Here is a 134,608-nt window from a genome sequence, read left to right as displayed (position 1 = left end):
GTACTGGTGGTATTATACTGGTGCTAATATACTGGTGGTAATATACTGGTGGTAATGTACTGGTGGTAATATACTGGTGGTAATGTACTGGTGGTAATATACTGGTGGTAATATACTGACTGGTGGTAATATACTGGTGGTAATGTACTGGTGGTAATATACTGGTGGTAATATACTGACTGGTGGTAATACTGGTGGTAATGTACTGGTGGTAATATACTGGTGGTAAAATACTGACTGGTGGTAATATACTGGTGGTAATATACTGACTGGTGGTAATATACTGTTGGTAATATACTGGTGGTAATATACTGGTGGTAACATACTGGTGGTAATATACTGGTGGTAATATACTGGTGGTAATATACTGGTGGTAATATACTGACTGGTGGTAATATACTGGTGGTAATATACTGACTGGTGGTAATATACTGGTGGTAATATACTGGTGGTAATGTCCTGGTGGTAATATACTGGTGGTAATATACTGGTGGTAATGTACTGGTGGTAATATACTGGTGGTAACATACTGGTGGTAATATACTGGTGGTAACATACTGGTGGTACTATACTGGTGGTAATATACTGGTGGTAATATACTGGTGGTAATATACTGACTGGTGGTAATGTACTGGTGGTAATATACTGACTGGTGGTAATATACTGGTGGTAATATACTAGTGGTAATGTACTGGTGGTAATATACTGGTGCTAATATACTGGTGGTAATATACTGGTGGTAATGTACTGGTGGTAATATACTGGTGGTAATGTACTGGTGGTAATATACTGGTGGTAATATACTGACTGGTGGTAATATACTGGTGGTAATGTACTGGTGGTAATATACTGGTGGTAATATACTGACTGGTGGTAATACACTGGTGGTAATATACTGGTGGGAATATACTGGTGGTAATATACTGGTGGTAATATACTGGTGGTAATATACTGACTGGAGGTAATATACTGGTGGTAATATACTGGTGGTAATATACTGGTGGTAATATACTTGTGGTAATATACTGACTGGTGGTAATATACTGGTGGTATATACTGAATGGGGTAATATACTGGTGGTAATATACTGGTGGTAATGTTACTGGTGGTAATATACTGGTGGTAATATACTGGTGGTAATATACTGAATGGTGGTAATATACTGGTGGTAATATACTGACTGGTGGTAATATACTGATGGTAATATACTGGTGGTAATATACTGGTGGTAACATACTGACTGGTGGTAATATACTGGTGGTAATATACTGGTGGGAATATACTGACTGGTGGTAATATAATGGTGTTAATATACTGGTGGTAATATACTGGTGGTAACATACTGGTGGTAATATACTGGTGGTAATATACTGGTGGTAATATACTGGTGGTAATATACTGGTGGTAATATACTGACTGGTGGGAATATACTGGTGGTAATATACTGACTGGTGGTAATATACTGGTGGTAATATACTGGTGGTAATGTACTGGTGGTAATATACTGGTGGTAATGTACTGGTGGTAATATACTGACTGGTGGTAATATACTGGTGGTAATATACTGCTGGTAATATACTGCTGGTAATATACTGGTGGTAATATACTGATGGTAATATACTGGTGGTAATGTACTGGTGGTAATATACTGGTGGTAATGTACTGGTGGTAATATACTGGTGGTAATGTACTGGTGGTAATATACTGACTGGTGGTAATATACTGACTGGTGGTAATATACTGGTGGTAATATACTGGTGGTAATATACTGGTGGTAATATACTGGTGGTAATGTACTGGTGGTAATGTACTGGTGGTAATGTACTGGTGGTAATATACTGGTGGTAATATACTGGTGGTAATATACTGGTGGAAATATACTGGTGGTAATATACTGACTGGTGGTAATATACTGGTGGTAATATACTGACTGGTGTTAATATACTGGTGGTAATATACTGGTGGTAATATACTGGTGGTAACATACTGGTGGTAATATACTGACTGGTGGTAATATACTGGTGGTAATATACTGGTGGTAATATACTGGTGGTAATATACTGACTGGTGTTAATATACTGGTGGTAATATACTGACTGGTGGTAATATACTGGTGGTAATATACTGACTGGTGTTAATATACTGGTGGTAATATACTGTGGCAGATACTGGTGGTAATATGCTGACTGGTGGTTAATATAACTGGTGGTAATATACCGACTGGTGGTAATATACTGGTGGTAATATACTGGGGTAATACTGGTGGTAATATACTGACTGGTGGTATATACTGGTGGTAATATACTGACTGGTGGTATATACTGGTGGTAATATACTGGTGGTAATATACTGGTGGTATATTACTGGTGGTAATATACTGGTGGTAATGTACTGGTTGGTAATATACTGGTGGTAATGTACTGGTGGTAATATACTGACTGGTTGGTATATACTGACTGGTGGTAATATACTGGTGGTAATATACTGGGTGGTAATATACGGGTGGTAATGTACTGGTTGAGTAATGTACTGGTGGTAATGGTACTGGTGGTAATATACTGGGGGTAATATACTGGTGTAAGATACTGGGTGGAAATATACTGGTGGTAATATACTGACTGGTTGGTAATATACTGGTGGTAATATACTGACTGGTGTTAATATACTGGTGGTAATATACTGGTGGTAATATACTGGTGGTAACATACTGGTGGTAATATACTGACTGGTGGTAATATACTGGTGGTAATATACTGGTGGTAATATACTGGTGGTAATATACTGACTGGTGGTAATATACTGGTGGTAATATACTGACTGGTGGTAATATACTGGTGGTAATATACTGACTGGTGTTAATATACTGGTGGTAATATACTGGTGGCAATATACTGGTGGTAATATGCTGACTGGTGGTAATATACTGGTGGTAATATACCGACTGGTGGTAATATACTGGTGGTAATATACTGGTGGTAATATACTGGTGGTAATATACTGACTGGTGGTAATATACTGGTGGTAATATACTGACTGGTGGTAATATACTGGTGGTAATATACTGGTGGTAATATACTGGTGGTAATATACTGGTGGTAATATACTGGTGGTAATGTACTGGTGGTAATATACTGATGGTAATGTACTGGTGGTAATATACTGGTGGTAATATACTGACTGGTGGTAATATACTGACTGGTGGTAATATACTGGTGGTAATATACTGGTGGTAATCTACTGGTGGTAACAGGGCTCCGGGCAGCCGAGCGGAAATGGAGGAAAACTCGCCTCCCTGCGGACCTCGCATCCTTTCACTCCCTCCTCTCTACATTTTCCTCTTCTGTCTCTGCTGCTAAAGCCACTTTCTACCACTCTAAATTCCAAGCATCTGCCTCTAACCCTAGGAAGCTTTTTGCTACCTTCTCCTCCCTCCTGAATCCTCCTCCCTCTCCCCCCCCCCCCCTCCTCCCTCACTGCTGATGACTTCGTCAACCATTTTGAAAAGAAGGTTGACGACATCCGATCCTCGTTTGCTAAGTCAAGCGACACCGCTGGTCCTGCTCACACTGCCCTACCCTGTGCTTTGACCTCTTTCTCCCCTCTCTCTCCAGATGAAATCTCGCGTCTTGTGACGGCCGGCCGCCAACAACCTGCCCACTTGACCCTATCCCCTCCTCTCTTCTCCAGACCATTTCCGGAGACCTTCTCCCCTACCTCACCTCGCTCATCAACTCATCCTTGACCGCTGGCTACGTCCCTTCCGTCTTCAAGAGAGCGAGAGTTGCACCCCTTCTGAAAAAACCTACACTCGATCCCTCCGATGTCAACAACTACAGACCAGTATCCCTTCTTTCTTTTCTCTCCAAAACTCTTGAACGTGCCGTCCTTGGCCAGCTCTCCTGCTATCTCTCTCAGAACGACCCTTCTTGATCCTAATCAGTCAGGTTTCAAGACTGGGCATTCAACTGAGACTGCTCTTCTCTGTGTCACGGAGGCTCTCCGCACTGCTAAAGCTAACTCTCTCTCCTCTGCTCTCATCCTTCTAGACCTATCTGCTGCCTTTGATACTGTGAACCATCAGATCCTCCTCTCCACCCTCTCCGAGCTGGGCATCTCCGGCGCGGCCCACGCTTGGATTGCGTCCTACCTGACAGGTCGCTCCTACCAGGTGGCGTGGCGAGAAGCTGTCTCCGCACCACGTGCTCTCACCACTGGTGTCCCCCAGGGCTCTGTTCTAGGCCCTCTCCTATTCTCGCTATACACCAAGTCACTTGGCTCTGTCATATCCTCACACGGTCTCTCCTATCATTGCTATGCAGACGACACACAATTAATCTTCTCCTTTCCCCCTTCTGACAACCAGGTGGCGAATCGCATCTCTGCATGTCTGGCAGACATATCAGTGTGGATGACGGATCACCACCTCAAGCTGAACCTCGGCAAGACGGAGCTGCTCTTCCTCCCGGGGAAGGACTGCCCGTTCCATGATCTCGCCATCACGGTTGACAACTCCCTTGTGTCCTCCTCCCAGAGTGCTAAGAACCTTGGCGTGATCCTGGACAACACCCTGTCGTTCTCCACTAACATCAAGGCGGTGACCCGATCCTGTAGGTTCATGCTCTACAACATTCGCAGAGTACGACCCTGCCTCACACAGGAAGCGGCGCAGGTCCTAATCCAGGCACTTGTCATCTCCCGTCTGGATTACTGCAACTCGCTGTTGGCTGGGCTCCCTGCCTGTGCCATCAAACCCCTACAACTCATCCAGAACGCCGCAGCCCGTCTGGTGTTCAACCTTCCCAAGTTCTCTCACGTCACCCCGCTCCTTTGCTCTCTCCACTGGCTTCCAGTTGAAGCTCGCATCCGCTACAAGACCATGGTGCTTGCCTACGGAGCTGTGAGGGGAACGGCACCTCCGTACCTTCAGGCTCTGATCAGGCCCTACACCCAAACAAGGGCACTGCGTTCATCCACCTCTGGCCTGCTCGCCTCCCTACCTCTGAGGAAGCACAGTTCCAGCCCAGCCCAGTCAAAACTGTTCGCCGCTCTGGCACCCCAATGGTGGAACAATCTCCCTCACGATGCCAGGACAGCGGAGTCAATCACCACCTTCCGGAGACACCTGAAACCCCACCTCTTTAAGGAATACCTGGGATAGGATAAAGTAATCCTTCTAACCCCCCCCCCCCTTTAAAGGATTTAGATGCACTATTGTAAAGTGTTTGTTCTACTGGATATTGTAGGTGAATGCACCAATTTGTAAGTCGCTCTGGATAAGAGCGTCTGCTAAATGACTTAAATGTAAATGTAAATGTAAATATACTGGTGGTAATGTACTGGTGGTAATATACTGGTGGTAATGTACTGGTGGTAATATACTGGTGGTAATATACTGGTGGTAATATACTGACTGGTGGTAATATACTGGTGGTAATATACTGGTGGTAATATACTGGTGGTAATATACTGGTGGTAATATACTGACTGGTGGTAATATACTGGTGGTAATATACTGGTGGTAATATACTGACTGGTGGTAATATACTGGTGGTATATTACTGGTGGGTAATATACTGATGGTGGTAATATATGGGTGGTAAATATATACTGTGTGGGTAATATACTGGTGGGTAATATACTGAACTGGTTGTAATATACTGGTGGTAATATACTGGTGGTAATATACTGGTGGTAATGTACTGGTTGTAATATACTGGTGGTAATGTACTGGTGGTAATATACTGGTGGTAATATACTGGTGGTAATATACTGACTGGTGGTAATATACTGACTGGTGGTAATATACTGGTGGTAATATACTGGTGGTAATGTACGGGTGGTAATATACTGTGGTAATATACTGACTGGTTGGTAATATACTGACTGGTGGTAATATATTGGTGGTAATATACTGGTGGTAATATACTGGTGGTAATATACTGACTGCTGGTAATATACTGGTGGTAAATATACTGACTGGTGGTAATATACTGGTGGTAATATACTGACTGGTGGTAATACACTGACTGGTGGTAATATACTGGTGGTAATATACTGACTGGTGGTAATATACTGGTGGTAATATACTGGTGGTAATATACTGACTGGTGGTAATATACTGGTGGTAATATACTGGTGGTAATATACTGGTGGTAATATACTGGTGGTAATGTACTGGTGGTAATATACTGGTGGTAATATACTGGTGGTAATATACTGGTGGTAATATACTGGTGGTAATATACTGGTGGTAATGTACTGGTGGTAATATACTGGTGGTAATATACTGACTGGTGGTAATATACTGGTGGTAATATACTGGTGGTAATATATTGTTTCTTGAGTGATATCAAATAATGTATCCGATATGTTAAGGGTTGTTTAGGGAACAATCCACAAGAAATAAAGAAGCCAGATGAAAATGTTTTTCTCTAAAATATAAATATATTGTGCAGTCTTGGAGAGGAACAGCAAAGGGAGAAATAACACAGAAAGATGGAGGTCTTCCCACAGATGAAACACTTACATAATTCATAATTCGCTGCCTCAGTGATCTCCTTTTCTGTCACTGTCTTTCTCTCCCCGTCTCTACTGCAATTCTCTCCCTCTCACAGGTCTCTCTCTCTCACACTTCTCCCCTCCTCTCTCCCCGTCTCTATTGCATCTCTCTCTCTCTCTCTCTCTATTGCATTTCTCCCCCTCTCACAGGTCTCTCTCTCTCTCACACAGGTCTCTCTCTCTCTCTCTCTCTCTCTCTCTCTCTCTCTCTTGCTCTCTCTCTCTCCCTCCTGTGTGGTCTCATGTCTATATCCTGTATATCCAGGCAGTGCTAGCTTTGCTGAGGCACAGACAGAGGGGTAATGTAATAAAGCAGGTTGTGATGATGCTATAGGGGGGACGACTCTTCTCTCTATCCTCCATATTGGACCAGAGACATAATTACACAGTTAAATGAGTCACATGATGTTTCCCTATTAGCTGCTTGACTGGGCGTCCCAAAAGATGCCAGCCCTAGGGAGGGGAATCACAGCTTGATGCATGCTGCCGTGCACTAGCCTGCCGGGCACTAGCCTGCCGGGCACTAGCCTGCCGTGCACTAGCCTAGCCTACTAATAATAACTACACAGAGACCAGCGAAGGAATGGGGCTGGAGAGTACAAATTATATTCAAATGTTCTACTATCTAATGATAAGAAACATTTCTAGGTGTCTTGTAAAAATCGAAATACATTGTGTTTAGTACAACAAAACACAGCAGACCTATCCTTGGTCTTACAATACATTATATTCCAATCCAATACTAAATGGCTTTATGAATCCACTCCCATATTGCAGAAAGAGGATCTTAATTTGATCACTCTATTGTTGCTGAGAATTTTCTTGCACAGTAGGAAATCCAAGTGTGTAGTGTTTTTGAGGTTTAAAAAGGCTTCTAAAGTTTGTGATTCTAATTTTACATTTCAGACTTGATTTGCACTAACGAAAAAATGTATCAACCCCTACAAAAATGTCCATTAATTATAATCAACATAATAATTTACATTTCCTGTTGCTGTGGGATTCTTTTTCTTCCGTAACAAACTGGCTCAAATTAACATCCTACACCTGTAGACATGAAACATCCAACAACAGGAAACGTCCAACAACAGGAAACATCCAACAACAGGAAACATCCAACAGGAAACGTCCAACAACAGGAAACGTCCAACAACAGGAAACGTCCAACAACAGGAAACGTTCAACAACAGGAAACGTCCAACAACAGGAAACATCCAACAACAGGAAACGTTCAACAACAGGAAACGTCCAACAACAGGAAACGTCCAACAACAGGAAACGTCCAACAACAGGAAACATCCAACAACAGGAAACATCCAACATGAAACGTCCAACAACAGGAAACGTCCAACAACAGGAAACATCCAACAGAGCCCTCAGACCAGTCTTCTGCTCTCCTACCCATAACCAGCGGTATTCCTCTGAACCCTGGACATTTGGAAGGTAATGGAACTATACTCAAAATACCTTCCCCATGACCAAATGAACATCCATGACTATTTCTAACAGAAACCAACTCAGCTTTAGCTGTAAGCTATTTCTCCAACCCCAAGGTGGTGGTTTCCAGTCCCATGTTTCTGTCTCTACCCGTCTCTGTCTCTACCCGTCTCTGTCTCTACCCGTCTCTGTCTCTACCCGTCTCTCTCTCTCTCTCTCTCCCTGTCTCTCTCCCTCTGTCTCTCTCCCTCTGTCTCTCTCCCTCTGTCTCTCTCCCTCTGTCTCTCTCCCTCTGTCTCTCTCCCTCTGTCTCTATCTTTCCCTCTCTCTGTCTCTATATATCTCTGTCTCTCCCTCCCTCTGTCTCTCTATATCTCTCTCGCTCCGCTACCACCACTCTCTCATCTCTGATACATTGCCTTCTGGTCAAACGTTCACATATTCGATTATTATAAGTCATAAATAACTGATTTGCTTATATTTCAAGTAGCCTATGGCTGTTGAAAAGACTATGTCTGGAAAAGCTTGACGAGTTTAAAAGGTATTTATTCATTTAGGTGGAAACCCTCACAAAACACAATTTGCTCTAGGAAAAAGTGGTATTTTGAGAGGGTAGAATTCATAATCTAACGTATGAAAAGGGAGAAATCACAATTTAATCCGGGAGGTTTTGGATAAATCAAGGAACCAACCTTGAACCAATCTCAATTCACATTCAAATAATCTCAGAATAAAGATTTTCCTAATATATATATTTTTTTATTACATTAATATAAACTATACCCATAAAGCTTCTAATGACAGAGTGGCAATACTTTTGATATTTACGCATGCAGACTACTCGTGCGCAATTCGTTAACATTTTGACGTCAACGTGAGCCAGTTTCTATCGTTCCGGTTGGTCTGCAACAATATATAAATCTAAAACGTGTCCATCTCCTGAGAAAGCCTGTCATTATAACATAAAGTAATAATGTTGTGGCAGTATAGAGCGATACAGTAGCCTACCGCCATATGTCTGGTCAAACAGAACTACATATCCAGTCCACAATTATATTATTCAAAAACGATCTCATTCTATAAAAAATGTGAAAATATCACTTACCCTTTCTCTAAAAGAAGTTCCTGTTGACGGAAAAGCACTATTCGCATCCTAAATGATAGCATTCTTTGATTTGTTGTTCTCTAAATTTGGAGAACTGTGCTTGTCGTTTGTCCATCTTCTCGTGGAGTGGATGCTGCGCGTCTTTAACAGACACGAGCTGTTCTCCACGTCTGCGATTGATTGACGTTTGATGGAGGCGTGTGAAAGAATGTCTGGAACCGATGGAAGAAGGAAGTCACAGCTGCAGCATCTCTTCCCTCTCAAAACATTACACACCAACACCAACACTTCGAGAAATGTCCCCAACTACCACGGGCACGGGTTGGGGGGGGGGGGGATGTCCCCAACTACCACGGGTTGGGGGGGGGGGGATGTCCCAACTACCACGGGTTGGGGGGGGGTGTCCCCAACTACCACGGGTTGGGGGGGGAATGGGGATGTCCTTAACTACCACGGGTTGGGGGGGGGATGTCCCCAACTACCACGGGTTGGGGGGGGGGGATGTCCCTAACTACCACGGGTTGGGGGGGGATGTCCCCAACTACCACGGGTTGGGGGGGGAATGGGGATGTCCCTAACTACCACGGGTTGGGGGGGGATGTCCCCAACTACCACGGGTTGGGGGGGGATGTCCCCAACTACCACGGGTTGGGGGGGGGATGTCCCCAACTACCACGGGTTGGGGGGGGGATGTCCCTAACTACCACGGGTTGGGGGGGATGTCCCCAACTACCACGGGTTGGGGGGGGGGATGTCCCCAACTACCACGGGTTGGGGGGGGGATGTCCCCAACTACCACGGGTTGGGGGGGATGTCCCCAACTACCACGGGTTGGGGGGGGAGGGGGATGTCCCCAACTACCACGGGTTGGGGGGGGATGTCCCCAACTACCACGGGTTGGGGGGGGATGTCCCCAACTACCACGGGTTGGGGGGGATGTCCCCAACTACCACGGGTTGGGGGGGGAGGGTGTCCCCAACTACCACGGGTTGGGGGGGTGGGGATGTCCCCAACTACCACGGGTTGGGGGGGGATGTCCCCAACTACCACGGGTTGGGGGGGATGTCCCCAACTACCACGGTTTGGGGGGGGGATGTCCCCAACTACCACGGGTTGGGGGGGGGGTGTCCCCAACTACCACGGGTTGGGGGGGATGTCCCCAACTACCACGGGTTGGCGGGGGGAGGGGGATGTCCCCAACTACCACGGGTTGGGGGGGATTAGTATATTTGGATAGAAAACACTCTAAAATTTCTAAAACTGTTTGAATGGTGTCTGTGAGTATAACAGAACTCATATGGCAGGCCAAAACCTGAGAAGAACAATCAACTATTTTACACCATTTTAAAGACAAGACTCTCGTTAATCTAACCACATTGTCCGATTTCAAAAAGGCTTAACAGCGAAAGCAAAACATTACATTATGTCAGTAGAGTACCCTGCCAAAAATAATCACAGCCATTTTCAAAGCAAGCATATATGTCACAAAAACCAAAACCACAGCTAAATGCAGCACTAACCTTTGATGATCTTCATCAGATGACACTCCTAGGTCATTATGTTATACAATACATGCATGTTTTGTTCAATCAAGTTCATATTTATATCAAAAAACAGCTTTTTACTTTAGCATGTGATGTTCAGAACTAGCATACCCACCGCAAACTTCCGGTGAATTTACTAAATTACTCACGATACACGTTTATAAAAAACATAATTATTTTAAGAATTATAGATACAGAACTCCTTTATGCAATCGCGGTGTCAGATTTTAAAATAGCTTTTCGGCGAAAGCACATTTTGCAATATTCTGAGTAGATAGCTCGGCCATCACAGGCTAGCTAATTTGACACCCACCAAGTTTGGTGCTCACTAAACTCAGAATTACTATAAGAAAAATTGGATTACCTTTGCTGTTCTTCATCAGAATGCACTCCCAGGACTTCTCCTTCAACAACAAATGTTGTTTTGGTTCGAAATAATCCATAGTTATATTGAAATAGCTCCGTTTTGTTCGTGCGTTGAGGTCACTATCCAAAGGGTGACGCGCGGGTGCATTTCATGACCAAAAATGTCAAAATATTCCATTACCGTACTTTGAAGCATGTCAAACGCTGTTTAAAATCAATTTTTATGCGATTTTTCTCGTAAAATAGCGATAATATTCCAACCGGGCGAGTAGTCTTGTGGACGCACATCTCTAGTGTCACTGTCCCCAGGCAGGCCAGTAACAAACAGAGCTGCTGTACTTAGCCCAGAGACTGGCGCCTTCTGAGAGCCAATGGAAGCCTTAGAAAATGTCACGTTACAGCACAGATGCTGTATTTTCGATAGAGAGGCTACAGAAGGGCAATAAATTGTCAGACAGGGCACTTCCTGTATGGAATCTTCTCAGGTTTTGGCCTGCCATATGAGTTCTGTTTTACTCACAGACACCATTCAAACAGTTTTAGAAACTTTTGAGTGTTTTCTATCCAAATCTACTAATTATATGCATATTCTAATTTCTGGGCAGGAGTAGTAACCAGATTAAATTGGGTACGTTTTTTATCCGGCCATGAAAATACTGCCCCCATCCCAAACAGGTTAAGCATATCATTGTTTATTTCACTTTTGTTTATTATTTTTATTTATTATTTAACTTGCTTTGGCAATGTAAATATATGTTTCCCATGCCAATAAAGCCCCATCTATATCCCCCCTCTCTATCTATATGAAATTGAATTGGGGGGGTAAAGTTAGAGAGGTACCAAAAAAAGGCTATCTTCTGTACTACCCCCCCCCCCCACACACACACACACACACCTTGTCACAACACAACTGATTGGCTCAAAAGCATTAACAAGGAAAAAGATTCCACAAATTAACTTTCAAAAAGGCACACCTGTTAATTGAAATGCATTCCAGGTGACTACCTAATGAAGAGGGTTGAGAGAATGCCAAGAGTGTTAAAAGCTGTCATCAAGGCAAAGGGTGGCTACTTTGAAGAATCTGAAATATAAAATATATTTTGATTTGTTTAACACTTTTTTGTTTACTACATGATTCCATATGTGTTATTTCATAGTTTTGATGTCTTCACTACTTTTCTACAATGTAGAAAATAGTAAACATTAAAAAAAAAAACTTGAATGAGTAGGTGTTCTAAAACTTTTAACCGGTAGTGTAAACTCACTGTCAACTGCGTTGATTTTCAGCAAACTTAACGTGTAAATATTTGTATGAACATAACAAGATTCAACAACTGAGACATAAACTGAACAAGTTCTACAGACATGTGACTAACAGAAATGGAATAATGTGTCCCTGAACAAAGGGGGGGTCAAAATCAAAAGTAACAGTCAGTATCGGGTGTGGCCACCAGCTGCATTAAGTACTGCAGTGCATCTCCTCCTCATGGACTGCACCAGATTTGCCAGTTCTTGCTGTGCGATGTTACCCCACTCTTCCACCAAGGCACCTGCAAGTTCCCGGACATTTCTGGTGGGTAATGGCCCTTGCCCTCCGATCCAACAGGTCCCAGACGTGCTCAATGGGACTGAGATCCGGGCTCTTCGCTGGCCATGGCAGAACACCGACATTCCTGTCTTGCAGGAAATCACGCACAGAACGAGCAGTATGGCTGGTGGCATTGTCATGCAGGAGGGTCATGTCAGGATGAACCTGCAGGAAGGGTACCACATGAGGGAGGAGGATATCTTCCCGGTGTAATGCTCATTCCTTCGATGATAAACTCGAATCCGACCATCACCCCTGGTGAGACAAAATCGCGACTCGTCAGTGAAGAGCACTTTTTGCCAGTCCTGTCTGGTCCAGCAACGGTGGGTTTGTGCCCATAGGCGACGTTGTTGCGGGTGATGTCTGGTGAGGACCAGCCTTACAACAGGCCTACAAGCCCTCAGTCCATCCTCTCTCAGCCTATTGCGGACCGTCTGAGCACTGATGGAGGGATTGTGCGTTCCTGGTGTAACTCGGGCAGTTGTTGTTGCCATCCTGTACCTGTCCCGCAGGTTTGATGTTTGGATGTACCGATCCTGTGCAGGTGTTGTGACACGTGGTCTGCCACTGCGAGGACGATTAGCTGTCTGTCCTGTCTCCCTGTAGCGCTGTCTTAGGCGTCTCACAGTAAGGACATTGCAATTTATTGCCCTGGCCACATCTGCAGTCCTCATGCCTCCTTGCAGCATGCCTAAGGTACGTTCACGCAGATGAGCAGGGACCCTGGGCATCTTTCTTTTGATGTTTTTCAGAGTGAGTAGAAAGGCCTCTTTAGTGTCCTAAGTTTTCATAACTGTGACCTTAATTACCTACCGTCTGTAAGCTGTTAGTTTCTTAACGACCGTTCCACAGGTGCATGTTCATTAATTGTTTATGGTTCATTGAACAAGCATGGGAAATGGTGTTTAAAACCTTTACAATGAAGATCTGTGAAGTTATTTGGATTTTTACTAATTATCTTTGAAAAACAGGGTCCTGAAAAAGGGATGTTTCTTCTTTTGCTGAGTTTATATAGACGGAGAGAGAGAGAGATGGTCCTGGGGATCTGTTCACAAACACACCCCACAGAGCCCCAGGACAGCAACACAATTAGACCCAACCAAATCATGAGAAAACAAAAAGATAATTACTTGACACATTGGAAAGAATTAACAAGAAAACAGAGCAAACCAGAATGGGCCAAAATCCCCGCTGCAGTGTGTGCAAACCTGGTCAAGAACTACAGGAAACGTATGATCTCTGTAATTGCAAACAAAGGTTTTTGTACCAAATATTAAGTTCTGCTTTTCTGATGTATCAAATACTTATGTCATGCAATAAAATGCTAATGAATTACTTAAAAATCATACAATGTGATTTTCTGGATTTTTGTTTTAGATTCCTTCTCTCACAGTTGAAGTGTACCTATGATAAAAATTACAGACCTATACATGCTTTGTAAGTAGGAAAACCTGCAAAATCGGCAGTGTATCAAATACTTATTCTCCCCACTGTATGTTTCCCATGCCAATAAAGCCCCTTGAATTGAATTGAATTGAGAGAGAGGGGGGGTAGAGAGGGATATAAATAGAGAGGGGGGTAGAGAGAGAGAGAAAGAGAGAGACACACACAAGATATATAGAGAAGACAGTTGGACAGATTTCAGTTCCATCTCTAAGCCTGGCTCCTAGGGTTCATTCTCACATGATTCCTAAGTCTCTCTCTCCTTTTTACTCTCTCTGTATCTTCCTCTCTCTCGCTCCACTACCATTTTCTTCTCTAATCCCTCGACACCCTGTGAACATGCAGTCTGCCTTCTTTTACCAATCTTACTGTGCCCACTTCTACTGCCAGTCTGTCTTTACTGTAGAAACTCTACCTGTGACTGCTTACATCAGATCCACATCCAATCATAGATATCTACTAAGCTGACATATGGAATTGTTTTAAGACGGTCATATGGAATTATTTTAAGACGGTCATATGGAATTATTTTAAGACGGTCATATGGAAGTATTTTAAGATGGTCATATGGAATTGTTTTAAGATGGTCATATGGCATTGTTTTAAGATGGTCATATGGAATTGTTTTAAGATGGTCATACCAAGGATCATTTAGCTAGTTGATCTAGCATTTTAGGAACCCTTTAGGTATCCCCAAAAATATGTAAAACAATTATTGGATCAAACATTGAATTTGGCCTTACTGCTATTAGCCAATAGAAACACATTGAATTACAGATTCATACATGGATAAACATATAGTAAAAAAAAATGTAATCAAAAGTTAGTTTGTTTTGAAGTGTCTGTCCTATATATCTGAGAGATATAAGACCAGGAATGTATTACATATCCTATTTTACCCACATTTAACCATATTACCCATATTTAACCATATTACCCATATTTAACCACATTAACCACATTAACCATATTTAACCATATTAACCTAAATGGCTTTCATATGTACTTCCATTCATTTCTTTAACTGGTACCGTTCTGCCTTCAGACGAGTCTTGTGAGGCTTATGGTCATCCACATGTTCATGATAGTCTCACCTTTCCACGGAGGGGTCATAATAGTTTGTAACCTAAACTGTTTGGTTGCCAGATCGGAGGTACCGACTTCAGAAAAACCCCTTGTTGCTCGTGGGGGTCGTAGAGCAAAATGGAGAACCCCATCGTGTTTCCACGGAGGGGTCATAATAGTTTTGAAGGCCAAACCGTTTCGGATGCTTCAGACCATTTTGTGAGAAGACCGATTTTTGGGATGTCTCCTGGTCTGACGAACACCGCTGTATTTCTGCCACCTTTCACTGCAGATGCGGAAGGCAACACATTTGAGGATGTAGTCGATTGAGATGCAGCTCAATGCAACAACAAAAAAACAGATATCTGTAGCTTAATCCTTCAGAGTCTATTGACGCACCCGTGCGTCAAATTTAAGTAAAAAAATCCCCATCAAAATGCGTCAGTTTAAGTTATAGATATCAGGATATCAGGGCTGCATCTCAATGCACCACGGTGGCGTCCCGTCATTCAGAGCCGCAACTGTTTAGCACTTTTGTTGTTGTTGCATGTTTTGCATGTTATTATGGCATTAATTTGTGTCACTTATAAGTTTGCAAACAACGTATAAAAAAAAAAATCCATTGAGTTAATAAAGCCGTTCCAGGTGCTTCAGCACTCAGCGGTCCCATTTGAAGGGGTTTCCACATACTTGTGAATATATAGTGCATCTCTCCTCCTCTCCCTCTCCTCCTCTCCCTCTCCTCCTCTCCTCCTCTCCCCCTCTCCTCCTCTCCCTCTCCTCCTCTCCCTCTCCTCCTCTCCCTCTCCCTCTCCTCCTCTCCTCCTCTCCCTCTCCTCCTCCCCTCTCCTCCTCTCCCTCTCTCCTCCCTCTCTCCCTCTCCTCCTCTCTCACTCATTTAACAAAAGCTAAACCTTAAATTGTTTTTCAATCTGCTATTCCTCTCAGAAAAGTAGAAATCCACCCTCACACAGAAAAGACCTGACCACTGCTGCCTGCGCTGACATTTAAACTGGTATTTACAACTGACTGACTGCTGCCCTTTAAAATGGTTATGAATCAGGTTACAGCCTCTGTATTTGGAGCAACATCCCCACATGCTGACATATAGTCCCGTGTGGCTCAGTTGGTAGAGCATGGTGTTTGCAACGCCAGGGTTGTGGGTTCGATTCCCACGGGGGACCAGTACCGGGAAGAAGAACAAAAATGTATGAAATGTATGCATTCACTACTGTAAGTCGCTCTGGATAAGAGCGTCTGCTAAATGACTTAAATGTAAATAGCATATCAGTAAGTCATCTTTAAAGGCCCAGTGCAGTCAAAATGTCATTTCCTGTGTTTTATCTATATTTCCACACTATGAGGTTGGAATAATATTGTGAAAATGACGATAATGCCCTTTTAGTATAAAAGCTGTTTGAAAAGACCGCCTGAAATTTCAGCGTGTTTTGATTGGATGGAGTTTTAGCCTGCCTTGTGACCTCACCAGGCGGTGAATTAGTTGGTCACACTTTATTTAGTTTGTTGATAGTATGACCATCTGTAGAGCATCTATCTGCTGATGAGCAACTTTTGCTAAGGTTACGGTTAGGTTAGAATAAGGGTTATGGCTAATGTTAGGGCTAGAATATGGTGTTGAACGCTGAGCTGTAGTCAATGAACAGCATTCTCACATAGGTGTTCCTTTTGTCCAGGTGGGAAAGGGCAGCGTTGAGTGCAATTGAGATTGCGTCATCTGTGGATCTGTTGGGGCGGTATGCGAATTGGAGTGAGTCTAGGATTTCTGGGATAATGGTGTTGATGTGAGTCATGACCAGCCTTTCAAAGCACTTCATGGCTACAGACGTGAGTGCTACGGGTCGGTAGTCATTTAGGCAGGTTGCCTTAGTGTTCTTGGGCACAGGGACTATGGTGTTCTGTCTAAACATGTTGGTATTACAGACTCAGACAAGGAGAGGTTGAAAATGTCAGTGAAGACACTTGCCAGTTTGTTCGCGCATGCTCTGAGTACACACCCTGGTAATCCTTCTGGCCCTGCGGCCTTGTGAATGTTGACCTGTTTAAAGGTATTGCTCACATCGGCTACAGAGAGCTTGATCACACAGTCGTCCGGAACAGCTGGTGCTCTCGTGCATGCTTCAGTGTTGCTTGCTTTGAAGCTAGCATAGAGAAGGCATTTAGCTTGTCTGGTCGGGTCGCGTCACTGGGCAGCTTGCGGCTGGGACTCCCTTTGTAGTCCGTAATAGTTTGCAAGCCCTGCCACATCCGACGAGCGTCGGAGCCGGTGGAGTAGGATTCAATCTTAATCCTGTATTGACGCTTTGACTGTTTGATGGTTCGTTGGAGGGCATAGCAGGATTTCTTATAAGCGTCAGGATTAGTGTCCCGCTCATTGAAAGCGGCAGCTCTAGCCTTTAGCTTGGTGCGGATGTTGCCTGTTACCCTTGGCTTCTGGTTGGAATGTGTACGTACGGTCACTGTGGGGACGACGTCGTCGATGCACTTATTGATGAATCCAGTGACTGAGGTGTTATACTCCTCAATATATTTATTTAACCTTTATTTAACTAGGCAAGTCAGCTAAAGGATGGGACCCTTTTTTAAAATCTTCACATAAAATGACATACCCAAATCTAACTGCCTGTAGCTCAGTCCCTGAAGCAAGGATATGCATATTCTTGATGCCATTTGAAAGGAAACACTTTGAAGTTTGTGGAAATATGAAATGAACGTAGGAGAAAATAACACATTAGATCTGGTAAAAGATAATACAAAGAAAAAAACTTTTGTTTTTGCTCCATCTTTGAAATGCAAGACAAAGGCCATAATGTATTATTCCAGCCCAGGCTCAATTTAGATTTTGGCCACTACATGGCAGCAGTGTATGTGCAAAGTTTTAGACTGATCCAATGAACAATTGCATTTCTGTTCAAAATGTTGTATCAAGACTGCCCAAATGTGCCTAATTGGTTTATTAATACATTTTCAAGTTCATAACTATGCACTCTCCACAAACAATAGCATGGTATTCTTTCACTGTAATAGCTACTGTAAATTGGCTTTCTGCCCATATTAGATATGTCTATGTCGTGGGAAATGTTCTTGTTACTTACAACCTCATGCTAATCACATAAGCCTGTGTGAGCTCAACCGTCCCGCAGGGGGACAGCGATCCTGTAGAGGTTTAAGAACAAATTCTTATTTAAAATGAAGCCCAACCAAAAGGCCTCCTGTGGGGACAGGGGTTGGGATTAAAAATAAAACATTTTAATAGAAATATAGGACAAAACACATCACGACAAGAGAGACACCACAACACTACATAAAGAGAGACCTAAGACAACAACATAGCAAGGCAGCAACACATGACAACACAGCATGGTAGCAACACAACATGACAACAACATGGTAGCAACACAACATGGTAGAAGCACAAAACATGGTATAAACATTATTGGGCACAGACAAAGGGCAAGAAGGTAGAGACAACAATACATCACGCTAGGCAGCCACAAGTGTCAGTAAGAGTGTCCATGATTGAGTCTTTGAATGCATCATGGAACATATAGAACGGATGGTAGTGGTGATTTACTCACTCGCCTACGAATCCTAACAAGGCACCCCGACCTTCTCCCTCGGTATCTCCGCCTTTTCTTCACGCTAATGGCAGGGATTTGGGCCTGTTCTCAGGAAATCAGTATATCCTTTGCGCCGGACTCTTTAAAGAAAAATCTTTGTCCAGTTTGAGGTGAGTAATTGCTGTTCTGATGTCCAGAAGCTATTTTCGGTCATAAGAGACGGTGGCAGCAGCTTTATGTTACAAATAATGCGAAAAAACTAACAAAATAGCACAGTTGGCTAGGAGCCCGTAAAACAGCAGCCCTCCCCTCCAGCACCATTATATCCATTCAACATGGAGTCATCCACATGGAGTCATCCACATGGGGTCATCCACATGGGGTCATCCACATGGAGTCATCCACATGGAGTCATCCACATGGGGTCATCCACATGGGGTCATCCACATGGTGTCATCCACATGGGGTCATCCACATGGAGTCATCCACATGGGGTCATCCACATGGAGTCATCCACATGGAGTCATCCACATGATGTCATCCACATGGGGTCATCCACATGGAGTCATCCACATGGAGTCATCCACATGATGTCATCCACATGATGTCATCCACATGATGTCATCCACATGATGTCATCCACATGGAGTCATCCACATGATGTCATCCACATGGAGTCATCCACATGGGGTCATCCACATGGAGTCATCCACATGGGGTCATCCACATGGAGTCATCCACATGATGTCATCCACATGGGGTCATCCACATGGAGTCATCCACATGGAGTCATCCACATGATGTCATCCACATGGGGTCACTAGGCAGGTTTTTATTGACTCAGGTTTTTTCGACTAAAGCAATATGACAATTTTTTTGTAGAAGAGATAGAAGAGACATTTCCTAACAATCGGCCACATTTTCATCCGTTCGACAGGGGTGGACTTTTCTTTTGACAAACTTTATTGCAACAAATGATGATGGAAACGGTGTTTTTCGAATTGCAGAATAATTTTGCAGGTACGCTGGGCACGTGGTGTCACCGTGTAAATTTAAATCTCCACTCCACATTTCATTCTAAATGTCTACTGCTTGTAACATCTATTTTTTCAACAATTAAAAAATAATGTTTATATTAAAGAATGCCTGAATTGTTTCGTCTTGCTTTTCTGGTTGGCTGACGAGTTTCACCATCCAATCATTACAGATCTACAGGAGAGCAAGTCGAACCGTGGCATGGGCAGGGACGATACCTTGGCACAAGAGAATTATTAGAAAATAGCAAATAATATTATTGAATTCTATCCATGCTGGCTTTGGGCTACCTGAGACAGGAAACAGATAGGTGGGAGGGCTACCTGAGACAGGAAACAGATAGGTGGGAGAGCTACCTGAGACAGGAAACAGATAGGTGGGAGGGCTACCTGAGACAGGAAACAGATAGGTGGGAGGGCTACCTGAGACAGGAAACAGATAGGTGGGAGGGCTACCTGAGACAGGAAACAGATAGGTGGGAGGGCTACCTGAGACAGGAAACAGATAGGTTGGAGGGCTACCTGAGACAGGAAACATATAGGTGGGAGAGCTACCTGAGACAGGAAACAGATAGGTGGGAGGGCTACCTGAGACAGGAAACAGATAGGTGGGAGGGCTACCTGAGACAGGAAACAGATAGGTGGGAGGGAATACAGGCTGTCGCTAATTTAGTAAGCATTTCTCTACGGCCGGCCATGCTTAACACCTGGCTACCCCTCCCCCTACCCCGGTGTCATGACGCTGGCCTGTTGGGGGAGGTTTATGACCCCCATAAATACCTTTCCCCTTTTTCCTCTCTACTCTACCGATGTGACTATTGAAAATCCCTTTGTTAACATAGAGTCTGGTAACATCAAAAGGTGGGAAACTGAACCATATTTTGGTAATCCAACCAGTTGAAAATATGCGTTGGTACTTAATGAATATGATGTCAGATCAGTTGGCGTCTGAGACATTATGACTGATGACAGGACGACATAAACTGTATCTTGGAAAGTCTACACATTCTAGTTATCAGATTCACATGGAATTGTTGTGCAATTTAAATGTTTAAATATGAAACTATTTGTGAAAAGATGAAATGCAATTTTAGCTTCTTAAATGAGAGAACGGTTTGTCATAGAGAAATTCTGCTCACTCAGAGGCCCCGCCCAAGTGAACAGACACTGGTTGTAAACTATGAAACACGCCCTTCTTTCACCACTATATAAACCCGTTGACGAAAATTCAACTTCCTGTTCCAAGGACGTGCGGACTTGTAGTCCCTACGTTGAAAGGACAAAGACCACCTACAGAACTAAGCCAACCTCAGCGTGAGCTCTGGTTGAACGACAAGAATCTAACAAAATTAGCATCGAATTTCAACGTGAAGATGACGATCAACATGCCGAAAGGATGAATTTCGACTCTACCAGCCAGAATATAGCATGAGCTTTTAAAAGCATGGCAACTTGGTATGAACTTTGAACTCTTATTCACTAAAGAAGTGATACCCTCTCCGCCAGCTAAACGTGGGCTAGGAGAGGACGGACAGAGTATCCATTCTACCACGCTCCAGTTCACCACTAGACATTCTTCAGAGGACCAGAGATGCGTGCTGGACCAACCCGCCTTCTATCTACCGAAGCGCAGCTCAGAGAAAATATTTATTGCATTTTCCTTTTTGAAATGGGCGGGTATTTAGAATGCATAAGATACTGTATTTACGATAGCATAGCTGCCTATGGCCCGATAGAGACACAAAATATTTTTGTTCCTCAGTCTTCCCGCTGATTCATTCAAAGCCCAACCCCCCTCTTTGTGTAACCAGCCTTCATGTCGGCTCCGTCCACCAGGGTCGTTTTCCTTTATGACATAATTTATAATCAATGAATGATCCATTCTGTGTAGATGTAATTCTGTGTGATTATTTAGGTATTTAGTAAATAAATAATTAAACCATATTTTGTATTGCTGATTCAACTTGTTAGGCAGGGTTCGTGAAGATAACCAAGAATTTACAACTTTCAGATGAGACTAAATAAGGTGACGATTAAATATTGACTGCTATTGAGGTAAAAGATTACCAGGTCTTTAAGAGTTTATTTGGAAGATAACAGCTCTATAAACATTATTTCGTGGTGCCCCAACTTTTTAGTTGATTACATTTACCTGATTAGCTAAAATCAGGTAATATTAATTACAGAGAAATGATTTTATAGAATAGCATGTCATATCAATTGATCCGGTATAACCAAAGACACGACACCGGCCAACAGCTCTGCACTCCCCCGCAGCAAAGTTAACAAACAGATCACTGACCATTTCGAATCCCACCGTACCTTCTCCGCTGTGCAATCTGGTTTCAGAGCTGGTCATTGGTGCACCTCAGCTACGCTCAAGGTCCTAAACGATAACATAACCGCCATCGATAAAAGACAGTACTGTGCAGCCGTCTTCATCGACCTGGCCAAGGATTTCGACTCTGTCAATCACCACATTCTTATCAGCAGACTCAACAGCCTTGGTTTCTCAAATGACTGCCTCGCCTGGTTCACCAACTACTTCTCAGAGAGTTCAGTGTGTCAAATCGGAGGGCCTGTTGTCTGGACCTCTGGCAGTCTATATGGGGGTGCCACAGGGCTCAATTCTCAGGCCGACTCTTTTCTTTTTTATATAAATGACGTAGCTCTTGTTGCTGGTGATTCTCTGATCCACCTCTACGCAGACGACACCATTCTGTATACTTCTGGCCCTTCTTTGGACACTGTGTTAACTAACCTCCAGACGAGCTTCAACGCCATACAACACTCCTTCCGTGGCCTCCTACTGCTCTTAAATGCAAGTAAAACTAAATGCATGCTCTTCAACCGATCGCTACCAGCACCTGCCCACCCGACTAGCATCACTACTCTGGACGGTTCTGACTTAGAATATGTGGTAAACTACAAATACCTAGGTGTCTGGTTAGACTGTAAACTCTCCTTCCAGACTCACATTAAGCATCTCCAATCCAAAATTAAATCGAGAATAGGCTTCCTATTTCGCAACAAAGCCTCCTTCACTCATGCTGCCAAACATACCCTCGTAAAACTGACCATCCTACCGATCCTCGACTTTGGCGATGTCATTTACAAAATAGCCTCCAATACTCTACTCAGCAAACTGGATGCAGCCTATCACAGTGCCATCCGTTTTGTCACCAAAGCCCCATATACTACCCACCACTGCGACCTGTATGTTCTCGTTGGATGGCCCTTGCTACATATTCGCCGCCAAACCCACTGGCTCCAGGTCATCTATAAGTCTTTGCTAGGTAAAGCCCCGCCTTATCTCAGCTCACTGGTCACCATAGCAACACCCATCCGTAGCACACGCTCCAGCAGGTATATCTCACTGGTCATCCCCAAAGCCAACTTTTCCTTTGGCCGCCTTTCCTTCCAGTTCTCTGCTGCCAATGACTGGAACGAATTGCAAAAGTCACTGAAGCTGGAGACTCTCCCTCACTAACAATAAGAATCAGCTGTCAGAGCAGCTTACTGATCACTGCACCTGTACACAGCTCATCTGTAAATAGCCCACCCAACTACCTCAACCCCATATTGTTTTTTTTGTTGCTCTTTTGCAGCCCAGTATCTCTACTTGCAAATCTATCCATCTGCACATCTATCACGCCAGTGTTTAATTGCTAAATTGTAATTATTTCGCCACTATGGCCCATTTATTGCCTTACCTCCCTTATCTTACTACATTTGCACACACTGTATATAGACTTTTCTATTGTGTTATTGACTGTACGTTTGTTTATGTGTAACTCTCTGTTGTTGTTTTTGTCGCACTGCTTTGCTTTATCTTGGCCAGGTCACAGTTGTAAATGAGAACTTGTTCTCAACTGGCCCACCTGGTAAAATAAAGGTGAAATAAAAAATAAATAAAAAATAATGCGCAATTGTCCTAAATGGGTCATGGCAACACTTCAACCACTACATTTCTATTGGACACTGAAGGTTGTTGTGAAGGTGTGACGTCATTACGTCCAGCTGTTTGGAGCGACACCAAGACAGTCCCATGGAAACCCAACCTAGCAGGAAAATCTACTTTCTAAATGTATTCTTGTACTCTAGGCAGCCGCCACAGAAAGGGATGCAGTCCAGAAGCATGATGGAGCCCCATTTGTAGAGAGCATGACAGCCATAAGGGGCTGGTGGGAGGAGCTATAGGAGAACGGGCTCATTGTAATACCTGGAACGGAATTAATGGAACAGAGTCCAACATGTGGTTTCCGTGTGTTTAATGTGTTTGATACCGTTCCATTTATTCCATTCCAGGTATGACGATGAGTATGTCCTGCTATAGCTCCTCCTACCAGCCTCCTCTGTTGGCAGCATTTTGGTGAGAGCACACGGCTGCTGAAGATTGTGATATTAACTTTTTATGGAACATGGTCGTCTACCTCCTGGGCCGCATCTACTCCTGGGCCGCATCTCCTCCTGGGCCGCCTGCCTCCTGGGCCGCATCGCCTCCTGGGCCGCATCGCCTCCTGGGCCGCATCTCCTCCTGGGCCGCATCTCCTCCTGGGCCGCATCTCCTCCTGGGCCGCATCTCCTCCTGGGCCGCATCTCCTCCTGGGCCGCATCTCCTCCTGGGCCGCATCGCCTCCTGGGCCGCATCTCCTCCTGGGACGCATCTCCTCCTGGGACGCATCTCCTCCTGGGCCGCATCTCCTCCTGGGCCGCATCTCCTCCTGGGCCGCATCTCCTCCTGGGCTGCCTGCCTCCTGGGCCGCATCTCCTCCTTGGCCGCATCTCCTCCTGGGCTGCATCTCCTCTGTCCCCTTTTTGGTTCTGGTCTGTTTGGTTTGTTTGTAAGTTTGTTGATTAATTTTCCTTGTATTTATATTCATGAAATGTTATGAAACTGCCATTATGTTTGGTCTCTACTTCACTCTGCCTGCTCAACCCAGATCCAAAAGAACCTGGTCTCTACTTCACTCTGCCTGCTCAACCCCGATCCAAAAGAACCTGATCTCTACTTCACTCTGCCTGCTCAACCTGGATCCAAAAGAACCTGGTCTATACTTCACTCTGCCTGCTCAACCTGGATCCAAAAGAACCTGGTCTATACTTCACTCTGCCTGCTCAACCCCGATCCAAGAGAACCTGGTCTCTACTTCACTCTGCCTGCTCAACCCCGATCCAAAAGAACCTGGTCTCTACTTCACTCTGCCTGCTCAACCCCGATCCAAAAGAACCTGGTCTATACTTCACTCTGCCTGCTCAACCCCGATCCAAAAGAACCTGGTCTCTACTTCACTCTGCCTACTCAACCTGGATCCAAAAGAACCAAAAGTCTCTTTTCTACCAAGTGACATCCAATTCGCATGACTAACAACAGAGGATGAATGATATAATATGAAAGGCAAACTGGTGCAGTTTGGATCGTTTCCACAGCCTCTGACTTTCCTAGAGAACAGAACTGGAGCACAAACACAGTCGCAGCCAACAAGCATCATGTGCTCTTCAGCATCTGGAGTGCAAGCTAAAGCTGAAAGAAGCTGTTGGTCTCTGTCTGTCCCAGTCCCTGTCTCTCTGTCTGTCCCAGTCCCTGTTCTAACTCTCTGTCTGTCCCTGTCCCTGTCTCTGTTTTAACTCTCTGTCTGTCCCAGTCCCTGTCTCTCTGTCCCAGTCCCTGTCTCTCTGTCTGTCCCTGTCCCTGTTTTAACTCTCTGTCTGTCCCTGTCCCTGTCTCTGTGTTAACTCTCTGTCTGTCCCAGTCCCTGTCTCTGTTCTAACTCTCTGTCTGTCCCAGTCCCTGTCTCTGTTCTAACTCTCTGTCTGTCCCAGTCCCTGTCTCTGTTCTAATTCTCTGTCTGTCCCAGTCCCTGTCTCTGTTCTAACTCTCTGTCTGTCCCTGTCCCTGTTTTAACTCTCTGTCTGTCCCAGTCCCTGTCTCTGTTCTAACTCTCTGTCTGTCCCAGTCCCTGTCTCTGTTCTAACTCTCTGTCTGTCCCAGTCCCTGTCTCTGTTCTAACTCTCTGTCTGTCCCAGTCCCTGTCTCTGTGTTAACTCTCTGTCCCTGTCCCTGTCTCTGTTCTAACTCTCTGTCTGTCCCAGTCCCTGTCTCTGTTCTAACTCTCTGTCTGTCCCAGTCCCTGTCTCTGTGTTAACTCTCTGTCCCTGTCCCTGTCTCTGTTCTAACTCTCTGTCTGTCCCAGTCCCTGTCTCTGTTCTAACTCTCTGTCTGTCCCAGTCCCTGTCTCTGTGTTAACTCTCTGTCCCTGTCCCTGTCTCTGTTCTAACTCTCTGTCTGTCCCAGTCCCTGTCTCTGTTCTAACTCTCTGTCTGTCCTAGTCCCTGTCTCTGTTCTAACTCTGTCTGTCCCAGTCCCTGTTTTAACTCTCTGTCCCAGTCCCTGTTCTAACTCTCTGTCTGTCCCTGTCCCTGTTTTAACTCTCTGTCTGTCCCAGTCCCTGTCTCTGTTCTAACTCTCTGTCTGTCCCAGTCCCTGTCTCTGTTCTAACTCTCTGTCTGTCCCAGTCCCTGTCTCTGTTCTAACTCTCTGTCTGTCCCAGTCCCTGTCTCTGTGTTAACTCTCTGTCCCTGTCCCTGTCTCTGTTCTAACTCTCTGTCTGTCCCAGTCCCTGTCTCTGTTCTAACTCTCTGTCTGTCCCAGTCCCTGTCTCTGTGTTAACTCTCTGTCCCTGTCCCTGTCTCTGTTCTAACTCTCTGTCTGTCCCAGTCCCTGTCTCTGTTCTAACTCTCTGTCTGTCCCAGTCCCTGTCTCTGTGTTAACTCTCTGTCTGTCCCTGTCTCTGTTCTAACTCTCTGTCTGTCCCAGTCCCTGTCTCTGTTCTAACTCTCTGTCTGTCCCAGTCCCTGTCTCTGTGTTAACTCTCTGTCCCTGTCCCTGTCTCTGTTCTAACTCTCTGTCTGTCCCAGTCCCTGTCTCTGTTCTAACTCTCTGTCTGTCCCAGTCCCTGTCTCTGTTCTAACTCTCTGTCTGTCCCAGTCCCTGTTTTAACTATCTGTCCCAGTCCCTGTTCTAACTCTCTGTCTGTCCCTGTCCCTGTTTTAACTCTCTGTCTGTCCCAGTCCCTGTCTCTGTTTTAACTCTCTGTCTGTCCCAGTCCCTGTTTTAACTCTCTGTCTGTCCCAGTCCCTGTTTTAACTCTCTGTCCCAGTCCCTGTTCTAACTCTCTGTCTGTCCCTGTCCCTGTTTTAACTCTCTGTCTGTCCCAGTCCCTGTCTCTGTTTTAACTCTCTGTCTGTCCCAGTCCCTGTTTTAACTCTGTCTGTCCCAGTCCCTGTTTTAACTCTCTGTCTGTCCCAGTCCCTGTCTCTGTTTTAACTCTCTGTCTGTCCCTGTCCCTGTTTTAACTCTCTGTCTGTCCCAGTCCCTGTCTCTGTTTTAACTCTCTGTCTGTCCCAGTCCCTGTTTTAACTCTCTGTCTGTCCCAGTCCCTGTTTTAACTCTCTGTCTGTCCCAGTCTCTGTGTTTAACTCTCTGTCTCTTTCTCCCTGTGTTGCTGTAGAGCCAGATGATGTAATAATTTAATTTAATACTCTCCATCTCTGGCTTTTACAGACACACCCTCACATAGAATCACCCTGTCTCTGGACCACTACACACTCTCTGACTGTCCCCCTCCCCTCTCTCTCTCCCGTCGCTCCACAACAAAACAGTGCCTGTCCTGGCTGGTAAATAATTGAGGCAGACCAGACCTCTCAGACAATATGGAGAATAAGGTTTCAGAACCACATTCTGAGAGGAAGGAGTGTTTTCATCCAACAGATCTGTTTCTGTCAGCTTATCTGGTTCCAGAATAGTTCCTAATTCCATTTCCTTACAGAAAACGTGTGAGTACCTGAAAAACTGTTTAGGTTCTATTGCACATCAGCTACAGTTTACCTGAGTTTTTATTTTACATTTTTACCTCAAATTGGCCTATTTTACCCAACACAGGAACAGAGAGGATATGCACCCCTATCTCACCCAACACAGGAACAGAGAGGATATGCACCCCTATCTCACCCAACACAGGAACAGAGAGGATATGCACCCCTATCTCACCCAACACAGGAACAGAGAGGATATGCACCCCTATCTCACCCAACACAGGAACAGAGAGGATATGCACCCCTATCTCACCCAATACAGGAACAGGAACAGAGAGGATATGCACCCCTATCTCACCCAACACAGGAACAGGAACAGAGAGGATATGCACCCCTATCTCACCCAACACAGGAACAGGAACATAGAGGATATGCACCCCTATCTCACCCAACACAGGAACAGAGGATATGCACCCCTATCTCACCCAACACAGGAACAGAGAGGATTAGCACCCCTATCTCACCCAACACAGGAACAGAGAGGATATGCACCCCTATCTCACCCAACACAGGAACAGAGAGGATATGCACCCCTATCTCACCCAACACAGGAACAGAGAGGATATGCACCCCTATCTCACCCAATACAGGAACAGGAACAGAGAGGATATGCACCCCTATCTCACCCAACACAGGAACAGGAACAGAGAGGATATGCACCCCTATCTCACCCAACACAGAAACAGGAACAGAGAGGATATGCACCCCTATCTCACCCAACACAGGAACAGAGAGGATATGCACCCCTATCTCACCCAACACAGGAACAGAGAGGATATGCACCCCTATCTCACCCAACACAGGAACAGAGAGGATATGCACCCCTATCTCACCCAACACAGGAACAGGAACAGAGAGGATATGCACCCCTATCTCACCCAACACAGGAACAGAGAGGATATGCACCCCTATCTCACCCAACACAGGAACAGAGAGGATATGCACCCCTATCTCACCCAACACAGGAACAGGAACAGAGAGGATATGCACCCCTATCTCACCCAATACAGGAACAGGAACAGGAAGGGGAGGTGATGCACCCTGTAGTGGAAATTCTAACCAAGTGAGAGAGACTGTTATTAATTCAAAGAATCATCTTTATTTAATATGAATTGCAATATTGAAGCTGGTTAACCATACACTGTGCAGTGGAAGGCCGAGAGCTCAATGAAACAAGAGTCGGGTCTCAACCTTTATAGGAAAATACAACCTTGTGGCAGTTTAGCAGGTGTGTGAGATCATAGCGCACAAACAAGCGATAACGTTACTCCTCTCTGCTGATAGAACGGCCAATGATGATCAAGCCAGTCTCTGTTCTCTTCATATCTCCACACAGCCCTTGAAAAGAGACGAAAAGAACAGGATGGACCAAAAACTGGTCACTCAGATGTGCCAGCGGAAAATGACCATCTTCTTCTTTACAACGCCTTGAAACAGACAGTGGAAATGTACAGGTTTAAGGCTCATACAGCACCTGTGCATAACACAGTCATTTTGCCACGATAACACCTATCTCACCCAACACAGTAACAGGGATGATATAATCTACACAGGGAGGATATGAATAGTCCAGATGACGCACGCGTATCACGAGACTGAGCACTGTGACGTCTGTCCCCATCTCTCTCCTCTCCAGAGCGGGCGGGCTGCCCCAATTTCGTGTGTGTGATGCTCAGAAGCTCTCCTTTCCCGTCCTCTTCTCCCTTCCTCTCCCATCCTCTTCTCCCTTCCTCCCCTCTCCACTTCCTCCTCTCCCCCCACTTGGCACAAACTGGTTAGATCAATGTAGTTTCCATGTCATTCCCCCCCCCCACCCAATAAAAAAAATCTATGATTGGATTTGCAAAAAGTCATCAACGAAAGGGAATTTTTCTCATCCAACTTTTAACCTAAATCCAACGACATGGTGACATTTTGTGTTAATTTCGCATTGAATTCACGTTGGTTGACAACTCAACCAATGTAAATTAAAATCAGATGTTGAAATGACTTCTGTGCCCAGTGGCTCATCTCATTCTCCTCCTCTTTCCTCCCCTCTTCATTTCTCCCATCCGTCTGACAGTAAGAAAACAGTTAACGGCACTAAATAAACCTGCCCTTCCACGCCAGGGTTCTAGAGGCATCGTGGATCATTCTATATTAATGTCAGGTCAGGGTTCTACTGTTTCACATACGGGACATGACTGTCAGGTTAGGGTTCTACTGGTTCACATACGGGACATGACCGTCAGGTTAGGGTTCTACTGGTTCAGCCTGGTGTTAGAGTCAGCCTGGTGTTAGAGTCAGCCTGGTGTTAGAGTCAGCCTGGTGTTAGAATCAGCCTGGTGTTAGAGTCAGCCTGGTGTTAGAGTCAGCCTGGTGTTAGAGTCAGCCTGGTGTTAGAATCAGCCTGGTGTTAGAGTCAGCCTGGTGTTAGCGTCAGCCTGGTGTTAGAGTCAGCCTGGTGTTAGTCAGCCTGGTGTTAGAGTCAGCCTGGTGTTAGAGTCAGCCTGGTGTTAGAGTCAGCCTGGTGTTAGAGTCAGCCTGGTGTTAGTCAGCCTGGTGTTAGAGTCAGCCTGGTGTTAGAGTCAGCCTGGTGTTAGTCAGCCTGGTGTTAGTCAGCCTGGTGTTAGAGTCAGCCTGGTGTTAGAGTCAGCCTGGTGTTAGTCAGCCTGGTGTTAGAGTCAGCCTGGTGTTAGTCAGCCTGGTGTTAGAGTCAGCCTGGTGTTAGAGTCAGCCTGGTGTTAGAGTCAGCCTGGTGTTAGAGTCAGCCTGGTTTTTGAGTCAGCCTGGTGTTAGAGTCAGCCTGGTGTTAGTCAGCCTGGTGTTAGAGTCAGCCTGGTGTTAGAGTCAGCCTGGTGTTAGAGTCAGCCTGGTGTTAGAGTCAGCCTGGTTTTTGAGTCAGCCTGGTGTTAGAGTCAGCCTGGTGTTAGTCAGCCTGGTGTTAGAGTCAGCCTGGTGTTTACTGCCCCCTGGTGGAAAACAACCCAAAGGACTTCAGTCTGATAAGAGATATCAGGAAGCCAATAAAAGAGAAAAGATAAGCAGGTCGAGATCGTCTTCAGTGTTTGTTGACAGGAAATGAAATGTTCAATGTTCCTAATCAATCAATTTCACTGACAATTAAGTTCTGTTTCACGTGAGCATCTGACGTACAAACACAGAAATAATACACCTTGATTTGTTCACTCATTCAAAGCTTTATTTTTCCCTCTTCTCCAGATCTACACATCATCTACTACAAGCTTACATCCCATTAGGTCTCCACATTTCCCATTGAAATGTACACTTTCCATAAGAATCATTAATTAAAACATGAATAAAACAAAGGTAACTTCACCTGAATGTATGGTATGCAGGGAATTCAAGTTTATATATCTGCTCACGACTAAAATGTATTTTATTTCTTCAATCATAAAGCAATATAAGACATCCAGAGACATTAATATGAGGAGGGGGGGGGTTCCAGAGACATTAATTTGAGGAGGGGGGGGGGTTCCAGAGACATTAATATGAGGAGGGGGGGGTTCCAGAGACATTAATATGAGGAGGGGGGGGGGGGTTCCAGAGACATTAATATGAGGAGGGGGGGGGTTCTAGAGACATTAATATGAGGAGGGGGGGGGGGGTTCTAGAGACATTAATATGAGGAGGGGGGGGTTCTAGAGACATTAATATGAGGAGGGGGGATCCAGAGACATTAATATGAGGAGGGGGGGTTCTAGAGACATTAATATGAGGAGGGAAGGGGTTCCAGAGACATTAATATGAGGGGGGGTTCTAGAGACATTAATATGAGGAGGGGGGGGGTTCTAGAGACATTAATATGAGGGAGGGGGGGGGTTCTAGAGACATTAATATGAGGAGGGGGGGTTCTAGAGACATTAATATGAGGAGGGGGGGTTCCAGAGACATTAATATGAGGAGGGGGGGGGGTTCTAGAGACATTAATATGAGGGGGGGGTTCTAGAGACATTAATATGAGGAGGGGGGGTTCTAGAGACATTAATATGAGGAGGGGGGGGTTCTAGAGACATTATCATGAGGGGGGGGGGTTCCAGAGACATAATTATGAAGAGGGGGGGGGTTCCAGAGACATTAATATGAAGGGGGCGTTCCAGAGACATTAATATGAGGAGGGGTGGGTTCCAGAGACATTAATATGGGGGGGGTGTTCCAGAGACATTAATATGAGGAGGGGGGGGTTCCAGAGACATTATTATGAGGAGGGGGGGATCCAGAGACATTATTATGAGGAGGGGGGGTTCCAGAGACATTATTATGAGGATGGGGGGGATCCAGAGACATCATTATGAGGGGGGGGTTCTAGAGACATTATTATGTGGAGGGGGGGTTCCAGAGACATTATTATGAGGAGGGGGGGTTCCAGAGACATTATTATGAGGAGGGGGGGTTCCAGAGACATTATTATGAGGAGGGGGGTTCCAGAGACATTATTATGAGAAGGGGGGGTTCCAGAGACATTAATATGAGGGGTGGGGGTTCCAGAGACATTATTATGAGGGGGGGGGTTCCAGAGACATTAATATGAGGAGGGGGGGTTCTAGAGACATTAATATGGGGGGGGGTTCCAGAGACATTATTATGAGGGGGGGTTCCAGAGACATTATTATGAGGGGGGTTCCAGAGACATTAATATGGGGGGGTTCCATAGAAATTAATATGGGGGGGGGTTCCAGAGACATTAATATGAGGAGGGGGGGGGGGGTTCCAGAGACATTAATATGAGGAGGGGGGGGTTCTAGAGACATTAATATGAGGAGGGGGGGGGGTTCTAGAGACATTAATATGAGGAGGGGGGGTTCTAGAGACATTAATATGAGGAGGGGGGATCCAGAGACATTAATATGAGGAGGGGGGGTTCTAGAGACATTAATATGAGGAGGGAAGGGGTTCCAGAGACATTAATATGAGGGGGGGTTCTAGAGACATTAATATGAGGAGGGGGGGGGTTCTAGAGACATTAATATGAGGGAGGGGGGGTTCTAGAGACATTAATATGAGGAGGGGGGGTTCTAGAGACATTAATATGAGGAGGGGGGGTTCCAGAGACATTAATATGAGGAGGGGGGGGTTCTAGAGACATTAATATGAGGGGGGGGGTTCTAGAGACATTAATATGAGGAGGGGGGGTTCTAGAGACATTAATATGAGGAGGGGGGAGTTCCAGAGACATAATTATGAAGAGGGGGGGGTTCCAGAGACATTAATATGAAGGGGGCGTTCCAGAGACATTAATATGAGGAGGGGTGGGTTCCAGAGACATTAATATGGGGGGGTGTTCCAGAGACATTAATATGAGGAGGGGGGGGTTCCAGAGACATTATTATGAGGAGGGGGGGATCCAGAGACATTATTATGAGGAGGGGGGGTTCCAGAGACATTATTATGAGGATGGGGGGTTCCAGAGACATTATTATGAGGATGGGGGGGATCCAGAGACATCATTATGAGGGGGGGGTTCTAGAGACATTATTATGTGGAGGGGGGGTTCCAGAGACATTATTATGAGGAGGGGGGGTTCCAGAGACATTATTATGAGGAGGGGGGGTTCCAGAGACATTATTATGAGGAGGGGGGTTCCAGAGACATTATTATGAGGAGGGGGGTTCCAGAGACATTAATATGAGGGGTGGGGGTTCCAGAGACATTATTATGAGGGGGGGGGGTTCCAGAGACATTAATATGAGGAGGGGGGGTTCTAGAGACATTAATATGGGGGGGGTTCCAGAGACATTAATATGAGGGGGGGTTCCAGAGACATTATTATGAGGGGGGTTCCAGAGACATTAATATGGGGGGGTTCCATAGAAATTAATATGGGGGGGGTTCCAGAGACATTAATATGAGGGGGGGTTCCAGAGACATTAATATGAGGAGGGGGGTTCCAGAGACATTAATATGAGGGGGGGGGGGGGTTCCAGAGACATTAATATGAGGAGGGGGGGGTTCTAGAGATATTAATATGAGGAGGGGGGGTTCTAGAGACATTATTATGAGGAGGAGGGGTTCCAGAGACATTAATATGAAGAGGGGGGGATCCAGAGACATTAATATGAGGAGGGGGGTTCTAGAGACATTAATATGAGGAGGGGGGGTTCTACACACATTAATATGAGGAGGGGGGGTTCTAGAGACATTATTATGAGGGGGGGTTACAGAGACATTATGAGGAGGGGGGGTTCTAGAGACATTATTATGAGGAGGGAAGGAGGGGGTTCAAGAGACATTATTATGAGGAGGGGGGGGGGTTCCAGAGACATTGATATGAGGAGGGGGGGTTCTAGAGACATTAATATGAGGAGGGGGGTTCCAGAGACATTAATATGAGGAGGGGGGGTTCCAGAGACATTAATATGAGGAGGGGGGGTTCTAGAGACATTAATATGAGGAGGGGGGGTTCTAGAGACATTATTATGAGGAGGAGTGGTTCCAGAGACATTAATATGAAGAGGGGGATCCAGAGACATTAATATGAGGAGGGGGGGTTCTAGAGACATTAATATGAGGAGGGGGGGTTCTAGAGACATTAATATGAGGAGGGGGGGTTCTAGAGACATTATTATGAGGGGGGGTTACAGAGACATTATTATGAGGAGGGGGGGTTCCAGAGACATTATTATGAGGAGGGAAGGAGGGGGTTCCAGAGACATTATTATGATGAGGGGGGGTTCCAGAGACATTAATATGAGGAGGGGGGGTTCTAGAGACATTAATATGAGGAGGGGGGGGTTCTAGAGACATTATGATGAGGGGGGGTTCCAGAGACATTATTATGAGGAGGGGGGGTTCCAGAGACATTATTATGAGGAGGGGGATTCCAGAGACATTATGAGGAGGGAAGGGGGGGTTCCAGAGACATTATTATGAGGAGGGAAGGGGGGGGTTCCAGAGACATTATTATGAGGAGGGGGGGTTCCAGAGACATTATTATGAGGGGGGGGGTTCCAGAGACATTAATATGGGGGGTTCCAGAGACATTAATATGAGGGGGGGTTACAGAGACATTATTATGAGGAGGGGGGGTTCCAGAGACATTATTATGAGGAGGGGGGGTTCCAGAGACATTAATATGAGGGGGGGTTCCAGAGACATTATTATGAGGGGGGTTCCAGAGACATTAATATGGGGGGGTTCCATAGAAATTAATATGGGGGGGTTCCAGAGACATTAATATGAGGAGGGGGGGGGGGGTTCCAGAGACATTAATATGAGGAGGGGGGGGGTTCTAGAGACATTAATATGAGGAGGGGGGGGGGGTTCTAGAGACATTAATATGATGAGGGGGGGTTCTAGAGACATTAATATGAGGAGGGGGGATCCAGAGACATTAATATGAGGAGGGGGGGTTCTAGAGACATTAATATGAGGAGGGAAGGGGTTCCAGAGACATTAATATGAGGGGGGGGTTCTAGAGACATTAATATGAGGAGGGGGGGGGTTCTAGAGACATTAATATGAGGGAGGGGGGGTTCTAGAGACATTAATATGAGGAGGGGGGGTTTCTAGAGACATTAATATGAGGAGGGGGGGTTCCAGAGACATTAATATGAGGAGGGGGGGGTTCTAGAGACATTAATATGAGGGGGGGGTTCTAGAGACATTAATATGAGGAGGGGGGGTTCTAGAGACATTAATATGAGGGAGGGGGGGGTTCTAGAGACATTATCATGAGGGGGGGGGGTTCCAGAGACATAATATGAAGAGGGGGGGGGGTTCCAGAGACATTAATATGAAGGGGGCGTTCCAGAGACATTAATATGAGGAGGGGTGGGTTCCAGAGACATTAATATGGGGGGGTGTTCCCAGAGACATTATATGAGGAGGGGGGGGTTCCAGAGACAATTATTTGAGGAGGGGGGGATCCAGAGACATTATTATGAGGAGGGGGGGTTCCAGAGACATTATTATGAGGATGGGGGGGATCCAGAGACATCATTATGAGGGGGGGGGTTCTAGAGACATTATTATGTGGAGGGGGGGTTCCAGAGACATTATTATGAGGAGGGGGGGTTCCAGAGACATTATTATGAGGAGGGGGGGTTCCAGAGACATTATTATGAGGAGGGGGGTTCCAGAGACATTATTATGAGGAGGGGGGGTTCCAGAGACATTAATATGAGGGGTGGGGGTTCCAGAGACATTATTATGAGGGGGGGGGTTCCAGAGACATTAATATGAGGAGGGGGGGTTCTAGAGACATTAATATGGGGGGGGGTTCCAGAGACATTAATATGAGGGGGGGTTCCAGAGACATTATTATGAGGGGGGTTCCAGAGACATTAATATGGGGGGGTTCCATAGAAATTAATATGGGGGGGGTTCCAGAGACATTAATATGAGGGGGGGTTCCAGAGACATTAATATGAGGAGGGGGGTTCCAGAGACATTAATATGAGGGGGGGGGGGGGGTTCCAGAGACATTAATATGAGGAGGGGGGGGTTCTAGAGATATTAATATGAGGAGGGGGGGTTCTAGAGACATTATTATGAGGAGGAGGGGTTCCAGAGACATTAATATGAAGAGGGGGGGATCCAGAGACATTAATATGAGGAGGGGGGTTCTAGAGACATTAATATGAGGAGGGGGGGTTCTACACACAATATGAGGAGGGGGGGTTCTAGAGACATTATTATGAGGGGGGGTTACAGAGACATTATGAGGAGGGGGGGTTCTAGAGACATTATTATGAGGAGGGAAGGAGGGGGTTCAAGAGACATTATTATGAGGAGGGGGGGGTTCCAGAGACATTGATATGAGGAGGGGGGGTTCTAGAGACATTAATATGAGGAGGGGGGGTTCCAGAGACATTAATATGAGGAGGGGGGGTTCCAGAGACATTAATATGAGGAGGGGGGGTTCTAGAGACATTAATATGAGGAGGGGGGGTTCTAGAGACATTATTATGAGGAGGAGTGGTTCCAGAGACATTAATATGAAGAGGGGGATCCAGAGACATTAATATGAGGAGGGGGGGTTCTAGAGACATTAATATGAGGAGGGGGGGTTCTAGAGACATTAATATGAGGAGGGGGGGTTCTAGAGACATTATTATGAGGGGGGGTTACAGAGACATTATTATGAGGAGGGGGGGTTCCAGAGACATTATTATGAGGAGGGAAGGAGGGGGTTCCAGAGACATTATTATGATGAGGGGGGGTTCCAGAGACATTAATATGAGGAGGGGGGGTTCTAGAGACATTAATATGAGGAGGGGGGGTTCTAGAGACATTATGATGAGGGGGGGTTCCAGAGACATTATTATGAGGAGGGGGGGTTCCAGAGACATTATTATGAGGAGGGGGATTCCAGAGACATTATGAGGAGGGAAGGGGGGGGGTTCCAGAGACATTATTATGAGGAGGGAAGGGGGGGGTTCCAGAGACATTATTATGAGGAGGGGGGGTTCCAGAGACATTATTATGAGGGGGGGGTTCCAGAGACATTAATATGGGGGGTTCCAGAGACATAATATGAGGGGGGGTTACAGAGACATTATTATGAGGAGGGGGGGTTCCAGAGACATTATTATGAGGAGGGGGGGGTTCCAGAGACATTATTATGAGGGGGGTTCCAGAGACATTATTATGAGGAGGGGGGGTTCCAGAGACATTAATATGAGGGGGGGTTCCAGAGACATTATTATGAGGGGGGGGGGGTTCCAGAGACATTAATATGAGGAGGGGGGGGTTCTAGAGACATTAATATGGGGGGGGGGGGTTCCAGAGACATTAATATGAGGGGGGGTTCCAGAGACATTATTATGAGGGGGGTTCCAGAGACATTAATATGGGGGGGTTCCATAGAAATTAATATGGGGGGGTTTCAGAGACATTAATATGAGGGGGGGGTTCCAGAGACATTAATATGAGGAGGGGGGTTCCAGAGACATTAATATGAGGAGGGGGGTTTCCAGAGACATTAATATGAGGGGGGGGGTTCCAGAGACATTAATATGAGGAGGGGGGGTTCTAGAGACATTAATATGAGGAGGGGGGGGTTCTAGAGACATTAATATGAGGAGGGGGGTTCCAGAGACATTAATATGAGGAGGGGGGGTTCCAGAGACATTAATATGAGGAGGGGGGGTTCTAGAGACATTAATATGAGGAGGGGGGGTTCTAGAGACATTATTATGAGGAGGAGGGGTTCCAGAGACATTAATATGAAGAGGGGGGGATCCAGAGACATTAATATGAGGAGGGGGGTTCTAGAGACATTAATATGAGGAGGGGGGGGTTCTAGACACATTAATATGAGGAGGGGGGGTTCTAGAGACATTATTATGAGGGGGGGTTACAGAGACATTATTATGAGGAGGGGGGGGTTCTAGAGACATTATTATGAGGAGGGAAGGAGGGGTTCAAGAGACATTATTATGAGGAGGGGGGGGTTCCAGAGACATTAATATGAGGAGGGGGGGTTCTAGAGACATTAATATGAGGAGGGGGGTTCCAGAGACATTAATATGAGGAGGGGGGGTTCCAGAGACATTAATATGAGGAGGGGGGGTTCTAGAGACATTAATATGAGGAGGGGGGGTTCTAGAGACATTATTATGAGGAGGAGTGGTTCCAGAGACATTAATATGAAGAGGGGGGATCCAGAGACATTAATATGAGGAGGGGGGGTTCTAGAGACATTAATATGAGGAGGGGGGGGTTCTAGAGACATTAATATGAGGAGGGGGGGTTCTAGAGACATTATTATGAGGGGGGGGTTACAGAGACATTATTATGAGGAGGGGGGGTTCCAGAGACATTATTATGAGGAGGGGGGATCCAGAGACATTATTATGAGGAGGGAAGGGGGGGGTTCCAGAGACATTATTATGAGGAGGTAAGGGGGGGGTTCCAGAGACATTATTATGAGGAGGGGGGGGGGTTCCAGAGACATTATGAGGGGGGGTTCCAGAGACATTATTATGAGGAGGGGGGGTTCCAGAGACATTATTATGAGGAGGGGGGGGTTCCAGAGACATTAATATGAGGAGGGGGGGGTTCCAGAGACATTATTATGAGGAGGGGGGTTCCAGAGACATTATTATGAGGGGGGGGGGGGGGTCAGAGGGGGGTTCAGAGACAATTATATGAGGGGGGGGGGGGGGGTTCCAGAGACATTAAATGAGGAGGCGGGGTTCTAGAGACATTATATGGGGGGGGTTCCAGAGACATTAATATGAGTGGGGGGTTCCAGAGACATTATATGAGGGGGGTTTCCAGAGACATAATAGGGGGGGTTCCATAGAAATTAAATATGGGGGGGGGTTCCAGAGACATTAATATGAGGGGGGGGGGTTCTAGAGACATTAATATGAGGGGGGTTCCAGAGAAATTAATAGGACGGGGGGTTCCAGAGAACAATTAATATGAGGAGGGGGGGGTTCTAGAGCCATTAATATGAGGAGGGGGGGTTCAAGAGACATTAATATGAGGAGGGGGTGTTCCAGAGACATTATATGAGGAGGGGGGTTCTAGAACATTAATATGAGGAGGGGGGGTTCTAGAGACATTATTATGAAGGAGGAGGGGTTTCCAGAGACATTAATATGAAGAGGGGGGGATCCAGAGACATTAATATGAGGAGGGGGGTTCTAGAGACATTAATATGAGGAGGGGGGGTTCTAGAGACATTAATATGGGGGGGGTTCTAGAGACATTATTATGAGGGGGTTACAGAGACATTATTATGAGGAGGGGGGGTTCCAGAGACATTATTTGAGGAGGGAAGGAGGGGGTTCCAGAGACATTATTATGAGGAGGGGTGGTTCCAGAGACATTAATATGAGGGGGGGGGTGGGGGGTTCTAGAGACATTAATATGAGGAGGGGGGTTCCAGAGACATTAATATGAGGAGGGGGTTCCAGAGACATTAATATGAGGAGGGGGGGGGTTCTAGAGACATTAATATGAGGGGGGGGGTTCTAGAGACATTATTATGAGGAGGAGGGTTCCAGAGACATTAATATGAAGAGGGGGGATCCAGAGACATTAATATGAGGAGGGGGGGTTCTAGAGACATTAATATGAGGAGGGGGGGGTTCTAGAGACATTAATATGAGGAGGGGGGGTTCTAGAGACATTATTATGAAGGGGGGTTCCAGAGACATTATTATGAGGAGGGGGGGTTCCAGAGACATTATTATGAGGGGGGGTTCCAGAGACATTATTATGAGGAGGGGGGTCCCAGAGACATTATTATGAGGAGGAGGGGTTCTAGAGACATTAATATGAGGAGGGGGGGTTCTAGAGACATTCATATGAGAGGGGGGGTTCTAGAGACATTAATATGAGGAGGGGGGGTTGCCTAGAGACATTATATGAGGAGGGGGGTTCTAGAGCCATATTATGAGGGGGAGGGGCTTCCAGAGACATTAATATGGGGGGTTTTACAGAGACATTATTATGAGAAGGGGGGGGTTCCAGAGACATTATTATGAGGAGGAAGGGAGGGGGTTCCAGAGACATTATTATGAGGAGGGGGGATCCAGAACATTATTATGAGGAGGGAGGGGGGGGTTCCAGAGACATTAATATGAGGAGGGGAAGGGGGGGTTCCAGAGACATTATTATGAGGAGGAAGGGGGGGGGTTCCAGAGACATTATTAATGAGGGGGGGTTCCAGAGACATTAATATGGGGGGGGGGTTCCAGAGACATTAATATGAGGGGGGTTCCAGAGACATTAATATGAGGGGGGATCCAGAGAAATTAATATGAGGAGGGGGGGTTCCAGAGACATTAATATGAGGAGGGGGGGTTCCAGAGACATTAATATGGGGGGGGGGGTTCCAGAGACATTAATATGAGGAGGGGGGGTTCTAGAGACATTAATATGAGGAGGGGGGGTTCCAGAGACATTAAAGGAGGAGGGGGGGGGTTCCAGAGACATTAATATGAGGAGGGGGGGGTTCTAGAGACATTAATATGACGAGGGGGGGTTCTAGAGACTTTATTATGAGGAGGGGGGGTTCCAGAGACATTAATATGAAGGGGGGGATCCAGAGACAATATGAGGAGGGGGGGTTCCAGAGACATTAATATGAGGAGGGGGGGGTTCTAGAGACATTATGATGAGGGGGGGATTCCAGAGACATTATTATGAGGAGGGGAGATCCAGAGACATTATTATGAGGAGGGAAGGGGGGGGTTCCAGAGACATTATTATGAGGAGGGAAGGGGGGGGTTCCAGAGACACTTATTATGAGGAGGGAAAGGGGGGGTTCCAGAGACATTATTATGAGGAGGGGGGGGGTTCCAGAGACATTATTATGAGGAGGGGGGGGTTCCAGAGACATTAATATGGGGGGGTTCCAGAGACATTAATATGAGGGGGGTTCCAGAGACATTAATATGAGGGGGGGGGGGGGTTCCAGAGACATTAATATGAAGGGGGGATCCAGAGACATTAATATGAGGAGGGGGGTTACAGAGACATTAATATGAGGAGGGGGGGTTCTAGAGACATTAATATGAGGAGGGGGGGTTCTTACAGACAATTATTATGAGGGGGGGTTTCCAGAGACATTATATGAGGAGGGGGGGATCCAGAGACATTATTTGAGGAGGGAAGGGGGGTTCCAGAGACATTATTATGAGGAGGAAGGGGGGGTTCCCAGAGACATTAATATGAGGAGGGGGGGTTCCAGAGACATTATTATGAGGGGGGTTCCGGAGACATTAAATTAGGGGGGGGGTTCCAGAGACATTAATATGAGGGGGGTTCCAGAGACATTAATATGAGGGGGGTTCCAGAGAAATTAATATGAGGAGGGTGGTTCCAGAGACATTAATATGAGGAGTGGGGGTTCCAGAGACATTAATATGAGGAGGGGGGGGTTCCAGAGACATTAATTATGAGGGGGGGTTCCAGAGACATTAATATGAGGAGGGGGGGTTCCAGAGAGATTAAAGGAGGAGGGGGGGGTTCCAGAGACATTAATATGAGGAGGGGATTCTAGAGACATTAATATGAGGATGGGGGGTCTAGAGACATTATTATGAGGGGGGGTGCCAGAGACATTAATATGAAGGGGGTGGATCCAGAGACATGTAATATGAGGAGGGGGGGTTCCAGAGACATTAATATGAGGAGGGGGGTTCCAGAGACATTAATATGAGGAGGGGGGGTTCTAGAGACATTAATATGAGGAGGGGGGGGGGTTCTAGAGACATTATTAATGAGGAGGGGGGGTTCCAGAGACATTATTATGAGGAGGGGGGGGGATCCAGAGACATTATTATGAGGAGGGAAGGGGGGGATCCAGAGACCATTATTATGAGGAGGGAAGGGGGGGGTTCCAGAGACATTATTATGAGGAGGGAGGGGGGGTTTCCAAGAGACATTATTATGAGGGGGGGGTGTTCCAGAGACATTAATTATGAGGGGTGAGGGTTCCAGAGACATTAATATGAGGGGGGGGGTTCCAGAGACATTAATATGAGGAGGGGGGGTTCCAGAGACATTAATATGAGGAGGGGGGGGTTCCAGAGACATTAATATGAGGAGGGGGGGTTCCAGAGACATTAATATGAGGAGGGGGGGTTCCAGAGACATTAATATGAAGGGGGGGGATCCAGAGACATTAATATGAGGAGGGGGGGGGTTCCAGAGGACATTAATATGCGGAGGGGGGGTTCTAGAGACATTGAATATGAGGAGGGGGGGTTCTAGAGACATTATTAATGAGGGGGGGTTCCAGAGACATTATTAATGAGGAGGGGGGGATCCAGAGACATTATTATGAGGAGTGGGAAGGGGGGGTTCCCAGAGACATTATTATGAGGAGGGAGGGGGGTTTCCAGAGACCATTATTATGATGAGGGAAGGGGGTTCCAGAGCACTTAATATGAGGAGGGGGGGGGGGGTTTCCAGAGACATTAATATGAGGAGGGAAGGGGGGGTTCCAGAGACATTATTATGAGGAGGGCGGGCGGGGGTGTTCCAGATGACGTTTATTTGAGGCGGGGGGTTCCGAGACATATTATGAGGAGGGATAGGGGGGTTCCAGAGACATTATTATGGGAGGGCGGGGGTGTTCCAGAGACGTTATTCTGCGAGCGGGGGGGTTCCAGAGACATAATTATGAGGATTGGGCGGGGGTGGGTTCCAGAGACGTTCTTTATGAGGAAGGGGGGGTTCCAGAGGACACTTATATGAGGAGGGAAGGGGGGGTTCCAGAGGACATTATTATGAGGGGGGGTTCCAGGTACCTTATTATGAGGCGAGGGGGGATCCAGAGACATTATTATGAGGGGGGGGTTCCAGAGACATATCTGAGGGGGTTCCAGAGACATTATTATGAGGAGGGGGGGGGGGTCCAGAGACTTAATATGAGGAGGGGGGGGTGGGGGGGGTCAAGAGACATAATGAGGGGCCATGCTGCTTACGCCCAAATCCTGACTCTGCCATCAGCATGACGCGACAGGAACCAGGATTTATCGGACCAGGCAACGTTTCTCCACTCCTTAATTGTCCAGTGTTGGTATCCCCCTGGAGCCCCTTCTTCTTGTTTTTTAGCTGATAGGAGGGGAACCCGGTGTGGTCGTCTGCTGCATTAGCCAATCCGTGACGAGGACCGACGAGTTGTGTGTTCCGAGATGCCGTTCTGCATATCCCTGTTGTACTGCGACGTTATTTGTCTGTTTGTGGCCCGCCTGTTAACTTGCATGATTCTTCCCATTCTCCTGCGACCTCATCAACCAGCTGTCAACCAGCTTTCGCCCATTCTAACGTTGAAGCAGCGTCTCTCAGGTCACTCGTTTCGCCCATTCTAACGTTGAATCAGACAGCAACTGGATGCCACGGCCTCGTGACTCACTGTCCATGTTGGTGAACGGGACGGTGTACCTAATAAACTGTGTATAGGTTAGCGCGTATGCAAGGCGTGTTTAATATGGATACTATATGTCATTGATAAGCAGAACTGCACAGCTTCATGGAACCACATTGTCATTCTATTCAGCCACTAGTTTTCCACATAGAGGAAAAAAACCTTCTTTGACAATATGGACCTTATTGGGTGACCCGACCGAATTGAGGTATAGATCTTTCTTCTCATTGAAAGCCAGTCTAACAAGACGTAGATCTGTTCTATGTGTTCTACGTGCTGCTCCAGTTTCAACTGTTCTGCCTGCGGCTATGGAACCCTGACCTGTTCACCGGATGTGCTTGTTGCACCCTCGACAACTACATGATTATTAATTTGACCATGCTGGTCTTATGAACATTTTAACATCTTGACCATGTTCTGTTATAATATCCACCCGGCACAGCCAGAAGAGGACTGGCCACCCCTCATAGCCTGGTTCCTCTCTAGGTTTCTTCCTAGGTTTTTGGCCTTTCTAGGGAGTTTTTCCTAGGGAGTTTTTCCTAGCCACCGTGCTTCTTTCACCTGCATTGCTGCTGTTTGGGGGTTTTAGGCTGGGTTTCTGTACAGCACTTTGAGATATCAGCTGATGTACGAAGGGCTATAAATACATTTGATTTGATTATAGATCTGTCCTTCTCATTGAAAGCCATTCTAACAAGAGGTAGATCTGTTCTATGTGTTATAGATCTGTTCTTCTCATTGAAAGCCAGTCTAACAAGCGGTAGATCTGTTCTGTGTGTGCAATTTCTATGCTTCCCATTCTTAAAGTTTAGTTTTGCATCTTTTACTTTCGGTTTTGTACACAGGCTTCAAACAACTGATAATACAATATCTTTGGTTATTAAAAATATTTGAAAGCGTTTTAGATGGTACAATGAGATTTTATTATAAATTTGCCTAAATTTATAAAACAGTTTTTTGCTGGTTTTGTGGGCTATTGTGTGTAGATTGATGAGGACAAAAAAAACAATTTAATCAATTTTAGAATAAAGTCTCAATACTTTCTGAAGGCACTGCTGCTATTACCCTACACATGATCTGGTACTGGTTCTCCCTGTATATATCTATTACCCTCCACATTGATCTGGTTCTCCCTGTATATATCTATTACCCTACACATTGATCTGGTACCCCCTGTATATATCTATTACCCCTCCACATTGATCTGGTTCTCCCTGTATATATCTATTACCCCTCCACATTGATCTGGTTCTCCCTGTATATATCTATTACCCTACACATTGATCTGGTACTGGTTCTCCTGTATATATCTATTACCCTCCACATTGATTGGTTCTCCCTGTATATATCTATTACCCTCACATTGATCTGGTTCTCCCTGTATATATCTATTACCCCTCCACATTGATCTGGTTCTCCTGTATATATCTATTACCCCTCCACATTGATCTGGTTCTCCCTGTATATATCTATTACCCCTCCACATTGATCTGGTTCTCCCTGTATATATCTATTACCCCTCCACATTGATCTGGTTCTCCCTGTATATATCTATTACCCCTACACATTGATCTGGTACTGGTTCTCCCTGTATATATCTAACCCTCCACATTGATCTGGTTCTCCCTGTATATATCTATTACCCCTCCACATTGATCTGGTTCTCCCTGTATATATCTATTACCCTCCACATTGATCTGGTTCTCCCTGTATATATCTATTACCCTACACATTGATATGGTACTCCCTGTATATATCTATTACCCTACACATTGATCTGGTTCTCCCTGTATATATCTATTACCCTACACATTGATCTGGTTCTCCCTGTATATATCTATTACCCCTCCACATTGATCTGGTACTGGTACTCCCTGTATATATCTATTACCCCTCCACATTGATCTTGTACTCCCTGTATATATCTATTACCCCTACACATTGATCTGGTACTCCCTGTATATATCTATTACCCCTCCACATTGATCTGGTTCTCCCTGTATACATATATTACCCCTCCACATTGATCTGGTACTCCCTGTATATATCTATTACCCCTCCACATTGATCTGGTTCTCCCTGTATATATCTATTACCCCTACACATTGATCTGGTACTCCCTGTATATATCTATTACCCCTACACATTGATCTGGTACTCCCTGTATATATCTATTACCCCTACACATTGATCTGGTTCTCCCTGTATATATCTTTTACCCCTCCACATTGATCTGGTTCTCCCTGTATATATCTATTACCCCCACACATTGATCTGGTACTCCCTGTATATCTATTACCCCTACACATTGATCTGGTTCTCCCTGTATATATCTATTACCCCTACACATTGATCTGGTACTCCCTGTAAATATATATTACCCCAACACATTGATCTGGTACTCCTGTATATATATATATATATATATATACTGCTCAAAAAATAAAGGAACACTTAAACAACACATCCTAGATCTGAATGAAATAAATAATCTTATGAAATACTTTTTTCTTTACATAGTTGAATGCTGACAACAAAATCACACAAAAATAATCAATGGAAATCCAATTTATCAACCCATGGAGGTCTGGATTTGGAGTCACACTCAAAATTAAAGTGGAAAACCACACTACAGGCTGATCCAACTTTGATGTAATGTCCTTAAAACAAGTCAAAATGAGGCTCAGTAGTGTGTGTGGCCTCCACGTGCCTGTATGACCTCCCTACAACGCCTGGGCATGCTCCTGATGAGGTGGCGGATGGTCTCCTGAGGGATCTCTCCCAGACCTGGACTAAAGCATCCACCAACTCCTGGACAGTCTGTGGTGCAACGTGGCATTGGTGGATGGAGCGAGACATGATGTCCCAGATGTGCTCAACTGGATTCAGTTCTGGCCTGGTTTAGGTCTTATCTGTCGGAAAGATATCAGTTTGTCTCTGTGAATGGTTTGTCCTCTGAAAAATCAACTGTAAATTTCGGTGTTCCTCAAGGTTCCGTTTTAGGACCACTATTGTTTTCACTATATATTTTACCTCTTGGGGATGTCATTCGAAAACATAATGTTAAATTTCACTGCTATGCGGATGACACACAGCTGTACATTTCAATGAAACATGGTGAAGCCCCAAATTGCCCTCGCTAGAAGCCTGTGTCTCAGACATAGGAAGTGGATGGCTGCAAACTTTCTACTCTTAAACTCGGACAAAACAGAGATGCTCGTCCTAGGTCCCAAGAACAAAGAGATCTTCTGTTGAATCTGACAATTAATCATGATGGTTGTACAGTCGTCTCAAATAAAACTGTGAAGGACCTCGGCGTTTACTCTGGGACCCTGATCTCTCTTTTGAAGAACATATCAAGACTGTTTCAAGGACAGCTTTTTTCCATCTACGTAACATGGCAAGAATCAGAAACTTTCTGTCCAAAAAATGACGCATGAAAAAAATTAATCCATGCCTTTGGTACTTCTAGGTTGGACTACTGCAATGCTCTACTTTCCGGCTACCCGGATAAAGCACTAAATAAACTTCAGTTAGTGCTAAATACGGCTGCTAGAAATCCTGACTAGAACCAAAAAATGTGATATATTACTACTCCAGTGCTAGCCTCCCTACACTGGCTTCCTGTTAAGGCAAGGGCTGATTTCAAGGTGTTACTGCTAACCTACAAAGGATTACATGGGCTTGCTCCTAACTATCTTTCCCGATTTGGTCCTGCCGTACATACCTACACGTACGCTACGGTCACAAGACGCGGGCCTCCTAATTGTTCCTAGAATTTCTAAGCAACAGCTGGAGGCAGGGCTTTCTCCTATAGAGCTCCATTTCTATGGAATGGTCTGCCTACCCATGTGAGAGACGCAGACTCAGTCTCAAACCTTTAAGTCTTTACTGAAGACTCATCTCTTCAGTAGGTCCTATGATTAAGTGTAGTCTGGCCCAGGGGTGTGGAAGGTGAACGGAAAGGCTGGAGCAACGAACCGCCCTTGCTGTCTCTGCCTGGCCGGTTTCCCCTCTTTCCACTGGGAATCTCTGCCTCTACCCCTATTACGGGGGCTGAGTCACTGGCTTACTGGTGTTCTTCCATGCCGTCCCTGGGAGGGGTGCGTCACTTGAGTGGGTTGAGTCACTGACGTGATCTTCCTGTCTGGGTTCGCGCCCCCCCTTGGGCTGTGCCGTGGCGGAGATCTTTGTGGGCTATACTTGGCCTTGTCCCGTGATGGTATGTTGGTGGTTGGCGATATCCCTCCAGTGGTGTGGAGGCTGTGCCTTGGCAAAGTGGGTGGGTTATATCCTACCTATTTGGCCTGGTCTGGGGGGTTTCATCGGATGGGGCCACAGTGTCTCCTGAACCCTCCTGTCTCAGCCTCCAGTATTTATGCTGCAGTAGTTTATGTGTCGGGGGCTAGGGTCAGTCTGTCACTCTGGAGTATTTCTCTTGTCTTTTCCGGTGTCCTGTGTTAATTTAATATGCTCTCTCTAATTCTCTCTTTTCTTTCTTTCTTTCTCTCTCTCGGAGGACCTGAGCCCTAGGACCATGCCTCAGGACTACCTGGCTTGATGACTCCTTGCTGTCCCCAGTTCACCTGGCCGTGCTGCTGCTCCAGTTCCAACTGTTCTGCCCTGCAGCTATGGAACCCTGACCTGTTCACCGGACGTGCTACCTGTCCCCAGACCTGTTGTCCCAGACCTGCTGGAACCCTGACCTATTCACCGACGTGCTACCTGTCCCAGACCTGCTGTTTTCAACTCTCCAGAGACAGCAGGAGCGGTAGAGATACTATCAAAGATCGGCTATGAAAAAGCCAACTGACATTTACTCTTGCGTTACTGACTTGTTTGCACCCCTCGACAACTACTATGATTATTATTATTTGACCATGCTGGTCATTTATGAACATTTGAACATCTATGCCATGTGCTGTTATAATCTCCACCCGGCACAGCCAGAAGAGGACTGGCCACCCCTCATAGCCTGGTTCCTCTCTAGGTTTCTTCCTAGGTTTTGGCCTTTCTAGGGAGTTTTTCCTAGCCACCGTGCTTCTACACCTGCATTGCTTGCTGTTTGGGGTTTTAGGCTGGGTTTCTGTACAGCACTTTGTGATATCAGCTGATGTAAGAAGGGCTATATAAATACATTTGATTTGATTTGATTCAGGTCTGGGGAACGGGCGGGCCAGTCCATAGCATCAATACCTTCCTCTTGCAGGAACTGCTGACACACTCCAGCCACATGAGGTCTAGCATTGTCTTGCATTAGGAGGAACCCAGGGCCAACCGCACCAGCATATGGTCTCAAAAGGGGTCTGAGGATCTCATCTCGGGTACCTAATGGCAGTCAGGCTACCTCTGGCGAGCACATGGAGGGCTGTGCGGCACCCCAAAGAAATGCCACCCCCACACCATGACTGACCCACCGCCAAACCGGTCATGCTGGAGGATGTTGCAGGCAGCAGAACGTTCTCCACGGCGTCTCCAGACTCTGTCACGTCTGTCACGTGCTCACGTCTGTCACGTGCTCAGTGTGAACCTGCTTTCATCTGTGAAGAGCACAGGTCGCCAGTGGCGAATTTGCCAATCATGGTGTTCTCTGGCAAATGCAAAACGTCCTGCACGGTGTTGGGCTGTAAGCTCAACCCCCACCTGTGGACGTCAGGCCCTCATACCACCCTCATGGAGTCTGTTTCTGACCATTTGAGCAGACACATGCACATTTGTGGCCTGCTGGAGGTCATTTTGCAGGGCTACTGGCAGTGCTCCTCCTGCTCCTCCTTGCACAAAGGCGGAGGTAGCGGTCCTGCTGCTAGGTTGTTGCCCTCCTACGGCCTTCATCCACGTCTCCTGATGTACTGACCTGTCTCCTGGTAGCGCCTCCATGCTCTGGACACTACGCTGACAGACACAGCAAACCTTCTTGCCACAGCTCGCATTGATGTGCCATCCTGGATGAGCTGCACTACCTGAGCCACTTGTGTGGGTTGTAGACTCCGTCTCATGCTACCACTAGCGTGAAAGCACCGCCAGCATTCAAAAGTGACCAAAACATCAGCCAGGAAGCATAGGAACTGAGAAGTGGTCTGTGGTCTCCACCTGCAGAACCACTCCTTTATTGGGGGTGTCTTGCTAATTGCCTAAAATTTCCACCTGTTGTCTATTCCATTTGCACAACAGCATGTGAAATTTATTGTCAATCAGTGTTGCTTCCTAAGTGGACAGTTTGATTTCACAGAAGTGTGATTGACTTGGAGATACATTGTGTTGTTTAAGTGTTCCCTTTATTTTTTTGAGCAGTGTAGTAGCCATATCTAGGAAAACAGCAGTGTATATTACCCCTCCACATTGATCTGGTACTCCCTGTATATATCTATTACCCCTCCACATTGATCTAGTTCTCCCTGTATATATCTATTACCCCTCCACATTGATCTGTTCTCCCTGTATATATCTATTACCCCTCAACATTGATCTGGTACCCCTGTATATATCTATTACCCCTACACATTGACCTGGTACTGGTACTCCCTGTATATATCTATTACCCCTACACATTGATCTGGTTCTCCCTGTATATATATATATATATATTACCCCTACACATTGATCTGGTACTCCCTGTATACATCTATTACCCCTCCACATTGATCTGGTTCTCCCTGTATATATCTATTACCCCTACACATTGATCTGGTTCTCCCTGTATATATCTATTACCCCTACACATTGATCTGGTTCTCCCTGTATATATCTATTACCCCTACACATTGATCTGGTACCCCCTGTATATATCTATTACCCCTACACATTGATCTGGTACTGGTTCTCCCTGTATATATCTATTACCCCTACACATTGATCTGGTACTGGTTCTCCCTGTATATATCTATTACCCCTACACATTGATCTGGTTCTCCCTGTATATATCTACTACCCCTCCACATTGATCTGGTTCTCCTTGTATATATCTATTACTCCTCCACATTGATCTGGTACTCCCTGTATATATCTATTACCCATCTACATTGATCTGGTTCTCCCTGTATATATCTATTACCCCACACATCGATCTGGTACTCCCTGTATATATCTATTACACCTCCACATTGATCTGGTTCTCCTTGTATATGTCTATTACCCCTCCACATTGATCTGGTTCTCCCTGTATATATCTATTACCCCTACACATTGATCTGGTTCTCACTGTATATATCTATTACACCTCCACATTGATCTGGTTCTCCTTGTATATGTCTATTACCCCTCCACATTGATCTGGTTCTCCCTGTATATATCTATTACCCCTACATATTGATCTGGTACTGGTTCTCCCTGTATATATCTATTACCCCTACACATTGATCTGGTACTGGTTCTCCCTGTATATATCTATTACCCCTACACATTGATCTGGTACTCCCTGTATATATCTACTACCCCTACACATTGATCTGGTACTCACTGTATATATCTATTACACCTCCACATTGATCTGGTTCTCCCTGTATATATCTATTACCCCTACACATTGATCTGGTACTCACTGTATATATCTATTACACCTCCACATTGATCTGGTTCTGCTTGTATATGTCTATTACCCCTCCACATTGATCTGGTTCTCCCTGTATATATCTATTACCCCTACACATTGATCTGGTACTGGTACTCCCTGTATATATCTATTACCCCTACACATTGATCTGGTTCTCCCTGTATATATCTATTACCCCTACACATTGATCTGGTTCTCCCTGTATATATCTATTACCCTACACATTGATCTGGTTCTCCCTGTATATATCTATTACCCCTACACATTGATCTGGTACCCCCTGTATATATCTATTACCCCTACACATTGATCTGGTACTCACTGTATATATCTATTACACCTCCACATTGATCTGGTTCTGCTTGTATATGTCTATTACCCCTCCACATTGATCTGGTTCTCCCTGTATATATCTATTACCCCTACACATTGATCTGGTACTGGTTCTCCCTGTATATATCTATTACCCCTACACATTGATCTGGTACTCCCTGTATATATCTACTACCCCTACACATTGATCTGGTACTCACTGTATATATCTATTACACCTCCACATTGATCTGGTTCTCCTTGTATATATCTATTACCCCTCCACATTGATCTGGTACTGGTTCTCCCTGTATATATCTATTACCCCTACACATTGATCTGGTACTCCCTGTATATATCTATTACCCCTACACATTGATCTGGTACTCCCTGTATATATCTATTACCCCTACACATTGATCTGGTTCTCCCTGTATATATCTATTACCCCTACACATTGATCTGGTACTGGTACTCCCTGTATATATCCATTACCCCTACACATTGATCTGGTACTGGTTCTCCATGTATATATCTATTACCCCTACACATTGATCTGGTTCTCCCTGTATATATCTATTACCCCTACACATTGATCTGGTTCTCCCTGTATATATCTATTACCCCTACACATTGATCTGGTACTCCCTGTATATATCTATTACCCCTACACATTGATCTGGTTCTCCCTGTATATATCTATTACCTCTCCACATTGATCTGGTTCTCCTTGTGTATATATTGATCTGGTACTCCCTGTATATATCTATTACCCCTACACATTGATCTGGTTCTCCCTGTATATATATATATTACCCCTACACATTGATCTGGTTCTCCCTGTATATATATATATTACCCCTACACATTGATCTGGTACTCCCTGTATATATATATATTACCCCTACACATTGATCTGGTACTCCCTGTATATATCTATTACCCCTACACATTGATCTGGTACTCCCTGTATATATCTATTACCCCTACACATTGATCTGGTACTCCCTGTATATATATATATTACCCCTACACATTGATCTGGTACTCCCTGTATATATCTATTACCCCTACACATTGATCTGGTTCTCCCTGTATATATCTATTAATGTAATCTATATAAGTAGTATGTCTGAGTAAGAGACAGGAAAGCAACGTGCTCTAATGCCTCCTCCTCTTCCTCCTCCTCCTCCGACGCAGCAACGTCCTCTAATGCCTCCTCCTCCTCCTCTCCTCCTCTGATGCAGCAACGTGCTCTAATGCCTCCTCCTCCTCCTGCTCTTCCTCCTCCTCCTCTTCCTCCTCCTCCTCCTCTGATGCAGCAATGTGCTCTAATGCCTCCTCCTCCTCTGATGCAGCAACGTGCTCTAATGCCTCCTCCTCCTCCTCTGATGCAGCAACGTGCTCTAATGCCTCCTCCTCTTCCTCCTCCTCCTCCTCCTCCTCTAATGCAGCAACGTGCTCTAATCGCTCCTATTCCTCCTCTTCCTCCTCTAATGCAGCAACGTGCTCTAACGCCTCCTCCTCCTCTGATGCAGCAACGTGCTCTAATGCCTCCTCCTCTTCCTCCTCCTCCTCCTCTTCCTCCTCCTCCTCCTCTGATGCAGCAACGTGCTCTAATGGTCCTCCTCCTCCTCTAATGCAGCAACGTGCTCTAATGCCTCCTCCTCCTCCGCCTCCTCCTGATGCAGCAACGTGCTCCAATGCCTCCTCCTCCTCTGATGCAGCAACGTGCTCTAATACCTCATCCTCTTCCTCCTCCTCCTCCTCGTCCGATGCAGCAACGTGCTCTAATGCCTCGTCCTCCTCTTCCTCTTCCTCTGATGCAGCAACGTGCTATAATGCCTCCTCCTCCTCTGACGCAGCAACGAGCTCTAATGCCTCCTCCTCCTCCTCTTCCTCCTTCTCTGATGCAGCAACGTGCTCTAATGCCTCCTCCTCCTCCTCTTCCTCCTCTGATGCAGCAACGTGCTCTAATGCCTCCTCCTCCTCCTCTTCCTCCTCTGATGCAGCAACGTGCTCTAATGCCTCCTCCTCTTCCTTCTCCTCCTCTTCTCCTCCGATGCAGCAACGTGCTCCAATGCCTCCTCCTCCTCTGATGCAGCAACGTGCTCTAATACCTCCTCCTCTTCCTTCTCCTCCTCCTCCTCCTCTCCTCCTCCTCCTGATGCAGCAACGTGCTCCAATGCCTCCTCCTCCTCTGATGCAGCAACGTGCTCTAATACCTCCTCCTCTTCCTCCTCTGATGCAGCAACGTGCTCTAATGCCTCCTCCTCTTCCTTCTCCTCCTCCTCTCCTCCTCCTCCTCCTGATGCAGCAACGTGCTCCAATGCCTCCTCCTCCTCTGATGCAGCAACGTGCTCTAATACCTCCTCCTCCTCCTCCTTCTCTGATGCAGCAACGTGCTCTAATGCCTCCTCCTCCTCCTCTTCCTCCTCTGATGCAGCAACGTGCTCTAATGCCTCCTCCTCTTCCTTCTCCTCCTCCTCCTCCTCTCCTCCTCCTCCTCCTCCGATGCAGCAACGTGCTCTAATGCCTCCTCCTTCTCCTCTTCCTCCTCCTTCTCTTCCTCCTCCTCTGATGCAGCAACGTGCTCTAAAGCCTCCTCCTCCTCCTCTGATGCAGCAACGGGCTCTAATGTCTCCTCTTCCTCCTCCTCTGATGCAGCAACGTGCTCTAATGCCTCCTCCTCTTCCTTCTCCTACTCCTCCTCCTCTCCTCCTCCTCCACCTCCTCCTCTGATGCAGCAACGTGCTCTAAAGCCTCCTCCTCCTCCTCTGATGCAGCAACGGGCTCTAATTCCTCCTCCTCCTCTGATGCAGCAATGTGCTCTAATGCCTCCTCTTCCTCCTCCTCTGATGCAGCAACGTGCTCTAATGCCTCCTCTCCTCCTCCTCCTCCTCTGATGCAGCAACAGCTCTAATTCCTCCTCCTCCTCTGCTGCTGTGGGCTGTGGTTTGCCAGGTGAGAGTGTATTGCCATGTTCAGATCAACACCCTGGTTCAGTGATGTAGCAGTGTCAGACAGGGCCTCCTTTGAGACGTCATGACTGATTAGGTCCCCTGTGGCGGCTCCACCAGAGAGAGGGGACATCAGGTCCCCTGTGGCGGCTCCACCAGAGAGAGGGGACATCAGGTCCCCTGTGGCGGCACCACCAGAGAGAGGGGACATCAGGTCCCCTGTGGCGGCTCCACCAGAGAGAGGGGACATCATGTCCCCTGTGGCGGCTCCACCAGAGAGAGGGGACATCAGGTCCCCTGTGGCGGCTCCACCAGAGAGAGGGGACATCAGGTCCCCTGTGGCGGCTCCACCAGAGAGAGGGGACATCAGGTCCCTTGTGGCGGCTCCACCAGAGAGAGGGGACATCAGGTCTTGGGGGTTGGGGTGGTGTTGACGACAGGAGACATCCCCGTCATTGGCTAGCATGGACACGTCCTTGGTCATGTGACCCATGTCAATGGAGGAGACCATCTCTGATAGGTCAGGTGTCAGAGCCTCAGAGATACTGGAGGAATCTGACAGTCAAACAGAACAACAGGAAAGCATGTCTGTCAATCCAAACTTCCCACTTCGTTTTTAATCCGTGTGAACGCAGAGTCTTTCCTATGATACGACATACTAATTATTTTCAGCCTACGTTTTGTTTCTGTGCTGGGTTGAATTTTAATATTACCACCCACCAGCATGTTTATTATTCAGAAACAGCTGAAACATTCTCCCTCTTGGTGACTGAGATGTGTCAAACAGCCTTGTGTCTACTGAGCCCATAGAGCTAATTAAAATAAGGGCTTCAAACTTTGGTTTTTACACTTCCATTTTTTGATCCCTTCCAGAAATTGGATCATTTGGAAATGTTCACTTATTTTTTAGCTAGTTTGTATTAATATATATATATATATATATATAATCTCTGACCATTTTATAAATGGTATAATTGCATGATATGACAGCATTTTGCAAACCCGCTCCCCCCTGGACTCCGCCATATTTGCGGCGCTTCATCCTATGCTTTCTAACTATTTATACGGTGGATTCATAATACCGCCTGATTCACAATTTATGGAAGATGTCACAACTTTGGAGACGACAATAGATTGGAGAAGTCAAAGTTTTCCCTAAATTAATTTCTTATGACAAATTCACCTCCAGAACCAGCCACACAGCCAGCTGGGTAATCTCTGAATGCGGTGTAGTTAAAGAAAAAACATCAATAATTAGATAACCTTATCCAGCTCGTTTATGTTATCAACATAGCTAGCTGCACTGACCGCTGTCAGTTCCCTAGTTGTTGATGTCTAGTAACTCCATGTGGAAATTTCCACACCCAATTCCTGAATATGTATAAGTAGCCTTTGTCATTCTTTCGGAGGTGGAACCTAAACCTGCGTTCCATCTCTAGGACAGGAAATTACATTGAAATAGTGGTGGCAACTTCCTCTGGGGGAGTCCTTTAACACAGATACCCAGAAAACACAACAAATATTGAAGCATTTTATGGCCGGATTCCCAGACACAGATTAAACCTAGTCCAGGTTAAAACAGAATTCGCAAAGAATGAATATTCTGAATTTAAAAAGAGCTTTTTAGTCCAGGACCAGGCTTAATCTGTGTCTGGCCCTAATGATTCAATTACTTCCTGAGTAGAAGGTTACCTGGGTCCATGATTCTCTGGATGGGAGGAGGTAGAGGTAGAGAGGGGACCTGGATGAGCTGCTGCGGACCCAACACTCCTTCACCCTGCTGACCAGATGGAGAGGTTAAGGCCAGATGGAGAGGTTAAGGCCAGATGGAGAGGTTAAGGCCAGATGGAGAGGTTATGACCAGATGGAGAGGTTAAGGCCAGATGGAGAGGTTAAGGCCAGATGGAGAGGTTATGACCAGATGGAGAGGTTAAGGCCCGATGGAGAGGTTATGACCAGATGGAGAGGTGAGGTTATGACCAGATGGAGAGGTTATGACCAGATGGAGAGGTTATGACCAGATGGAGAGGTTATGACCAGATGGTATGACCAGATGGAGAGGTTAAGACCAGATGGAGAGGGCCAGATGGAGAGGGCCAGATGGAGAGGGCCAGATGGAGAGGGCCAGATGGAGAGGGCCAGATGGAGAGGGCCAGATAGAGAGGTTAAGGCCAGATGGAGAGGTTAAGGCCAGATGGAGAGTTTAAGACCAGATGGAGAGGTTAAGGCCAGATGGAGAGGTTATGACCAGATGGAGAGGTTAAGGCCAGATGGAGAGGTTATGACCAGATGGAGAGGGCCAGATGGAGAGGTTAAGGCCAGATGGAGAGGTTAAGGCCAGATGGGGAGGGCCAGATGGAGAGGTTAAGGCCAGATAGGGAGGGCCAGATGGAGAGGGCCAGATGGAGAAGGTTAAGGCCAGATGGAGAGGGCCAGACGGAGAGGTTAAGGCCAGACGGAGAGGTTAAGGCCAGACGGAGAGGTTAAGGCCAGATGGAGAGAGGTTAAGGCCAGATGGAGAGGTTAAGGCCAGATGGAGAGGTTAAGGCCAGATGGAGAGGTTAAGGCCAGATGGAGAGTTTAAAGGGAACCTGAGATGAGACAGTGCTACTACTGTACATCCTGGATGTATTTGCTCTCCATCATAAAGGGTCTTAGAGGAATAAAGTTGAAATAAAACATGTAACTTAGCTACATATCATTCTAAATACAAACGGGATATTCAATGAAAATGTATCATACTCATCTAAAAGAATTCCTAACCGTTTATCAACGGTCAGTAAAATTGTCTAGTCTGAAAGGGAACTAGAGGTGAGATGTGAAGGTGTCTACCTCAGTGTGGTGGCCAGCCGGCATCTCTCGGGTTCTGCTGTTGTCATCAGGTGGAGGTAAAGGAAGGGCCCCATGGCTGTTCAGGATAACAGGACGGCTTGGGATTCGGTGCAAGTAGCCGTATCCAATACCACAGCCTAAGCTGAGACAGAATTACACAATAAGCCTGGAGGGGCTATGGTATACAGTGAATATACCCATTGCTAAGGGGCTATGGTATACTGTGAATATACCCATTGCTAAGGGGCTATGGTATTCTGTGAATATACCCGTTGCTAAGGGGCTATGGTATACTGTGAATATACCCGTTGCTAAGGGGCTATGGTATATTGTGAATATGATATATTGTGAATGTACCCGTTGCTAAGGGGCTATGGTATACTGTGAATATACCCGTTGCTAAGGGGCTATGGTATATTGTGAATATGATATATTGTGAATGTACCCGTTGCTAAGGGGCTATGGTATATTGTGAATATACCCGTTGCTAAGGGGCTATGGTATATTGTGAATATGGTATATTGTGAATATACCCGTTGCTAAGGGGCTATGGTATATTGTGAATATGGTATATTGTGAATGTACCCGTTGCTAAGGGGCTATGGTATATTGTGAATATGGTATATTGTGAATGTACCCGTTGCTAAGGGGCTATGGTATATTGTGAATATGGTATATTGTGAATATACCCGTTGCTAAGGGGCTATGGTATATTGTGAATATGGTATATTGTGAATATACCCGTTGCTAAGGGGGTATGGTATATTGTGAATATGGTATACCGTGAATATACCCGTTGCTAAGGGGGTATGGTATATTGTGAATATGGTATACCGTGAATATACCCGTTGCTAAGGGGGTATGGTATATTGTGAATATGGTATACCGTGAATATACCCGTTGCTAAGGGGGTATGGTATATTGTGAATATGGTATACCGTGAATATACCCGTTGCTAAGGGGGTATGGTACATTGTGAATATGGTATACAGTGAATATACCCGTTGCTAAGGGGGTATGGTACATTGTGAATATGGTATACCGTGAATATACCCGTTGCTAAGGGGGTATGGTACATTGTGAATATGGTATACAGTGAATATACCAGTTGCTAAGGGGGTATGGTATATTGTGAATATGGTATACCGTGAATATACCCGTTGCTAAGGGGGTATGGTACATTGTGAATATGGTATACAGTGAATATACCCGTTGCTAAGGGGGTATGGTATATTGTGAATATGGTATACCGTGAATATACCCGTTGCTAAGGGGGTATGGTATATTGTGAATATGGTATACCGTGAATATACCCGTTGCTAAGGGGCTATGGTATATTGTGAATATGGTATACCGTGAATATACCCGTTGCTAAGGGGGTATGGTATATTGTGAATATACCCGTTGCTAAGGGGGTATGGTACATTGTGAATATGGTATATTGTGAATATACCCGTTGCTAAGGGGGTATGGTAATTGTGAATATGGTATACCGTGAATATACCCGTTGCAAAGGGGCTATGGTATATTGTGAATATGGTATACCGTGAATATACCCGTTGCTAAGGGGGTATGGTATATTGTGAATATGGTATACCGTGAATATACCCGTTGCTAAAGGGGTATGGTATATTGTGAATATGGTATACCGTGAATATACCCGTTGCTAAGGGGGTATGGTATATTGTGAATATGGTATACCGTGAATATACCCGTTGCAAAGGGGGTATGGTATATTGTGAATATGGTATACCGTGAATATACCCGTTGCTAACGTTTGTAGCAGGGTATGAAGCGGTAGCGGGATATAAAAAGAGGTTGATTCAGTCCGTTAGAGTGGAGAGACCTTTACCTGCCCTCTCCGCCCCAGGCTCCATTGGGGGTAACCACCAGCTCTCTACAGAGCTCTGTCCCAGTGTTGTAGACCAGCAGCTTCAGAGGCTTGCCCTCGTTGCTCTCGATCAGGGTGAACAAGTCCTCAGACTGCAGAGTGAAACAACACAATCATAGACACTTCAGTAATAAAAAAGGGCAATCTGGAAGGAAAAACACACCAGCTAACAGTGAACAAAAAATATCTTTCAGCAATTTCTAACTTTGAAAAAGTATTGGATATTTGGTGAAATGGATTTTCCGTGCAAACAATAGGTTACTGGTCTTAATCATACATCTTGCAACACCTGGTCCGCTCCAACAATGAAGTCTTGATGTGCCTGCAAGCCAGCCAACGCCGCTGGGGAATTCGATCCTACATCCTGAAAGAAAAGGAAGAAGTTATCATTTCAGATTTGACAAACCTATGGAAAACACAATGCATAGTCATTTAAAAACCCCAGAGGTTTGTGATGTGGTGTCTGCCGTGTATAAAGCCACTAGAGTCCTATACATGAGGCTACATGAATTCTATGATAACAAAGCAACAACAGAGGATCCACTGTGACTTGTCCTAACTCACCAGGACGTGCCAGACCTTCTCATTGGCTCCCTGGAAGCTGCAGAAGCGTACAGAAGCCCCCAGGAGACCCTGCCCACCCCACATGTTGCTAGGGACCACCTCCAGCTCTCTGACCCTAAGACCCTTGGTGCTCCACACCTCCAGCCGCACAGCCTTCTCCACGTTGGCCTTCAGCAAAACCTTCAGCAGGTCATTATCTCTGTTCTGGAGTGGGGAGAGGGTAATAACAGCTATCAGCAGGTCATTATCTCTGTTCTGGAGCGGGGAGAGGGTAATAACAGCTATCAGCAGGTCATTATCTCTGTTCTGGAGCGGGGAGAGGGTAATAACAGCTATCAGCAGGTCATTATCTCTGTTCTGGAGCGGGGGAGAGGGTAATAACAGCTATCAGCAGGTCATTATCTCTGTTCTGGAGCGGGGAGAGGGTAATAACAGCTATCAGCAGGTCATTATCTCTGTTCTGGAGCGGGGAGAGGGTAATAACAGCTATCAGCAGGTCATTATCTCTGTTCTGGAGCGGGGAGAGGGTAATAACAGCTATCAGCAGGTCATTATCTCTGTTCTGGAGCGGGGAGAGGGTAATAACAGCTATCAGCAGGTCATTATCTCTGTTCTGGAGCGGGGAGAGGGTAATAACAGCTATCAGCAGGTCATTATCTCTGTTCTGGAGCGGGGAGAGGGTAATAACAGCTATCAGCAGGTCATTATCTCTGTTCTGGAGCGGGGAGAGGGTAATAACAGCTATCAGCAGGTCATTATCTCTGTTCTGGAGCGGGGAGAGGGTAATAACAGCTATCAGCAGGTCATTATCTCTGTTCTGGAGCGGGGAGAGGGTAATAACAGCTATCAGCAGGTCATTATCTCTGTTCTGGAGCGGGGAGAGGGTAATAACAGCTATCAGCAGGTCATTATCTCTGTTCTGGAGCGGGGAGAGGGTAATAACAGCTATCAGCAGGTCATTATCTCTGTTCTGGAGCGGGGAGAGGGTAATAACAGCTATCAGCAGGTCATTATCTCTGTTCTGGAGCGGGGAGAGGGTAATAACAGCTATCAGCAGGTCATTATCTCTGTTCTGGAGCGGGGAGAGGGTAATAACAGCTATCAGCAGGTCATTATCTCTGTTCTGGAGCGGGGAGAGGGTAATAACAGCCATCAGCAGGTCATTATCTCTGTTCTGGAGCGGGGAGAGGGTAATAACAGCTATCAGCAGGTCATTATCTCTGTTCTGGAGCGGGGAGAGGGTAATAACAGCTATCAGCAGGTCATTATCTCTGTTCTGGAGCGGGGAGAGGGTAATAACAGCTATCAGCAGGTCATTATCTCTGTTCTGGAGCGGGGAGAGGGTAATAACAGCTATCAGCAGGTCATTATCTCTGTTCTGGAGCGGGGAGAGGGTAATAACAGCTATCAGCAGGTCATTATCTCTGTTCTGGAGCGGGGAGAGGGTAATAACAGCTATCAGCAGGTCATTATCTCTGTTCTGGAGCGGGGAGAGGGTAATAACAGCCATCAGCAGGTCATTATCTCTGTTCTGGAGCGGGGAGAGGGTAATAACAGCTATCAGCAGGTCATTATCTCTGTTCTGGATTGGGGAGAGGGTAATAACAGCTATCAGCAGGTCATTATCTCTGTTCTGGAGTGGGGAGAGGGTAATAACAGCTATCAGCAGGTCATTATCTCTGTTTTGGATTGGGGAGAGGGTAATAACAGCCTTCAGCAGGTCATTATCTCTGGAGTGGGGAGAGGGTAATAACAGCTATCAGCAGGTCATTATCTCTGTTCTGGAGCGGGGAGAGGGTAATAACAGGTTTCAGCAGGAATACACAGTACCCACACACCTGTTCATAAAGAAACAGTGACAGGCTGGATACACCTGTTCCTACAGGCTGGCTACACCTGTTCCTACAGGCTGGCTACACCTGTTCCTACAGGCTGGCTACACCTGTTCCAGTTCCTGTAGGCTGGCTACATCTCTTCCTGTTCCTGTAGGCTGGCTACACCTGTTCCTGTAGGCTGGCTACACCTGTTCCTGTTCCTGTAGGCTGGCTACACCTCTTCCTGTTCCTGTAGGCTGGCTACACCTCTTCCTGTTCCTGTAGGCTGGCTACACCTCTTCCTGTTCCTGTAGGCTGGCTACACCTGTTCCTGTAGGCTGGCTACACCTGTTCCTGTAGGCTGGCTACACCTGTTCCTGTAGGCTGGCTACACCTGTTCCTGTTCCTGTAGACTGGCTACACCTGTTCCTGTTCCTGTAGACTGGCTACACCTGTTCCTGTTCCTGTAGACTGGCTACATCTCTTCCTGTTCCTGTAGACTAGCTACATCTCTTCCTGTTCCTGTAGGCTGGCTACACCTGTTCCTGTAGGCTGGCTACACCTGTTCCTGTAGGCTGGCTACACCTGTTCCTGTAGGCTGGCTACACCTCTTCCTGTTCCTGTAGGCTGGCTACACCTGTTCCTGTTGATACAGTCCGTGAAGGAGAAGAGCTATCATATTACAATGCTTGTTTTATTCCATAAAATCCAACTAGTTTTTAAATGAATGTATATTATACAAAACACACAACTAAGGGATGAGAAATATATATTATAGATGTTAAAGAATCCCTCTGTCCCCATAACTCACCAGTCTATAACTCACCAGTCTGGTGTTATAGAATCCCTCTGTCCCCATAACTCACCAGTCTATAACTCACCAGTCTGGTGTTATAGAATCCCTCTGTCCCCATAACTCACCAGTCTGGTGTTATAGAATCCCTCTGTCCCCATAACTCACCAGTCTATAACTCACCAGTCTGGTGTTAAAGAATCCCTCTGTCCCCATAACTCACCAGTCTGGTGTTTCCTATTGATAGGATGAAGTCAAATAATGGCTCCAAACCAGCATGGTGTGCAGGGGAGTTCTCTTGGATCTGGAAATAAAGTTAGATAATATATTTTACAGTAGGGTTCATCCAGGGGAGAACGGCGGCCCCCTCTGGCGTTCAAGGCCGACCGTGGTACTGCAGGTATTGTTAGCACAAAATTGGATAGTGAACGGAAAAATGACAATATTCATGGTCAATCTTGGCGTAAATAAATACAAAATTTGAAGACAATCATGGTACGAAAAAATTTGCTTCTAACACACCAGCGTTATGTCCTTGAACCGATTATTTACAACAAATATCGCACACAGAAGTTATAAGGAAAATGTAGTTGTTAATGGCAGCCTGCAGTACCCCGGGTTGACCTTCAACTTGAGTTAATCATTGAGAGGGGGCAGCACTGAGCTAGCCTGCAGTACCCCAGGTTGACCTTCAACTTGAGTTAATCATTGAGAGAGGGCAGCACTGAGCTAGCCTGCAACGCCACTTCCAGGAGTAGCTCAAACTCCATGAGACGCCAGCTTCATCTGGCTTCAATACACTATTGACTCTTCACATAGGAGTGAATGGTGTCACGTGATCGATGGTTTTGTCCATTCATATATACAGTCATTGGTTTCATCCTCTCTAGTTAAGATACTCTATATCGCCACCCTGTGTTGAATTGGGGAATTGCAGTTTACAGAAGTGCACCCGATTAGCAGGGGTGTAGTGCAGTGTGGAGGATACACAGAGCTGGTAAAACTTTAATTCTGATAACTTCTAAATAAATATTTCATTAGCACAAACATTCCCCATGAAAAATTACAGAATGACAAACCAAATAAAAATGTTTCGCAGCCTGAAGAACTGTAAATACAATATGAGATAAATGGTAGTTTCGTCTCTCTGGTGGGGGACAGAATGATGAAGAACTGCAGACTATGAGGTAAATGGTGGTTTCTTCTCTCTGGTGGGGGACAGAATGATGAAGAACTGTAGACTATGAGGTAAATGGTGGTTTTGTCTCTCTGGTGGGACAGAATGATGAAGAACTGCAGACTATGTGATAAATGGTGGTTTCGTCTCTCTGGTGGGGGACAGAATGATGAAGAACTGTAGACTATGAGGTAAATGGTGGTTTTGTCTCTCTGGTGGGACAGAATGATGAAGAACTGCAGACTATGTGATAAATGGTGGTTTTGTCTCTCTGGTGGGGGACAGAATGATGAAGAACTGCAAACTATGTGATAAATGGTGGTTTCGTCTCTCTGGTGGGGGACAGAATGATGAAGTACTGTAGACTATGTGAGGTAAATGGTGGTTTCGTCTCTCTGGTGGGGGACAGAATGATGAAGTACTGTAGACTATGTGAGGTAAATGGTGGTTTCGTCTCTCTGGTGGGGGACAGAATGATGAAGAACTGCAGACTATGTGATAAATGGTGGTTTCTTCTCTCTGGTGGGGGACAGAATGATGAAGAACTGCAGACTGAGGTAAATGGTGGTTTCGTCTCTCTGGTGGGGGACAGAATGATGAAGTACTGTAGACTATGTGAGTGCACTGCTGCGGCTCGTCAGAGGCTTGACGACTTTGACCAATCAGAAGGTTGAAAAGAAACTCTAAATTCACTGTGTGTCTGCATTGATGTTGATGATCCCTCTCGCACAGTGGAACCTAGAAGGATATGGGACCACTTGGTTAGTGACACATTCTGCAGAGGAGACCCAAACCAGAGAGGCCCACTGCAAAGCCCAAGGACAGGAAGTTGCTGCAGCCCTGCTTGGGATATTTAGTCTATACTGGCTGTTGGTCAAGATGGGAAAATGGAAATGGGCCAAGTTGGAGGTAAAATGCATTTAAGTTCTAGTTTATTGAGATGCATGAATACACATCACCTAAAGCTTGATCAGATGGATGTTTTAAAGCGAATTTCCTGCAATTCTACATAGTAATGATCCATGTCCACTACTTGGTCAATTGATTTCACAGCATGTTTAATCTCTGCAAATAAACTCCATGACTGGATGGTTCTCCGTCGGTTTTATTTCACTCTGTAATAGGTGGCCCCTATATTGGAATCATGTGTTCAAGCTAATCAAATCAAAGTTTATTTATGATACAGTGAAATCTACACAATACACTGAATTACCTCGTCACAGTAAAGCTCTCCTCGTAAACAGAGCCATGATATTCAGCTATATGCATTTACATGAGGCTATAGACTACAGATAGTATATGTATTTACATGAGGCTATAGACTACAGATAGTATATGTATGTACATGAGGCTATAGACTACAGATAGTATATGTATTTACATGAGGTTATAGACAGTATATGTATTTACATGAGGCTATAGGCTATAGATAGTATATGTATTTACATGAGGCTACAGATAGTATATGTATTTACATGAGGCTATAGGCAGACTGTAAACTACTGTTGCTTGTTCCTGAACTGGCCGAACGGCAGAGCTGTCCTTCAGCACCAACGGTTGATTTACCGTCTTCAACAGGACCATCCTGGCGCTGTCCTAACAGTACCACCATGAAGGGCACTCCAATCACCTGACCTGACCTGTTACCTGCGTCTCAGAGTCCTACTCATCACGTATTATAATCACAATGATTAACTGGGTGGTTCCAGCCCTGAATGCTGATTGGCTGACAGCCATGGTATATCAGACCGTATATCATGTCTTTGACAAAACATTTATTTCTACTGCTCTAATTACAATTGGTAAAAATAGCAATAAGGCACCCCGGGGGTTTGTGATATCAGCATTCAGGGCTAACCCCAAACCCTAACCCAACCCCTAACCCTAACCCCAAACCCTAACCCAACCCCTAACCCTAACCCCAAACCCTAACCCAACCCCTAACCCAAACCCCCAACCCCTAACCCTAACCCCCAACCCCTAACCCTAACCCAACCCCTAACCCAACCCCTAACCCAAACCCAACCCCTAACCCAAACCCTAACCCCTAACCCCTAACCCTAACCCAACACCTAACCCCTAACCCAACCCCTAACCCTAACCCAACCCCTAACCCAAACCCAAAACCCCTAACCCAAACCCAAAACCCCCAACCCCTAACCCCAACCCCTAACCCCAACCCCTAACCCAACCCTAACCCCTAACCTTCTCTAACCCCTAACCTTCTCTAACCCCTAACCTTCTCTAACCTCTAACCCAACCCCTAACCCTAACCCAACCCCTAACCCTAACCCAACCCCTAACCCTAACCCCAAACCCAAAACCCCCAACCCCTAACCCCAAACCCAAAACCCCCAACCCCTAACCCCAACCCCTAACCCCAACCCTAACCCAACACTAACCCCTAACCCAACACTAACCCCTAACCCAACACTAACCCCTAACCCAACACTAACCCCTAACCCAACACTAACCCCTAACCCTCTAACCCCTACCCTTCTAACCCCTAACTTTCTAACCCCTAACCTTCTAACCCCTAACCTTCTAACCCCTAACCTTCTAACCCCTAACCTTCTAACCCCTAACCTTCTAACCCCTAACCTTCTCTAACCCCTAACCTTCTCTAACCTCTAACCCAACCCCTAACCCCTAACCCTCTCTAACCCCTAACCTTCTCTAACCCCTAACCTTCTCTAACCCCTAACCTTCTCTAACCCCTAACCTTCTCTAACCCCTAACCCTAACCCAACCCTAACCCCTAACCCAACCCTAACCCCTAACCTTCTCTGACCACTAACCCTAACCCCTAACCCAACCCTAACCCCTAACCTTCTCTAACCCCTAAGGGGGGTTAGAACATGATGGTGCTGGTTTAGTAAAGTTAGAGCAAAGCTGAATCAATGTCTTGGAAGATCACATGATTTATTTGCATTTTACATGAACAGAACCGAATATAATAGTAGGTGTATAGTTACTGTTACACCAAAAACACCTAATTTCAAATGAGATTTTAGGACGGTTAGACGAAGCTGAACAGTAAAATAAAATGTATCCTAAACTGACCAGAGTGCGACAGGATATTTGCTTTGATTGAAACATAACACAAGGCAGGATAATAGTTTGTTAGCAGCCACCAGCTGTGTAAAGTACTTAATTAAAAATACTTTAAAGTACTGCTTACAGTGGCAAGAAAAACTATGTAAACCCTTCGGAATTACCTGGATTTCTGCATAAATCAGTCATCACATTTGATCTGATCTTCATCTAAGTCACAACAATAGACAAACAGTGTGCTTAAACTAATAACACACAAATTGTATTTTTCTTGTCTATATTGAATACATCATTTAAACATTCACAGTGTAGGTTGGGAAAAGTATGTGAACCCCTCAGCTAATGATTTCTCCAAAAGCTAATTGGAGTACGGAGTCAGCTAACCTGGAGTCCAATCAATGAGACGGGATTGGAGATGTTGGTTAGAGCTGCCTTGCCCTATAAATAACACTCACAAAATGTGAGTTTGCTATTCACAAGAAGCTTTGCCTGATGTGAGCCATGCCTCGAACAAGAGAGAGAGATCGCAGAAGACCCAAAATTAAGAATTGTTGCCCTGATTGAAGCTGGAAAGGGTTGCAAAAGTATCTCTAAGTCAGTCCACGGTAAGACAAATTGTCTATAAATGGAGAAAGTTCAGCACTGTTGCTACTCTCCCTAGGAGTGGCCGTCCTGCAAAGATGACTGCAAGCGCACAGCGCAGAATGCTCAATGAGGTTAAGATGAATCCTAGAGTGTCGCTAAAGACTTACAGAAATCTCTGGAAGATGCCAACATCTCTGTTGACGAGTCTACGATACGTAAAACACTAAACAAGAATGGTGTTCATGGGAGGACACCACGGAAGAAGCCACTGCTGTCTAAAAAAAATGTCTGCACGTCTGAAGTTTGCAAAAGAGCACCTGGATGTTCCACAGCGCTTCTGGCAAAATATTCTGTGGACAGATGAAACTACAGTTGAGTTGTTTGAAAGGAAAACAACACTATGTGGAGAAAAAAAGGCACAGCACACCAACATCAAAACCTCCCAACTGTAAAGTATGGTGGAGGGAGCATCATGGTTTGGGGTTGCTTTGCTGCCTCAGGGCCTGGACAGCTTGCTATCATTGACGGAAAAATGAATTCCCAAGTTGATCAAGACATTTTGCAGGAGAATGTAAGGCTGTCTGTCCGCCAATTGAAGCTCAACAGAAGTTGGGTGATGCAACAGGACAACAACCCAAAAGACAGAAGTAAATCAACAACAGAATGGCTTCAACAGAAGAAAATACTCCTTCCTGACCTGACCTCAACCTGATTAAAAATGCTGTGGCACAGAGTGGTTCACACCAGACATCAAGAATATTGATGAACTGAAACAGTTTTGTAAAAGATGAACGGTCCAAAATTCCTCCTGACCGTTGTTATTAAATCCAAGGGTTCACATACTTTTTCCACCTTACACTGAATGTTTACACGGTGTGTTCAATAAAGACATGAAAACATACTATTGTTTGTGTGTTATTAGTTTAAGCAGACTGTGTTTGTCTATTATTGTGACTTAGATGAAGATCAAATCAAATTTTACAACCAATTTATGCAGAAATCCAGGTAATTACAAAGAGTTCACATACTTTTGTGAGTCGTTTTATGGGGTATCTGTACTTTTTTATTTATATTTTTGACTACTTTTACTTCACTACTCCTTAAGAAAATATTTTATTTTTTACTCCATACATTTTCCTTTTATTTTTGTATTTATTTTTTTGTCATTTAGCAGACGCTCTTATCCAGAGCGACTTACCGTAGTCAATGCATACATTTCATACATTTTTTTATTTTTTATTTTCGTACTTTCATCCTTGACAGCCAAAAGTAGTCTTTACATTTTGAATGCTTAGCAGGACAGGAAAATATTCTAATTCACGCACCCCAAGTCATAAGACTCCTTAACAGCTAATCAAATGGCTACCCAGACTATTTGCATTGCGTGCCCCTGGCTATCCGTAAACAAATAAAAACTAGAAAATGGTGCCATCTGGTTTGCTTAATATAAAGAATTTCAAATGATTTATACTTTTACTTTTGACACAGAAGTATATTTTAAACCAAATACTTTTTCTCAAGTAGAATTTTACAAGGTGACTTTTATTTGAGTCATTTTCTATTTATTTAATTTTTTATTTAACCTTTACTTAACCAGGTAGGCTACTTGAGAACAAGTTCTCATTTACAACTGCGACCTGGCCAAGATAAAGCAAAGCAGTGCGACAAAAACAACAACACAGAGTTACACATGGAATAAACAAACGTAGTCAATAATGCAATAAACAAGTCAATGATACAGTAGAAGAAAAAAAAGTCTATATACAGTGTGTGCAAATGGAGTAAGGAGGTAAGGCAATAAATAGGCCATAGGAGCGAATAATTACATTTCAGCAGATTAACACTGGAGTGATAAATGAGCAGATGATGATGTGCAAGTAGAAATACTGGTGTGCAAAAGAGCAGAAAGTAAATCAAATATATAACAATATGGGGATGAGGTAGTTGGATGGGCTATTTACAGATGGGCTATGTAAAGGTGCAGTGACCGGTTAGCTGCTCTGACAGCTGGTGCTTAAAGCTAGTGAGGGAGATTTGAGTCTCCAAATTCAGCGATTTTTGCAATTCGTTCCAGTCATTGGCAGCAGAGAACTGGAAGGAAAGGCGGCCAAAGGAGGTGTTGGCTTTGGGGGTGACCAGTGAAATATACCTGCTGGAGCGCGTGCTACGGATGGGTGTTGCTATGGTGACCAGTGAACTGAGATAAGGTGGGGCTTTACCTAGCAAAGACTTATAGATGACCTGGAGCCAGTGGGTCTGGCGATGAATGTGTAGCGAGGGCCAGCCAACGAGAACATACAGGTCACAGTGGTGGATAGTATATGGGGCTTTGGTGACAAAACGGATGGCACTGTGATAGACTGCATCCTGTTTGCTGAGTAGAGTGTTGGAGGCTATTTTGTAAATGACATCACCGAAGTCGAGGATCGGTAGGATAGTCAGTTTTACGAGGGTATGTTTGGCAGCATGAGTGAAGGAGGCTTTGTTGCGAAATAGAAAGCCGATTCTAGATTTGATTTTGGATTGGAGATGCTTAATGTGAGTCTGGAAGGAGAGTTTACAGTCTAACCAGACACCTAGGTATTTGTAATTGTCCACGTATTCTAAGTCAGAACCGTCCAGATTAGTGATGCTGGACAGGCGGGCAGGTGCAGGTAGCGAACGGTTGAAGAGCATGCATTTAGTTTTACTTGCATTTAAGAGCAGTTGGAGGCTACGGAAGGAGAGTTGTATGGCATTGAAGCTCATTTGGAGGTTAGTTAACACAGTGTCCAAAGAAGGGCCAGAAGTATACAGAATGGTGTCATCTGCGTAGAGGTGGATCAGAGAATCACCAGCAGCATCATTGATATATACAGAGAAAAGAGTCGGCCCGGGAATTGAACCCCGTGGCACCCCCATAGAGACTGCCAGAGGTCCGGACAACAGGCCCTCCGATTTGACACACTGAACTCTCTGAGAAGTAGTTGGTGAACCAGGCGAGGCTATCATTTGAGAAACCAAGGCTGTTGAGTCTGCCGATAAGAATACGGTGATTGACAGAGTCGAAAGCCTTGGCCAGGTCGATGAATACGGCTGCACAGTACTGTCTTTTATCGATGGTGGTTATGTTATCGTTTAGGACCTTGAGCGTGGCTGAGGTGCACCCGTGACCAGCTCGGAAACCGGATTGCACAGCGGAGAAAGTACGGTGGGATTCGAAATGGTCGGTGATCTGTTTGTTAACTTGGCTTTCAAAGACTTTAGAAAGGCAGGACAGGATGGATATAGGTCTATAACAGTTTGGGTCTAGAGTGTCTCCCCCTTTGAAGAGGGGGATGACCGCGGCAGCTTTCCAATCTTTAGGGATCTCGGACGATACGAAAGAGAGGTTGAACAGGCTAGTAATAGGGGTTGCAACAATGGCGGCGGATAGTTTTAGAAAGAGAGGGTCCAGATTGTCTAACACAGCTGATTTGTACTGGTCCAGGTTTTGCAGCTCTTTCAGAACATCTGCGATCTGGCTCGGGGTGAGAAGCTGGAGGCTCGGGGTGTGAAGCTGGAGGCTCGGGGTGAGAAGCTGGAGGCTCGGGGTGAGAAGCTGGAGAGCTCGGGGTGAGAAGCTGGAGAGCTCGGGGTGAGAAGCTGGAGAGCTCGGGGTGAGAAGCTGGAGAGCTCGGGGTGAGAAGCTGGAGAGCTCGGGGTGAGAAGCTGGAGAGCTCGGGGTGAGAAGCTGGAGTGGCTCGGGGTGAGAAGCTGGAGGCTCGGGGTGAGAAGCTGGAGGCTCGGGGTGAGAAGCTGGGGGGGCTCGGGGTGACAAGCTGGAGAAGCTCGGTGATGAAGCTGGGTGGAGAAGCTGGGATAGTTTGGGGTGAGAAGCTGGGTAGGCTCGGGGGAGAAGCTGGAGGGGCGAGAAGCTGGAGAGGCTCGGGGGAGAAGCTGGTGTGAGAAGCTGGGTTGGCTCGGAAATGAAGGTTGGAGGAGAAGCTGGGTTGGCTCGGGGTTAGAAGCTGGTGGCTCGGGGTGAGAAGCTGGGTAGGCTCGGGGAAGAAGCTTGAGAGGCTTGGGGGAGAAGCTGGAGGGGCGAGAAGCTGGAGAGGCTCGGGGGAGAAGCTGGTACGAGAAGCTGGGTTGGCTCGGGAATGAAGCTTGGTGGAGAAGCTGGTATGGCTCGGGGTGAAAAGCTGGGGTGGCTCGGGGTGAGAAGCTGGGAAGGCTCGGGGGAGAAGCTGGGTGGAGAAGCTGGAGTGGCTCGGGGTGAGAAGCTGGAGGCTCGGGGTGAGAAGCTGGAGGCTCGGGGTGAGAAGCTGGAGGCTCGGGGTGAGAAGCTGGGGGAGCTCGGGGTAAGAAGCTGGGGTGGCTCTGGAATGAAGCTGGGAAGGAGAAGCTGGGAGAGGCTCGGGGTGAGAAGCTGGGTAGGCTCGGGGTGTGAAGCTGGGATGGTTCGGGGTGAGAAGCTAGGTTGGCTCGGGGGACAAACTTGAGAGGGTCAGGAGAGAAGCTGGAGGGGCGAGAAGCTGGAGGGGCTCGGGGGAGAAGCTGGTTGCAAGAAGCTGGGTAGGCTCGGGAATGAAGCTTGGTGGAGAAGCTGGTATGGCTCGGGGTGAAAAGCTGGGGAGGCTCGGGGTGAGAAGCTGGGAAGGCTCGGGGGAGAAGCTTGAGAGGGTCACGGGGGAGAAGCTGGAGGGGCGAGAAGCTGGAGAGGCTCGGGGGAGAAGCTGGGTGGGGGGATGACAGTTGGGTACTTCTCCACCACTGGCATCATCTACTCTAATTCGCTCAACAAACAGGAATTCAATAAGATTTAAATGCACATTCCCATGAAAACGGATTGCGATCAATCAAATGATTGGAATAGAGATGCAGTTTGGACGTGTGAACGGTAGACAAAACGTTTAGAATGATCAGTGATGATGACCTATTGTGAAATTAGGTATGACTAACTTGGTGTTTTGAGGGAATTAAAAACAGAAAACGTTTGAGACAATGTGTGGGCATAGACATACGTTGCAATCGGAGGATGCATGCAATGCATATTCTATAACAGCTAGTGGATGAGCCCTGTCCTATAAAGACAGGCTGGCTACATCTGTCCGGACTGACTGAGTGTGGAAATGAAGACGTCATTTAGACCCCCTCGCCAGCAGGTTAAAAAACACTTTGACCCACTGCTTATTAGCTTCCAATGACATATGTAGCACATGGGGGGATATGTGAAAGTAAAACGCTTCAGTAGAGCGGTGACGTGTGTTAGCAAGGCAGAGGTCCCGAGTTCGCTCCCGGTATGGGCCGAAACGGGAGGAAGCGGTACTCACTAAACAAGCAGCGTGTCGTCCTTTAGACATATATATATATATATAACGTTATGTCCTAATAACATGTCACTGCAGAAGTCAGTCCTCCAAACACCACCAATAGATTGTAAACCGTACAGCTGACTAACCAACCAGAGGAAAAGACATGTGTCACTGACAAAACATTACAGAGCAGAAGGCAGGTGTCCAAGTTGCTGATCTTTGGTTAAATTAATATATAATGAATATATATAAACGGCACAGTAATGGTTCACAGTCTTGAAATCCTACTAGGCTGGCTAGCTAACTAGCACTCATTATCAACCTACCCCATGGACATGGTATCCACTTGTCCCCCCGTCGGATACCATTGCGCTTTGAGTTATGCCCATCGCAAACTAACGTTTTTTTATTTCATTAACTAAGGTGAAGTAGTACTGTCATTTTGAATATGTGTTGTCTTAGCGGAGATGTGTCTCCACGTCGCACAGAAACTCCTCTGTCTGCCAGCCAGACAAAAGTAACACATGGAGATCGAGCGGAGTGGAGATGTCAAGTCCACTCTGTGTTCGATTAGTAGGAAAAGATCACAGGTACAAATCCTTTCACCCGGAACACGTCTCAACACGGGTAATAATCATTTGTCAGTTGCCTTTTTCAATTGTCAAAAGTCTTTTTTTTTTGTACACGTGATTTTTTTTCTTCACCTGTCCAGTGTGAGTTAACATTGGATTTGAAAGCTTGTTATGGTCAGTTATACACGCTTTCTTTACACCTGTCCATTGTGTATTTACAGGTGATATGAATGCTTATGTCCACCAGGGGGCGTCAATACACCCAGCCAGCTCCCTGCAGCAGGGAGATGAGGGGAGAGGGCCTGAGAGGGCTGAGGTCGACCCCCACCCAGGGCCACCAGGGGGCGCCACTACATCCACCTAGCTCCTTGCCATAAGGATTGGGGGGAGAGGACCGGAGAGTGCTGAGGCTGACCCAGTAAGGGCGGCTAACTCCCGGAGAGGGGGCCCGATCCACGCCCACAGCCACCAAGGGATGCCACCAGATCCACCCAGCTCCCTGCACCAGGGAAAGGAGGAGAGAGGGCCGGAGAGGGGTGGGGCCAACTCAGGGAAGGGGGGCTGACCCCGGAGAGGTTGCCCGATCTCTGCCCACTGCCAAGGCCGCGCAATTCCAGCCAGCTCCTTGCCCCAGTCATAGACCTCAGGCTGCCCTCCACACAACAGGCCCAGCCAGCTCCTTGCCCCAGTCATAGACCTCAGGGGGGCATAGCAGGCAACCTCCACAGAGGACCATATAGAACGCAGTGCATGGCCCTTAACCCAAACCTTATTTTCAACACAATTTCAACATTAGATTGTTTTAACAACCTGTTAGTCACGTTAAGTCATTGTGTTTGAGTTGGAAGTTTTACCCTAATTTCAATGTTTACAATGATGGTTGAAATGAGATGCAAACCAACAATGGTTGATGACGTTTTGTAAATTAAAATGTGTTTTCAACGTAGATTCCACACATTAGATTGACAGTGACATTGAAGCAATGTTGGTTCAACCAGTGTGAGCTCAGTGGGATGGTTAGCGGCCATATTGAAAAATGTGTACCCTATGATTAAATCAGTAGTAGCTATGCATCATTGTTTAGACTTTCCCTAGCTTTATGTAACATGCGGTGCATTCATTATGAAGGCATTTTGCAAAAATGGGTTACCTGTACCTCTTTAATGCTGGATGTAATGCATTCCTATGGGATTTCATATAGGGTGCAAAGTATGGGCAATTTCTTAATGTTAACACAAGTTAAGGAATCATATTTCATATCATCTGTGAACTTTTTTCAAACATTTTTTTTGTCATATACAGTGCATTCGGAAAGTATTCAGACCCCTTGCCTTTTTCCACATTTTGTTACGTTGCAGCCTTATTCTAAAATGGATTAAATTAATGTTTTTCCTCATCAATCGACACACACTACCCCATAACAAAGCGAAAACAGATTTTTAGACATTTTTGTAAATGTATTAAAAATAAAACAGATACCTTATTTACATAAGTATTCAGACCCTTTGCTATGAAACTCGAAATTGAGCTCAGGTGCATCCTGTTTCCATTGATCATCCTTGAGATGTTTCTACAACTTGATTGGAGTCCATCTGTGCTAAATTCAATTGATTGGACATAATTTGGAAAGGCACACACCTTTCTATATAAGATCCCACAGTTGACAGAGCAAAAACCAAGCCATGAGGTCAAAGGAATTGCTCCTAGACAGGATTGTGTCGAGGCACAGATCTGGGGAAGGGTACCAAAACATGTCTGCAGTATTGAAAGTCCTCGAGAACACAGTGGCCTCCATTCTGAAATGGAAGAAGTTTGGAACCACCAAGACTCTTCCTAGAGCTGGCCGTCCGGCCAAACTCAGCAATCTGGGGAGAAGGGCCTTGGTCAGGGAGATGTCCACGAACCCGATGGTCACTCTGACAGAGCTTTAGAGTTCCTCTGTGGAGATGGGAGAACCTTCCAGAAGGACAACCATCTCTGCAGCACTCCATCAATCAGGCCTTTATGGTAGGGTGGCCAGACAGAAGCCACTCCTCAGTAAAAGGCACATGACAGCCCGCTTGGAGTTTGCCAAAAGGCACCTAAAGGACTCTAAGACCATTTTATATGTATATACTGTATTCTATTCTACTGTATTTTAGGCAACAACACTCTGACATTGCTCATCCTAATATTTATAGCAAAAAAAGAAACGTCCTCTCACTGTCAACTGCGTTTATTTTCAGCAAACTTAACATGTGTAAATATTTGTATGAACATAACAAGATTCAACAACTGAGACATAAACTGAACAAGTTCCACAGACATTTGACTAACAGAAATGGAATAATGTGTCCCTGAACAAAGGGGGGTTCAAAATCAAAAGTAACAGTATCTGGTGTGGCCACCAGCTGCATTAAGTACTGCAGTGCATCTCCTCCTCATGGACTGCACCAGATTTGCCAGTTCTTGCTGTGAGATGTTACCCCACTCTTCCACCAAGGTACCTGCAAGTAAAACACTATCTACCCTAGCCCTCACCCTCCGATCCAACAGGTCCCAGACGTGCTCAATGGGATTGAGATCCGGGCTCTTCGCTGGCCATGGCAGAACACTGACATTCCTGTCTTGCAGGAAATAATGTAGAGATCGAGCAGTATGGCTGGTGGCATTGTCATGCTGGAGGGTCATGTCAGGATGAGCCTGCAGGAAGGGTACCACATGAGGGAGGAGGATGTCTTCCCTGTAACACACAGCGTTGAGATTGCCTGCAATGACAACAAGCTCAGTCCGATGATGCTGTGACACACCGCCCCAGACCATGACGGACCCTCCACCTCGATCCCGCTCCAGAGTACAGGCCTCGGTGTAACGCTCATTCCTTTGACAATAAATGCGAATCCGACCATCACCCCTGGTGAGACAAAACCGCGACTCGCCAGTGAAGAGCACTTTTTGCCAGTCCTGTCTGGTCCAGCGACGGTGGGTTTGTGCCCATAGGCGACATTGTTGCCGGTGAGGACCTGCCTTACAACAGGCCTACAAGCCCTCAGTCCAGCCTCTCTCAGCCTATTGCGGACAGTCTGAGCACTGATGGAGGGATTGTGCGTTCCTGGTGTAACTCGGGCAGTTGTTGTTGCCATCCTGTACCTGTCCCGCAGGTGTGATGTTCGGATGTACCGATCCTGTGCAGGTGTTGTTACACGTGGTCTGCCACTGCGAGAACGATCAGCTGTCCGTCCTGTCTCCCTGTAGCGCTGTCTTAGGCGTCTCACAGTACGGACATAGCAATTTATTGCCCTGGCCACATCTGCAGTCCTCATGCCTCCTTGCAGCATGCCTAAGGCACGTTCACGCAGATGAGCAGGGACCCTGGGCATCTTTCTTTTGGTGTTTTTCAAAGTCAGTAGAAAGGCCTCTTTAGTGTCCAAAGTCTTCATAACTGTTACCTTAATTCCCTACCGTCTGTAAGCTGTTAGTGTCTTTAAAAAAAATATATGTTTTATATATTAAAAATTTTTAAGGGGTGGATCAGCTTAATATTACAGATAGATTGTTGCTTCCATCAATGTAATTGTCTGCATCATTTCCAATCCCCCATATATTTTTGGGGTAAATATATATATCCATATACATACACATGCATACATATACACATATATACATACACATACCTATATAGACATACATATACACATATATACATACACATACCTATATAGACATACATACTTTTTTTAGAATATACCTTTATTATTCCCCAAACCCTACCACCCTTCCCCCAACTGGAGTAAACTAATAACACTTAGGCTTCTACCTTCAGTTTATACATCTTATACTCATTTTACATTATACACACAATAGTTATATTTTGTTTGTTTTTAGTCCTTCCTCTATTTCTGATGTCCATCCAGTTTAATTTCTATTTGTAACTGTGCTATTTCACAAGATTTCTGAACCTATATACATTTTACAGACCCCGTATGTTTTACGTTATCTTGTTATTAGTCCCAGCCTTCAGCTCCATTCAACCCCTCTGTAATGGAAATTATATGATTAAAGGTTTGACTAAATTATTTCACTCAGAAAACCTGTTGAAATGTATTGGAAATAAGGCTATAATAATGGGTTAAAAACTATAATCCAATACTGTGTGTGAATAAGACACTGTTAAAATGAGCAGGGCAGAGTTGATAAGACGACCTTGGGAAAGGAACAGGAGAAGAGGCCTCTCTAAGTTAGGGAGAGAAACAACGGCCTGGGAACGGCTAGTTGGCAGGAGATTAGAAGACAGGTAGCAAGGTTGGTAAGGAATGTATGTGTACTGTGGAAAAATACAGCCGCCTAAAGCGGGGTGGAGTTCTCTACTGGTGTGTGTGTGTGTGTTAATATAAAATACTTTGTACATTGTAAGGATGGCAGAGCTCTCATAAATAAACGTTTTGACCCTTGTAGGCTGGGTCTCCGTCTGCTTCTTTCAACCAGAATCTAACACCCTCTGGGGATGGGGGGGGGGGGGTAGACTGAGTAGTTTAATTGAAGTTCGGTTTAAGAACATTGATAACTTAATAAATTCACATAACACCCTCCCATCTATCTCTCAACATCATCCATCCAGTCCTGTTATTACCATGATCCTGGTAATATTTAGCTAAATACTTATAAAATCTCTGGGCCATCATTCAGCATCACCTAACCTTTCAGTCTTTATGGTCTTATTAAAGCAATTATTTATTCATTTATGGCTTTGAAAATGGAGATGCCATGAAAAACAGCCCCAAACCATTATTCCTCCTCCAACAAACTTTACAGTTGGCACTATACATTTGGGCAGGTAGTGTTCTCCTGAAATCCTCCAAACCCGAATTCGTCCGTCGAACTACCAGATGGTGAAGCGTGACTCATCACTCCAGAGAACGCGTTTCCACTGCTCCAGAATTCAATGGGGGGCGAGCTTTACACCACTCCAGCCGGCGCTTGGCATTGCGCATGGAGATCTTAGGCTTGTGTGGCTGCTCGGCCATGGAAAAACAGAAGCAGGAAGCACCAGTGACTCGCTCGATACAGAAGAGATCAGATGAAGCAGACGCTAAGCAACAGGACTGTTTTGATAACACAGACTGAAATATGTTTCGGGATTCTTCCGATGGCATTGAAGAGTGCACCACATCAGTCAGTCACTGGCTTCATCAATAAGTGCATTGATGACGTCGTCCCCACAGTGACTGTACGTACATACCCCAACCAGAAGCCATGGATTACAGGCAGCATCCGCACTGAGATAAATGGTAGAGCTGCCACTTTCAAGGAGCGGGACTCTAACCTGGAAGCTTATAAGAAATCCCACTATGCCCTCCGACGAACCATCAAACAGGCAAAGCATCAAAACAGGACAAAGATTGAATCGTTCAGCTCAGCCGTTACAGAAGGGGTGTCCACATACACTATATATACAAAAGTATCATACTAATTGGAATATCCCGGATTTCCATTTTTCATTCTAGCGGTGGAGGTTGGATCAAAAGAAAGGAGCGCTGGGGGAAGATGTCACACAACACGTTCTAAGTGCATCGGTGTGACCATACTGATAAGATGCAATGCTGTTCTCAGATCAGCTTTCTGATCTGATTTCTTACCTTAACGTTTATAACTATTTCACTATACTGATGACAGATCAGCTCCTAGAGAGATATTACCCCCTACGGCTGCAAATATTGCGGCGTCTTATTCTAATGCTTACACCAAAATAATGCACTAAAATCACCAATTTGACACATCATTGAACACGTTAGGCTACCCATCATGAAATATACTGAGACACATTACAGACAGTAGCAACTCAACTGATTGAACGTTACATTTATTTCAATATGGCCTGTTTATATTTTAATGCCGTCATCTCGGGTTTTTACTTGAAGCAACTTTTCATGTCGCTTAACCAATTGCAAAGACATTTGTATTTGTAGTCAACTTTGTTCTGTAGTTATTGGCGGTCACAGAGAGATGGATAAACCATTTGATTCTATGCTGAACAACAACAACAAAAAACGCCAAGGGGGATGAATACTTTTGCAAATGTTTTGCTACACCCTACTGGAAAGCTCTTCTTTGTCTAGACACATTCAGCATCGTTCACACCCTCAAGCCTTAGACCCACCCATCTCTTTAAGGATTCACATGTGAGGCCATGTGGTAAACACACTGTCACGTTCCTCGTATTCTCCCTCATCGGAAGATATGTTGAAATCACTCGATGACCAATACGCAGCGGGTGGACTGTATAGGACTCCCAATCAAAGGCAACTCAACACAGTATTATATTTGGTCAGGACATGGCAAAGTTATGTTTGGTTATGGTATTTGTTAAACATCACTCGATGACCAATACGCAGCGGGTTGACTGCGCCACATCATATTTCTTATAGATGGAAACGACAAAACTAAATAAACACGCAAAGGAGAAAGGTGACAGTTTCACAGGTGAAACGAAACACAGTGCAAAATACAATTACCCACAAACACACAGACAAACACACCCTACTAATATAGGACTCCCAATCAAAGGCAACTCAACACACCTGCCTTCATTTGAGAGTCCAGCACCCAACCTACACATAGAAAACCTAACCTAGAACCTAAACCAACACTCACAACCCCACTATACCATAACCAAACATAACTCTGCCACGTCCTGACCAAATATAATACAAAAATACCTAAGTATATGGTTAGGACGTGACACACACGCTATATAAAATAAAATCCAGTTTTATTTCTCACATGCACAGGATACAGAAGGTGTAAATGGCACAGGGAAGTGGTTACTTGCATAGTAGCAATATCATAAACAGAACGTGTCCAGAAAATATTTAAGCAATATTAGATGGCACTTACCCGACACACTTGTCTAAATTGATGTGTCATGTGAAGGAAATGCTAAAACCTTCCCCCAGCCACATCTAGTTAAGTGGATGGGTCACCATTGTCTAGACATGTACACATGTTCATGAAATATAATAGATGGCTGTAATCACCCCCAGCTACATCTAGCTAAGTGGATGGGCCATGTAGTAATTCGGCCGAAGTGGAGTCTTTTGTTTAGACATGTAGCTAGCCAGGTAGCTAGCTAGCTAAACAATGAACCATAATCCCAACTCATACTACTACCAATACAAACATTGTCAGAGCTGTAGTGTGAATCTGCAGGTAGCTAAAGCTAACAAAACTAGGTTCAATGTCAGCTAGCTAACATTAGGCTATAACTAGCAATGCAAATGGATTTCTGATTCAAGTAATATTAATACACAGATCATATACGTAACGTTAGCATGTTGGCTTGCTAGCTAATGTTTGCTAGCTAACTAACAGTACGCCTTAACTTGCAATAAAAATTACTTTCTGACAAAATTAGAAATGTATATCTGAAAATGTAGCTAGATTCTTACCCATATGCATGGATGAACGCATCACGGCAGACTGGAACCATTTAGCTCTGTTCTGTTTGTAGCTCCATCTTGTTTGGAAGGTGTTGTCAAGTCACTCCGGTTCACACTGACCGGGGCGTGTGCAGAAAGTAGCCCATCACTTTCTCCAACTGATCTGTCGATAACGCCTGCTAAATTCAGGGCATCAATGTTGCTGAGAAAAGTCGCAAAACTTCTGTAGTTCGATGGCTAACGTTATCTCTTTCAAAAACGATGCAGTAGAAAGGACTGTCAACACATATTGAACAGTTCACGTTATATACACAGAAGCGTGCTACATGGCAGACCAATCGAAACTCATCTCCCGGCATGTCTGGCCCATCCATTATCTCAGCCAATCACGGCTAGCGGGAAGGTTCCTTCCTTTTTCCATGGCTTAATCAACTAGGCTCGTAACTTAACAATTTGATTTGTATTTGCAGATGGAATACACATGAACGTTCACATGTTCCAGAAGGCATTTCTGCCAAATTTATTTTAGATTTTTTATGTTTACGTTCAAATGCCTTTTCTTCAAATGCAGTCGCAAAAACCATCAAGCGCTATGATGTAACTGGCTCTCATGAGGACCGCCACAGGAAAGGAAGACCCAGAGTTACCTCTGCTGCAGAGGATAAGTTCATTACACTTACCAGTCTCAGAAATTGCAGTCCAAATAAATGCTTCACAGAGTTCAAGTAACAGACACATCTCAACATCAACTGTTTAGAGAGCACAGGAGAAGAAAAATGTATGAAAAGTATGAGTTGTATGAAATGTATGCATTCACTACTGTAAGTCGCTCTGGATAAGAGCGTCTGCTAAATGACTAAAATGTAAATGTAATGTAAATGTAGAGGAGACTGCATGAATCAGGCTTTCATGGTCGAATTGCTGCAAAGAAACCACTACTAAAAGGACACCAATAAGAGACTTGCTTGGGCCAAGAAACACGAGCAATGGACATTAGACCGGTGGAAATCAATCCTTTGGTCTGATGAGTCCAAATTGGAGATTTTTGTTTCCAACCGCTGTGTCTTTGTGAGATACAGAATAGGTGAACGGATGATCTCCGCATGTGTGGTTCCCACCGTGAAGCATGGAGGAGGTGGTGTGATGGTGCTTTGCTGGTGACACTGTCTGTGATTTATTTAGAATTCAAGGCACACTTAACCAGCATGGCTAACACAGCATTCTGCAGTGATACACCATCCCATCTGGTTTGCGCTTAATGGGACTATCATTTGTTTTCAACAGAACAATGACCGAACACACCTCCAGGCTGTGTGAGAGCTATTTTACCAAGAAGGGGAGTGCTGGCCTCCACAATCACCTGACCTCAACCCAATTCAAATCAAATCACATTTATTTATATAGCCCTTCATACATCAGCTGATATCTCAAAGTGCTGTACAGAAACCCAGCCTAAAACCCCAAACAGCAAGCAATGCATGTGAAAGAAGCACGGTGGCTAGGAAAAACTCCCTAGGAAAAACTCCCTAGAAAGGCAAAAACCTAGGAAGAAACCTAGAGAGGAACCAGGCTATGAGGGGTGGCCAGTCCTCTTCTGGCTGTGCCGGGTGGATATTATAACAGAACATGGTCAAGATGTTAAAATGTTCATAAATGACCAGCATGGTCAAATAATAATAATCATAGTAGTTGTCGAGGGTGCAACAAGCACGTCCGGTGAACAGGTCAGGGTTCCATAGCCGAGGGCAGAACAGTTGAAACTGGAGCAGCAGCACGGCCAGGTGGACTGGGGACAGCAAAGAGTCATCATGCCAGGTAGTCCTGGGGCATGGTCCTAGGGCTCAGGTCCTCGGAGAGAAAGACAGAAAGAGAGAAAGAGAGAATCAGAGAGAGCATATTTAAATTCACACAGGACACCGGATAAGACAAGAGAAATACTCCAGATGTAACAGACTGACCCTAGCCCCCCGACACAAACTACTGCAGCATAAATACTGGAATGCATAAATACTGGAATGCATTTCCAATTGAGATGGTTTGGGATGAGTTGGACCGCAGAGTGAAGGAAAAGCAGCCAACAAGTGCTCAGCATATGTGGGAACTTCTTCAAGACTGTTGGAAATGCATTCCAGGTGAAGCTGGTTGAGAGAATGCCAAGAGTGTGCAAAGCTGTCATCAAGGCAAAGGGTGGCTTCTTTGAAGAATCTCAAATATAAAGTATATTTGTTTACCACTTTTTTGGTTACTACATGATTCCATGTGTTATTTCATCGTTTTGATGTCTTCCCTATTATTCTAGTAGGTGTGTACGAACTGTAGACTGGTACTGTATGTCTCCATCTTTAAATGTCTCTTGTGAACCAGCAAAGTTAAAACCATGAGCTGAACACTGTTTTCTACTGTTGTTGGACTGTAAAAGTCAACTCAACAAAGCAAGCATCAACTGACCCAGACAAAGGCCAGCTAGGGTGAAGGGGTACAAATCTGATGGGGTCAAAACATTTGGTAGAGGTTGAACACTAAAGAAAAATAACAATGTCCTTAAAATGGGAATAGATGTACAAAATAAAAAGTCAAGGATTTAACCTCTACAGGATTGGTGGGTCCCCCTCAGGGCAGTTGAGCTAACATATGCTAATTGCTTTAGCCTGAGGTTGTAAGTAACACGGACATTCCCAGGACATATCTGATATTGGCAGAAGGATTAAATTCTTGTTAATCGAACTGCACTGTCCAATTTACAGTAGCTATTACAGTTAAAGAATACCATGCTATTGTTTGATGAGAGTGCACAATTATGAACTTGAAAATGTATTAATAAACCAATTAGGCAAATTTGGGCAGTCTTGATACAACATTTTGAACAGAAATGTAATGGTTCTTTGGATTAGTCTAAAACTTTGCACATACTGATGCCTTCTAGTGGCCAACATCTAAATTGCGCCTGGGCTGGAATAATACATTATGGCCTTTCTCTTTTAAAGACGGTACAAAAAAAAAAGACATGGTTTTTTTCTTTGTATTATCTTTTACCAGATCTAATGTATTATATTCTCCTACATTACTTTCACATTTCCACAAACTTCAAAGTGTTTCCTTTCAAATAGTACCAAGAATATGCAGATCCTTGCTTCAGGTCCTGAAATACAGGCAGTTAGATTTGGGTATGTTATTTTAGGAAATCTGATGGGGTCAAAAAGTTTGGTAAAGGTTGAACATTAACAAAAAATAACAATGTCCCTAAAATGTGAATAGATGTACAAAATAAAAAGTCAAGGATTTAAGAAATAAAATGTTTATTTTTATTTTGAAGGGACAAACTGTCAAAAAGGACTTTAACGGTCAGTTAAAGAATGACAATGAGAAAACAATAAAGCAGTTTGGTTTGCTCTGCAGTACCATTCAAGCAAAAAATATGTACAACAAAATACACATATTGTAATTTAAAAAAGCCATGGTACTTTACATTAATAATTACCCATTGTTGCCATGTCTTCATTGATAATGGTGCATTTACACCAGAGAAGCTCAGATGTCCTGTTGGTGGCAATATAAAACCCCATCAGGTGTTCTCAACCCATAGAAAACCCCATCAGGTGTTCTCAACCCATAGAAAACCCCATCAGGTGTTCTCAACCCATAGAAAACCCCATCAGGTGTTCTCAACCCATAGAAAACCCCATCAGGTGTTCTCAACCCATAGAAAACCCCATCAGGTGTTCTCAACCCATAGAAAACCCCATCAGGTGCTCTTAACCCATAGAAAACCCCATCAGGTGTTCCCAACCCATAGAAAACCCTATCAGGAGGATTTATAAAAGTCAGAAAATTAAGGCAGATAGCAGAAGAATACATTGTTCACTGTTCAACGTATAGAACAATCGGATAACATGTAGACAGTATGAATGGGAGCATCATGCATAACTCCTACAACCCTCAAACTCAACTCAGGACCTCCAAGCCAGATCCACTGCCTTTTTCCATTGTTCCCCTCTAAATCAGGGACTGATTTAGACCTGGGACACGAGGTGTGTACAATTATCAGGTAGAACAGAAAACCAGCAGGCTCTAGACCTTGTAGGGTAAGAGTTGAATACCCCTGTCCTATAGGAGCCTTGGCTCACTATAGGCTGGCCGTATAACAGCTGTAGGATGAGATATGTACCTCAGGCTTTTTGCATAATATAGCTTTTTTTTTTCTCTCCACAAAACCTTGACATTTGATCATTTCATTTACAATAGAATGTGATCTCAGTCACAACCAGACCATTTAGAGTACAATCATATGGATATTTTCTAATTCATTTTAGCGTAATTTCATAGTCCAAAACAATCTAACTGGCGAAAAATCCTTCACAATGCTATAAAGCAATAGGCATCTCTATAAGTCATATATTAAAGGTTTCAATATTTCCCCAAAAATTATGCAATTTTGTATTTTCTTAATAAAATAATTCATTTGTCAGTGATAAAGATTATATATTTTTTCTTTCAATCTACATAAATTAGTTAGAAAATATTAGTGTGATTCTCTATGGTAACATTATAGGCTGAAATATCAATAGACCTATAGTACAAATGTTTGATTTAGCAAGTAGGTTACACAGTATTCAGTCACACAGCTAAAATGGAAGCACTGTGCTCAGGGAAGGAAGTTAAATTACCCTAATTTTCAGACTGGGCTAGTAGAAAATGTGCCAAAAAACACAGGCACTGAGTAACAACGACATCCCTCGCTCTCTTACAGGCCAACGTCATAAATTAGATAACATCTGAAATAATTAAAAATAATTTAACCAAAATGTAATATGTCAAAAATATTAAAATAATAAAGGCCCAGTCAAAAACGATTTCCTGTGTTTTATCTATATTTCCACACTATGAGGTTGGAATAATACTGTGAAATGATGATAGTGCCCTTTAAGTGTAAGAGCAGTTTGAAAAGACCGGCTGAAATGTAAGCCTCTTCTGTTGAGATTGAGTTCTGTCCTTCCATGGTCACCAGGCAGTAAATTAGTTAATAAACCAATAAGAAAGAGTTCCAAACCTCTCTGCCAATAACAGCTAGTTTTCTGTTTTCCCCTCCCCACTCAGACCACTCCCAGACAGCCCTAGCTAAAATCTTGCCCTTTGCTAAGAATGCATTTTTTCCTTCTTTGTGACCATTTTAATTGACAACAATCCCAGTAAGGTACTTAATTATTACCCAGAAATTATTTGATATTGAAATAAAAAAACAGCTGCATTGGGACTGTTAAATCATTTTGCAATGGATTTAGCTTTTAAATAATGCCATATTCCTAAATCCCAACACCGTCTCTGAGCAGAGTAGGGATATTACGGATAAGGGAATACACCTCAAAATGGCACTCTATTCCCTAATAGTGCCCCCCGGGCTCCAGTCAATAGGGAGCCATAGGGCTCTGGTCTGAAGTAGTGCACTATATAGGGAATAGGGAGCCATTTGGGACAAAGTCAAAGTAAGATTGCACTTCCTGGTTATAAAAATCAAACTGCTGCTTGAACCTACGTTTAGCAGGCTTTTTTTAAATCTGAAAATAAATTGAAAATCCTAAAAGAAAAACCTAAAAAAAATAAAAAATACAAATAAAAGCCAATCATAGATGGAGAACCAGGAAGTTATGGTCCATCAATCACCAGTTTCCCAGATAAAGTGCTGAGCAAGGAGCTTCCGGAGGGACTGTTGTACCATACCAGAGCCTTGGACACCATTATGGAGGCCTCTGGCTTTAGGATGAAACACAGGGGCTGACCGTTGACCCTCCTCCTCCCCCCCCCCAACGCCAGTCAACTGGGACGGAGCACAGAGACGTAATGGAAGCTGGGGTTACGATAACGTTGTGATTCTGTGTGTGTGTGTGTGTGTGTGTGTGTGTGTGTGTGTGTGTGTGTGTGTGTAAAAGCAACACCCACCACAGTGCTTCAATGGCCACAACGGTCTGCTTCCTAAAGCTAGAAAAAGTCCCTGAGGTTGACATTCAGCAACGTTGAAAGATTCCCTACTGACCATATCCCCCCAACAGAACAGCAACGAGCACCAGTCACCCTCTGTGTTGTGTCAGCGTGGAGGGGCAGGCTTGGCTCCAACACTCAGCATCAGTGTATGGTCACACAAATACATGACTCAGATTACACAAATCCAGCGTTCACTTTTATGTTAGTCTCACTTTCTTCTTTTCGAACGAAATGTTCGCTGCCATTTCATACAGCAATAATTACCAACTGCTTTTGCTAACATTTGGAAGGCAAGAACGGAATCTCATTAACAATAGATGATGTGAGAGAGAAATCACAGCTTCCTCCAACAGCAGACTGTTTACACTGACTACCGTCCCCCCTAATTCACTACATAACCCAGAACACAGTTGGCAGTTCAGTTCCGGTTAGTTAACCCCTGACGGCTTCCTCCAACACTTGATTGTCTGAACGTTGCAGGGGGTTCTGGGACAGATTCTGACAGACCAATCAGAGACTCCAGGAGGCAGGCCCCAGGGTCGCTGGCCTGTGATTGGCTGCTGGGGTAACTAGGCAACTGGAAGTGAAAGAAGCTGTCCATGTGTTGGTACTCCTTTAGGGAGTTGTAGAGGGAGGAAGGACCCAGACAGAAACCATCAAAGAACTCCAGGTCAGACTCTGAAGACAGGCTGGCGGCGGTGCCATCTACTGAGGGAAATGGGGTGTTGGGGCAGTCTACTGAGGAAGAGGGGGTGTTGGGGCAGTCTACTGAGGAAGAGGGGGTGTTGGGGCAGTCTACTGAGGAAGAGGGGGCGTTGGGGCAGTCTACTGAGGAAGAGGGGGTGTTGGGGCAGTCTACTGAGGAAGAGGGGGTGTTGGGGCAGTCTACTGAGGAAGAGGGGGTGTTGGGGCAGTCTACTGAGGAAGAGGGGGTGTTGGGGCAGTCTACTGAGGAAGAGGGGGTGTTGGGGCAGTCTACTGAGGAAGAGGGGGTGTTGGGGAAGTCTACTGAGGAAGAGGGGGTGTTGGGGCAATCTACTGAGGAAGAGGGCACGTTGGGGACACTGAAGCCGCTGTGGTGGAACAGAGAGCTGCCTTGGTTAGCATTATCATCTAACAGCTGTGATATAGCCATGGCCCGGTTGTCTCTGTGCACCTCGAGATTGTCATTCTCCTCTGGGAAGTCTGCCGTGCTAAACCCTGTCAACACCCACGGCTGTTGCTGTAGACGTTGCTCGGGGCAGCAGCGGTTGTCATTGACAACGCGGTTGTTTACATTGTAGTCGTCGTCGTCGTCGATGTCGCTGAAGCTGAGGATTCGGCTCAGTCCGTTCTCATCCACATCATCCAGCAGGGGGCCGTCCTCCCGGGAGCGCCGCCCTAACTCCGCCCCTTCCTCTGAGTAGTCACTCCCCCCAGAGGAGTCTGTCGTGTCGCTACTACAGCTGTTCTCCCTGACCGCCGCCAGCTCTGAGCTGAAGTGGAAGGAGGGGCGGTCTGGGATGGAGGGAAGGTCGGACACGGGGTTGTAGTAGTGACATGGGGCCGTCTCTTCCAGGTCCTCTTCCTCTGGTCCAGACGTCTCCTCCAGTCTCTTCTCCAGCTCTAGCTTCATGATGGTGTGGATGTAGTGGGTCTGAACCCGGCTGGAGTTGAACTCTATACGGCCTTCGTGGTTACCGCAGCCATCCTTAGTGCAGCCGCAGGGAAATGACGAGTGGTCCATCTGGGGAGAGAAGAGGACGTAAAAATAAAATAAATCAGGTTCTGCTTTGTCCCTGAGGGTACAGAATATTGTATTACAGTGGACAAATAACCACTGCTCATATTGTAAAGTAAAGTATTTAAAACAGTTTACTATTCACATTGAAGTTGAAGAAATGTTCATATGTGAGTTTTTATTAGCAAAGTGTCTTACCTGACACTTGATGCCTGCCAGGCTGCAGGCGCAGGTCTCTGGCTCACAGAAGCCCTGGCAGTCACACCCACAGTCCTCCCTGGACACTCTCAGCTGCTGGAGCTGCCTCTTCTCCTCCTTATCCACCTTCACCCCCGAGGCCTTCAGCAGGGCATGTCTCCTCTTGGAGGGGTAAGGGTGGAGGAAGGAGCCGTCGTCTAGGTTACAGCTGCTGACGTCCATCTCGTCCTCTGGGATGTCTTCGACGGTGAGGCGGTCAGCCTCCTCCGATTCCACCGCGCCTCCCTTAGTCAGCTGGGAGGGAGGATCAGGAAGTTATAACCAACGAAACAAAGTGTTCAACACATTTACATTTTAGTCATTTAGCAGACGGTCTTATCCAGAGAGACTTACAGTAGTGAATACATACATTTAATTTCATGCATTTTTATTTTTATTTTTTAACTGGCCCCCCATGGGAATCGAACCCACAACCCTGGCATTGCAAACACCATGATCTACCAACTGAGCCACAGGGAAGACACAACAACTGATTTGAAAGAATCAGACTTAAAACCTTTTCACAATCATCAGACCTCATAAACATTATCTAACCCAGACATGGAGAACTGTATGTCTCATCTCCCTGTACTCAGTCAAGGCCTCAATACACACACACACACACACACACACACACACAGCCTCAATACACACACAAACACACACTCAATACACACACACACACAAAGCCTCAACACACACACACACACACACACACCTCCCAGGACTGACCTTCTGTTTCAGAGCGTCTAGTTTCTCCTCTCGGAGGCGGATGAGGAGTTTCTCCCGACGGAGGATGCGTTGCTCCCCAGCGTACTCATCCAGGGTGTACCTGCGGAGGGCGCTGTGGCGCTGCGTCATGCCCAGGGAACAGCCCCCTCTACTGGGCACACTGCTGAAGCCCTGGCACCGCGGGAACAGGAACACTGTCAGCATGTCAAAGGTCACGTTGCCCCGCCCACCATGCTCACACTTAGCCTTCTTCAGGATGGACTTGGCTGGAGAGAGAGCAAGAGGAGAGAGAGAGAGCGAGCGAGCGAGAGAGCGAGCGAGCGAGCGATAGAGAGATATAGAGATAGAGATAGAGAGAAATAGATAGAGATGGAGAGGGAGAGGGAGAGAGAGACTGGTGTTATCACACTGGTCATTCCTCTAGAGCTTTGAAGAACAAGAGACATTTACAGGGTTAACAAACCTCCAGACGAGCTTCAACGCCATACAACTCTTCTTCTTCGGCCTCCAACTGCTCTTAAATACAAGTAAAACTAAATGCATGCTCTTCAACCAATCGCTGCCCGCAGCTGCCCGCCCGTCCAGCATCACTACTCTGGACGGTTCTGACTTAGAATACGTGGACAACTACAAATACCTAGGTGTCTGGTTAGACTGTAAACTCTCCTTCCAGACTCACATCAAACATCTCCAATCCAAAATTAAATCTAGAATCGGCTTCCTATTTCGCAACAAAGACTCCTTCACTCATGCTGCCAAACATACCCTCGTAAAGCTGACTATTCTACCGATCCTCGACTTCGGCGATGTAATTTACAAAATAGCCTCCAACACTCTACTCAGCAAACTGGATGTAGTCTATCACAGTGCCATCCATTTTGTCACTAAAGCCCCATATACTACCCACCACTGCGACCTGTATGCTCTAGTCGGCTGGCCCTCGCTACACATTCATCGCCAGACCCACTGGCTCCAGGTCATCTATAAGTCTTTGCTAGGTAAAGCCCCGCCTTATATCAGCTCGCTGGTCACCATAGCAACACCCACCCATAGCACGCGCTCCAGCAGGTATATCACACTGGTCATCCCCAAAACCAATTCCTCCTTCGGCCGCCTCTCCTTCCAGTTCTCTGCTGCCAATGACTGGAACGAAATACAAAAATCTCTGAAGCTGTAGACTCATATCTCCCTCACTAGCTTTAAGCACCAGCTGTCAGAGCAGCTCACAGATCACTGCACCTGTACATTGCCCATCTGTAAATAGCCCACCCAACTACCTCATCCCCAGATTGTTACTTATTTTTTGGCTCTTTTGCACCCCAGTATCTCTACTTGCACATTCATCTTCTGCACATCTATCACTCGTGTTTAATTGCTATTTAACTCGTGTTTAATTGTAATTACTTTGCCACTATGGCCTATTTATTGCCTTACCTCCCTAATCTTACTTCATTTGCACACACTGTATATAGATTTTGTTCCTACTGAATTATTGACTGTACGCTTGTTTCCTCCATGTGTAACTCTGTGTTGTTGTTTGTGTCGCACTGCTTTGCTTTATCTTGGCCAGGTCACAGTTGTAAATGAGAACTTGTTCTCAACTAGCCTACCTGGTTAAATAAAGGTGAAATAAAATAAATGAAAAGTCACAAAGCAACTGCACTCCCCTCTACTGCCGCTAGATGGCACCATGCATCAGATAACATGGCAGAGAGGCTGGTGAAACATCAGGACAGCTGAACGGAGTGACTCGGATCACACCACAGAGGAAATGCTTGGAAAAGGAAGTAGGTTGGGATTAGGAGGAGGGAGGGAGGGAGGGAGGGTTAGCAGACAGTCCAACCATATGTTTCTATACAGACAGTAGACAGTCCAACCATATGTTTCTAAACAGACAGTAGACAGTCCAACCATATGTTTCTATACAGACAGTAGACAGTCCAACCATATGTTTCTAAACAGACAGACAGTCCAACCATATGTTTCTAAACAGACAGACAGTAGACAGTCCAAACATATCTTTCTAAAAAGACAGACAGTAGACAGTCCTACCATATGTTTCTAAACAGACAGACAGTAGACAGTCCAACCATTTGTTTCTATACAGACAGTAGACAGTCCAACCATATGTTTCTAAACAGACAGTAGACAGTCCAACCATATGTTTCTAAACAGACAGTAGACAGTCCAACCATATGTTTCTATACAGACAGCAGACAGTCCAACCATATGTTTCTATACAGACAGTAGACAGTCCAACCATATGTTTCTAAACAGACAGACAGCAGACAGTCCAACCGTATGTTTCTATACAGACAGACAGTAGACAGTCCAACCATATGTTTCTAAACAGATATACAGCAGACAGTCCAACCATATGTTTCTAAACAGACAGACAGCAGACAGTCCAACCATATGTTTCTAAACAGACAGACAGCAGACAGTCCAACCATATGTTTCTAAACAGACAGACAGTAGACAGTCCAACCATATGTTTCTATACAGACAGACAGCAGACAGTCCAACCATATGTTTCTATACAGACAGACGACAGTCCAACCATATGTTTCTATACAGACAGTAGACAGTCCAACCATATGTTTCTATACAGACAGACAGTCCAACCATATGTTTCTATACAGACAGACAGCAGACAGTCCAACCATATGTTTCTATACAGACAGACAGTCCAACCATATGTTTCTATACAGACAGACAGTCCAACCATATGTTTCTATACAGACAGACAGCAGACAGTCCAACCATATGTTTCTATACAGACAGACAGCAGACAGTGCAACGATATGTTTCTATACAGACAGACAGTAGACAGTCCAACCATATGTTTCTAAACAGACAGACAGTCCAACCATATGTTTCTATACAGACAGACAGTAGACAGTCCAACCATATGTTTCTATACAGACAGACAGCAGACAGTCCAACCATATGTTTCTATACAGACAGACAGTAGACAGTCCAACCATATGTTTCTATACAGACAGTAGACAGTCCAACCATATGTTTCTATACAGACAGACAGCAGACAGTCCAACCATATGTTTCTATACAGACAGACAGTAGACAGTCCAACCATATGTTTCTAGACAGACAGTAGACAGTCCAACCATGTTTCTATACAGACAGTAGACAGTCCAACCATATGCTTCTATACAGACAGACAGCAGACAGTCCAACCATATGTTTCTAGACAGACAGTAGACAGTCCAACCATATGTTTCTAAACAGACAGACAGTAGACAGTCCAACCATATGTTTCTAAACAGACAGACAGTAGACAGTCCAACCATATGTTTCTAAACAGACAGACAGTAGACAGTCCAACCATATGTTTCTAAACAGACAGACAGCAGACAGTCCAACCATATGTTTCTATACAGACAGACAGTAGACAGTCCAACCATATGTTTCTAAACAGACAGACAGTAGACAGTCCAACCATATGTTTCTAAACAGACAGACAGTAGACAGTCCAACCATATGTTTCTAAACAGACAGACAGTAGACAGTCCAACCATATGTTTCTAAACAGACAGACAGTAGACAGTCCAACCATATGTTTCTAAACAGACAGACAGCAGACAGTCCAACCATATGTTTCTAAACAGACAGACAGCAGACAGTCCAACCATATGTTTCTAGACAGACAGTAGACAGTCCAACCATATGTTTCTAGACAGACAGTAGACAGTCCAACCATATGTTTCTATACAGACAGTAGACAGTCCAACCATATGTTTCTATACAGACAGTAGACAGTCCAACCATATGTTTCTATACAGACAGACAGTAGACAGTCCAACCATATGTTTCTAGACAGACAGTAGACAGTCCAACCATATGTTTCTAGACAGACAGTAGACAGTCCAACCATATGTTTCTAGACAGACAGTAGACAGTCCAACCATATGTTTCTAGACAGACAGTAGACAGTCCAACCATATGTTTCTAGACAGACAGTAGACAGTCCAACCATATGTTTCTAGACAGACAGTAGACAGTCCAACCATATGTTTCTATATAGACAGACAGCAGACAGTCCAACCATATGTTTCTATACAGACAGACAGTAGACAGTCCAACCATATGTTTCTAAACAGACAGTAGACAGTCCAACCATATGTTTCTATACAGACAGTAGACAGTCCAACCATATGTTTCTATACAGACAGCAGACAGTCCAACCATATGTTTCTAGACAGACAGCAGACAGTCCAACCATGTGTTTCTAAACAGACAGTAGACAGTCCAACCATATGTTTCTATACAGACAGTAGACAGTCCAACCATGTGTTTCTATACAGACAGACAGCAGACAGTCAACCATATGTTTCAATACAGACAGACAGTAGACAGTCCAACCATATGTTTCTATACAGACAGACAGCAGACAGTCCAACCATATGTTTCTATACAGACAGACAGCAGACAGTCCAACCATATGTTACTATACAGACAGACAGCAGACAGTCCAACCATATGTTTCTATACAGACAGTAGACAGTCCAACCATATGTTTCTAAACAGACAGTAGACAGTCCAACCATATGTTTCTAAACAGACAGTAGACAGTCCAACCATATGTTTCTATACAGACAGCAGACAGTCCAACCATATGTTTCTATACAGACAGTAGACAGTCCAACCATATGTTTCTATACAGACAGACAGCAGACAGTCCAACCGTATGTTTCTATACAGACAGACAGTAGACAGTCCAACCATATGTTTCTAAACAGACAGACAGTAAACAGTCCAACCATATGTTTCTATACAGACAGACAGACAGTCCAACCATATGTTTCTAAACAGATATACAGCAGACAGTCCAAACATATGTTTCTAAACAGACAGACAGCAGACAGTCCAACCATATGTTTCTAAACAGACAGACAGCAGACAGTCCAACCATATGTTTCTAAACAGACAGACAGTAGACAGTCCAACCATATGTTTCTATACAGACAGACAGCAGACAGTCCAACCATATGTTTCTATACAGACAGACAGTAGACAGTCCAACCATATGTTTCTATACAGACAGTAGACAGTCCAACCATATGTTTCTATACAGACAGACAGTCCAACCATATGTTTCTATACAGACAGACAGTAGACAGTCCAACCATATGTTTCTATACAGACAGACAGTAGACAGTCCAACCATATGTTTCTAAACAGACAGACAGTAGACAGTCCAACCATATGTTTCTAAACAGACAGACAGCAGACAGTCCAACCATATGTTTCTAGACAGACAGTAGACAGTCCAACCATATGTTTCTATACAGACAGACAGCAGACAGTCCAACCATATGTTTCTATACAGACAGACAGCAGACAGTCCAACCATATGCTTCTATACAGACAGACAGCAGACAGTCCAACCATATGTTTCTATACAGACAGACAGTAGACAGTCCAACCATATGTTTCTATACAGACAGACAGTAGACAGTCCAACCATATGTTTCTAGACAGACAGTAGACAGTCCAACCATATGTTTCTAGACAGACAGTAGACAGTCCAACCATATCTTTCTAGACAGACAGTAGACAGTCCAACCATATGTTTCTATACAGACAGACAGTAGACAGTCCAACCATATGTTTCTAGACAGACAGACAGCAGACAGTCCAACCATATGTTTCTAGACAGACAGTAGACAGTCCAACCACAGTGTCATCCTACAAATATATATGGTTGGATGACAAGATGTCCTTAAAAGTTTACATGGATAATCTGATGAGGCTTAAATTGAAATGTGTTTTTTATTTTCGTAATAAGGCTTGCTTCCCGCTTATGGCTAGAAAGAAGCTTGTTCAGGCCACTTTTCTCTCTGTAATTGATTTTGGTGACTTGTTGTATATGCATGCAGCCTCCTCTGTAAAACAGAGACTGGACTCTGTTTATCATGCATCCTTGCGCTTTATTACAAATGCCAAGTCACTCACCCACCACTGCACCTTGTACCAAAATGGTAGGTTGGACCTCACTTTATAAGCGCAGAAAGATACAAATGTATGTGTTCATCTACGAAGCCCTTTTTGGTAAACTCCCTCTTTACCTCTGTAGTCTGATCTCCTTCACCACCAGCAGTTACCATACCCGGTCTACTAGGTGGTTGCTATGTTACCATACCCGGTCTGCTAGGTGGCTGCTACTTAAAGTCCCCAGCACATTCACAGTATTAGGGAAGACTGCCTTCTCGTCTTGTGCACCAGAGGAATGGAATAGTCTATAATCCATGCTTCATCTAGATATGTTAGTGCCACTGACTGAATTTAAAATATTGATGGGAGACTGTTACTGAGTGTAAATGCTTTTTTTTAGGCTGGATTAGTTTGTTGCTGCCTTCTCCCTTGAAAAAGAGACTGTCTAAATGGGCTTTTCCTGGTTAAATAAAAACTGTCTTCATTAGATGAACACAGAAAGTATCCTCTACTCATCGCATGCTCCAACATGCCTTAGTCCCTTCATCGCACCCCCTCTCTCTTGCTCTCCCCCATCCCTCCCTCCCTACTCTTCCAGGCAGGCAGGCAGCACCTGTGCTCGATGAGTGCCCAGGGCCCAGACAAGGCTCTGTGTGTTCTCCCTGCCTAGCCATCTTCCTCTCTCTCTGGCACCCTGCCATGCCATCCTGGGAACACTAACAACTGTTTGCCCTTCTCTCCACAGACCCCAAACCCCAAAAAAGACCACAGTCCCCTAAATGCCAGACCGAAAGACAGACAGACAGACCCCACACATTTAGTTTTACCTTCCTATCAGTCTGAGTGAGAGGTGTATCTCTGCTTCCCCTAGGGCTGTAAGCAGGTAGGATAAGAGCCAAGCTATCTACCCTAATACATAATTCATGTTTTGAGAGAATCTATGAATCCAGGGCCTGGAAGAAAAAAAATGTATTTATCCATTACCAGCCTTTCAAAGCGCTTCATGTCTACAGACGCTACGGGTCAGCAGTCATTTAGGCAGGTTACCTTTGTGTTCCTGTTCACAGGCACTATGTTGGTCTGCTTAAAACATGTTGGTATTACAGACTCGGACAGGGAGAGGTTGAAAATGTTACTGAAGACACTTGCCAGTTGGTCAGCGCATGCTCGCAGTACACGTCCTGGTAATCCGTCTGGCCCTGTGGCCTTGTGAATGTTGACCTGTCGAAAGGTCTTACGTCGGCTGAGGAGAGCGTGATCGCACAGTCTTCCGGTACAGCTGGTGCTCTCATGCATGTTTCAGTGTTATTTGCCTCGAAGCGAGCATAGAAAGGTTCAGCTCATCCGGTAGGCTCGTGTCACAGTGCAGCTCTTGGCTGTACTTCCCTTTGTAGTCTGTAATGGTTTGCAGGCCCTGCCACATCCGACGAGAGTCAGAGCCGGTGTAGTACGACTCGATCTTAGTCCTGTATTGATGCTTTGCCTGTTTGATGGTTCATCAGAGGGCATAGCGGGATTTCTTATAAGGTTCTGGGTTAGAGTCCCGCTCCTTGAAAGCGGCAGCTCTAGCCTTTAGCTCAGTGCGGATGCTGCCTGTAATCCATGGCTTCTGGTTGGGGTATGTACATACAGTCACAGTCATTGTTGAAGCCAATGACAGATGTGGTGTACTCCTCAATGCCATTGGAGGAATCCCGGAACATATTCCAGTCTGTGCTAGCAAAACAGTCCTGTAGCTTAGCATCTGCTTCATCTGACCACTTTTTTTATTGATCTAGTCACTGGTGCTTCCTGCTTTAATTTCCGATTGTAATCAGGAATCAGGAGGATGTAATTATGGTCAGATATGCCAAATGGAGGGCGAGGGAGAGCTTTGTATGCGTCACTGTGTGTGGAGTATAGGTGGTCCAGAGTTATTTTCCCTCTGGTTGCACATTTAACATGCTGATAGGAATTTGGTAAAACTGATTTAAGTTTCCCTGCATTAAAGTCCCCGGCCACTAGGAGCGTCGCCTCTAGGTGAGCGTTTTCTTTCTTGCTTATGGTGGAATACAGCTCATTCAATGCTATCTTAGTGCCAGCCTCTGACTGAGCTGGTATGAAAACAGCTACAAAGAATATCGATAAACTCTCTCGGTAGGTAGTGTGGTTTGCAGCTTATCATAAGAAACTCTACCTCAGGTGAGCAATAGCTTGAGACTTCCTTAGATATCGTGCACCAGCTGTTGTTTACAAAAATACATAGCCCGCCGCCCCTTGTCTTACCAGATGCCGCTGTTCTATCCTGCCGGTACATCGTATAACCAGCCAGCTGTATGATGATATTGTCATGTTAGTTTTGAATGTCCCGTTGGTAGTTTAATCTTCCCAGTAACTCATCCATTTTATTGTCCAAAGATGCATGTTTTCGAGCAGAATTGAGGGGAGTGGGGTTTTATTAGATTGCCTCCTACTCCTCGGAAGGCAGCCTGCCTTCTGGCCTCCCTTTCCCTGCCTCCTCTTCATGCAGATCACAGGGGTCGGGGCCTGTTCCCGAGGGAGCCGTATATCCTACGCCTCGGGCTCGTCAGAGTCATAAAAGAAGAAAAATAATTCTGCTAGTCCGTGGTGAGTAATCGCAGTCTTGATGTCTAGAAGTTATTTTCGGTCATAAGAGACCGTACAAAAAAATTAAATAATAATAATAATAATAATAATAATAATAATAAATATATATATATATATTTATTTATTTATTTTCCAGGTGACTACCTCATGAAGCTGGTTGAGAGAATGCCAAGAGTGTGCAAAGGTGTCATCAAGGCAAAGGGTGGCTATTTGAAATATATTTTGATTTGTTTAACACTTTCTTGGTTACTACATAATTCCATGTGTCATTTCATAGTTTTGATGTCTACACTATTATTCTACAATGTAGAAAATAGTAAAAAATAAAGAAAACCCCTTGAATGAGTAGGTGTTCTGAAACTGTTGACCGGTTGTGTATGTTAAACATTTTTGGGAGATGTATTCATCAGATCATTCAATGTTCCCTTTCTTTTGTTGTTCAGTGAAATCATCCCATGTGAAATCATCCCATGTGAAATCATCCCATATCCCATGTGAAATCATCCCATATCCCATGTGAAATCATCCCATGTGAAATCATCCCATGTGAAGAGTCTACTGATTTAATTACAGTTCAATTCGTAACTAAATATATATATTTTTATTTCCATTGGAAGGATTTAAATAATTTGCAATTATGTTTATGTCTCCATATTTAATGGTAAATATATCAAATGCAAAAAACATCTACATTTAAATGGTATTCATATTAATTTGCATACAAAATGTGCAACCCTATAGATATGTACATGAAGGGTAAAGTGACTAGGCATTAGGATAGATAATAATAAGGTATTTGAGGTAGATATGTACATGAAGGCAGGGTAAAGTGACTAGGCATCAGGATAGATAATAATAAGGTATTTGAGGTAGATATGTACATGAAGGCAGGGTAAAGTGACGAGGCATCAGGATAGATAATATAAGGTATTTGAGGTAGATATGTACATGAAGGCAGGGTAAAGTGACTAGGCATCAGGATAGATAATAATAAGGTATTTGAGGTAGATATGTACATGAAGGCAGGGTAAAGTGACTAGGCATCAGGATAGATAATAATAAGGTATTTGAGGTAGATATGTACATGAAGGCAGGGTAAAGTGACTAGGCATCAGGATAAATAATAATAAGGTATTTGAGGTAGATATGAACATGAAGGCAGGGTAAAGTGACTAGGCATCAGGATAGATAATAATAAGGTTTATTTTGTATGGGAGTGTGTGTATGTGTGTATATAGTGTATGGGAGTGTGTGTGTGTATATATATAGTGTGTGTGTGTGTGTGTGTGTGTGTGTGTGTGTGTGTAGTCTTGTGAGTCAGAGTCAGTGCAAGATAATAGGCGGTGTCAGAGGAAAGGCCAAAACATTTCAGAGACTCCAGCCACCTCACTCAGACTGTTCTCTGCTACCGCACGGCAAGCAGTACCGGAGCGCCAAGTCTGGGTCCAAAAGGCTCCTTAACAGCTTCTACCCCCAAGCCATAAGACTGCTAAACAATTAATCAAATGACCACCAGACTATTTACATTGACCCCCCCTTTGTTATTACACTGCTGCTACTCTCTGTTTATTATCTAGGCATACTCACTTCACCCCCACCTTCATTAATAATGGCGCCGGAAGAAATGGCAGCAGTGTTACAGCGCCCCACCAATTGTGCCATTGTGTTTTTTTCCTGCGTTATTTGCAACTTATTTTGTACATAATGTTTCTGCAACCGTCTCTTATGGCAGAAAAGAGCTTCTGGATATCAGGACAGCGATCAGCTCGGATTAGACAAAGATATTTTTTAGACAAAGATTTTTTCTTCAACAAACAAGACGCACAAGACATTCTCCGGCAGGGCCGACATCCCCGTTATTTGCAAGAGGAAGCGACGCAGGTACAGAGGACAAAGAGCCGGATGCTTGGTCAGGTCCCGGAGAAGACTAGTGGGAAAGCTACCGTTACCGTCAATACTACTCGCCAACGTGCAATCATTGGACAATAAACTAGATGAGGTACGATCACGAATATTGTAACAACGGGACATCAATAACTGTAATATCCTATGTTTCACGGAATCGTGGCTGAATGACGACATGGATATTCAGCTAGCGGGATATACGCTGCACCGGCAGGATAGAACAGCACACTCCGGTAAGATGAGGGGGGGCGGTCTGTGCATATTTGTACACAAAAGCTGGTACACGAAATCTAAGGAAGTCTCTAGATTTTGCTCGCCTGAAGTAGAGTATATTGTGATAAATTGCAGGCCACACTACTTGCCTAGAGAGTTTTCAGCTATACTTTTCATGGCTATTTATTTACCACCACAGACAGATGCTGGCACTAAGACCACACTCAGCCAGCTGTATAAGGAAATAAACAAACAGGAAACCACTCACCCAGAGGCGGTGCTCCTAGTGGCCGGAGACTTTAATGCAGGGAAACTTAAATCAGTTCTACCAAATCTCTATCAACATGTTACTCCACCTTTACTCCACACACAGAGATGCGTACAAAGCTCTCCCTCGCCCTCCATTTGGTAAATCCGACCACAACGCTATCCTCCTGATTCCTGCTTACAAGCAAAAATTGAAGCAGGAAGCACCAGTGACTCGGTCTATAAAAAAGTGGTCAGATGAAGCAGATGCTAAACTACAGGACTGTTTTGCAGCACAGACTGGAATATGTTCTGGGATTCTTCCGATGGCATTGAAGAGTACACCACATCAGTCACTGGCTTCATCAATAAGTGCATCGAGGACGTTGTCTCCACAGTGACTGTACGTACATACCCCAACCAGAAGCCCTGGATTACAGGCAACATTCGAACTAAGCTAAAGGGTAGAGCTGCCGCTTTCAAGGTGCGGGACTTTAACCCAGAAGCTTACAAGATATCCTGCTATGCCCTGCGACGAACCATCAAACAGGCAAAGCGTCAAAACAGGACGAAGATTGAATCATACGACACCGGCTCCGACGCTTGTCTTATGTGGCAGGGCTTGCAAACTATTACAGACTACAAAGGGAAGCACAGACGCGAGCTGCCCAGTGACACGAGCCTACCAGACGAGCTAAATCACTTCTATGCTCGCTTCGAGGCAAGCAACACTGAGGCATGCATGAGAGCATCAGCTGTTCCGGACATCTGTGTGATCACGCTCTCCGTAGCCGACGTTAGTAAGACCTTTAAACAGGTCAACATACACAAAGCTGCGGGGCCAGACAGATTACCAGGACATGTGCTCCTGACCAACTGGCAGGTGTCTTCACTGATATTTTCAACATATTCCTGATTAAGTCTGAAATACCAACATGTTGTTTAAAGCAGACCACCATAGTCCCTGTGCCCAAGAACACAAATGCAACCTGCCTAAATGACTACAGACCCGTAACACTCATGTCCGTAGCATGAAGTGCTTTGAAAGGTTGGTAATGGCTCACATCAACACCATTATCCCAGAAACTCTAGACCCACTCCAACTTGAATACTGCCCAAACAGATCCACAGATGATGCAATCACTATTGCACTCCACACTGCCCTTTCCCACCTGGACAAAAGGAACACTTATGTGAGAATGCTATTCAATGACTACAACTCAGCGTTCAACACCATAATACCCTCAAAGCTCATCACTAAGCTAAGGATCCTGGGACTAAACACCTCCCTCTGCAACTGGATTCTGGACTTCCTGACGGGCCGCCCCCAGGTGGTGAGGGTAGGTAGCAACATCTGCCACGCTGATCCTCAACACTGGAGCTCCCCAGGGGTGCGTGCTCAGTCCCCTCCTGTACTCCCTGTTCACCCACGACTGCATGGCCAGGCACGACTCCAACACCATCATTAAGTTTGCAGACGACACAACAGTGGCCTGATCAAAGACGAGACAGCCTATAGGGAGGAGGTCAGAGACCTGGCCAGGTGGTGCCAGAATAACAACCTATCCCTAAGCGTAACCAAGACTAAGGAGATTATTGTGGACTACAGGAAAAGGAGGACCGAGCATGCCCCCATTCTCATCGACGGGGCTGTAGTGGAGCAGGCTGAGAACTTCAAGTTCCTTGGTGTCCACATCATCAACAAACTCGAATTGTCCAAACACACCAAGACAGTCGTGAAGAGGGCACGACAAAGCCTATTCCCCCTCAGGAAACTAAAAAGATTTTGGCATGGGTCCTGAGATCCTCAAAAGGTTCTACAGCTGCAACATCGAGAGCATCCTGACTGGTTGCATCACTGCCTGGTACGGCAATTGCTCAGCCTCTGACCGCAAGGCACTACAGAGGGTAGTGCGTACGGCCCAGTACATCACTGGGGCTAAGCTGCCTGCCATCCAGGACCTCTACACCAGGCGGTGTCAGAGGAAGGCCCTAAAAATTGTCAAAGACCCCAGCCACCCCAGTCATAGACTGTTCTCTCTACTACACTTTTTACCCGCAAGCCATAAGACTCCTGAACAGGTAATCAAATGGCTACCCGGACTATTTGCATTGTGTGCCCCCCAACCCCTCTTTTTATGCTGCTGCTACTCTCTGTTTATCATATATGCATAGTCACTTTAACTATACATTCATGTACATACTACCTCAATTGGGCCGACCAACCAGTGCTCCCGCACATTGGCTAACCGCATTGTGTCCCACCCACCACCCGCCAACCCCTCTTTACGCTACTGCTACTCTCTGTTCATCATATATGCATAGTCACTTTAACCATATCTACATGTACATACTACCTCAATCAGCCTGACTAACCGGTGTCTGCATGTAGCCTCGCTACTTTTATAGCCTCGCTACTGTATATAGCCTCTCTACTGTATACAGCCTGTCTTTTTACTGTTGTTTTATTTCTTTACCTACCTATTGTTCACCTAATACCTTTTTTGCACTATTGGTTAGAGCCTGTAAGTAAGCATTTCACTGTAAGGTCTACCTACTCCTGTTGTATTCAGCACACGTGACAAATAACATTTGATTTGATGTACAAATTACCTTGAGTAACCTGTACCCCCGCACATAGACTTGGTACCGGTACCCCCTGTATATAGCCTCGTTATTGTTATTTTATTCTGTTACTTTTTACCGTTGTTTATTTGGTAAATATTTTCTTAACTATTGAACTGCACTGTTGGTTAAGGGCTTGTAAGTAAGCATTTCACAGTAAGGTCTAGACATGTATTCGGCGCATGTGACAAATAAAGTTAGCTTTGATTTGAGATGGAGGGGGGGGTTAGGGTTAGGGCAGATAACCCGGGTAACCATTTAATGAACTATTTAGCAGTCTTATGGCAGAAGCTGTTTAGGAGCCTGCTGGTCCGAGAGCCATTAGCCGGACATTCTATGGCTTGGGTGGCTGGAGATTGCCCATTGTTCAGCCTTTCCCGACACCGCCTGGTATAGAGGTCCTGGATGGCAGGGAGATCGGCCTCAGGGATGCACTGGGCCGTCCGCACCACCATCTGCAGTGCTTTGCGGTCAAGGGTGGTGCATTTGGCATACCAAGCAGTAATGCTGCCAGTTAAGACGCTCTTCATGTTACAGCTGTAGAACATTTTGTGGATATGAGGGCCCATGCCAAATCTTCTCAGCCTCCTGAGGTTAGTGGAGATTAGTGAAGGCATAGTGAAGGCATAGTGAAGGTTAGTGAAGGCATAGTGAAGGTTAGCGAAGGCATAGTGAAGGTTAGTGAAGGCATAGTGAAGGCATAGTGAAGGTTAGTGAAGTTTAGTGACGGCATAGTGAAGGTTAGTGATGGTATAGTGAAGGTTAGTGAAGGCATAGTGAAGGTTAGTGAAGGCATAGTGAAGGTTAGTGAAGGCATAGTGAAAGTTAGTGAAGGCATAGTGAAGGTTAGTGAAGGCATAGTGAAGGTTAGTGAAGGCATAGTGAAGGTTAGTGAAGGCATAGTGAAGCCTGAGGAAGTAGATTAGATACTCACTGTTGTAATGTGTGGCTGGAGAGCCAGGGTTGCTGGGTGTTGAGTCAAGGGTGTCTGAGTAGCAGCTCTCCCCCTCCGAGTCCCATCCGGAGTAGGCTGAGGAGGACAGGGAGGAGGACGAGGAGTAGCACTGGTCCTCATCATAGACCTCCTCAAACTTCCTCTTCAGTAGACCGCTCATGGCTCTAGCTAGCATGGAGCTGATCTGAGAAACACAGGCAGAGGAGACAGCGTTATTAACATGGTGCTAGCTAGCATGGACATGATCTGAGGAACACAGGGAGGAGAGAGATGGTTATTAACATGTTTACAATTAGCATAATCAGCATGTCATAACTGCAGTGGGTTGTGATTTCAGCAGATGCAATTATGGTAATGATTATTGGCGTCCTACACAAGAAGGCCTCAGGGTTAATATTTCAAACTCACATTAAACTAACTATTATCATATCATCTGATTATCTTACTGTGAATAAAATCCATAGCCTACTATAATAAAGCCTGAAAACCCCTAGGGGTACTCAAGGGTATACATTCTAAAATCAGAGCATAGGCCTAATAGGCTGGATTTCCTACGACCATAGACAGATGAGTGAAATGTACAATGGAAATTGCTGAGTACAAGCTAGCCCTGTGCTGCCATGTGAGGCCCTGCAGAACACACCTCAGACACAGAGAGAGCGATGGGGGGATGAGAGCGAGAGAGGGGGGGTGAGAGCGAGAGGGGGGGTGAGAGCGAGAGAGGGGGGGTGAGAGCGAGAGAGCGAGCGAGAGAGGGGGGGTGAGAGCGAGAGAGAGGGGGGGGATGAGAGCGAGAGAGGGGGGGATGAGAGCGAGAGAGGGGGGGATGAGAGCGAGAGAGGGGGGGATGAGAGCGAGAGAGGGGGGGGATGAGAGCGAGAGAGGGGGGGGATGAGAGCGAGAGAGGGGGGGATGAGAGCGAGAGAGGGGGGGGTGAGAGCGAGAGAGGGGGGGGTGAGAGCGAGAGAGGGGGGGATGAGAGCGAGAGAGGGGGGATGAGAGCAAGAGAGGGGGAGATGAGAGCGAGAGAGGGGGGGATGAGAGCGAGAGAGGGGTAGAAAACTCAGGATACTAGCCAATGAGGACTGAGTCAGCCAATGTCAACCTGTACAAGTCTGGAACAGTACTGGTACAAGCCAACCCCAAAGAGTTTCAGCTGGACTTCCACTGAATCAAAGAGGGAGCTCAGCAGGAAAAGCTCTCTCTTGAGAAGGACTCTCCCGCCCCAAACAAGTCAGACCTCTTCCTTAAAACACCACCACAGATGAGCAACCCCAAGCGGAAAGACAACCTCCCAGCACAGAGCACTACTCCCTCACTGAAATGAAGGATCAATTCACCCAGCTGGAGGTAAGGCAGAGCTGGAACAGCAGGTGAGAACACCAAAGGAGAAGAAGGTGAGAAAGATGTGTGACAGAACAACACATTAAAGAGCTGGCAACCCCCACAGAGAAGCCAGCAGAACAGTCCACCTCAGATCCTGACCAAAGTCTCAACACCACAGCAGAACAGATAAAACCCCAAGCCCAGACCTTCCTAGCACCCCCCCAATCAGCCCACCTGATAGCCCTCCTGACAACCCCACCACACCTACAAGCTACAGATTGTACTCCTTATGGACTCCAATGGGAAATGAATACAATAACATTTTTCTTGAACACACAGGCTCTAAACTCTGGTGTCCTTTTGTTTGAGGACCAACTAGGGACACCCAGCCACATAATAATACACACAGGCAAGAACAACCTGAGAACACAGCAGGAAAGGGTATTATTGAAAAAGCTTCTTCTACTTTCCCCAACACACAAGTGGTTATCTCCACCCTGCTACCACAAAAATACTTCCACCCTGCTACCATGCAAGTATTTCCCGTGACTGTCTCTCAAAACCAAATTTTTACCGGGCCCACCACTCCACCCTGGACTTAAACAGCCTTTGCGACCAGGTCCACCTATACAAGACAACAGTGCCCACCTTCACCAGGACCCTAAAGGACATCGCTCTCAACCGCAGCTCCAACATCTCACACAGGAGCAACAGCTCAACGGACATCCCGCCCAGACCAGCGAGACCCTCACCCAGAATGGCGGGACCTCCCCCCAATAATTACCATGGAATATGCTTCAATAGCAAACATTTCCTCAGTGAAAACAATGTCCTGAGCAAATGTCAAATTGGCTTCTTAACAAAATACCGTATGACAGACCACGTATACACCCTGCACACCCTTACTGACAAACAGTAAGAGGGGGACGTACAACATTATAAAATCCATGTACACAAACAGGAGGTTAAAATGAGCAAAATAAACAATGATTTCTTTCTTCAGGGCCGCGGGGTGAGATAGAGTTGCCCCTTCAATATTTATATCAATGAATTGGCGAGGGCACTAGAACAGTCTGCAGCACCAGGCCTCACCCTACTAGAATCTGAAGTCAAATGTTTACTGTTTGCAGATGATCTGGTGCTTCGGTCCCCAACCATGAAGGGCCTACAGCAGCACCTAGATCTACTGCACGGATTCTGTCAGACCTGGGCCCTGACAGTAATTCCCAGTAAGACCAAACATACAAATTCCATCGAGACACTGTTGCCCTTGAGCACACAAAAAAACTATACTGATCTCGGCCTAAACATCAGCACCACTGGTAACTTCCACAAAGCTGTGAACGATTTGAGACACAAGGCAAGAAGGACCTTCTACGCCATCAAAAGGAATATAACATTTGACATCCCAATTAGGATCTGGCTAAAAAAAATACTTGAGTCCGTTATAGAACCCATTGCCTTTTATCATTGTGAGGTCTGGGGTCCACTCACCAACCAAGAATTCACAAAATGAGATAAACATTAAATTGAGATTCTGCATGCAGAATTATGCAAAAACATCGTCCGTGTACAAGCTAAAACACCAAATAACACACGCAGAGCAGAATATGGAGGATTCCAGAAAAGAGCAATTAAATTATACAACCTCATAAAAATAAGCGATTGTCAAACCTTCCATAACAAAGCCTTCACCTACAGACAGATGAACCTGGAGAAGAGTCCCCTCAGCAAGCTGGTCCTGGGGCTCTGTTCACAAACACACCCCACAGAGTCATCACCTACAGAGAGATGAACCTGGAGAAGAGTCCCCTAAGCAAGCTGGTCCTGGGGCTCTGTTCACAAACACAAACAGACCCCACAGAGTCATCACCTACAGAGAGATGAACCTGGAGAAGAGTCCCCTAAGCAAGCTGGCCCTGGGGCTCTGTTCACAAACACAAACACACCCCACAGAGTCATTACCTACAGACAGATGAACCTGGAGAAGAGTCCCCTCAGCCAGCTGGTCCTGGGGCTCTGTTCACAAACACACCCCACAGAGTCATTACCTACAGAGAGATGAACCTGGAGAAGAGTCCCCTAAGCAAGCTGGTCCTGGGGCTCTGTTCACAAACACAAACAGACCCCACAAAGTCCTCACCTACAGAGAGATGAACCTGGAGAAGAGTCCCCTGAGCAAGCTGGTCCTGGGGCTCTGTTCACAAACACAAACACACCCCACAGAGTCATTACCTACAGAGAGATGAACCTGGAGAAGAGTCCCCTAAGCAAGCTGATCCTGGGGCTCTGATCACAAACACAAACAGACCCTACAGAGAGATGAACCTGGAGAAGAGTCCCCTCAGCCAGCTGGTCCTGGGGCTCTGATCACAAACACAAACAGACCCTACAGAGAGATGAACCTGGAGAAGAGTCCCCTCAGCCAGCTGGTCCTGGGGCTCTGATCACAAACACAAACAGACCCTACAGAGAGATGAACCTGGAGAAGAGTCCCCTCAGCCAGCTGGTCCTGGGGCTCTGATCACAAACACAAACAGACCCAGGATAGCGACACAATTAGACCCAACCAAATCATGAGAAAACAAAAAGATAATTACTTGACACAAAAAAAACAGCAAACTAGAATGCTATTTGGCCCTAAACTAGAGTACACAGTGGCAGAATACCTGACCACTGTAACTGACCCAAAATGAAGGAATGCATTGACTATGTACAGACTCACTGAGCATAGCCCTGCTATTGAGAGGCTGCCATAGCCTGTCTTCTCTTGAGCGCCAGGTCTGCCTATGTGCACACAAAATAAGGTGAAAACCGAGCTGAACTTCCTAACCTCCTGCCAAATGTATGACCATATTAGAGACACATACTGTATTTGCACATTGTTACAACCCTGTACACAGCCAATAATACATATTATTTTAGAGAGAGACAGAAAGACAGCGAGAGAGAATAAAAGGGTCAGGAATTAATCAGACTCCATCAGCTGAGACCAGGAGTCTCCACCACCAACACCCCATCAGCTGAGACCAGGAGTCTCCACCACCAACACCCCATCAGCTGAGACCAGGAGTCTCCACCACCAACACCCCATCAGCTGAGACCAGGAGTCTCCACCACCAACACCCCATCAGCTGAGACCAGGAGTCTCCACCACCAACACCCCATCAGCTGAGACCAGGAGTCTCCACCACCAACACCCCATCAGCTGAGACCAGGAGTCTCCACCACCAACACCCCATCAGCTGAGACCAGGAGTCTCCACCACTAACACCCCATCAGCTGAGACCAGGAGTCTCCACCACTAAACACCCCATCAGCTGAGACCAGGAGTCTCCACCACTAACACCCCATCAGCTGAGACCAGGAGTCTCCACCACCAACACCCCATCAGCTGAGACCAGGAGTCTCCACCACCAACACCCCATCAGCTGAGACCAGAGCTGTGTTCGAATACTCATACCAACTGCACTAACCGTACTATTTGTGATGTAAATTGAGTATGTAGTATGCTTATTGGTCATAGTATGGATATAGTTAGCACTCCAAAAGTTCACGGATGTTGCGCACATTGCATATTCAGAAAATGGGCGTGACGTCACGTTTTCAAATTTGAAGAAAATATGCAACCGAAGTCCGACGAAAGCGGATACAAATTCATCGCTTTAACTAATTATGACAAATGTTAAGAAAATGTTGAGCAATGAAATAATGCATTTTTAAATAGCTCCCTTACATATTACGTTGGCTAAGAATTTCTGAGCTGCGCTGTCCTCATGAACCACATATCATTACAGCAGTATGAACCGGTATGTTAGCTAGCTACGCTGTCCTCATGAACCACACAGCATATCATTACAGCAGTATGGACCAGTATGTTAGCTAGCTACGCTGTCCTCATGAACCACATATCATTACAGCAGTATGGACTGGTATGTTAGCTAGCTACGCTGTCCTTATGAACCACATATCATATCATTACAGCAGTATGGACCGGTATGTTAGCTAGCTACGCTGTCCTAATGAACCACATATCACTACAGCAGTATGGACCGGTATGTTAGCTAGCTACGCTGTCCTTATGAACCACACAGCATATCATTACAGCAGTATGGACCGGTATGTTAGCTAGCTACGCTGTCCTTATGAACCACATATCATATCATTACAGCAGTATGGACCGGTATGTTAGCTAGCTACGTTGTCCTTACTAACCACACAGCATTACAGCAGTATGGACCGGTATGTTAGCTACGCTGTCCTTATGAACCACACAGCATTACAGCAGTATGGACTTGTATGTTAGCTATGCTGTCCTTATGAACCACACAGCATTACAGCAGTATGGACCGGTATGTTAGCTAGCTACGCTGTCCTTATGAACCACACAGCATTACAGCTGTATGGACCGGTATGTTAGCTACGCTGTCCTTATGAACCACATAGCATATCATTACAGCAGTATGGACCGGTATGTTAGCTAGCTACGCTGTCCTTATGAACCACATATCATTATAGCAGTATGGACCGGTATGTTAGCTAGCTACGCTGTCCTTAAGAACCACATATCATATCATTACAGCAGTATGGACCGGTATGCTAGCTAGCTACGCTGTCCTTATGAACCACATATCATTACAGCAGTATGGACCGGTATGTTAGCTAGCTACGCTGTCCTTACGAAGCACATAGCATATCATTACAGCAGTATGGACCGGTATGTTAGCTACGCTGCCCTTATGAACCACACAGCATATCATTACAGCAGTATGGACCGGTGTGTTAGCTAGCTACGCTGTCCTTATGAACCACATAGCATATCATTAAAGCAGTATGGACCGGTATGTTAGCTAGCTACGCTGTCCTTATGAACCACACAGCATATCATTACAGCAGTATGGACCGGTATGTTAGCTAGCTACGCTGTCCTTATGAACCACACAGCATATCATTACAGCAGTATGGACCGGTATGTTAGCTAGCTACGCTGTCCTTATGAACCACACAGCATATCATTACAGCAGTATGGACCGGAATGTTAGCTAGCTACGCTGTCCTTATGAACCACACAGCATATCATTTCAGCAGTATGGACCGGTATGTTAGCTAGCTACGCTGTCCTTATGAACCACACAGCATATCATTACAGCAGTATGGACCGGTATGTTAGCTAGCTACGCTGTCCTTATGAACCACACAGCATATCATTACAGCAGTATGGACCGGTATGTTAGCTAGCTACGTTGTCCTTACTAACCACACAGCATTACAGCAGTATGGACCGGTATGTTAGCTACGCTGTCCTTATGAACCACACAGCATTACAGCAGTATGGACTGGTATGTTAGCTACGCTGTCCTTATGAACCACACAGCATTACAGCAGTATGGACCGGTATGTTAGCTAGCTACGCTGTCCTTATGAACCACACAGCATTACAGCTGTATGGACCGGTATGTTAGCTACGCTGTCCTTATGAACCACATATAATATCATTACAGCAGTATGGACCGGTATGTTAGCTAGCTACGCTGTCCTTATGAACCACATATCATTACAGCAGTATGGACCGGTATGTTAGCTAGCTACGCTGTCCTTATGAACAACATATCATATCATTACAGCAGTATGGACCGGTATGTTAGCTAGCTACGCTGTCCTTATGAACCACATATCATTACAGCAGTATGGACCGGTATGTTAGCTAGCTACGCTGTCCTTATGAACCACACAGCATATCATTACAGCAGTATGGACCGGTATGTTAGCTAGCTACGCTGTCCTTATGAACCACACAGCATTACAGCTGTATGGACCGGTATGTTAGCTACGCTGTCCTTATGAACCACATATAATATCATTACAGCAGTATGGACCGGTATGTTAGCTAGCTACGCTGTCCTTATGAACCACATATCATTACAGCAGTATGGACCGGTATGTTAGCTAGCTACGCTGTCCTTATGAACAACATATCATATCATTACAGCAGTATGGACCGGTATGTTAGCTAGCTACGCTGTCCTTATGAACCACATATCATTACAGCAGTATGGACCGGTATGTTAGCTAGCTACGCTGTCCTTATGAACCACACAGCATATCATTACAGCAGTATGGACCGGTATGTTAGCTAGCTACGCTGTCCTTATGAACCACATAGCATATCATTACAGCAGTATGGACCGGTATGTTAGCTAGCTACGCTGTCCTTATGAACCACATATCATTACAGCAGTATGGACCGGTATGCAAGCTAGCTACGCTGTCCTTACGAAGCACATAGCATATCATTACAGCAGTATGGACCGGTATGTTAGCTACGCTGCCCTTATGAACCACATAGCATATCATTACAGCAGTATGGACCGGTATGTTAGCTAGCTACGCTGTCCTTATGAACCACACAGCATATCATTACAGCAGTATGGACCGGTATGTTTCCTAGCTACGCTGTCCTTATGAACCACACAGCATATCATTACAGCAGTATGGACCGGTATGTTAGCTACGCTGTCCTTATGAACCACACAGCATATCATTACAGCAGTATGGACCTGTATGTTAGCTAGCTACGCTGTCCTTATGAACCACACAGCATATCATTACAGCAGTATGGACCGGTATGTTAGCTAGCTACGCTGTCCTTATGAACCACACAGCATATCATTACAGCAGTATGGACCGGTATGTTAGCTAGCTACGCTGTCCTTATGAACCACATATCATTACAGCAGTATGGACCGGTATGTTAGCTAGCTACGCTGTCCTTATGAACCACATATCATTACAGCAGTATGGACCGGTATGTTAGCTAGCTACGCTGTCCTTATGAACCACATATCATATCATTACAGCAGTATGGACCGGAATGTTAGCTAGCTACATTGTCCTTATGAACCACATATCATATCATTACAGCAGTATGGACCGGTATGTTAGCTAGCTACGCCGTCCTTACTAACCACACAGCATATCATTACAGCAGTATGGACCGGTATGTTAGCTAGCTACGCTGTCCTTATGAACCACACAGCTTATCATTACAGCAGTATGGACCGGTATGTTAGGTAGCTACTCTGTCCTTATGAACCACATATCATTACAGCAGTATGGACCGGTATGTTAGCTAGCTATGCTGTCCTTATGAACCACACAGCATATCATTACAGCAGTATGGACCGGTATGTTAGCTAGCTACGCTGTCCTTATGAACCACACAGCATATCATTAAAGCAGTATGGACCGGTATATTAGCTTGCTACGCTGTCCTTATGAACCACACAGCATATCATTAAAGCAGTATGGACCGGTATGTTAGCTAGCTACGATGTCCTTATGAACCACATAGCATATCATTACAGCAGTATGGACCGGTATGTTAGCTAGCTACGCTGTCCTTACTAACCACATATCATTACAGCAGTATGGACCGGTATGTTAGCTAGCTACGCTGTCCTTATGAACCACATAGCATATCATTAGAGCAGTATGGACCGGTATGTTAGCTAGCTACGCTGTCCTTGTGAACCACATATCATATCATTACAGCAGTATGGACCGGTATGTTAGCTAGCTACGCTGTCCTTATGAACCACATAGCATATCATTACAGCAGTATGGACCGGTATGTTAGCTAGCTACGCTGTCCTTATAACCACATATCATTACAGCAGTATGGACCGGTATGTTAGCTAGCTACGCCGTCCTTACTAACCACACAGCATATCATTACAGCAGTATGGACCGGTATGTTAGCTAGCTACGCTGTCCTTATGAACCACACAGCTTATCATTACAGCAGTATGGACCGGTATGTTAGCTAGCTACGCTGTCCTTATGAACCACATATCATTACAGCAGTATGGACCGGTATGTTAGCTAGCTACGCTGTCCTTATGAACCACACAGCATATCATTACAGCAGTATGGACCAGTATGTTAGCTAGCTACGCTGTCCTTATGAACCACACAGCTTATCATTACAGCAGTATGGACCGGTATGTTAGCTAGCTACGCTGTCCTTATGAACCACACAGCTTATCATTACAGCAGTATGGACTGGTATGTTAGCTAGCTACGCTGTCCTTATGAACCACACAGCATATCATTAAAGCAGTATGGACCGGTATGTTAGCTAGCTACGCTGTCCTTATGAACCACATAGCATATCATTACAGCAGTATGGACCGGAATGTTAGCTAGCTACGCTGTCCTTATGAACCACATAGCATATCATTACAGCAGTATGGACCGGAATGTTAGCTAGCTACGCTGTCCTTATGAACCGCATATCATTACAGCAGTATGGACCGGTATGTTAGCTAGCTACGCTGTCCTTATGAACCACATAGCATATCATTACAGCAGTATGGACCGGTATGTTAGCTATGCTGCCCTTATGAACCACATAGCATATCATTACAGCAGTATGGACCGGTATGTTAGCTAGCTACGCTGTCCTTATGAACCACATATCATTACAGCAGTATGGACCGGTATGTTAGCTAGCTACGCTGTCCTTATGAACCGCATATCATTACAGCAGTATGGACCGGTATGTTAGCTAGCTACGCTGTCCTTATGAACCACACAGCATATCATTACAGCAGTATGTACCGGTATGTTAGCTACGCTGTCCTTATGAACCACATAGCATATCATTACAGCAGAATGGACCGGTATGTTAGCTAGCTACGCTGTCCTTATGAACCACACAGCATATCATTACAGCAGTATGGACCGGTATGTTAGCTAGCTACGCTGTCCTTATGAACCACATAGCATATCATTACAACAGTATGGACCGGTATGCTAGCTAGCTACGCTGTCCTTACTAACCACACAGCATATCATTACAGCAGTATTGACCGGTATGCTAGCTACGCTGTCCTTACGAACCACATAGCATATCATTACAGCAGTATGGACCGGTATGTTAGCTACGCTGTCCTTATGAACCACATAGCATATCATTACAGCAGTATGGACCGGTATGTTAGCTACGCTGTCCTTATGAACCACATTGCATATCATTACAGCAGTATGGACCGGTATGTTAGCTATGCTGCCCTTATGAACCACATAGCATATCATTACAGCAGTATGGACCGGTATGTTAGCTAGCTACGCTGTCCTTATGAACCACATATCATTACAGCAGTATGGACCGGTATGTTAGCTAGCTACGCTGTCCTTATGAACCGCATATCATTACAGCAGTATGTACCGGTATGTTAGCTAGCTACGCTGTCCTTATGAACCACATAGCATATCATTACAGCAGTATGGACCGGTATGTTAGCTAGCTACGCTGTCCTTATGAACCACATAGCATATCATTACAGCAGTATGGACCGGTATGTTAGCTACGCTGTCCTTATGAACCACATAGCATATCATTACAGCAGTATGGACCGGTATGTTTGCTAGCTACGCTGTCCTTATGAACCACATATCATTACAGCAGTATGGACCGGTATGTTAGCTAGCTACGTTGTCCTTACTAACCACACAGCATATCATTACAGCAGTATGTACTGGTATGTTAGCTACGCTGTCCTTATGAACCACATATCATTACAGCAGTATGGACCGGTATGTTAGCTAGCTACGTTGTCCTTATGAACCACACAGCATATCATTACAGCAGTATGGACCGGTATGTTAGCTAGCTACGCTGTCCTTATGAACCACATAGCATATCATTACAGGAGTATGGACCGGTATGTTAGCTAGCTACGCTGTCCTTATGAACCACATAGCATATCATTACAGCAGTATGGACCAGTATGTTAGCTAGCTACGCTATCCTTATGAACCACATAGCATATCATTACAGCAGTATGGACCGGTATGTTAGCTAGCTACGCTATCCTTATGAACCACATAGCATATCATTACAGCAGTATGGACCGGTATGTTAGCTACGCTGTCCTAATGAACCACATAGCATATCATTACAGCAGTATGGACCGGTATGTTAGCTACGCTATCCTTATGAACCACATAGCATATCATTACAGCAGTATGGACCGGTATGTTAGCTACGCTGTCCTTATGAACCGCATATCATTACAGCAGTATGGACCGGTATGTTAGCTAGCTACGCTGTCCTTATGAACCACACAGCATATCATTAAAGCAGTATGGACCGGTATATTAGCTAGCTACGCTGTCCTTATGAACCACACAGCATATCATTACAGCAGTATGGACCGGTATGTTAGCTAGCTACGCTGTCCTTACTAACCACATATCATTACAGCAGTATGGACCGGTATGTTAGCTAGCTACGCTGTCCTTGTGAACCACATATCATATCATTACAGCAGTATGGACCGGTATGTTAGCTAGCTACGCTGTCCTTATGAACCACATAGCATATCATTACAGCAGTATGGACCGGTATGTTAGCTAGCTACGCTGTCCTTATAACCACATATCATTACAGCAGTATGGACCGGTATGTTAGCTAGCTACGCCGTCCTTACTAACCACACAGCATATCATTACAGCAGTATGGACCGGTATGTTAGCTAGCTACGCTGTCCTTATGAACCACACAGCTTATCATTACAGCAGTATGGACCGGTATGTTAGCTAGCTACGCTGTCCTTATGAACCACATATCATTACAGCAGTATGGACCGGTATGTTAGCTAGCTACGCTGTCCTTATGAACCACACAGCATATCATTACAGCAGTATGGACCAGTATGTTAGCTAGCTACGCTGTCCTTATGAACCACACAGCTTATCATTACAGCAGTATGGACCGGTATGTTAGCTAGCTACGCTGTCCTTATGAACCACACAGCTTATCATTACAGCAGTATGGACCGGTATGTTAGCTAGCTACGCTGTCCTTATGAACCACACAGCATATCATTAAAGCAGTATGGACCGGTATGTTAGCTAGCTACGATGTCCTTATGAACCACATAGCATATCATTACAGCAGTATGGACCGGTATGTTAGCTAGCTACGCTGTCCTTACTAACCACATATCATTACAGCAGTATGGACCGGTATGTTAGCTAGCTACGCTGTCTTTATGAACCACATAGCATATCATTACAGCAGTATGGACCGGTATGTTAGCTAGCTACGCTGTCCTTATGAACCACACAGCATATCATTACAGCAGTATGGACCGGTATGTTAGCTAGCTACGCTGTCCTTACTAACCACACAGCATATCATTACAGCAGTATGGACCGGTATGCTAGCTACGCTGTCCTTACGAACCACATAGCATATCATTACAGCAGTATGGACCGGTATGTTAGCTATGCTGCCCTTATGAACCACATAGCATATCATTACAGCAGTATGGACCGGTATGTTAGCTAGCTACGCTGTCCTTATGAACCACATAGCATATCATTACAGCAGTATGGACCGGTATGTTAGCTATGCTGTCCTTATGAACCACATAGCATATCATTACAGCAGTATGGACCGGTATGTTAGCTAGCTACGCTGTCCTTATGAACCACATAGCATATCATTACAGCAGTATGGACCGGTATGTTAGCTATGCTGTCCTTATGAACCACATAGCATATCATTACAGCAGTATGGACCGGTATGTTAGCTAGCTACGCTGTCCTTATGAACCACATATCATATCATTACAGCAGTATGGACCGGTATGTTAGCTAGCTACGCTGTCCTTGTGAACCACATATCATATCATTACAGCAGTATGGACCGGTATGTTAGCTAGCTACGCTGTCCTTATGAACCACATAGCATATCATTACAGCAGTATGGACCGGTATGTTAGCTAGCTACGCTGTCCTTATAACCACATATCATTACAGCAGTATGGACCGGTATGTTAGCTAGCTACGCCGTCCTTACTAACCACACAGCATATCATTACAGCAGTATGGACCGGTATGTTAGCTAGCTACGCTGTCCTTATGAACCACACAGCTTATCATTACAGCAGTATGGACCGGTATGTTAGCTAGCTACGCTGTCCTTATGAACCACATATCATTACAGCAGTATGGACCGGTATGTTAGCTAGCTACGCTGTCCTTATGAACCACACAGCATATCATTACAGCAGTATGGACCAGTATGTTAGCTAGCTACGCTGTCCTTATGAACCACACAGCTTATCATTACAGCAGTATGGACCGGTATGTTAGCTAGCTACGCTGTCCTTATGAACCACACAGCTTATCATTACAGCAGTATGGACCGGTATGTTAGCTAGCTACGCTGTCCTTATGAACCACACAGCATATCATTAAAGCAGTATGGACCGGTATGTTAGCTAGCTACGATGTCCTTATGAACCACATAGCATATCATTACAGCAGTATGGACCGGTATGTTAGCTAGCTACGCTGTCCTTACTAACCACATATCATTACAGCAGTATGGACCGGTATGTTAGCTAGCTACGCTGTCTTTATGAACCACATAGCATATCATTACAGCAGTATGGACCGGTATGTTAGCTAGCTACGCTGTCCTTATGAACCACACAGCATATCATTACAGCAGTATGGACCGGTATGTTAGCTAGCTACGCTGTCCTTACTAACCACACAGCATATCATTACAGCAGTATGGACCGGTATGCTAGCTACGCTGTCCTTACGAACCACATAGCATATCATTACAGCAGTATGGACCGGTATGTTAGCTATGCTGCCCTTATGAACCACATAGCATATCATTACAGCAGTATGGACCGGTATGTTAGCTAGCTACGCTGTCCTTATGAACCACATAGCATATCATTACAGCAGTATGGACCGGTATGTTAGCTATGCTGTCCTTATGAACCACATAGCATATCATTACAGCAGTATGGACCGGTATGTTAGCTAGCTACGCTGTCCTTATGAACCACATAGCATATCATTACAGCAGTATGGACCGGTATGTTAGCTATGCTGTCCTTATGAACCACATAGCATATCATTACAGCAGTATGGACCGGTATGTTAGCTAGCTACGCTGTCCTTATGAACCACATATCATATCATTACAGCAGTATGGACCGGTATGTTAGCTAGCTACGCTGTCCTTATGAACCACATATCATATCATTACAGCAGTATGGACCGGTATGTTAGCTAGCTACGCTGTCCCTGTTTGTTAGCTAGCTACCTAAAGTTAGTAGTTATACATCAAACTTGACAGCATATTAACTATAGGCTAACTACCCAACGTTTATTAACTTGATTATTCCTGTCATTCTTAGTTTAGCTAAGTAGTACAGTCGTTGTGCGTTCTCAATCAACATTCGTGTGCGTTTATAAATTCGCACTGGCTATCTACTCCGATTTCAAAGCACTCTCGTCTGAGTGTACCAGAGCGCAGAATAACTGATGAATTTACAAACACTCAACAGCCGTTGAATGTGGCCGGTGTCAGTAAACGTCGGCAAAAAAAGCGTAATTCAAATCAAATCAAATGTATTTATATAGCCCTTCTTACATCAGCTGATATCACAAAGTGCTGTACAGAAACGCAGCCTAAAACCCCAAACAGCAAGCAATGCAGGTCTAGAATCACGGTGGCTAGGAAAAACTCCCTAGAAAGGCCAAAACCTAGGAAGAAACCTAGAGAGGAACCAGGCTATGAGGGGTGGCCAGTCCTCTTCTGGCTGTGCCGGGTGGAGATTATAACAGCACATGGCCTAGATGTTCAAATGTTCATAAATGACCAGCATTGTCAAATAATAATAATCATAGTAGTTGTCGAGGGTGCAACAAGTCAGTAACACAAGAGTAAGTGTCAGTTGGCTTTTTCATAGCCGATCTAATTAAAGTGTTGCCAGTAGCACAGTTGTCAGAGACACCAGTCACCCAAGTTAGACTGTTCTCTCTGCTACCGCACGGCAAGCGTTACAGGAGCGCCAAGTCTAGGACCAAAAGGCTCCTCAACATCTTCTACCTCCAAGCCATAAGACTGCTGAACAATTAATCAAATCGCTACTGGACAATTTACATTCCCCCCTCCCTTTTGTACACTGCTGCTACTCACTGTTTATTATCTATGCATAGTCACTTCACCCCTACCTACATGTACAAAATACCTCAACTAGCCTGTACCCTTGCACACTGACTCGGTACCGGTACCTCATGTATATAGCCTCGTTATTGTTATTATGTTACTTTTTATTATAGTTTACCTGGTAAATATTTTCTTAACTTCTTTGGGAACAGGGGGCAGTATTGAGTAGCTTGGATGAATAAGGTGCCCAGAGTAAACTGCCTACTACTCAGGCCCAGAAGCTAGAATATGCATATAATTACTAGATTTGGATAGAAAACACTCCTAGGTTTCCAAAACTGTTACAATAATGTCTGTGAGTATAACAGAACTGATATGGCAGCCAAAAACCTGAGAAAAATCTTACCAGGAAGTGGGAAATCTGAGGTTTGTAGTTTTTCAAGTGATTGCCTATCCAATATACAGTGTAAATGGGGTCAGCTTGTACTTCCTAAGGCTTCCACTAGATGTCAACAGTCTTTAGAACATTGTTTCAGGCTTCTATTGTAAAAGGGGAGTGAATAAGAGCTGTTTGAACCAGTGGTCTAGTTTAGTCACGCGCACGAGCTCTGTTCCCTTTCATTTCTAAAGACAAAGGAATTGTCCAGTTGGAATATTATTGTAGATTTATGATAAAAACATCCTAAAGATTGATTCTAGACATCGTTTGACATGTTTCTACCAACTGTAATGGAATTTTTTTTGACTTTTTGTCTGGACTTAGTGCCCGCGCATTGTGCATTTGCAATAGTGAACTAAACACGCGAACAAAAAAGGAGGTATTTGGACATAAAGATGAACTTTATCGAACAAAACAAACATTTATTGTGGAACTGGGATTCCTGGGAGTGCATTCCCATGAAGATCAAAGGTAAGTGAATATTTATAACACTATTTCTGACTTTTACTGACTCCGCAACATGGCGGGTATCTGTATGGCTTGTTTTGGTGGCTGAGCGCTGTTCTCAGATTATGGCATTGTGTGCTTTCTCCGTAAAGCTTTTTTGAAATCTGACAGCGGTTGCATTAAGGAGAAGTTTATCTATAATCCTATGCATAACACTTGTATCTTTTCATCAAAGTTTGAGCATTTCTGTAAATTGATGTGGCTCTCTGCAAAATCACCGGATGTTTTGTAGGCAAAACATTACTGAACATAACGCGCCAATGTAAATTTTTGGATATAAATATGAACTTTATCGAAGAAAACATACATGTATTGTGAAACATGAAGTCCTATGAGTGCCATCTGATGAAGATCAAAGGTTAGGGTCTCTATTTCTGCTTTTTGTGACTCCTCTCTTTGGCTGGAAAATGGCTGTATGTTTTTTTGTGACTAGGCAATGACCAAACAGAATCATATGGTTTGCTTTTGCCGTAAAGCCTTTTTGAAATCAGATACTGTGGCTGGATTAACAAGAAGTTTATCTTTAAAACGTTGTATAATACTTGTATGTTTGAGGAATTTTAATTATGAGATTTCTGTTGTTTTGAATTTGGCGCCCTGCGATTTCACCGGCTGGTGTCGAGGTGGGACGTTAGCGTCCCACATATCCCAGAGAAGTTAACCAACAGTGCAGTTCAAGAAGAGTTAAGGGATTGTAAGTAAGCATTAAACGATAAAGTCTACACTTGTTGTATTCGGCGCATGTGACAAATAAAGTTTGATTTGAGTCAGTCACAAACGATCTAGATAACATGAAAATAGCCTAACCAGCTCTGCTAGGGCGAGTAAAATGGTCAGAGGGGCTCTCTCATGTGTCTGGAAGTTAGCTTGGGTGCTTGACTGCTGCTGTGAGGTCAGAACGCTCAGATCTATCCTACTCCTCGGCCAGAGCGTCCAGAGATATCGTCTGGCAGTGTGCGCTCAGAGAGCGAAACGCTCTGAATTTACAAACGGACGATCTGACAACGCTCTGAATTTACGAACGCCCAGGGCGCACTCTGGCACTCCAGAATGAATTTAATAACACACCCCAGATTGAATATAATAACACACCTGAAGTCGTAAAATGTCTAGCTAGCAATTTGTTATGCTAACAAGCTAGCAAGAGGTTGCATAGCAACAGCATCAACTTCCAGTAGACAAGCAAAGAGCTAGTACGCTCAACTGAAAGGAAACTGTTCGTTTACAGTATACTAAAATGAACTAATAGTATACACACACTCATTAAGTATGTAGTATACAGTATGGTTATTGGAACACAGGTCAAGATTCACCACTAAAATCCCATTAGCTGAGACCAGGAGGGAGATGCCAGCTGGTCAGCCCCAACCCAGCACAGACAGACAGACAGACAGACAGACAGACAGACAGACAGACAGACAGACAGACAGACAGACAGACAGACAGACAGACAGACAGACAGACAGACAGACAGACAGACAGACAGACAGACAGACAGACAGACAGACAGACAGACAGACAGACAGACAGACAGACAGACAGACAGACAGACAGACAGACAGACAGACAGACAGACAGACAGACAGACAGACAGACAGACAGACAGACAGACAGGACAGACAGACAGACAGACAGACAGACAGACAGACAGACAGACAGACAGACAGACAGACAGACAGACAGACAGACAGACAGACAGACAGACAGACAGACAGACAGACAGACAGACAGACAGACAGACAGACAGACAGACAGGACAGACAGACAGACAGACAGACAGACAGACAGACAGACAGACAGACAGACAGACAGACAGACAGACAGACAGACAGACAGACAGACAGACAGACAGACAGACAGACAGACAGACAGACAGACAGACAGACAGACAGACAGACAGACAGACAGACAGACAGACAGACAGACAGACAGACAGAACAGGACAGACAGACAGACCGACAGACAGACAGACAGACAGACAGGACAGACAGACAGACAGACAGACAGACAGACAGACAGACAGACAGACAGACAGACAGACAGACAGACAGACAGACAGACAGACAGACAGACAGACAGACAGACAGACAGACAGACAGACAGACAGACAGACAGACAGACAGACAGACAGACAGACAGACAGACAGACAGACAGACAGACAGACAGACAGACAGACAGACAGAGAGAGAGAGAGAGAGAGAGAGAGAGAGAGAGAGAGAGGCTGAGTCTCCTGACCGTGGGAACACTCTCTCTCCCCCTTCCTTAGGAACACCTGGGGGTGTTCTTAATGTTTTGTACACTCAGTGTATTTTCCCTCTTCTACGCTTAACAAGCATTTCCGTTATTCCATCACTTGGCACTACGCGTACACATGGTCATGGCTGTGTGTACATTTTCCTACACTCTCAGGCAAACGTTCAGAATGATAAATCTCACACTGCGTGGAAATAATCCCACGCATAGTATACGCACAGATTTGTGCCAACACATTTTTTATTTGACCTTTATTTAACTAGACAAGTCAGTTAAGAACAAATTCTTATTTTCAATGACAGCCTAGGAACAGTGGGTTAACTGCCTTGTTCAGGGGCAGAATTACAGATTTTTACCTTATCAGCTCGGGGATTCAATCTTGCAACCTTTCGGTTACTAGTCCAACGCTCTAACCACTAGGCTACCTGCCGCTTATTTATGATCGATAAATAAGGACCCAGGCGTCTTCAATCACAATACTTTAATTTGCATTGGGCTACATTAGAAAACACCTGGCTGTGGTTGCAGAATCTGTTGCCTGGCAGGGGGCAGCGCTAGAAGGCAGGGGACAGGGCCAGGAGGCTGGGGACAGGGCCAGGAGGCTGGGGACAGGGCCAGGAGGCTGGGGACAGGGCTAGGGGACTGGGCCAGGGCTAGGGGCAGGGCCAGGGGGCAGGGCTAGGGGGCCAGGGCTAGGGGGCCAGGGCTAGGGGGCCAGGGCTAGGGGGCCAGGGCTAGGGGTCAGGGCTAGGGGTCAGGGGACAGGGCCAGGAGGCAGGGGACAGGGGACAGGGCCAGGGCTAGGGGACAGGGGCACAGGGCTAGGAGTCAGGGGACAGGGCTAGGAGTCAGGGGACAGGGCTAGGGGACAGGGCTAGCGGGCAGGGGACAGGGCTAGCCAGTGCACATGGTGTCGCTTTACATTCTCCCATCCCCTTCCTAAACATGTAAACAAAGCTATGAGCGTTCCCTGGGGAGAGAGGAGGAGGGGGGACAGAGCCAGTTAAGTCTATTTAACTAAAGGCTGCAGTGCGGGACAGAAGGAGGGAGGGAGGAGAGAGTGGGACCATGGTGCCAGAAGTGGGTCATACTCTCCTGACTGACTGACTGACTGACTGACTGCAGTAAAAGTCTACCTGACAAATTGATTAGAGGCAGAAACAATGGCTGAGGTGAATCCCTCCTTCCTAGCCAATCTGGAGTTTATCAGTCTGCTAAACTGTCTGAGCGGCACTGGTCACAGAACAGGACGGTAGTAGAGGACGGCAGTAGGGGACGGCAGTACGGGACGGCAGTTCGGGACGGCAGTACGGGACGGCAGTACGGGACGGCAGTACGGGACGGCAGTACGGGACGGCACCGGCAGTACGGGACGGCAGTACGGGACGGCACCGGCAGTACGGGACGGCAGTAGAGGACGGCAGTACGGGACGGCAGTACGGGACGGCACCGGCAGTACGGGACGGCAGTACTGGACGGTCACATAGAGTCTTCCCTGTGGCTCAGTTGGTAGAGCATGGTGTTTGCAACGCCAGCATGGTGTGTGCAACGCCAAGGTTGTGGGTTCGATTCCCACGGGGGGCCAGTAAAAAAATAAAATAAATGCATGAAATGAAAATGAAATGTATGTATTCACTACTGTAAATCGCTCTGGATAAGAGAGTCTGCTAAATGACTAAAATGTAAAATGTAAATGTAATAGACAGAAAAGGACGGTAGTACGAGTCCAGGCAAAGTGCACTTTGCCCCTCCACTCTACTGCCTGTTGGTCTGTGCAGCATGTCCTCGACAACTGATAACACAGGGCTGTGTGTGTCTCTACAGACTAACATGCTCCATTCAAAATGGATAAGAGTCATAAAGTGACAGAACGGCACACACAGTGACTGAAGGGTTCTAAAACACAGTAATGGTGAGTGTGTGTTATCCCATTCGAGACACACACACACACACACACACACACACACACACACCTCTATCAAGTGGCAGAGAGAGGGAAAATGTAACCTTATTTTATCAGGTCAGTTGACTGAGAACACATTTTCATTTACAGCAACAAACTGGGAAATAGTTACAGGGGAGAGGAATGAGTCAGTTGGACGCTGGGGATGATTAGGTGGCCATGATGGTATGATGTCCAGATTGGGAATTTAGCCAGGACACCAGGGTTATACACCCCTACTATTATGATTAGTAGCATGGGATTTTTAAAGACCACAGAGAGTCAAGACACCTGTTTACTAACGTCCAATCCAAAAGACGGCACCCTACACAGTGATTGGGGCAATGTCCCCAATCACTGCCCTGGGGCATTGGGATATTTTTTGGGGACCAGAGGGCCTCCAACACCACTTCCAAAAGCATCTGGTCTCCCATCCAGGGACCAACCCTGCTCAGCTTCAGAGGCAAGTCAGCAGTGGGATGCAGGGGGCTATGCTGCTGGCGTAACCTAATGACAGTCCCAGCCACTAAGGATTAGAGGAACACATAACCTAATGACAGTCCCAGCCACTAAGGATTAGAGGAACACATAACCTAATGACAGTCCCAGCCACTAAGGATTAGAGGAACACATAACCTAATGACAGTCCCAGCCACTAAGGATTAGAGGAACACATAACCTAATGACAGTCCCAGCCACTAAGGATTAGAGGAACACATAACCTAATGTCAGCCCCAGCCACTAAGGATTATTTTGGTTGAATTCATAGCAGGAACAACATGATCTCACCATGATGACTGAGAACAAATCCACCTGCTGGGGCAATATAGATAACTCTTGTCCTCTCAGAGTCTGACTGTTGTTTTCACTCCTAACCCAAACCCTGCTGCCAGAAAGACATACTGTTCCCCTACCTCCACCCCTGAGCTGTGTCCTGCGCACACACACACACACACACACACACACACACTCCTCCTAAAAGGAGAGAGAATAGGGAGGAGGAGGAAGAGGAATCTTTTATAAATAAATAAATAATGTGCTGTCATAGAAGCCACAGGAATGCCCGTCTGGCAGCAGGTTGAGTCACTCTAACAGAAGACCACACACACACACACACAACACACACACACACACACACGTGTTGTAGTACTGTCTCCTCTTCCACAGCTAACAACTACAACTCCCATGAGGCCGAGCTGCTGGACGGAACCTCAGATTCCTGCATGCCATGACACACCTGCTCTAGATGGTGCTCCTGTAGAACAGAGGGCCCTCTGGGACAGGCCAAATTTCTTCAGCCTCCTGAAGTTGAAGAGTTGTGCCTTCTTCACCATGGTGTCTGTGTGGTATGACCATTTCAGGTCCTCTGAGACGTGTACACTAAGAAACTAAGTCTTTTCACCCTCTCTACGGTGGCCCCATTGATGAGGATGCCGGCGTGTCAGCCTGGTTCCTCTTGAAGTCCTTTGTTTTGCTGACATTGAGGCAGAGGTTGTTTACCTGGCACCACACCGTCTGAGTGCCTACATCCTCCCTGTAGACCGTCTCACCGTTGTTGGTAATCAGGCCTACTACTGTCGTGTCATCAGCGAACTTGATGATGGAATTGGAACAGTGCGAGGCCACACAGTCCTGGGTAAAGAGGGAGTACAGGAGGGAACAGAGGACGCACCCTTGTGGGGCCCCCGCGTTGAGGATCAATGTGGAGGAGGTCATGTTGCCTACCTTTCCCACCTGGGGGCAGCCCGTCAGGAAGGCCAGGACACAGTTGCGTAGGGAGTTCAGACCCAGGGCCGTGGGCTTTGCGGTGAGTTTAGAGGACACTTTGGTATTGAAGGTTGAGCTGTAGTCGAACACCATTCTCACATAAGAATTTCTCTTGTCCAGGTGGGTGAGGGCAGTGTACAGTGCAGCGGCTGGATTCATCGGGCGGTAGACAAAAATTGGAGAGGTGGTCTTTGACTAGCCTCTCGAAGCACTTCATGATGACAGAAGGCAGCGCTAAGGGTCAGTAATCATTCAGTTAATTTCCCTTTCTTGGGCACAGGGATGATGGTGGACATCTTGAAGCAGGTGGGGGATAATGGCCTGAGCTAGAGAGAGATTGAAAACGTATGAAAAAAGAAAACAGCAGCTAGCTGGTCTGCACATGCTCTGAGGGCACAGCTAAGGATGTTGTCTGGGCCACCAGCATTGCGAGGGTCAACCCGTTTGAATGACTTCCATACGTCCTCCGTGGAGACCGTATGCACGTAACCCTCATTGTCCTCAGGGTCTCTACTCGGCAGCTCAACGTCGTTTTGCTCGAAGCGTAAGAAAATGTATTTAATCCGGTAGGGCAGCGTTGGTGTCCCTGATGTGACTGGCTTTCTATTTGTAATCTGTGATCGCTAGAAGCCCCTGCCACATACGCCTCATATCCGACCAGTTGAATTGCTCCTCCACTTCGTCCTTTTACTTGTGCCTCGCCGTCTTGATCGATCTGTGTATGATGTATTTGTACCGTTTAACAAATTGTTCCAGGGCACCTTGCCGTGTTTATAAGCAGCATCTTTCTTTCAATTTCCTAACAAGGCTGCCATCGATCCCCGGTTTTCATCCAGGTTTTTAAAGACACCAGCAGTATCACATACTATTGTTTTATGAATCCGATAACTGAGTCAGCGTATTCACTGACGTCATCCCTAGAGGAGACCCGGAACATATTCCAGTGGCCTTGATCAAAACCGTTTTGGAGATTGGTCAGACCAGCATTACACAGACCTGACCACCGGAACCTCCCTCGAGTCTTGGTTTGTAGGCGGGGAGGAGAAAAATTGTCAGATTTGCAGGGTTATCAAATTACCTTTGTTAAATTCCGCCACGACAATGAAAGCCTGCTCCGGATACGCGGTCTCCAGTTTGTTCAGGTTCCAATGAAGATCTTTGAGAGCATTTTTGGTGTCGGCTTGGGGCGGGATGTACACAGCCATGGCGATAATACCTGAGAACTCTCTCGGAAGGTAAAAAGGGTAACATTTGATGAGCAAGTATTCCAAGTCGGGAGAGCAGAATTTTGCAAGTTCCTGTACGTTTCCCCTGTCGTACCACTTGTTATTGGTCATAAAGCAGAGCCCTCTGACTTTGCTCTTGCCAGAGAGAACCTGCTTTCTATCCACTCGAGCTGTAAAACCTGATGGTTTTATAGTTTGGATGTCGGAGAAAAGCCAAGTCTCAGAAAAACAGTATAATGCAGAATCCTCGCTCTGAGTTTGTCAAGGTAATTTTGTAATTATTGAATATTGGCGAGTAGTATTCTCGGTAATGGAGGATGGGTCACCCGGTGTCTGAATCGCACTAAGACCCCCACCATGTCTGCCTTTGTTGATGTCTTCATTTCCTACTCTTCGGTAGGACTCCCAGGCAACCCGGCGCCTCACCAAAGAAGCCAGACTATTGTTCCGCCGTCTCTGGGAATTGGGGTGGACGGCGAGTACCCAGCGATTCATATTACAATAACTCTACCAAGGTGTATGAAGTAATGCACTAAACAAAGTGAGTAAGACATGTTTTGAAAAACACTAGAAAAAGTAGAAAGCTGGAATGTTTTGTAGGAGCTGGAGGCGAGGCGCCAACCGTCGGCACCATTTCAATAGGTTCAGCTTTATTGTTCCCCTCAAAATAGGGTCTGATTTAGACCTGGGACACAAGGTGTGTGCAATTATCAGGTAGAACAGAAAACCAGCAGGGCTCTGGACGTCAAAGGGTAAGAGTTGAATGCCCCTGGTCTATACAATCACAACTTTGTAGTGTGAGTCAGGAGAAGCCTAAAACACAGACAAGTAAATACTGGAGGCATCTCCACTGCACCGTTCATGTATAAACGCACAACCCGCTCTAAAAAAACAACCCAAGGACAAGGTAGTGCAGCCTACTGGACATCGTAGTGTCGTCTACTGGACAAGGTAGTGCAGTGGACAAGGTAGTGCAGTGGAACAGGTAGTGCAGTGGACAAGGTAGTGCAGTGGACAAGGTAGTGCAGTGGACAAGGTAGTGCAGTGGACAAGGTAGTGCAGTGGACAAGGTAGTGCAGTGGACAAGGTAGTGCAGTGGAACAGGTAGTGCAGTGGAACAGGTAGTGCAGTGGACAAGGTAGTGCAGTGGACAAGGTAGTGCAGTGGACAAGGTAGTGCAGTGGACAAGGTAGTGTAGTGGACAAGGTAGTGCAGTGGACAAGGTAGTGCAGTGGACAAGGTAGTGCAGTGGACAAGGTAGTGCAGTGGAACAGGTAGTGCAGTGGAACAGGTAGTGCAGTGGAACAGGTAGTGCAGTGGACCAGGTAGTGCAGTGGACAAGGTAGTGCAGTGGACAAGGTAGTGCAGTGGACAAGGTAGTGTAGTGGACAAGGTAGTGTAGTGGACAAGGTAGTGTAGTGGACAAGGTAGTGCAGTGGACAAGGTAGTGCAGTGGACAAGGTAGTGCAGTGGACAAGGTAGTGTAGTGGACAAGGTAGTGCAGTGGACAAGGTAGTGTAGTGGACAAGGTAGTGCAGTGGACAAGGTAGTGCAGTGGACAAGGTAGTGCAGTGGACAAGGTAGTGCAGTGGACAAGGTAGTGCAGTGGACAAGGTAGTGCAGTGGACAAGGTAGTGCAGTGGACAAGGTAGTGTAGTGGACAAGGTAGTGTAGTGGACAAGGTAGTGCAGTGGACAAGGTAGTGTAGTGGACAAGGTAGTGTAGTAGGTAGTGCAGTGGACAAGGTAGTGCAGTGGACAAGGTAGTGTAGTGGACAAGGTAGTGCAGTGGACAAGGTAGTGTAGTAGGTAGTGCAGTGGACAAGGTAGTGCAGTGGACAAGGTAGTGTAGTAGGTAGTGGACAAGGTAGTGCAGTGGACAAGGTAGTGTAGTAGGTAGTGTAGTAGACAAGGTAGTGCAGTGGACAAGGTAGTGTAGTAGGTAGTGTAGTGGACAAGGTAGTGCAATGGACAAGGTAGTGTAGTGGGTAGTGTAGTGGACAAGGTAGTGTAGTGGACAAGGTAATGCAGTGGACAAGGTAGTGCAGTGGACAAGGTAGTGCAGTGGACAAGGTAGTGCAGTGGACAAGGTAGTGCAGCCTACTGAACACTTGGGAACATTGGATCCAAGAGACAGACCTGGATCTGTTTAGCATAATGGACCAAAGATGTTTCCAAGAGGTGACCAGTCAAACCCTTTATGTTACTGTGTCCATGACGGCTACTAAAATGGGACGATACAAGCCACCGCTATAAGCTTTTTCACTACATGTATATTTAAAGTCAACGATGATATTTATAGATTGAGATAGCAACTGCAGTAGCGTTTTATTTTCATTGTGCTTTGAAACATTTGCATGAAGCCAAACTCACCCCCAGGGATGAGAAAGCTAAGGGAGACTAACAGAAGAGAAAGACTGTTAGCGTAACTAAACTGTGAGAACTATCTGCTGTGTTTGATAAAACAGACAACAGCTTCTGTTCATCAACACTTATTACCGCCCACTCCCTGGAGACCTGTGTGTGGGTGTGTGTGTCAGTTAAACACTTTCCTGTGGTTGTGAAACATGCACATGAAGTGGTTAGAGCCTTGGGCATGTAAATGAAAGGTTGCTGGATCGAATCCCTGAGCTGACAAGGTAAACATCTGTTGTTCTCTGCCCCTGAGCAAGGCTGTTAACCCACTTCACCGGGCGCCGAAGACGTGGATGTCGATTATGGCACCACCCCCACACCTCTCTGATTCAGAGGGGTTGGGTTAAATGAGGAAGACACATTTCAGTTAAATGCATTCCGTTGTACAACTGACTAGGTATATCACTTTCCCTAAATCATCTGTATACTGCCTGTCTCATATCTTTTGACTCCTTCCGCACCACCCACCGTGTAGGCTAGTTAGGAGGATATGGACATGTGGACTAGGATTGTGTACCAAATGGCACCCTATGCCCTACATAGTTCTATGGGCCCTGGTATAAAGTAGTGCACTATATAGGGAACATGGTGCCATAGGGCCCTGGTATAAAGTAGTGTACTATATAGGGAACATTGCGTCCCATCTGGGAGGCAAACTAGGTGTAATAAAGAAATGAGGATGACTCCCACACTGTAGAAGAGTTCCCGTCGGTCTAATCTAATGCAGCGTGAGAATGAAAGCATCTGCTTCAACATACTGAACACATTTCACATTATAACTGCCACATTCAAAACACGATGTGTTTACAAAAGGCAGACCAATTCTGATATTCTTTTCACTAAATTGGTCTTTTGAACAATCAGATATGCTCTGAAAAAGATGTGATGTGATTGGTTTAAAAGACCAATTAGTGGAAAAAAAATATGAACTGTGACTCATTTCAGGAAACAAGATGTCTGTCATGCATCACTACGTCACAGGAGAGACATTTGAACGTAAACTTAGTTTTTATTAATCAAAATGAATTTTTGGGGGGCAGAAATGCCTTCTGGAACATGAGAACTTTCATGTGCCTTAATAACAAACTTGTAGACCATCTGTAAATATAATTTCTAAATTACGAGCCTAGTTGGTTTAGCCACAGAAAAAGTCAGCAACCTTCCCGCTAGCCATGATTGGCTGAGATAATGAGTGGGCTGGACATGCCGAGAGAGGAGTTTGGATTGGTTTGCCATGTAGCGCGCTTCTGTCTATAACATGAGCAGGTCAGTATGTGTAGATAATCTTTTCTAACGCGGCTTTTCTGAAAGAGATCACATATTAGAACTGCATAAGTGTTGCTCTCCACTTTCTGGAGGACCGAGTTTTGAAATCAGTGGAATTAGAGTATGATAGCTAAGGAGATTCTGGCCTTTGATTGCAAATATGCAGACAGAGTCGAAAAGGGAACACAGAGAAGGCTGTTGTATAAAACACCTCTCTCCGGATTACATCTTCAAACTAAGGGCAACCTTGGCATCCGTGACAGAGAGAGAGAGAAGCATCCATGTATACAGGTAAGAGTCTAGCTAGCAAACATTTTTTAGATATTACACATTTCTAATTTTGTCAGAAAGTTGATTTCATTTCAAGTTAAAGTGTACTGTTAGCTAGCTAACGTTAGCTGGTGTAAGAATATTCAAAACACACAACGCAGAGGACTAAAGGTCAAGAGGGCATTAATGATCAATGGAAATAGTTGTTTTTCTGTAATGGGGAATTAATGGGTCAGAGACATGAGGCATTTCAGTCCGGGATGCATAGCTACATGGGGAAAGTTCTCATTGATTGTCCATACATTGGGCCTGAAACAGGATACTTGGTATTTGGCCATTGGCCCAGTTTTACTGCAAGGAATTCTAAATCGTCAACCACAGGCTAGGGTTGGGTTATAAAACTACATCCTCTTTGTTCTGTGGAGAATACATTGAGAACAGGGAAAATAACCTTCCAGACAACATGAAAACGCATGTTTGGTTTTTTTTGTCTTCTAAACATTTACATGTGTGGTCCAATGCAGAATAACCAATCCTTTAGATATTAACTAACAAGCTGTAATTGATTTTCAGGTTATCAAACAGACATATTTTACAATAAAAGCGATTCCTTTGCGCCAAGTGTCATCTGAATGTCCCCCGATTCACATATGATCGAATATTCCAATGATGAATCAATGCCTATTGCAATAACAAGGCGATAAACACACACAAACCATTTCATTTGAATAGCGCAGCCTAATTGATGATATGGCTGTCAATCATTATATCACGTCTGATTATCTGTGGCCAGCCTCCACATGTTGACCCGATCAATCCTCCTGATTAATGATAATTGCTATGACAACACATCAGCTGTAGTGGCCGTAGCGCCACTGGAGGCGAACGAGGGAATCAATTTAGCCTACTGGATACACTGTAGACAACACACCATATTAGAAATACCCATTAAAGCCACCAAATCAACTAGGCTACAATAATCCAGGCGGTATCACATCTGGCTGTGATTGGGAGTCCCATAGGGCGGCGCACAATTGGACCCAGCGTCGTCCAGGTTCGTCCGGGGTAGGACGTCATCGATAAGAATTTATTCTTAACTAACTTGCCTAGTTCAATAAAACATGTTTTTATTTGTATTTAATATAATAGCCTAACACGTTCACTGTCAACAGTCCTGCACTCAACCTGCACCAATCACATGGTTTATTAAAGGCCAAACACCAACAAACTTTTCAGAAGTAGTCAATTAGCTGCTCATCTCAACAGCTGCGATAAAACGTCAATGTATAAAAATACGACCATCAACTAAATGAACCACTTCATTATATAGCCGATCAACATCATATTTAAATACCATAGCTTTATATATAATGTCTAGTCTACCTTCCCTTCTGCAACATTGTAACCAAACGAACATGATAAAGAAACTGATTTGCGCCGGTGCTGTTTCTGCTATGGTGACAGCAGAGAGAACATCCGAACTATTTGGCTTGTCTCCACCCCGAAGCTTTTTACAAGAAATTACACAGAACGGTGTTAAATTACCAAACCGCGTCGCTACTCACCAATACTTCAGATATCAGATCACCATTAGTGAAAATAGTCACAATCCAAGCGACACAATCACACTTTATCCTCGAACAGACCTCTCGCTTTTGTCTCGACTGTAGCAGAGCGCACCGTCAGTACCAGCCACCCTTTCCCTTGTCTGAGACTGACTGCTCAGCAGCGCGGACCGCCAGTACCAGCCAGCCTTTCCCTTGTCTGAGACAGACTGCTCAGCAGCGCGCACCGCCAGTACCAGCCAGCCTTTCCCTTGTCTGAGACAGACTGCTCGGCAGAGCGCACCGTCAGTACCAGTCTTTCCCTTGTCTGAGACTGACTGCTCAGCAGCGCGGACCGCCAGTACCAGCCAGCCTTTCCCTTGTCTGAGACAGACTGCTCAGCAGCGCGCACCGACAGTACCAGCCAGCCTTTCCCTTGTCTGAGACTGACTGCTCAGCAGCGCGGAACGCCAGTACCAGCCAGCCTTTCCCTTGTCTGAGACAGACTGCTCAGCAGCGCGCACCGCCAGTACCAGCCAGCCTTTCCCTTGTCTGAGACAGACTGCTCGGCAGAGCGCACCGCCAGTACCAGCCAGCCTTTCCCTTGTCTGAGACTGACTGCTCAGCAGCGCGGAACGCCAGTACCAGCCAGCCTTTCCCTTGTCTGAGACAGACTGCTCAGCAGCGCGCACCGCCAGTACCAGCCAGCCTTTCCCTTGTCTGAGACAGACTGCTCGGCAGAGCGCACCGTCAGTACCAGCCTTTCCCTTGTCTGAGACAGACTGCTCGGCAGCGCAGCCTCCTCGTCACTGGAAAAAGCGTGACGCAGGCGGTGCCATAGGGAGGCTGGCCTGCCCACGCTGCTTCCTGCCTGAGAGAGAGAGATGAGAGACAGAAAGCTGCCTGGCTCAACTGGACTGTTTACATACACTATCTATTCTTCCAGTAGAACGCAAACAAATAGTTGAGGAACAATATTTAAAGTACATATTGGAAATGTGTTGAGGATAAAAATGTTATGCGTACACAGTGTACAATGGAAATATTAAACAGTAGGCTACCCACAGTGTACAATGGAAATATTAAACAGTAGGCTACCCACAGTGTACAATGGAAATATTAAACAGTAGGCTACCCACAGTGTACAATGGAAATATTAAACAGTAGGCTACCCACAGTGTACAATGGAAATATTAAACAGTAGGCTACCCCACAGTGTACAATGGAAATATTAAACAGTAGGCTACCCACAGTGTACAATGGAAATATTAAACAGTAGGCTACCCACAGTGTACAATGGAAATATTAAACAGTAGGCTACCCACAGTGTACAATGGAAATATTAAACAGTAGGCTACCCACAGTGTACAATGGAAATATTAAACAGTAGACTACCCACAGTGTACAATGGAAATATTAAACAGTAGGCTACCCACAGTGTACAATGGAAATATTAAACAGTAGGCTACCCACAGTGTACAATGGAAATATTAAACAGTAGACTACCCACAGTGTACAATGGAAATATTAAACAGTAGGCTACCCACAGTGTACAATGGAAATAGTATCAAATCCATTTTTATTGATCCATATCAATGTTTAACTGCTGTTATTGTGGGTGTTGCGCAATGCTTGTGTTCCCAGCTCCAACAGTGCAGTAATATCTAACAATACACACATCTAAAAGTAAAAAAATGGAATTAAGATGAGCAATGTCGGAGTATACATATATATATGTATACTTCGTTTCGCTCCACAGGTAATATTACAGTTCTTTACATTACAACGGTTTGGTTTGTTTGATCTGAGCAATTTTTCTTAGCTATCAAAGATAATTGTGTAGTTTAGAGTAATTAGAGTAATTATCGAGGCTAGCTATTTTTTCGTCCTCCTAACGTAGTCAACACTGCTAGCTGCTAGCTGCTAGCTAGTCAACACTGCTAGCTAGCCAACCTCTACCGACTAGCAGCACTGTAGAAACTATTACATTACAACGGAACGACTTGATAGTGTAGTGTTAGTTAGCTAGCTACATAGTTGTCTTTGTATCTAAGATAATTGTGTAGTTTAGAGTAATTATCGAGGTTAGCTAGCCAGCCGCGATGCCTTGTCCAGACTCCAGACTTAGTCAACACACCTAGTCATCAAACCCACTGCTAGCTAGTGGGTTTGCTAGCTAGCCAACCGTTACCGACTAGCAGCGCTGTAGATACTAATACATTACAACGGAACGATTTGACTAGTGCAGTGTTAGCTAGCTAGCTACATAGTTGTCT

General features: G+C 45.3%; 1 protein-coding gene and 1 pseudogene across 2 annotated transcripts; both read right to left on the bottom strand.

Moving 5' to 3' along the window:
* Positions 1 to 54,163: 54,163 nt before the first annotated feature.
* On the bottom strand, positions 54,164 to 72,766 carry LOC115183173 (Golgi reassembly-stacking protein 1). 2 transcript variants are annotated; one of them, XM_029744513.1, is made up of 8 exons: positions 72,559 to 72,766; positions 62,364 to 62,444; positions 59,534 to 59,737; positions 59,247 to 59,333; positions 58,931 to 59,061; positions 57,079 to 57,220; positions 55,939 to 56,023; positions 54,164 to 54,801 (listed from the first exon to the last, which is right to left on the bottom strand). In XM_029744513.1, exons 1-8 carry the CDS (start codon positions 72,619 to 72,621, stop codon positions 54,206 to 54,208), a joined length of 1,389 nt encoding a protein of 462 aa, XP_029600373.1. In that variant the 5' UTR covers positions 72,622 to 72,766; the 3' UTR covers positions 54,164 to 54,205. The 2 variants fall into 2 exon arrangements, with proteins under 2 accessions (XP_029600373.1, XP_029600374.1); XM_029744514.1 differs by having other exon boundaries at positions 59,259 to 59,333.
* Positions 72,767 to 83,498: 10,732 nt separating this feature from the next.
* LOC115183169 (cysteine/serine-rich nuclear protein 1-like) lies at positions 83,499 to 133,173 on the bottom strand (annotated as a pseudogene).
* Between the last annotated feature and the right edge of the window lie 1,435 nt (positions 133,174 to 134,608).

The sequence above is a fragment of the Salmo trutta genome, unplaced genomic scaffold, assembly GCF_901001165.1.
Source record: "Salmo trutta unplaced genomic scaffold, fSalTru1.1, whole genome shotgun sequence".
Lineage (NCBI taxonomy): Eukaryota > Metazoa > Chordata > Actinopteri > Salmoniformes > Salmonidae > Salmo > Salmo trutta.
The sequence above is the reverse complement of the archived record's forward strand: the minus strand, read 5'-3'. Positions and strand labels throughout refer to the sequence as shown.

Bases quoted from the DNA above. Each gene is read 5' to 3' on its own strand.
- LOC115183173 (XM_029744513.1), bottom strand. From the start codon at position 72,621: ATGGGCATAACTCAAAGCGCAATGGTATCCGACGGGGGGACAAGTGGA. The intron at 59,738-62,363 runs GTGAGTTATGGG...TCCCCACTCCAG, and splicing joins CAATAGGAAACACCAGACTG to AACAGAGATAATGACCTGCT. The intron at 59,334-59,533 runs GTGAGTTAGGAC...CTTTTCTTTCAG, and splicing joins AGAAGGTCTGGCACGTCCTG to GATGTAGGATCGAATTCCCC.